Raw genomic sequence first — 144,179 nt, 5'->3', positions numbered from 1 at the left:
AGCCATTGATCCACCTTTCATGAATTCCCACTAGTTTGGTTTGGTCATCTCTGCAGGTTTCCCCATCATGATCTCGATGCACTTGCTCATAGAATTTTAACTAAAGACATATTAGGTGCAAGCCTAAACTATTCAGGAAAGGACAGCTATTGGAGTAATATCTATAAAATTGCCAATTACCTATAGTCTGGACATCTAGAAGGTATTTCTTGCTTGATAATTGTTCTTGTTTCATTTTTTCATTATTACCTTTTCTTTCTTCTGGACAATACTTGATAATAGTTCTTATTGTGTATAGTTTTTATTATTTTAGGATTAGAACTTTTCTTAACTGGACAAAAAGGGGGAAATGTTGCCAAAATTGTGATGCTGGTCTGTTAGCCAATAGTAAGAAGAGGCTTGGCCCAATGGGTGTGGTCTTTTCTGGAGAGACATGACCTGATTAGAAGCCTGGAAAGGAGGTGCTCGCTGTCTTGAGCTGAGTGGAGCTGGCAGAGAGCCACAGAGAAGTGTGGATAGCGGTTTGGTCCCATCTCCCTTGGGAATAGAGAGACAGCAGAGTCACAGCTTCATTGTGTATTGTAAGTGTTGTGTGCTAATTTTGTCTGTCAATAAACTCTGAATTGACCCCAGATTTCCTTCTCTCTTTAATTGCTGCTCTATTCATAACAGCTAGAACTTGGGAACAGCCCAGATGTTTATCAAAACATGAATGGATAATGAAAGTGTGGTTTATTTACCCAATGGAATATTATGCAGCTGTTTTATAAAAAAAAAGACAAAAATCATGAAATTTGCAGGTAAATGTATGGGGATAGAAAAAAATCATCTTGAGTGAGGTAACCAGACCCCAAAAGACAAATGTTGCATATATTCTCTTATATGTGGATGTTTGATTTGAGTCTTTGGTTGGCATACTATAATCCATATAATCACAGAGGCTAGGTATACAATAAGGGACTAGGAGAGAGTGAAGAAACTGTTAAGAATATATAGTTATGGAGAGACACGGGAGATGATTGGAGTGTGAGGATTAAATGGAGATGGGAAGGGAAGAGGGGGAAATGGAAGGAATATAGGGAGGGATAGCTGGCACTAAGGGTCATTTGAGGGGTCATATGAATACCTATTACAGTAGAGGCTTAAAATGTACACACACACACACACACACACACACACACACACACACACACACACACACATCTTTATATGGAGTCACCAAATAACAGGGGAGACTAAGCCTCAGTTAGACATCTTTCATCACCAACTGAAACCTCCAGCTCTAGGAATGAGTTTCATCTAATTGGGTTGTTGGTCAAAGGGATCCCATGAAAAGCCTCAAACAGGCAATATCCCTGTATATTGCCAAGGCTATTGGTTGCTCTCCACAAACTGATAGGAATGCTCTCTTACCAAAGACAACACCTACATAACCCACTGAATATGGAGAAGTTAAGCTGGTGCCTAACTAGAGATGTCACCCCTACTGATTAATGTTCAGGCTACTGGAAGACACTCTGCATGCTACCAGCGGAGAAAGACAAACACCAATACAGCTATAAACCCTGTGATCTACAACAGTGACCTGCCTGCATGGTACCCTGTGAAATAGTGACCCAAAAGTTGTGAAAACAACTGCTGTCTGATCAGATTTAAGGGCTACTCCATGAGATGGAACCTATGTCTAACACTCCTTGGATAGCCAAGAACCTGAGACAAGGCTGTAGATCTAGGGGGAAATGAAATACTTTTGTTCTGCTAAAGGAACATAGCAATAATATGACTCCTGTGTTGGCTGTTCTTGGTTGCCAACTTGACTACATCTGGAATTAACTAAAACCCAAAAATACAGGGCATGCCTGTCAGACATTTTTTTTAATTTAAAGTAGGAAGATCTACTTTTTTATGAGTCCCTAGTTCTCCCTTTTTTTACATTAGTAAAATGCTTGTTTGTTCGTTTAATATTTCAAATTTTTCTTTTATTTTTATTTTTTATTGTTTAAAATTAATTAATTAATTAATTTTTTATTATCAGCTTGATACAATATATATTCTTATCTTAATAATGAGATGTTTCATTGAGGCTTGCTCAGTAATTGAGTAAAACCGAAATTTATTATAAGCCACAGTTGTCCTAGGGACCTATATGCTATGGTTCTGTGGGTTGTAGTCTGATTGTTCTTTATTTTATATCTAGAATCTACTTATGAGTGAGTATACAGAACCTCCATGGTTCTGTGGGTTGTAGTCTGATTGTTCTTTATTTTATATCTAGAATCTACTTATGAGTGAGTACATACCATGACTGTCTTTCTGGGTTTGGGTTACCTCACTGGAGATGATTTTTTTCTAGTTCCATCCATTTGCCTGCAAATTTCATGCTTTCATTGTTTTTCTCTGCTGAGAAGTACTCCATTGTGTATATGTACCACATTTAATTTATCCATTCTTCAGTTGACGGGCATCTAGGTTGTTTCCAGGTTCTGGCTATTACAAATAGTGCTGCTATGAACATAGTTGAGCATGTATCTTTATGGTATGAATCAGCATTTCTTGGGTATATGCCCAAGAGTGGGATGGCTGGGTCTTGAGGTAGTTGGATTCCTAATTTTCCGAGAAACCGCCATACTGATTTCCACAGTGGTTGTACAAGCTTGCATTCCCACCAAGAGTGGAGGAGTGTTCCCTTTGCTCCACATCCTCTCCAACATTGACTGTCATTGGTGTTTTAGAGTGTAGCCATTCTGACAGGTGTAAGGTGGTATCCCAGAGTCGTTTTGATTTGCATTTCTCTGATGATTAAGGATGTTGAGCATTTCTTTAAATGTCTTTCAGCCATTTGTGATTCTTGTTTTGTGAATTCCCTGTTTAGCTCTTTAGCCCATTTTTTAATTGAATTATTTAGTATTTTGATGTCTAGTTTCTTGAGTTCTTTATATACTATGGAGATCAATCCTCTCAGATGTGGGTTGGTGAAGATCTTTTCCCATTCTCTTGCCTGTCTTTTTGTCTTATTGACCATGTCTTTCACCCTGCAAAAGCTTCTCAATTTCGAGAGGTCCCATTTATTAATTGTTGTGCTCAGGGACTGTGCTGTTGGTGTTTTATTTAGGAAATGGTCTCTGGTGCCAATGCGTTCAAGAGTGCTTCCTACTTTCTTTTCTATTAAGTTTAGTGTGACTGGATTTATGTTGAGGTCCTTGATGCACTTGGACTTGAATTTTGTGCATGGTGACAGATATGGGTCTATTTGTAATCTTTTCCATATTGACATCCAGTTATTCCAGCACCATTTGTTGAAGATAATTTCTTTTTTCCATTGTATAGTTTTGGCTCCTTTGTCAAAAACCAGGTGTTCATATATGCATGGATTAATGTCAGGATCTTCAATTCAATACCATTGGTCTGTATGTCAGTTTTAATACCAGTACCAAGCTGTTTTTATTACTATAGCTCTATAGTAGAGTTTGAGGTCAGGGATGGTGATGCCTCCTAAGGTTGCTTTATCGTATAGGATTCTTTTAGCTATCCTGGGTCTTTTGTTTTTCTATATGAAGTTGAGTATTTTTCTTTCCAAGTCTGTGAAGAATTGTGTTGGGATTTAGATGGGGATTGTGTTGAATCTGTAGGTTGCTTTTGGTAAGATTGCCATTTTTACTATGTTAATCCTACCTATCCATGAGCATGGGAGATCCTTCCATTTTCTGATATCTTCTTCAATTTCTTTCTTTAGAGATTTAAAGTTCTTATCAAAAAGGTCCTACACTTGTTTAGTTAGTGTTATCCCAAGATATTTTATATTATTTGTGGCTATTGTAAAGGGTGATGTTTCTCTGACTTCCTTCTCAGCCCTTTGATCATTTGTGTATAGGAGGGCTACTGATTTTTTTTTGAGTTGATCTTGTATCCTGCCACTTTACTGAAGAAGTTTATCAGCTGTAGGAGTTCCCTGGTAGAATTTTTGGGGTCACTTATGTATACTATCATATCATCTGCAAATAGTGAAAGTTTGACTTCTTCCTTTCCAATTTGTATCCCTTTGATCTCCTTTGGTTGTCTTATTGCTCTAGCTTAGAACTTCTAGTACTATAATGAATAAATATGGGGAGAGTGGACAGCCTTGTCTTGTTCCTGAATTTAGTGGTATCGCTTTGAGTTTCTCTCTGTTTAATTTGATGTTTGCTGTTGGCTTGCTATAAATTGCCTTTATTATGTTTAGAAATGTTCCTTGTATTCCTGATCTTTCTAAGACCTTTATCATGAAGGGGTGTTGGATTTTGTCAAAGGCTTTTTCAGCATCTAATGAGATGTTCATGAGGGTTTTTTCTTTCAATTTGTTTCTATGGTGTATTACATTGACTAATTTTCGTATGTTGAACCATCCTTGCATCCCTGGGATGAATCCTTCTTGGTTGTGATGGATAATTGTTTTGATGTATTCTTGGATTCGGTTTGCCAATATTTTGTTGAGTATTTTTGCATCAATGTTCATGAGGGAGATTGGTCTGTAGTTATCTTTCTCTGTTGCATCTTTGTGTGGTTTGGGCATCAGGGTAATTGTAGCCTCATAAAAAGAGTTTGGTAGTGTTCCTTCTGTTTCTATTGTGTGGAACATTTTGAAGAGTATTGGTATTAGTTCTTCTTTGAAAGTCTGGTAGAATTCTGCACTGAAACCATCTGGTCCTGGGCTTTTTTTGTTTGGGAGACTTTTGATGACTGTTTCTATTTCTTTAGGGGTTATTGGTCTATTTAAATGGTTTATCTGGTCTTGATTTAATTTTGGTATGTAGTATTTGTCCAGAAAATTGTCCATTTCTTCCTGGTTTTCCATTTTTGTGTAGTACAGGTTTTTGAAGTATGATCTGATGAATCCCTGGATTTCCTCATTGTCTGTTGTTATGTCTCCCTTTTCATTTCTGATTTTGTTAATTTGGGTGATCTCTCTTTGCCTTTTGGTTAATTTGGCTAGGGGTTTGTCTATCTTGTTGATATTTTCAAAGAACCAACTCTTTGTTTCATTGATTTTTTTTGTATTGTTCTCTTGTTTTCTATTTCGTTGATTTCAGCCCTCAATTTGATTATTTCCTGGTGTCTATTTCTCCTGGGTGAGTTGGTTTCCTTTTGTTCTAGAGCTTTCAGTTGTGCTGTTAATTCATTGCTATGGGATTGCTCCTTCTTCTTTATGTGTGCATTTAGAGCTATGAATTTTCCTCTTAGTACTGCTTTCATAGTGTCCCATAAGTTTGGGTATGTTGTACTTTCATTTTCATTGAATTCTAGGAAATCTTTAATTTCTTTCTTTATTTCTTCCTTGACCCATTGATGTTTCAGGTGGGCATTATTCAGTTTCCATGAGTTTGTAGGTTTTCTATAATTTTTGTTTTTGTTGAGGTCTAACTTTAAGGCATGGTGGTCTGATAAGATACAGGAGGTTATTCCAATTTTTTGTATCTGTTGAGATTTGTTTTGTGGCCAAGCATGTGGTCAGTTTTTGAGAAGGTTCCCCAGAGTGCTGAGAAGAAGGTAAATTCTTTTGTGTTAGGATGGAATGTTCTGTAGATATCTATTAAGTCCATTTGAGTCATAACATCCATTAGGTCCTTTACTTCTTTGTTAAGTTTCAGTCTGGTAGATCTGTCTTTTGGTGAGAGTGGTGTGTTGAAATCTCCCACTACTAATGTGTGGGGTTTGATGTGCGTTTTAAACTTTAGTAGTGTTTCTTTTATGAAGTAGTGGGTGCTTTTATATTTGGGGCATAAATGTTTAAATTTGAGACTTCATCTTGGTGGATTTTTCCTGTGATAAATATGTAATGTCCTTCCTGATCTCTTTTGATTGATTTTAGTTTGAAGTCTATTTTATTAGATATTAGGATAGCTACACCAGCTTGTTTCTTAGGTCCATTTGCTTGGAAAGCCTTCGCCTAGCCCTTTACTTGGAGGTAGTGTCTGTCTTTGATGTTAAAGTTGTGTTTCTTATATGCAGCAGATGGATGGGGGCTGTTTTCTTATCCATTCTGTTAGCCTGTGTCTTTTTATAGGTGAGTTGAGACCATTGAAATTGATGAATATTAATGACCAGTGATTGTTAATTCCTATTATTTTTTTTGAGGTTGTGTTTTGTTTTCCTTCTTTGGTGTATGTTGGTGTGGGATTATCTATTTTCTGAGTTTTCATGGATGTGTTTAGCTTGTTTGGGTTGGATTTTCCCTTCTAGTGCTTTCTGTAGGGCTGGGTTTGTGGACAGGTATTGATTAAATCTGGTTTTATCCTGGAATATTTTGTTTACTCTGCCTATGGTGATTGAGAGTTTTGCTGGGTATAATAGTCTGGGTTGGCATCCATGGTCTCTTAGTGTCTGCATAAGATTTGTCTAGGACCTTCTAGCTTTCATAGTCTCTATTGAGAAGTCTGGTGTTATTCTGATGGGTTTGCTTTTATATGTTACTTAGTCTTTTTCCTTTGCAGCTCTTAATATTTGTTCTTTGTTCTGTGTGTTTAGTGTTTTGATTATTACGTGGCGATGGGGACTTTTTTTTTGATCCAGCCTATTTGGTGTTCTGTAAGCTTGTATCTTCATAGATATTTCTTTCTTTAGGTTAGGAAAGTTTTCTTCTATGATTTTGTTGAATATATTTTCTGTGCCTTTGTGTTGGTATTCTACTCTTTCTTCTATCCCTATTATTCTCAGGTTTGGTCTTTTCATGGTGTCCCAAATTTCTTGGATGTTTTGTGTTATGACTTTTTTGTCTTTAGTGTTTTCTTTGACTGACACATCTGTTTTCTCTATGTGTCTTCAGTGTCAGAGATTCTCTATTCCATCTCTTGCATTTGGTTGAATATGCTTGTTTCTGTAGTTCCTGTTCATTTAGTCAGGATTTCTATTTCCAGCATTCCCTCAGTTTTTGTTTTCTTTATTGTCTCAATTTTATTTTTCAGATCTTGGATTGTTTCCTTCATCTGTTTAACTACTTTTTCTTGGCTTTCTTTGATTTCTTCCAATTTTTTGTTTGTTTTTTCTTCCATTTCTTTAAGGGAATTTTTTATTTCCTCTTTAAGGGAGTTTTTCATTTCCTCTTTAATGGAGTTTTTCATTTCCCCCTTAACGGAATTTTTTATTTCTTCTTTAAGGGCCTCTATCATCTTCTTTTTTTATTTCTTTTTTTTTATTTTAAGGGGAGAGTGCAAACACAGTCCCCCACTACCACAAATTATGCAGTCAACTTTCCCGCATTTGGAGAAATCACAGGGGTCAGCACATCCGGAGTACAATGGATAAGCCTCGTCCTGGGAAAACCACCTACGTGATCATGGTATCTTCCCTGCCAGATAAGTATTCTATCATCTTCTTAAAGTCATTTTTAGGATTGATTTCTTCTGTATCTTCTGTCTTGGTGTGTTCAGGTCTTGCAGGTGTAGAATCACTAGGTTCTGATGTTGCCATATAGGTCTTTATGTTGTTGCCTGTATTTTTGCGCTGGTGTCTACTCGTCTCTTCCTCTGCTCTGTGCGGGAGGTGTCTGTGTCTGAAAGTGCCTCTCTTGTTCTAATTTTTAGTCTTGGTTTAGTAGGGGTTCTTGGTTAAATTGGTGCTGTTGGACTGTTTCTTTGGGAGCAGCTGATCTCAGTCGGTGAATTATATACTTATGATTCTGGTGATCTGGTTCGGTGGCTGGTTGGTGCCTTCTCCTGTGTTCTCAGGTCATGTTTTGCTCATTCGTCAACTCCTCAGCTGATCTTGTTTCCTCAGACTTCAAACTGTAGGGATCTGAATCCTCTCCCAGATGAATTTCAGCTGAGCATGGTAGTCTCACCAACAACTCCAAGTTGTTGGGTTTCGCAGGATCAGCAGCTGGGCCCTGGTTGGTCTTAGACAGAGTGTTCAGAATTGTTCTGGTTCTGTCCCATGGAGATAGCTTCTTCCCTGGGTGTTGGGATTAAAGGTGTCCCTGTTCCAAGCTCTTGACTAAGAGCTTGTTTTCACTAACTCTTCAGCAGGTAATAGCTCAGTTTCTGGTCTTTATTGCAACTGTTTTGGCCACCACCCACTGGGCCTGCCTGCCTCTGCCGGCCATCGCTGCCAGACCTACCTACCTCTGCCAGGCTGCCTGCCTCTGCCAACCACCACTGTGGGATCTGCCTGCCTCTGCCAGGCCTACCTGCCTCTGCCAGCTGCCACCACCACGCCTGTCTGGCTCTGCCAGGCTGCCGCCAGGCCTACCAGCCTCTGCTGGGCCGCCACCAGGCCAACCTGCCTCTGCCTGGAAGATCTACTTCTAATTCAGATCTTTAAGGTAGGAAGACATGCCTTTAATGCAAACCTTTTGAGCTGGAAAAACACACCTCTAATCTAGACCACACCATCTGCTGGCAACCTATATAAGGACAAGGAAGAAGGAAGCTTTTGCTCTTGGCCTGCTTGCTCTTGCTTTGAGAGCAAGTCCATCCCTTCACTGCATTAGAGCCTACTTCCTTGGGATTCCAGAATCTACTGAAGACTGGATTCTTGGACTTTCCATTCACAATCAGCCACTGTTGGATTAGCCTGTAAGTCATTCTAATAAATTCATTAGGAGAGAGAGAGAGAGAGAGAGAGAGAGAGAGAGAGAGAGAGAGAGAGATTCATCTCTAAGTTCTGTTACTCTAGAGAACCCTGATTTATACAACTCCTAACTACATTCTCTTATACTCTTAGTTTGGTGTCCCACTCAGCCAGCATCAGCGAAGCTTCCTCTGGCAGCAAATAGGACTAACGCAGAGACCCACAAGTGGACAATGTATAGAGAGTAAGATACTGTGGGATGCTCAATTAAGGGCTCAAGGAACTATGCAGAAGAGGAGGTGGGAAATTTGTAGGAGCCAGAGGTGATGAATGATACCAAGGAAAAGTGTTTGTACATACAACAAAACTAAGGCACATATGAATACCAGCAGAACAAGGACCTCTAAAGAAAACTGAACAAAGCTCATTGAACTCAGAGACTGTAGCACACAGCCTGCACAGACCCAAGCCAGATGGGGTCACAATCCAGATGTGGTGGGGAGGGGGAGGCATAAGCTTCCATCTCTAACCTAGAAGCTATCTCCAATTTATAACCATTCACATAGGAAAAACTAGTTTATCTGATGGTGTCTCACTGGGTATACAAACCACATTTGAGGGCAGACCTCATGTCCAGCAGTAGATGAATAACACAAAATGAACTCAATGGTATTTTTGAAGTTTTTTTAAACCTCTGTGTGTGTGTGTGTGTGTGTGTGTGTGTGTGTGTGTGTGTAACCCTTTCAGGGTTTTTTCTATTTGTTTTGTTTTATTCTGAGTTTTTTTTCTGTTTGTTCTTTAAATAGAGAGAGAAAGAAGGCATGGAGTTGTAAGGGAAGGAAGATGAGAGAATCTGGAAAGAGATGAGGAACTAGAAACTATGATCAGAACATACTGCATGAAAATTTTATTTTCTTTTTTCCCTTTTATTAATCATAAATTCTTTTCTCATACACTATAATCTGAATACAGTTTTCCTCTACTCCCCCTAGTTCCTCCCCACCTCCTCTCCCATTCAAATCTACTCCCTTTCTGTCTCTCATTGGAAAAGAACAGTCCTCTAAGAGATAAAAATCAAACATGACAAAATAAAATATAATAAGATAAAACAAAAACTATCATATAGAAGTTGGACAAGACAAACTAACAGAAAAATAAAAGAGCCCCAAGAGCAAGCACAAGAATCAAAGACCAACTGGTTCACATATTCAGGAGTCCCATAAAAGCACTGAACTGAAGCCACAGTATATACACAGGGACCTGATACAACCCGTGTAGGCCCTGTGCATGCTACTTCTGTCTCTCTGAGTTCAAATGAGCTTTGCTCAGTTGTCTTAGAGGTCCTTGTTCTCCTGGTGTCCTCTCTGTTTCCCCCCCTTTCTGCCTTCTCTTCCTTCTGGATCCCTGAGCTCGAGGGGATGGAAACATCTTGTTTAGAGCCATGTGTCCTAAATATCTCTCTCCTCTCTCTCTCTCTCTCTCTCTCTCTCTCTCTCTCTCTCTCTCTCTCTCTCACACACACACACACACACACACACACACACACACACACACACACAGCATTATGACTGGCTGTGGGTCTCTGTATTTGTTCCCATCTGCTACAGGAGGAAGCTTCTCTGATGATGGCCAAATAAGGCACTCATCTATGAATGTAGTAGAATGTCATTAGGAGTCATTTTATTGTCCCTTTCCACTGCACTAGGCTTCCATACCACCGCCGCTCCAATGCCCTTCACTTTCATCTGTCTCTCCCCTCATTCCTCTGTGGTCCCACCTGATCCTCCCATTCTCAGGATGCCCACCCTGGCTCCATTCCATCCATAAAATTCTATTATACTTCCCCCTCCCAAGGAGATCCATGTGCCCCACCCCCGAAGTCCCTTCCTCTGTGTCTAACCTCTCTGAGTCTGTGGGTTGTAGCTTTGTTGTCATTTATTTAATGGCTAATATCCAGATGTCTTCTTAGTCAATGATCTATTGTTGTGAAGAGACACCATGACCACAGAAACTCTTACAAATGAAAGCATTTAATTGGGGCTGGCTTACAGTTTCAGAGGTTTAGTTCATTACCATTATGGTGGGAAGCATGGTGCACGCAGGCAGGCATGGTGCTGGAGAAGGAACTGAGAGTCCTACATCTTGATGCACAGGCAGCAGGAAGAGAGAGCCACTGGGCCTGGCTTGAGCCTTTAAAACCACAAAGCCCACCCCAATGAATGACACTTCCTCCAACAAGGCCACACCTACTCCAGCAAGGTCACACTACCTAATCCCTGACAAGTAGCACCACTCCCTAATGACCATGGATTCAATTCTGTGGGCCTATGGGGGCCAATCTTATACAAACCATCACACCAGATATGAGCAAATACATTCTATATTTATCTGGGTCAGGGTTATCAAACTCAGGATGATTTTTTTCTAGTTCCATCCATTTGCCTGTAAATTTCATGATGTCATTTTTTAAACAGCTGAGTAATATTGCATTGTGTAAATGTACCACATTGTCTTTATCCATTCTTCTGTCAAGGGACACCTAGGTTGTTCCCAATTTCTAGCTATTATGAACAGAGCAGCAATGAACATGGTTGAGCAAGTGTCCTTGTGGTAAGATGGAGAGTCCTTTGGGTATATGCCCAAGAGTGGTATAACTGGATCTTAAGGTAGATCGATTCCTCTCTTTCTGAGGAACTGCTATGCTGATTTCCATAGTGGCTGTTACAAGTTTACACTCCCATCATGTGTGGATTGCTCCACATTGACAGAATGAGGTATCACTCATATTTTTTATCTAAGACATTTTGACAGATGTAAGATGGAATCTCAAAGTAGTCTCAATTTGGATTTCTCAGCCATTTGAGTTCTCTCTGTTGAGAATTCTCTATTTCGATCTGTTTTAATTGGATTATTTGAGGTTTTTGTTTGTTTGTTTGTTGTTGCTGTTGTTTTGGGTTTTGGTTTGTTTTGGTTTTTCGGTTTTTGAGACAGAGTTTCTCTGTGTAACAGTCCTGGCTGTCCTGAAACTTGCTCTGTAGACCAGGCTGGCCTTGAACTCACAGAGATCTGCCTGCCTCTACCTCCAGAGTGCTTGTATTAAAGGCTGTGGCACCACTACCTGACTATTTAGGTTTTTTTTAATATTGAGTTTCTTGAGTTGTTTATGTATTTTGAATATTAGTCCTTTATCAAGTGTAGAGTTCATAAAAATCTTTACCCATTCTGTAGCCTGCTGCTTTGTCCAAATGATGGTGTTCTCTGCCATGCAGAAGCTTTTCAGTTTCATGTGGTTCCATTCATTAATTGTTCATCTTAGTGCCTGGGCTATTGGTGTTCTGTTCAAAAAGTTGTCTCCTGTACCAATGAGTTAAAGGCTATTTTCTACTTCCTCTTCTATCAGGTCGAGTGTGTCTGGTTATATGTTGAGGTCTTTGATCCATTTGAAGTTGACTTTTATGTAGGGTGATAATTACGGATCTATTTGCATTCTTCTACAGGCAGACTTCCAGTTAGACCAGCACCATTTGTTGAGAGGCTTTCTTTTTTTTTCATTGTATAATTTTGGTTTCTTTATCATAAATCAGGTGTCCATAGATGTGTAGTAATTCTATGTCTATGTCTTCAGTTTGATTCCATTGATCAGCATGTCTGTTTTTATGCCAGTACCATGTCGCTTTTTATTACTATAGTTTTGTAGTACAACTTGAGATCAGGAATGGTGAGACCGCCTGCAGTTCTTTTATTGTTCTGGATTGTTTTAGCTATCCTGTTTTTTTGTGTGTGTTTCCATCTGAAGATGAGAATTCTCCTTTCAAGATATGTGAAGAATTATGAAATTTTGATGGGGATTGCATTGAATCTGTAGGTTGCTTTTGGTAAGATGGCCATTTTTACTATATGAATCCTGCTGATCCAGGACCATGGGAGATCTATCTTCTAATATCTTCTTCTATTTCTTTCTTCAAAGACTTGAAGTTTTAATCATACAAGTTTCTCACTTGCTTTGTTAGAGTCAACCAATATATTTTATATTATTTATGTTGTTGATTTCCTGCTTTAATCTGTGATGGTCCTGATGGGATGCAGGAAGTTTTTTTAAATTTTCTTGTATCTATTGAGACTCGCTTTGTGTCTGAGTATGTGGTCAATTTTGGAAAAAGTTTCGTGAAGTACAGAGAAGATTTTATATTCTTTTGTGTTTGGGTGAAATATTCTGTAGAGATGTTAGGTACATTTGGTTTATAATGTTGTTAGCTCTAGCATATCTCTGCTTAGGTTTTGTCTGGATAACTACCCTATTGGTGAGATTAGGGTACTAAAGTCTCCCACTATCAATGCGTGAGGATCAATATATGATTTAGCTGTAATGGTGTTTCTTTCACACACATGAGTGAAAGGTTTCTGTACCCTGATATTGTCTCTTCGCCCACACAGTAAGCCAAATCAAGCTGAATTAAAAATAAAAGACCAGGTTTATTGGGCAAAACATTCCTGGGTGACCTTTCTGGACCCCAGAGATGAGATAGGGAGACCCTGTTCCAGCCCGACATCACTGCATACTCCACCCACAGCCTCTCAGACCTGAGTCATTCTTCTCTCTCCCTCTTTGACCCTCTTAGGTCCAGGTCTTTCATTAACTGTCTCTAGAAAACCCCCAAATTACCGTGGCCTCCAGCCCTGCCCTAAACCCTGCAACCCTCCTTCCTGCCCCTTCCTCCTCTGGTACATCCTCTCATTGCTGCCCAGAAGCTATGGAGGCCTTACGCTCACCCCAGCCTGGTCTCCTAGTCCAAGCCCTCACAAGCCCCCAACTTACCCTCTTCGTTGACAGAAGTTCTCTTATAGACAGACCAGGAAACCACCAGGTGGTGTTTGCAGTGATCACTTCCACTAAAACAGTTGAAGCGACCCGCCTGCCAATGGGGACCTCTTCACAAAAGGCTGAATTAATCACCTTGACTAAAGCGCTCCAAATAGCTAAGAGTCAATGAGCTAACATCTATACTGACTCTAAATATTCCTTTTTAGTAGCCCATACCCATTCTGTCCTTTGGAAAGAAAGGGGCTTCCTCACTACCAAGGGCACATCCATAGTTAACGGGTCCCTTATAGGCATGCTCTTGGAGGCTCTCCAGCTCTCTGCAGAAGTATCTATAGTCCACTGTCACAGACATAAGTCTTTCAAGGACCCAGTGGCCTTAGGCAATGCCAGGGCTGACTCAGTAGCCCGGGGATTGGCCTCCAGCGCCTCTAGATCAACAGAACACATTTTGTTTTTGACACCCTCCTATCAGCCCTGTTATCAACCAGAGGAGAGGGACAAACTCCTGAAAAAGGGGGCCACACAGACAAAGGATGGATGGTTTTACTGAAACAAACACCTCATCCGCCCTCAGGACCAGGCACTGTCCATCATTTCAGACATCCTCCAGACCTTGCACACAGACCCCAAAGCCTTCCCCCTGCAGCTGCTGCTGCTAATGGGTTTGGGAGATGACCACATAAATGTGTTTCTGACTAACTTTTAAATGCTTCAGTTTATCTGTTCCTTATCTGTTCAGTTTGTCTTGATTTAAATAAAAAATGATCACGTGGTCAGGTGCCATCTTAAATAAGGTCAAAACAGACAGGTCATATGACCTTCCCACCAACTTTACTAAGGTAGCAAAAAGTCACTTCCTGTCCATGACTCAAGCATGGGTGGGCTCCCAGCGGCAGTGCTCAGACTATCTGTATGGGGGAGGTCAGGAAATCCCCTCATGCCACGAATTGTTTTACTGGGCCGAGCAAAGTCCTCCGGTATCGGCCTGGCCCTGGCATTCCCCAGCGGCCGCTCTCAGGCTCAGGTGGGCAGGGCCGGGAGACCTATCCTTCCCACATGCTGTCAATATAGCCAACTTGCCATCTCATTTTTAAAAAAATTAAATCAGGCCTTACTTTTCTTAAAGTTACTAGGTCTCTTGACATGGATTAATGATTTAAATGCTTCTGACTGCTTTCCCTTTCTATGATATTGTTATATTAAAATTTTAAATTTCAGATTTCAATATTAATAAATTCTGATACTGTTTGGGTCACAAATTCATATAAACTTCACAGGATCAAAAGAAATCATTGGATCCATTTCACAGAGGTCAAATGAGCTCCAGATAAATGAGTTTTCCTCACCTGTCTATTCCTAAGGATGATATTTCTCTCCTTCCTGGTCTCCCTTTTCCAAGTACTAAGACCATGGGCCAAAAGGCTCCAAATAAATTCATAAATTTAACTCTTTGTCTATATTCTATATCTGTTTCAGTGGGCTTCCATTTGGCTGACTGATACATCCAGGCATAAGCTACTGACTTCAACCTGTGACACATGGACTTGCTGAAGGCTGATGTGAACCAGTTCAGCCAAACATAATTTTTTCCTGTCTCAACAGCTAGGTCAGATGACTATATGCTTCTGATAAATACGCCGTTGCCTGGATTCCCTCCTTACCTTTGACTAGCCAGAGTCCTGAACATCTGTGTCCCATTTCAGCTTGAAGCAGTTATGGAGGAGAATGCATCGTCCTGTGTTCCCTGTTCCCAGGACAGGCTAGAGAACTAAGTTAAAGGTTGGAACCCCCGGCATAGGGAACCGAATTGCTATGTAATATCCTTTGATAAACCAGGAAACTGGACTCAATATTGCAATAAGGTAAGACACTCGACCATCTTTATGCAGAACCAGGGAGGTGTTATATGACCTTAAGAAATAATTACTTCTATATAAATCATTCAGGATTATAAACTGGCTGTAGCCAAAGAACAAAACTACAGCTAACAGACCTTAAAAAGGTAACAGAGCCAGATATTATCACTGCCCGCAGCTTTAAAAATGTCTCTCCTTACTCAAGGTCTATCCAGGCTTAAGAATGTAAGCCTCCCTGTCCTTGCTAACTTCATCAAGCTGTAACTAACTGGGAAACCTGTATATTCAGATTTAATTTATACATCTCACAGATTTTGTTCTCCCAGTCCTCAAACACCTTTAGAGATCTGAGAATATGGCATTTAATATAAAAGCTTTTGATGATAGAAAGACATGTCAGCTCCTGGCAGCATCCTGTATCTTCTCCAAGAAGATATATAGCCACAACAGAAATTCCACCTGGAAGCTTATGGCAAGGCTGGGCATGCAGCAAAAAGCTGAGATCCTGTCCAGACTGTGAATAAGAATAACAATAGATATCGATTGTCGCCTCTACCAAGACAAACTTCTACTTCACAGAAAACATCTGTCAGATCTTCTGGGCCTATCAGCTGAACAAGTACTGCCTTTGGGGCTTCTTCCCCCAACAACTATGGAGAGACTTGGGATTGCTGCCTAGGTAGCTGGAAAGCTGTCTCACTTCTTCTAAAATTTATCCAAATTTATCCTTCTCAGATCTCATGATATTCGATGACTAGGGTATCAGTTTAACAGCCCCAATCCCAAGACTACAAGCACCTTGATAGCTCATCAATAAGTTTTCTGTTAAAAAATACAGATAGGAGCCAGGCGGCGGCGGCACACACCTTTAATCCCAGCACTCGGGAGGCAGAGGCAGGCGGATCTCTGTGAGTTCGAGGCCAGCCTGGGCTACCAAGTGAGTCCCAGGAAAGGCGCAAAGCTACACAGAGAAACCCTGTCTCGAAAAAAAAAAAATACAGACAGGTATTATGCCTCATTCACAAACTTCATGGTATAAGATAGACTGGCTTCAGATATAACTCCAGAGGTTCAAAGTTTTAATACTGAGAAATGCAATTTTGATAAACTGATAGAGTACTGACTACAAAGAAATCTTAAGAGTCCTTAAATTTCTATGGATTTTTAACCCTTTGGCTATGATATAAATCTATTCTAGCTGTCTTACAGATACCTTCAGGCTCCTGGAGAAAGTTCTGCTCCTGCATCAAGAATCTGGTCTGATGAAAACTAACCATCTCCAGAGCCCATTCTGACCCCACCCATTTTTCAAGCATATTTTGCAGATTCATCTTCCCGCCTGACCTCCAGAGAAACAGCAGACGCCATGGCTTCTGTACTCCTGATTTGGTGTGCCATTCCCCCAAGCTCCTGGAGCATCACTGCTGCAACCTGCCTTCTCAGCTCCCTCAAGGAACAGACGCCTGAGATCTCCAACTCCCAGCTTCCCCCTCCCCACTCTGCCCCTTGTCAGCAGGAAGCAGCCTCGAGGACTCAGCACCCTGTTCCCCCACTTGCTATCCATAACTCAACTTTTTATAACAATCAAAATGGAGTATTCTGATCTGTCCCTTGGAAACCCACCCCTTGGAGACCCGCCTAGTGTCCTGACATAAATTCCCCTTTAAAAAAGAGAGCTGCCCCTCCCCCTCTCCATTTTCATTTGACCCCTCTCCTCCTCCCCCCCCCTCTCTCTCTCTCTTCCTGCCTCCCTCTTTCCCTATCTTTCTCTTTATCTCTCTGTTATAATAAACTTATCTCCATGTGGATGCAGTGCCTGGGGTATGGGTGACTGTCTGTTCACACACTGCCACCTGCTGCTGCATCTGCCCACCATGTTTCCCGGTATGAGTGGGATATGCTGGCCCAGCCGCCAGGGTCCCCCACACACAATATCAGAACAATAGTAGGAAGCTGGGATGAGTTGGGGGAAGGAAGGTTTGGGAAGATCTTTTCGATCTTTTGGAGATGTGGTCAAATTGGAAAGGGAGACCACAGCAGGTGTTCTGATACAGAGCTGGGGATGAGGCTGGGGGATTGGATTTCAGGGGCAGAAGGGGAAGCATGGATCTGCCTTCAGCCTATTTGTTGTCCTGGCAGGAGCGGCCCTTGGGTTATCGGGGTGCCTGCTGGGGTTGGGGTCTAGGACAAAGCAATGAATTAGGGGAGGGTGGTTAGAAGGGGAAGATCTGTGGGATCCACAGGAGATGGGGGGCAGGGAAGGCTGCCACGTGTGCTCTGCTGCAGATCAGGGGATAAGATGGGGAACTGGATCTGGGGAAACAGAGGGAGAAGAGAAGATCTGTAGTCATCCTGCCTGCTTTAAATTAAAAAAAAAAAAAAAACATTTTATCGTCATCGCTGCTTTGTTAATTAGCATGTTATGTCAAGCTTAAGTTCGGAGATGCTACTGGAACCAAAACCACTGGATTATTTGTTTTTTGTTTGTTTGTTTGTTTGTTTGTTGTTTGTTGCTGTTGTTGTTTTGTCTGAAACAGGGTTTCTCTGTGTAGCTTTGGAGCCTGTCCTGGAACTCGCTTTGTAGACCACGCTGGTCTCGAACTCACAGAGATCCGCTTGTTTCTGCCTCCCGAGTGCTGGGATTAAAGGTGTGAGCCGCCGCCGCCGCCAGGCTAGACCACTTGTCTTAAAGCTATAAGTATGTTAGTACATTATGGACTAAAAAGAACTGTGGCTGGCTTAACAGTTTTAATTTATGTGAGTACTCATCCATCTTATAAGAAAATTTGGCATTGTGTAAATGATATACCAATGACTTGAACAATGAAAGCTTTAAGCCATTGAAAAAAAAGTTGAAGAATGTAATAGAAGACAGAAAGACCTCCCATTTTCATTGATTTTGTAAGATTAATATTGTGAAAATGTTCATCCTACCAAAAGTAATCTGCAGATTCAACATAATCTTTAAAATTCCAATCAACTCCTCAGAGAAATTGAAAAACAATCTATTTTCTTTAATAATTATCATCTTATTAGTATATGTTTAGTTTTTCCTTTATAATTATAAAGTTTACAAGAAAAAAACATAAAATAATGTTGTTGACATTAGAAAAGTTACAACACGCCAGGTGGAGTGGCACATGCTTTTAATCCCAGCACTTGGGAGGCAGAGGCAGGTGGATCTCTGTGAGTTCAAGGCCAGCCTGGTCTACAGAGTGAGTTCCAGGACTGCTAGGGCTACACAGAGAAACCCTGTCTTGAAAAAAGGAGAAGGAGAAAGAAAAGGAGGACAACAACAACAAGGAGAAGAAGGAGGAAGAGGAGGAGGAGGAGAAGGAGAAGAAGAAGAAGAAGAAGAAGAAGAAGAAGAAGAAGAAGAAGAAGAAGAAGAAGAAGAAGAAGAAGAAGAAGAAGAAGAAGAAGGAGTCACAGTATAAGTCAATCCCATTCCTTTCTGAGTCTTTTATGGGTTGCACAGGGTGATCCATAGAAACTAATGACTGTTTTCTCATCAGAGAAAAAAAAACTTTAACATATTAACAAATGCAAGCAAAATATGGTGCATGTCTTTCAAATGTATTTTACCTCAAAGTTAGAAAATTATTTTAGTATGAAGATTTATTTCTCATACTGGAATAAACTCAGCTTTATTGTCTAGTAAATCTGCTCCTGGTTTATCCTGGCATTTGCCTGGAAAGTCCAGCGTCCCAGTCCTCTGCCTCCCATCTTCATTTCATTTACTCACTTTAACTTCCCAGTTATGTTGTGTTTGTTCAAAACTAGTCTATTTTTGTAGACCAAACAAAATTTATGTGCATGTATTCTAAATGTGCATAAGTGTGTACATGATATCCTGAAAAAATTAATTATTTTTATTATGTTTATTTGCGAAAGTGGTTGTTTTACTCAAATTCAAAGTATAAACCCTTTTCTTTTAACACTTAAATAACATCACTTTTAAGTCACCCACTCCAAAACAAAATTCAATATGTCAAATCTTTTGTCTCAGTTCATGGTTTGACAATAATTTCAAGCTCTATTTTGATGATCGGTTTCAACAGGAAAACAATCTTAATTTCACATGAAACACAAAAGATCTAGGATAGACAAAACAATTCTGCTGTTGCTGTTGTTATCTTTATTGTTGTTGTTGTTGTTTTGAGACAGGGTTTCTGTGTAGCCCTGGCTGTAGACCAGGCTGGCCTTGAACCCAGAGATCTACCTGCTGTGGGATGTTCTGTATGGCAAACGTGCTGCTCTGATTGGTCAATAAATAAAACACTGATTGGCCAGTGGCCAGGCAGGAAGTATAGGCAGGACTAGCAAAGAGGAGAAAAGAAAGAACAGGAAGGCAGAAGGAGACACTGCCAGCCGCCACCAGGACAAGCAGCATGTGAAGATGCTGGTAAGCCTCGAGCCACATGGCAAGGTATAGATTTATAGAAATGGATTAATTTAAACTATAAGAACAGTTAGCAAGAAGCCTGCCATGGCCATACAGTTTGTAAGCAATATAAGTCTCTGTGTTTACTTGGTTGGGTCTGAGTGGCTGTGGGACTGGCGGGTGACAGAGATTTGTCCTGACTGTGGTCCAGGAAGGAAAACCCTAGCTACAAATGGCGCCCAATGGGTTGGCAAGAGTTTCCACCTAAAACCTGAGAAAAAATATTCTAAAACGGAACTGAAAACAGTTCCTAGTTGTCTTTCTCAAGTTAGCGGCAGCCTAAGTGTTTGAGCTACTATGGCAGGTTCCTGGCGTGTGCGCTCGACCTGCAGTATGGAGGGAATGAGGCCTCTGCAAGTGGCACATTAAGCTGCGTGGTGGATTTAGCCTTTGCTAGTACAAAACAAAAAAAGAGGTTTCTGGGTTACACGCTGCTTGGATAAAAGCATAAACCCACGATAGCTCCCAGAGCTGGCGGTAAACGTACCACCGCCATGTTGGGAAGCTGAGGTGGGCAGAGCCAGCAGCCATAGCGCCTTTTCAGTCTTACAAATGCTGCAGTTTAAAGCAATTGATTCACAAAAGACAGATTCAGATGTAATAGTTACAATATATGTAAAATATACATAGGCTTGAAAGAAACAAAAAAGGTGATATATACAGTTATATAAACAAATACATAGTTTTAAAAAATAAAGTCTCTAAAGAGATAGTAAAATTAATATAAAAAATAAGCCACGTAAAGATGAATATTACACAGAGAATCTGGATTGTGTTGTCTTTGGGATTTTTAACTGCAGAAAAACATTTGATTGTAAAAGATGTTGAGTTAAACCAATATGTATATTTTAAAGGTACCTTGACTTCAAAATTTGGATATAAGGTTATGTTGCTTTGGAAAGGAGGCTCTGCTTTTGTTTCCATAGAAAGCAAGACGCTATGGATTTGTTCCAGATTAAGATACATCAGGTTTGGCCAGCCAAGACCCCCTAAAATGTCTCCGATGACACCATGGCCCAGATGATTCAACATCCAGAATGGTTTGAAGGCAACTGGCTCAGACAATACAACCTCATGGACTATTCCATAATCCTAAAATTTTCTTTGTGTCCCCATAAGATACAGTGCCCCCCTCCAGCAGGAAGTAGTAAGAGAAGCTACGCCCAAATTCTCAAATTATATGTAATTTTACTATGTTAAGGTTAAAACCTTCCTTTTTGAAAAAAAAGAAAAGAAAAGAAAAGGGGAAGCGCTGTGAGATGTTCTGTATGGCAAACGTGCTGCTCTTATTAGTCAATAAATAAAACACTGACTGTCCAGTGGCCAGGCAGGAAGTATAGGCAGGACTAACAGAGAGGAGAATTGAGAGAAGAGGAAGGCGGAGGGAGACACTGCCAGCTGCCACCATGACAAGCAGCATGTGAAGATGCTGGTAAGCCTCGAGCCACATGGCAAGGTATAGATTTATAGAAATGGATTAATTTAAACTATAAGAACAGTTAGCAAGAAGCCTGCCATGGCCATACAGTTTGTAAGCAATATAAGTCTCTGTGTTTACTTGGTTGGGTCTGAGTGGCTGCGGGACTGACAGGTGACAGAGATTTGTCCTGACTGTGGGCCAGGCAGGAAAACTCTAGCTACATCTACCTGTCTCTGCCTCCTGAGAGCTGGGATTAAAGGTGTGCAGCACCACTGCCCAGCTACAAAACAGTTCTGGAAAATCACAGTACTGATGGCGTACATATCCCAGATTCCAAGCTATATTGCAGAACTATATAAATGAAAAGCCCATGGTACCAACAGAATATGACTGAAGGACCACATATAAACCCAGACTCCTATAGCTGCTTTTTTTTTTCACAAGAAGCTAATAACTCACATTGGAGAAAAGACAGCATCTTCAAAAAAGGGTGCTTGTCAAACTGAATGGCCACATGAAGAAGAATAAAACTTAATCCTCATCTCTCATCCAGCACAAAAGTCAACTCCAAACAAATCAAGGATCCACACAAGACTGATACCCTAGATGTGACAGACTGGAAAGCATGGAATATGCTCATTCACATTCATTGTTGCTCTGTTTGCAACAGCTAGATTTCCATTAACTAATGAATCGATAATGAAAATGTCCTTTATACAGTTACTCAGTTATTAAGAAAAATGAAAGTGTGAAATTCATAGGAAAATGGATGGCACTAGAAACATTCAGTCTGAGTGAGGTAGCCAAGACCCAGAAAGACAGAAATTCCATGCCTTTTCTCATTTGTGAATGTTAGCTCTGACTCTTTAGATATGTGGTATTGGAGTTGGAACATCCACAGAGGTCAGGAATTCATTCAGGGGCTTTTGAGGAGGAGAATGCACTGGTGTAAAGGGCTGTGAAGGAATTGTGGAACAGGAAGGGATACGCTGGTGCGTGGGAGGAGAGGGCGGGGTGGAAGAGGGAAACTGAAAGGGTTAAGTAACACTGAAGACGCCAAAAAATTCCCATGGAAACTACTACACAAGTACCTTAAATAGCTCTATCCATGAACATAAAAAGATAAAGTTCAGTTATCCAATAACATGACTACAGTGTGTTCACTAAGCAACAGAGGCTAACAAATAAAAATCCCAGTCCTGGGAACGAGATGGTTCTTTTGTATTCTCAATACAATTCAATGAATTCTCAAAGACCCCCCAGACATTACAGATTATTACCAATGTTCTTGGTTACTGTCCAGAACTTTATAGTTAAGACCATATTGCTGAAGGTACAGCATACTGAGTCAGAGATGTGAAAAAATCAGATCAGAACTGTAATGGAAGCTTCCTCTCACTGGGTAGCTTTCACTGTGCTGGAATGTGGTATGCATGCTGCCAGAGGAGAAACATAATCACCAGTCACACCCAGATGTGAGTCTTATGAGCTATAGGACTGGCCTGGCAAGACTTGTTCACTAGTACAATAGTGGCGTAGACATTGTGGAAGGAACTAACCCCATTTTGGTCATATTCAAGGTCCGCTACACAAGATGAAACCCAGGCCTGGCACCATTATTGGGCCAAGAAACTATGCCTAGACAGATAACAGACTCTAGAAGATAATATACTACTATTACTCTGCTAAATGGACATAAATATTAAACCAACTCCTCACGACTTATCATTTCATCTGTAGATTAAAGCACATCTCTATGCTCATCATAGGAACTTTTGTTTGCAGGTGATGATAATTGACACAGAGACCCATAGCTGGCCAGGAACAGGAGACTACAGAATGTTCAACCCTGAATGGAACAGACATACTGTACTCCTACTCTAAAGGTCCAGGGATTATTGTAGAAGAGGAGGCAGAAAGGCTATAAGATCCAAAGGTGGTAGATGACTACAAGGAAAACTTGGAGGGCAGCAGAAGTCCAAGACCCTGGTCAGACTCAGCCAAAGAGCACACAGATCTGACTCCAGGCTGGGCCTGGGGCAAGAGAGCTCACACATGTGATTCCTATCTGGGCTTGGAGGAAAGACATGGCTGGATGACAGCGTGAAGATCCTAAGCTAGAATCCTAACTGGGACTAAACGTGTGGCTGGGCTACGGGGAAAGACAGAACTGAGTCAGACTCCTGGCGAGAGCTTGCAATGTGACTCCACCTGAGTCTGGGCCTGGAGGCTTGGAGTGAACAAGAGTGGCATGGAGTTAGAGTCCTGGAACAGACACAGCAAGACAGTGCGTAGATGATTGAACTAGGGAGGTTTGTGTCATTGAGAAGATTATATCACCACCTGTAACCACCTATTTTCCCAGCACTCAGCACACATTTAGTGTTTCCTGTATACAAGGATACATAATTAGTTTTTGTCTGATGGAGCAGAGTAATAATATTAACTTGGAGGTCCGAATGGTGCATTACAGGCATAGATACTCTCTTCTGTGGCTTTACAAACACAGCAAATCAAACTGATCAAATTTTCTAACACTGTTGCATCTGGCAGTGGCTCAGAGGACTCTATGCCCTGAGCCCTATTGCCTGGGCCCAATTTTGAGTAACTTAGTGTTTGGTGACTTGTATCTATTTTCTACAATCAACCAAGCTGTTAATTAAACCCAGTGCAGCATCTCCATGGCAATGACTTTGGCATCAGGAGACCCATTGAAGACCTTGTACTACCAAAAATGAAGTAACTACTTTATGGTCACTATTAGCTGTGACTGTGATAGTTAGTTAATTAATATAAAAGGGCATGAGAAGGTTGATTACATTTGGTTTTGGTCTGGGTCACAGACTCTACACTAAAATTACATATCTGAGTATATACCAGACTTTAACTCATTTCAGTACTTCTAGCAGTTTAATGTGACTCCCATCCTTGCCCCTGTGTCTCCAGCCTTTCTTGAGAACAGAAAGAAGAAAAAAGGAGCTTGCCCATGGAGAGCAGACATCTACCTTCAACTGACACTGTTAACACTGGGGAACAAGAGTAAACATCTACCTCCAACAGCACATAGGTTTTCATATCTCAGGTAAGAAACAGGGAAGGCTGATGGGTCCATCCTACAGCAGTGCCAATAACAAAAAGGAAAGCCCCACTTAAGGACGCAGGTTCCAAGCACCATTAGGCAGGGATAGCTAACATTAGAGTGAATTTCTACAAAGCTATACATGTAAATTTCATACCTGTTCTAAATTAACTTAATTGTTGCTCTGCCCAAATGTACATAGATCTCTTCATTCAATTCTGATTAAATTTAGCAAGTCATTCAACAGCATTCTAACTGTAGAAGTTAGATAATGGACTTTCTGCAAAACTAAGAGCTACTAGGTAAGATTTAGAAAAACAATTACATTACTTAACAGAGTTGATAATACAGTAAATGTACAAATAATTGTAGCTGAAGGGCGTAAGGGAACCCTGCATCCTGGGAACACAAAACTACAGACAAGAACATGAGCAGAAACACACAGAGAACAGGGAGATAAATTATAGAGCACAAGAGAAACTGTTACGTAAAAAGAGCTGTCTGCAAGAGCCCGCACCATGCTGAGCAGCAAGCACAGAGCAGCCTGTGCTGTTGTGAATGTGGCCACTTCTGCTTCCTGCCTTGCTCTCTTCCATCCCCCATCTATCAGCAGAGTCTACTAGGCAAGACCCTGAAGATCATTCAAGGATGTAACACTTACAGCTCTGAGTTCCTAGAGACCCTCTGGAGAAGTGATGAGGATTAGCCAGTGGTGTGAAGAATGGTCACCAAGCTTATCCTAACAGTTTTATTTCTTACACCAATAGAAATGCAAAAAGCAATGTGCAAGTCACTCTCAAAGTCATCAGCTAGCCTCCCGCCACCCTTTCTCACCTTTTATCAGTTCTTTGAGAATTTCATACAAAGTATATTGATTTATTCAACTCTTTATCCCACTTCCCCCAAATCTATCTCCTCTTCCCAATACCTACTCAACTATGCCTTTTTTAAAAAAAAAAAAAAAAAAAAAAAAAAAAAAACCATCAAGTTCAATTTGTGCTGCCCAAACACTCTTGGATGTGTTACTGTCTCTGGAGGGTAGTCAACCCACCATGGGCCACACTCTTAAAGAAAATTGACCCTTCCTTTCCCAGAAAGTATTAATTGCCCATACCTCCTTGGCTAGGGGTGGGACTTCATGCCCACCTCACCTCTCCATACTGAAATTTTGTCTGGATGAGAAGTCAGAATCCTTTCACTATCCTTCTGGATGGAGGTATTTATAGAAAAAGACATTTGCTAAAAGTTGTTTGGACCCTAGCCCCAGCCAGCTCCAGCATGCATTAACTTTCAAAGTAGAATGGATGAGATGATGTCTCAACAGATTGCACAGGTACTCTTTTCTCTGAATATAATCAAAGAGAGTAGAGGGCTATGCTGCCCTCTCATCCTTGTCCCCTCCCCCACAGAGCCACTCACAAAATACAAGGAGGTCTGACCCTGTTCTGCTAGCTTTGGGAGTGAACCTGAATGGAGTCCCCAGCACCTAGGATTCTCAAAGTTCTCATCTATACAGTGGCAATATCGAAAGCACATGGCTATTGTGAGGACCAAATCATAAACACTAATTCTGCTACATGGCTACAAGATAGATCCAAATATTGGTTAGAAAAATGATTCTGGGAGGTGGTGGCACACACCTTTAATCCCAGTACTCATGAGGCAGAGGGAGGTGGATCTCTGTGAGTTCGAGGCCAGCCTGCTCCATAGAGCAAGTTCCAGGTCAGCCTGGGCTACACAGAAAAACCTTGTCTCAAAAACAGAGAGAGAGAGAGAGAGAGAGAGAGAGAGAGAGAGAGAGAGAGAGAGAGAGAGAGAGAGAAAGAAAGAAAGAAAGAAAGAAAGAAAGAAAGAAAGAAAGAAAGAAAGAAAGAAAGGAAAGAGAACATGATAATGAAATTGAGTCCTATAATTTTTCTTTCTAGAAACATCACAAAGAATATTGATCAATTGATAGCCTTGGGTGATGTTTGCCAGAGATGGGATTGAACTCATATTTTGAATATTTTGAGGTTTTGTTGTTGTTATTTACTTGCTGGCTAGTGTGTCTTTCTTTTTCTTTCTCTGTTAATACCTGGTCTCACTACATAGCTCTGGGTGGTTTTGAACTTGAAGTAGCCATTCTGTCTGTCTCCCTGGTGTTGAGATCATAGGAGTGTGCCACATCGTCTACCTTTATTTATTTTGTGAGCTGAAAGCTAAAATTGTATTTATTATGTACAACAATGATAGCCTGAAGTATACACACATTGTGGAGTACCTAATTCAGATAATTACACCCACCACTTCACATAGCTTCATTTTTATGATGGAAAAAATACTGTTAGCATTTCTCAAAATACAGTATGGATGCTTGCTGGGACTTTAGGACCTCAACGTGAAGTTTACTGAAAGGAAGTAGAAAAAAAAAATGGAGAGAAAATTGTTTCTCGTCTCACAGGCCTGTATCAATCTATTTCTCTTATGTTTATGATCTATAAAAAAGGATTGTCACGAATGGTGAGAGCACTTGCCTTTTCACAGTGCAGAGCAGGACTACCTGGGAGGCAAATTTACCTTCAGCTAGTGTGAGCCTTATGGGAGCCATGGTCTCACTATGGTGCTCCTGTGCTGGCCTCCTATAGTGCTCACTATGGCTATGAACTGGCAGTGATCCTCCTGCCTCTGCCTCCCCACTGCACTGTGTGCTTGGATGATAGATGTGTGCCACAAAACTCACAATGCTTATTTACTTTATAGGTCCTTCTTTAAAATTCTCTGTTTATAGAACTATCTTCGTGTGTGTGTGTGTGTGTGTGTGTGTGTGTGTGTGTGTGTGTGTGTGTGTTCGATCCCATGAGTTTGAGAAGCAGGAATTGCTCACTTCACCAGAACAGTAAAAAAAAATTAGAGTTATAGAATTTGCATCCAACAAGCCAGAATCAAAAATAAAGCCGACATCTGCCTGAATCAAAGCATGTCTCATTCCTATATTATCTAACGTCACATGAGGGCATGCAGAAATTCACTAGCAAGCCAAGAATTTCTAAAATGGACTTAGCATTGAGAATGGATTTACCAAACTGTTAGTCAGTAAATGCCTTAGTTGAGGCTTTGGGCAAGTAACCAGAGAATAAGTTGGAGAAAGAAGAGGATGTCTGTCCCTTCCTAGGTCTGAAGAGAGCTAAGAACAATTATAAAAAAACAAAACACATCAGAGACAAGACAGTGCTCCTCTGGAAGCAAGGAGAAGCCACTGTGTTCACCAGAATTATTTGTCTGCTGGGATTAGAATTACAAATACTAAATAGTGTTCAGTTTCAGGAATGATGTGTCCAAAGTGTTTTAGTCATATAACAGATAAAAGAATCAAAGGTAAGTTGAAAACATTGCTTGCCAAGAATGTACACAGTGCTTCTCAACATGTATCTATGTTTCAGTCATCACAACTTTAACAATAATCTCTTCCACTGAATATGTCTTACCCTTTAACCCTGAGCAAATAGATGTCTTGCCTGGGACCTGTTTATGTATTTATTACTACTGTACATCTAGTACCTGAAAAATTATTATAATCACACAGCTTAGTATTTCCTGATACTATTTGATGGCTTCTGTTGAGATCTCTCCTAAGGTAGGCTACATTGCTAAACTTATTAGTATTAATATTAGTTAAAGTAATAATTATAATTGTTTTTAAATGTGATGCATACAATGATACATTTGTTATACCTTTCTCACCTCCTTGGATTCCTATGTTCTAGAAAGCAGCAAATGCACTCAAGCTTAGAATAAGTCTAGACAACACAACTCCAAATGCAGATTCTCTTCAGTTTTTTTCCTCATTTTTTAAAATGACTTATTTATTTTTATTTTATGAGAATTGGTGTTTTGCCTGCATTTATGTCTATATGAGGGTATCAAATCACTTTGAGCTGGATTGCAGACAGTTGTGATCTGCCATCTGAGTGCTGAGAATTGAACCTGAGTCCTCTGGAAGAGCAGCCAGTGCTCTTAACCACTGAGCCATCTCTCCAGCCCCTCCTTTTCCTAATGTTTACTGTTTTGGGGGTTTTTGTTTGGTTCATTTTTGGTTGTTGGTTGTTGGTTCATTTTTTGTTTGGGGGCTTTTTGGTGTTTGCTTGTTTGTTTGTTTGTGACAAGGTTTCTCTGTATAGCGCTGGCTGTCCTAGAACTTTCTCTGTACACTATGCTGGCCCATCTTCCCTAATTTTTAAACTAAGTTTATCTTTAAGGTTTACATGGGTGACATCTAGACTATGTGACTCAGAAATCCTTAAAAATGTAATGATAGTAAGCAATCCTCATGCCCAGGAAGAAATAGCCCTGAGGATGCCATGACTCTGGGTTCTCATAAAAGCCCATCCAGAACTGAGGCCAATGGCAACAGCCTAGCCTTGCAGAATAGTTAATAATGATTTATGAGAAGCTGGTGTTTTATGTGGTCCTAGATATGCAGGAAAATTGAGTTCAACGTTTGTCAAATTCACATCTTTCTCTCAAAGGTACAAATGTATTGAAGAAAGCTATGATAACAATGCAATACAGCATTTCAAAATTAAGGGAATGTCATATTAATTTTTTCATTCAACGTCTTACATGAGTTCTGAGAAAGAAACATTTCCTTTTATCAGAAATTGCCAAAAGTTTTTCCCAAATGTGTGATTTGAATAAAGCCTAGCTACAAAGCATCTAAAAATAAAAATATGAATAAGCCTACTTAAATAATAGAGGCAAGAAAGCACAGCTCTCCTCTTTCCTGTCCTCTGGGGTACATGTCTTCAGAACAGCGTGGCCAGCAGAGTTTTTACCTTCTCAGATGAAACACTTGGGAAATGTGTAACGAGTTGGAACTATGCAGTAACCATGAATAAAATTTTTGTGAGAGGAGTAATATAACATTTTATATTATATTTATATTATCTTATATACAAGAAGACTAGTCTGCCCTCAGAGGGACACTGTGGTGAAGACATACAGGAAAGACAGTCACAGAGTGGACTGGAGGGAGGTGGTGATGGCCAGAATCCTCTAGAAAGACTGTGGTTCTCTCTGAGGGAAAAAGGATTCAGACAAGTGCTGAAGTGTGCCTAGAATATTCTGTCTTGGAATGGATGAATAGAGAGAAGAGGAAAAAGACGTGCCAGAATTTGACTTTGGAGCAGAATAAAAATATGAAAGAAAGGATGACCAGATAAAAGTATGAGATGGAAGAATTTATGGCTCCTACTATAAAATAATAAGGCAAACACAATAGAGAATATGTAGGTACATGTTAGGGGAAAATTACAATCAGGAGTAGGAGTATAGATGTACAGAGAATGAAAAACCAGTGAGCATTACATGAACCATAGACAAGCACGGGGATTCCAGGAGCTCATTTTGTAGCTGTAAAGAGTTCCCAGAGAGTGTGTGGACACAAGTCAGCCAGATGGACGAGGGCTACCATGCCCAAGGATCCAAACACCGGCCTTATTAACGGAATGAAGACAGAAGCACAATTCAGTCATAAACTTAAGAACGCTGGGCTGTGTCACCAGAACTCCTGTGAAGACGATTCTGAGAGACAACAGCTTGATTGAGAGTTTTCCTTTTGTGGAACAGGAAGGCGAAGGAATGGCAGGTTAGAAGTAAAGCCTGGAGCACGTGCAGTGCCCCTGCCCGTCTCCCGTGCTTCTGCTAACGTGTAAGGATGCCTTTCCTCCCCACCCGGCCCGAGACTGCACTCTGATGACAGGTCCTCCATGGAGTGTGTAAACGAGACCGTGGTGAAGGAGTTTGTCTTCCTCGGCTTCTCGGCGCTGGCTGAGCTGCAGCTGCTGCTCTTCGTTATCTTCCTGCTCCTCTATTTGTTCACTCTGAGCACCAATGCCGTGATTCTCTCCACCATTGTGCTGGACAGAGCCCTCCACACCCCCATGTACTTCTTCCTTTCTGTCCTCTCCTGTTCAGAGACCTGCTACACCTTTGTGATCGTACCCAAGATGCTGGTTGACTTGCTGGCTCGGAAGAAGAGCATCTCGTTCCTCGGCTGTGCGGTCCAAATGTTCGCCTTCCTCTTCCTTGGCTGTTCCCACTCCTTCCTGCTGGCGGCCATGGGTTATGATCGCTACGTGGCCATTTGCCACCCTCTGCGCTACACGGTGCTCATGGGACACAGAGTGTGTGCAGGGCTAGTGGCTGCTGCCTGTGTCTGCGGCTTCACCGTGGCACAGATGATCACATCCTTGGTGTTTCACCTGCCCTTCCACTCTTCCAACCAGCTCCGTCACTTTTTCTGTGACATCTCCCCTGTCCTCAAGGCGGCTTGCCTCCATGCCCATTTCACTCAGATCGCCATCTTCCTGCTCTGTGCCTTGGTCCTGGTTATCCCTCTGTTGTTGATCCTCACGTCCTACATTCACATCATCTCTGCCATCCTCCAGTTCCCTTCCACGTTAGGCAGGTACAAAGCGTTTTCCACCTGTGCGTCTCACCTCGTTGTTGTCATAGTCCACTACGGATGTGCCTCCTTTATCTACCTCAGGCCCAAGTCCGGCTACTCCTCAAGCCAGGACGCTCTGATATCAGTATCCTACACTATCCTAACTCCATTGTTCAACCCAGTCATCTATAGCTTAAGAAACAAAGAGTTCAAGTCAGCTCTCCACAGAGTTATAGGAAGAGTAGTTACCCTAAGACAGTGCTAATTTGTATCCTGCCCTCTTTTTCAAATAACTAAGAGCAATGGACTCAGGGACATTCTCAAGATGGAAATAACTAAGCAATTGAGCACTGTGCTCAGAAATAGAGAATGTTTTTCCCTCACTTCCAATACAGAATTCAGAACCACATATTCTTGCCTTGGTGACATGAATTATTGTCCACTAAAGAATACTACATGGAGGAGTTGGGGATTTAGCTCAGTGGTAGAGCGCTTGCCTAGCAAGTGCAAGGCCCTGGGTTCGGTCCTCAGCTCTAGAAAAAAAAAAATTACTACATGGGCCTATTTCTGTTCTAGGGAGTCAGTGTTGCGGCTAGTCTCAACTGTCAATTCAAATAGGATCTAGAATCAGCTAAGACACATACTTCTGGGCAGGTGTGTGAAAGCATTTCCAGAAGGGATTAGCTAAGGGGAGAGCCTCCTTCAGAGTGAACAGAACCTTTCAACATGTAGCCCAGATGTAAAAAGGCCTGAGGAAAAGGGTGTTGTTTGCCTGCCTACTTTCCCATATTGCATCTGTGTCTGTTATTTTTGTTGTTGCTGTGGCTGCTTTAGAATCCCACACAGAGGACACAGATGGAAGACAAGGACAGAGGACACAGACAGAGGACAAGTGGATTTCCAGAGACCTTCCAGTCCTTTAGTGCAAACTTTTTGGCTGCTGAGAAATCAGCTTCATGGAATGAGCATCTGTAAATGTCCTCAGCCTCTCAGCCACATGCACATAGCCATTGGACTACACAGTCAGTCCCCACTGTGCAGAGCACTCTAGCTGCTCTGTCCCCCAGGGAACCTTCTCTGATGCACCTGGGAAGTGGGTTTTTTTTTTCCTAGGTTGTGTCCTTTCTGAATAATTTCTGAATTGTGTTATTTCGATACAATTAAGTTACAACTTTAATGAGATAATTGGACAACTACCAGTTAAAGTTTGGTGCATATGATATAGGCAATTGATGCTCTCATGAGAAAGTCACGAAACAACTATTTTGGGGTTTCTTTAAGTTTTTGTTCAGAATCACTCCATGCTGATGATATCAGGGTATCTAATGAATAAGGCTACCTTTTCTAATTTTTACCCACTGGGAAAAGTCAAAGTTTAAAACATATTTTACTCAACATTCACCAAGTGAAAAACCCTGTGTAGGGTCACCAGTGTCTGCTCTTCGTGTGACTCGGGGCCCACTTGTGTTGGGGACCAGAACTAGAGAAGGAGGTTTTGCTTATCTCTCTATGAAGCCCTGGGAAACAAGTGGAACACAGCAGTATAGATGTCTGTCCATGTCCCTTTCCAGAGTCTGCTTGTGAAGGAAGGTTTCTGAATTCATTTTTTCTTCCTCTTTTCCTTTTCTTCCACAAATGAGTTCTTCAGTGATGAATATTAGTGGTGTACACCTTCCAGGTAGTGAAAGAAGAAGAAGAAAAGGACTCTCACATCAGAAGCCTGCTCATTTTACAGCATTCTGTTAGGGTGTTAGTCAAGTTCATTTCTTCCGTATCTTTAAAGCTTGAGACATTGTAAGGATAGAGCTTGAAGAAAATGAATATTGAAGCAAACTTAACTTATGTAGCCATTAAATTACTTTTTTTCTTTTGCATGATAATTACCTCAGTCTTCTGGCCTATCAAGTTGGCTTATGCAAAGGAATTGGACTTATAACCCCTACTATGAATCCCTTTAATATGTCAATCGTTTGTGCTTGTATTGTATGAAATTTCTATAAAATGTTGCTTCATTTGTACCTTAAAGCAGCCTTGAGAAGCATGCATTATGGTCCAATCTTGTAGGTAATAAACTGATACTAAGAGAACTAAAAAGATTTCCCTACTGATGAGTAGAAGAACTTGTGTTGAGTGTACATTTAATGCTAAAATTCTGCCCTCAAGCCGGGCGGTGGTGGCGCACGCCTTTAATGCCAGCACTCGGGAGGCAGAGCCAGGCGGATCTCTGTGAGTTCGAGGCCAGCCTGGGCTACCAAGTGAGTTCCAGGAAAAGGCGCAAAGCTACACAGAGAAAGCCTGTCTCGAAAAACAAAAAAAAAAAAAAAAACAAAATTCTGCCCTCATGACCGTTTGTAATACTGATTGCTTTCATCAGGAGAGAATAGAACACATACATATGCAACCTTAACTCTAGAAGATTAAGTTCCCTGACATCTATAGAAAGCACCTCAGCCTTAGGTAAATAACCTTCAGGTCTTGTTCTTTTTCAAGAATAGTGTGCTCTACTTACTTGGAGTCAGATTATAGACGACTAACAAACAGAAAGGTCATTGTGTATCAAAAAGTCATGAATGTAAGGGTCAGCAAGATAGCTTGGGGGTAAAGGTATGAGCTGTCAAGCTTGGACACCTGACTTTGGTCCCTAGAACAAGCATGGTGGAAGGAGAAAATTAACTCTTGCAAGTTATCATTTGACCTCCATATTCATGCATTGCATGCATTGGCCCTGTGCACACCAACAGGAATACACACACACACACACACACACACACACACACACACACACACACACCTGATAAATAATGTAAAATCCTTAAATAGAAACAAACATCACCCTTCACTCTCAAGGAACAAATGGGCCACGGATGTTAGATTGCATTTTCTGACATTTAATTCTTCCTCTTATTTTTCCATAGGACTAAAGAGTTAAATCCACCTTGGGCCCATGATCTCTTAAGTTTAAATTGAACTTCTTGGTCATTCCAGTCATGTACACACACACACACACACACACACACACACACACACACACACACACACCTTGATAACTTTATCTCTAAATTCTAGATATCACTTGAAGGAAAGTGGTACCATTCTGAGATTTGCAGTTTTCTTTTAAAGAGACCAAAATTCTGTAGGCCATCTACCTAGGTCACAAGTTCCAGCTGAGATTACTAACACCTCAAGCCCTTGAGCATCAGGCATAAGCTCAACCAATAGTGATAACATGGGATTATGGTGATGTGAGGAGAAAGAGCTAGAAAGGGAGGAAACCCTGCCACCAAGAGCTGATAAGCTTTCACTGCTGAAGAAGTCAAGACAAGAGACTCCATGGAAGACGGCCTAAGGGTCCACCAACACAGTACCTGTTTCCTAAAAGATGTTCTATGAAAGGCAACAAGTATACTGATGTCACATGATAGTGCATCCCCACAGATACCTCCACCAAGGATATCAAGGACAATAATTAGGCTGGACTTACTTAAGGCAAAGATGATACATGAGCTTATATATGAACTACTTTGATTTTAACCTTGTTACAATTATGTCCCTTGGGCAGTCTTTGAGAGGGAGTATGCAGCTTTCTTAGAAACCTTTAAGGATTTAACTTGAAAGCCACAAAGATCTCACACATACCAATTGTAAAAAAAATATCTAGGGTGGTGGTAGCCCATTCAAGCTCTTAGGAGGCAGGAGCCTTGGAATCTCTGTGAGTTCAAGGCCAGTCTGGTCTACAGAGCAACTTCCAGAACAGTCAGGGCTACACAGAGAAACCCTGTCTTTAAAAAAAATGTATTCTATCCTACCCTACCCTACCCTACCCTACCCTACCCTACCCTACCCTACTCTATCTTATTCTATTCTATATTTTTCAGGTGGACTGGGGATGGGTGGAGATGGAAACAGGAGGGATCAGGTAGGGGAGGGAGGGACAGAGGAAGAGAATATGGGGAGAGACGAGTGGAATTAGGGAGAATGGGGGGGGCTATCACAGTGGAAACTCCCTCCAACCTATGAGGGTGAACCTAGTGAGGACTCCTAGTAATGGAGGGTTTAGAGTCTGAACTGGCCATCTTCTGTAACCAGGCAAGGCTTCCAGTGGTAGGACTGGAACACCAACCTAACCACAAAACCTTCAGTCTACCATTTGTCCTGCCTGCAAGATGTGCTGGGGAAATGATGGCTCAGAGCTTATGGGAGTGGCCAACCAATGAATGGTCTAACTTGAGGCTCATGCTACCTACCAAATGAAGCCCATGCCTGACATTGCCTGGATAGCCAGGAACCAGAAGTTGGATGGCCCAGAGACCTAGGATAGAACCAAACACAACTAACCAAAACAATGTAAGTTTTATATGTGTGTATATGTATGTATGTGTGTGTGTGTGTGTGTGTGTGTGTGTGTGTGTGTATATATATATATATATATACATATATATATATATATATCAATTAAATGATTTCTAATGGAACTCTGCTACACTCATAGATCAGTGCCTAGCCCAATCACCATCAGAGAGGCTTCCTCCAGCAACTGATGAGAGCAGATGCAGACAGCTACAGTCAAACCTCAGACAGAGCCCAGGGAACCCCATGGAAGAGGGAGAAAAAAGATTGTAGGAGCAGAGGGGTCAAGTGCACCAGGAGAAAATGGCCCACAGAATCAACTAAGCAGGGCTCACAGGGGCTCACAGAGATGGAAGCGACCATCACAGAGGCTTTCATGGGTCTGAGAATAGAGTCTCTGCATATACATTGTGGCTTTTTGGCTTGGGGTTTTTAAGGGATTCCTAACAGTGGGAGTGGGGGCTGTCTCTGACTCTTTTGCCTGCTCTTGGGGCCCTTTTCCTCCTGATGGGTGGCCTCCTCTAGCCTTGATATGAAGATTTGTGCCTGATATTATTGCATCTTTTAATATGCTGTGTTTACCCGATATCCCTGGAAGACCTGATCTTTTCTAAAGGGAGATTGAGGAGCACTGAATCTGGAGGAGAGGGGAGGTAGGAGGGGCACTGGGAGGGATGGAGGGAGGGGAGGCTGTGGTCAGGATGTATTGTATGATGAGAGAAGAACAAAGAATAAAGAAGTTTAAAAAAGAAAAAAGAAAAACCAAAAAAGAAAGAAAGAAAAAAATTCAGCCTATTTTGCCCAGGAGTAGTGGTGCACACCTTTAATTTCAGCATTCAGAAGCAGAGGCCGGTGGATCTTTGTGAGTTTGAGGCCAGCCTGGTATATAGAACAAGTTCCAGGACAGCCAAAGCTAGATAGAGAAACCTTGTTTGCGGAGGGATCTAATTATGACTCTTCTAAGTACACATAATTTGTTATCGTTCATAAGGTGGGATCTGTTTGCTTCCTTACCTGGTCACTACTTGTCTCAGTTTTGATTCTGTGAATAGTTAAAATGTCCCTTAATGGTTAATAAAATACACTGACTTTCCCTCAGTTGGAATAGGCTAATGAAGTTCTATTTCTCAAAGTGGTCAGCCCTGAAATCATATACGGACAACAAAAATGGACTCAGCAGGTTGTATTTAAATATATAAATTTGTGAATATATGTATATGCAACAACAGTAATTAAACAAGAAGCCATCAGTTTGAGAGGGATTGCATTTTGATTGGCTCCATCTGCTGCACAGAAACATGGGATATGTTGAAGGGAGGAGACATGAAAGACTGAAGGGAGGAGAGGAACGGGGTGGGGGAATATAATTACATTTTAATAACAATATGAATTTCTTTTACTTTTTCATTTTTGATATAATTACAATATAATTACAACATTTCTCTCTTCCCTTTCCTCCCTCAAATCCTCCCATATACAACTCCACACTCTCCTTCAAATTCATGGTCCTTTTCATTAATCATCATTACAGGCGTACATGTATATGCACATGCATATATATTCCTAAATATAACCTGCCTGGTTCATATACAGTTACTGGTATGTCTGTTTTCAGGACCGATCATTTGGCAATGGACAGCCAATTGGTGTGGTCTAGGTAAGATCCCATTCCCAGGTTTCCTCAGTTGCCCACAGTTCTTGGTGTAGGACTGGGGCCTTGTAGGCTTTCTCTACCCACTGTGGCATGTCCTTTAGTATAATTGTTGTTCAGCTCATGTTTGGGCAGTCGTGGGTGTAGCTTCTGACATTACAGGAGACACAACTGAATAGCAAACTCCCCCAATTCTCTGGTTCTTACAACCTTTCTACACTCACCCCGCCCCCCCCTCAGCAATGTTCACTGAGCCTTGGATATGGGAGTACTTTGTAGATTTATCCACTGGGACTGGGCTCCACAGCTCTGTGTTTTGTGTCTTTACCTCTATTTTTTGTGCACCAATTTTAAATGTCTATTGTATACCATGTTTCTACATCTAAAGTTGCCTGGTCTAAAAACCAGAGGCTGACTGTCTGCACAAACGGGAGAAAGTCAGTCAGCTGACCACTGCTAACTTGAATTCCTTTTTTCTTAAGTGTATATTTACTAATATCAGTAAAGAACAGTCTATCCTTAGACTCTCTCTGACTCATCCCGAGGAAAAAACTAACACAAGGAGGAAAAAATGTTAGGGGAAAAATTAGATTACTCACCTGTCTTTACCTGACACTTCTCCAGTCAGGGGGAATCTGAGGCATCCTGAGTGAGATCCTATCCACACCAAATCATTAGAGAATTGCCTCTTCCCTGGACAGTCCTGAGATTACCTTTCCAAGCCCCTGTTCCTGGCACCAGGTCCTGGGGGAAAAGCTCTAAGCAGGTTAGAGAAATTCAAGAGGAGGTGTGGAGTTGGTGAAACAGTATACACACACAGGAGGGGTTTTTTTTGTTGTTGTTGTTGTTGTTGTTGTTGTTGTTGTTGTTTTGTTTTGTTTTGTTTTGTTTTGTTTTGTTTTGTTTTGTTTTTCGAGACAGGGTTTCTCTGTGTAGCTTTGTGCCTTTCCTGGGACTCACTTGGTAGTCCAGGCTGGCCTCGAACTCACAGAGATCCACCTGCCTCTGCCTCCCGAGTGCTGGGATTAAAGGCGTGCGCCACCACCGCCCGGCCACACAGGAGGTTTTATCTGAGGGGGTCAAAGATTAATTCTTCATTTTCATTAACAAAAACTTCTTAACCTAACTTTACTAACAATCTACATGTCTAAATTCTTTCTAAGGGTGGTGGTTGAATCATTAATCTGCTCTAGCAGCAGTGCTTGGAAAAAGCCAGTCCCCATTATTATACATACCAATGGCACCGCCAGTGAGGGGCTAGGGCCCCCTTAGAGCTGTCATACAACCCACAGATTAGGAAGGACATGGTTACTGGGAGACCAATAGGTTATGCTCGATAACAGCGTGAGATCCTTAGGAACTGTCGTCCTTGGGGCTCTGCCTCTCCAAGGCTCACCCAAAGTGATTATGCTAACAGATGAGCCATTTTCCATGAGTTCCAAAGCTGCTTGCTGTTTCTCTCACGTGACTCCCAACATCTCCCCCTTTTAAATTTGTTAAATGAAGTGTATGAATTTCTCTCTGGGCAGAGTGGATGGCAGCTCCAAGATGTCTGAAAATGACTGTCCTAACCCAGCACTCACTAGTCACAGTGGGGGTGGGGGGTCTGCAGCACCCTATGTGAGACTCCTATTCACACCACCATTAGAGCTTTCCCTCTTCCTGGACAACCCTCGGGAGAATTGCTGCTCTCCGTACCCCCGCCACCTCCCCCTCCCCAGGAGAACTGCCTCTTCCCTGGACAGCTCTCAGTAAATTATCTCTTCAGGGTCCGTTTGGGCATCATGTGATGCCAAGAGAGCCAGCTCTCATCAGGTCAGAGGAAACTGGAGAAGAGATGTAGGGTAGGCAAACTACTGGCTGGCACAGCTGCATACACACACACACACACACACACACACACACACACACACACACGGGAGACTTTTCTGAGAACCAAAGTTTAATTCTTCATTTTATTCTTCTCTTCCTGTTCCTATCTCTGTTCTGTTCTTTTACCCTGGTGTTTCCTTCTGCATCTTCCCTGTTTTCCTTCTACATCTTTCCTGTTTTCCTTCCACATCTTCCCTGGTGTTTTCCTTCTACATCTTCCCTGGTGTTCTCCTTTTCTTCTCTTATTTTTCTCTCATCCCTGTTATACCTTCTAAGAGAAAGATTTCTATGCAAGAAAAGATTACCACACAACCACAAGTAACATATTTTCCAAAAACAAATTAAAACCTTTACACCGGAACAAATCACATTATGATCACAAGTTACATGGTTTTCTTAGAATCCCGCAAGTAGTTAAGCATTTTTGTATGACTTTTCCCACCATAGCATCTTCACCCCAAAGCGATGATTGTTTTATAATGGATTAACGAAGCATTAAGCAAGCCCAGTCTATTTTAGCAGGTTCCTTTGTGTGGCGGGCAGCTGTTTGTGGTTTCAGTGTAGTGGACTTCTGTTTTACTCCACAAAAACTTTAAACAAACCATCATCTAACCATCTATTTTTTTTCCACACACAAGAGGGTCATTTAATTTCCTTTCACAACTTTGTTTTTGCAAGGTGCGTATCAGGGCCTGTGATTAATTCTGTAAACCACATGACCAAGGAACTCAGGCCTCACCTTGGGTGTAGGGACATAATTGTTTTCTTTGATCATCAGCCTGTCTTTCCACAGGCAAAATTCATGGGTCTACAGTGCATGAAATGTCCTTGTTCTTGTTTTCCATCCTCTGCAAGTCTCACATCTAACAAAGGAGAAGGTAACTTCTAGCCTATTTTTGCCTTTTCTGTATCTCTTATTGGAACAATTGGCAGAATAACATAAACCATTTCCCTAATCATCTTTACTGTTCTAACCACCTGTATCTGTTAGGCTAACCCAGAAAGTTCAGTTACATCATAGATCTAACTAATCATCACTGCTCTTATAAAAGCCATCTTCATCATGATCTGCAGGTAAATTGCCCAGTGAGGAGTGAGGTTTTCCCAAGAAACAATCACACTATTGTAGATACAGTGGGATGCTTTCACCACACCAAAAACAGCAGGACACAGCAGCAGCAAGGAGCCTTCTGGAGACAATTCCCCTGGGCTTTTCCTCTCCAGGGTGGACCCAGAGTAGCTTTGCTATCTGGTGGGCTGTATTCTGTGAGCTCCATGGCTGACTGCTGCTCCTCTGACATGGCCCCCAGCAGTTAGGTTCTTCTACAATGATTTCTGTCTGTTGCAAAGAGAAATATCCTTGATGAGAGGTGAGGACCACTTTTATCTGTGGGTATAAGGGAAAATATTCATATTGTTGTTGGAGATTTTTGTTTGTTTTGTAGGTTGTTTGTTTGTTTGGCTGTTTGAGACATGGTTTCTCTGTATATACCTAGGGGTCCTGGAACTCACTCTGTAAACCAGGATAGCCTTGAATTCACAGAGATCCCCCTGCCTCTGCCTCCTGAGTGCTGAGATTAAAGGTGTGCACCACCACTGCAAGTCTATACATTGTTGTTAAGGAAGTATGCTGGTTTAGTAACATAGTGGTTGGAAATTCTCCTCCAAAAACCATGACGTCACTAGAACTGAGTAGTTCCTTAGGATCCAAGTACCAGATGTGGTTTCCCTCTTGTTGAGCAGGTCTTAAGTCTAATTGGAGAGCTGTTGCTTATCCAAAGGTGTGTATCACTACTGCACCCTGAGACGTAAGATCTTTGGCTCTTGGAGGGAGCACCAGCTGCAAGATGAGAAAAGTTGATTAAAACTTTATATGTATATTTATACAAAGGAGTCTGTGTATTATAGCTTTTTTGGTAAGTAGTTCATAGTGAGTGTAAGCCCCTCAAGCCACATGAGTCGCCAGGCCCCCTCCCCCAAGGGCCTCTCACTACCAGGTTCTACCCACAGAATTCTCTAACTGCCCTAACTGCTGACCCCACCCTACAGAGTAAAAAGCTCAGTCTCTGGACATGAAATCCCACCAATCTCCACCCGGGAAAGTTCCACCCCCTTCCCAAGAAATTCTATATAAATCTGCATTCTTCTCAGTTCCCTACTGTTTCTCACCGGAGCAAAGGCGGCCGCCCTTCTGTTTTTACCTCCCAATAAATCTCTTACGTGAGGTTTGTTGTGCGGTGTGACTTTGTGGTATTCCTTGGCTCCCGGCTGCCAGGATACTTTCCATCTGAGCTGTGACACCTACAGTGTGATTCTCTGTAGTTCTTTCAAGAATCCTTATTGTTAGTTTCCCTCCTTCTGTATTTAACTCCCCTGTCCTCCCAAAAAAAGCCCCTTCCACCTCCTTGATCAGATTACTTACCCCTGCTACTCCCCCTCTCTTGCTCCCCAACTCCCCTATCCTGCAATGGTTTTGTTTCACTTGCCTGGTTTCTGCAGTTGCCCTGGGCTATGTACTCACATCTGAAGATTTGGAGCTGGAAGCCTCAGATGAGAAAGAACCAGCAATGTTTGCCTTCGCAGGTGGTGTTTACCTCACTCAGCACTTCCATTATCCATTCACCTGTTGTAGGTCATTTATGTCACTTCCATTTCCTGACTCTTGAGAATAGAACAATGGTCACAGCTTGAGCAGGGAGCAATGGTCACAGCTTGAGCAGGGATCTGCGGAGCAGGATGTCAAGTCTTTTAGTCACACACCAAGGACTGGTAGAGCTGGGTCATATTTTTAGCTCCTTTAGAATTTTCCACACTGATTTCTGAGTGTCTGCACCAGTTTTTAATCCTACCACCAGTGAACGAATGTTTCCCTGTCCCTGCACCACCTCCAGCATTTGTTGTAGGTTGTTCCGTTGATCTTTGCCCTTCTGATGGGGGTAAGATGACATCTCAAAGTTGTTTTAATTTGCATTTCCCAAATTACTAAAGATGATGACCAGTTTCTGAGATACTTCTTAGGCAATCTTCTTCTTCTTCTTCTTCTTCTTCTTCTTCTTCTTCTTCTTCTTCTTCTTCTTCTTCTTCTTCTTCTTCTTCTTCTTCTTTTTCTTCTTCTTCTTCTCCTCCTCCTCCTCCTCCTCCTCCTCCTTCTTCTTTTGAGAAGTTTCTATTCAGGACTTAGGCTCATTTTTTAAATGGGTTATTGTTTTGCTATTTTGTTTTTTGTTTGTTTGTTTGTTGGGCTTTTAAATTGTTTTTATTTTAAATTTATGTATTTATATCCCAACCTCAGTTTCCCCTCCCTCCTCCTCTCCTAGACCTTCTCCTCCTTCCCACTCCTCTTCACTCCTCCTCTGTTTCTGTTCAGAAAAGGGCCTATCAAGTTGCAGTAAGACTAAGCATCTCCCCTAATAGTAAGGCTGGGCAAAGGCACAAAAGTATGAGGAATAGGGTCCCAAAAGCCATCAAATGAGTTAGAGACAATCCCTGCTCCCACTGTTAGGAGTCCCACAAAAAGTTCAAGCTACACAGCTGTCCCATATACACAGAGGGCCTAGGTTCATGCAGGCTCCTTGGTTGTTAGTTCAGGATCTGTGAGCTCCTATGAGCCCAGGTTAGTTGATTCTGTGGGTTTTCTTGTGGTGTCCTTGACCCCTCTGGCTCCTACAGTCCTTCCTCCCCATCTTCTACAGGATTCCCCAAGCTCGGCCTGATGTTTGGCTGAGGTCTGCATCTGTTTCCATCAGTTGCTGGATGATGCTTCTCTGATGACTACTGGGGTAGGCTCTTTGTTTTCTGAGTTCTTTATACATTCAGGATATTAATCCTCTATGAATGACCTGATGACAAGGATTCTCAGCCATTCTGTGGACTTCCTCTTCATCTGATTGATCAATTCTTTATCTGTCCCAAAGCCTTTTAGTTTTCTGAAATCCCATTTGTCAATTGTTGGCCTTAACTCTAGCATAAATAAGTCCTTTCCTATACCTATATCAGGTAGGGTACTCCCTATCTTTTCTTCTAGCCATTTCAGTGTTTCATGTTTAGGGCTTAATCCATTTGGAATTAGTTCTCTGCAGGGTGATAGATACAGGTCTAATTTCATTCTTCTGCATGTGGATATCCAATTTCCAAGCACCATTGTTGAAGATGATTTATTTTCTGCAGTTTATGTTTTTGGCATCTTTGTCGAATATTAAATGGCTGAAGTAACATGGACTCATGTTTGGGTCTTCAATTTTGTTCTATGGTCTACATGTCTGCTTTTGCATCAATACCGTATTGTTTCCTTACCATAGCTCTGTAATATACTTTAAGATCTGGAATGGTATTTTCTCTAACACTGATCTTTGGCTCAGGGTTGTTTTTGGCTATCCAGGTTAAAACTGTGTTTTTGGAAAAGGACAGATTTAAGTCTCTAGTTTATCTATGTGTTTTCCAAGTTTCCCTCAGATATACTAAAGATCAAGATGCTAAAGTTTTGTCCTGACTTTGTTGAGCCCAAAATAAAAATAAATGCTTTTAGCAAAGAAATTTCCAAGTATCTGCTATAAAATGACTTAACTATCTAATCTGTTGGATAAATTCACTTAATAATTGAATAAATAATGCCTCTAAGACTGTTAAGATGTTGTAATGGTATCTTAGATTTAGTTTTCTGGATTTTTATCACAAAGAAAATTTATCTTCTAAAATTGTTTTCTAGGTGCTGGAAAGATGACTCTGTGAATAAGAGCACTTACTACTCATACAGCAGATCAGAGCTTGGTCTCCAACACCCATACTGGTGGGTAACAGCACCTGTAACTCCAGCACTGTGGGCATCTGCAGTCATGCACACACACACACACACACACACACACACACACACACACACACACACACACGTAAATAATAAACAGAAAATTGCCATGGAGGAGGATGGCCAATCTTCCCAAGGGATGATGAGCCTTCAGCTCTAATGATGGCTGCTCTTAGAATGATGCGCAAAATTCCCTAATAATATCTGAACTCAAATAATGTAAACCTGCAATAATTATTATGTTCTTTTACAATCTATGAGAAATGGCAAAGACAACTGTCACAGTAGTCTTTCAGACATAGATGACCCTTGACATGTGGGCAGCAATGTGGGGAGAACCTGTACCAGTCTTAAAGTAAAATATCCTGGTTATCCCTGATTATTGACATGTGTGCTCAATCTTCCAAGACTTAAGTCCTCAAATTAAATCTTTATCAGATTTTAATTTATGCCTTCATGGCTTACTGTGAACATCATGGTTCTAAGGGATCTGCTGGTGGGAAAAGGCCCTGACATTTTGGGCACAAATTTTATGATGGGGCATAACAATTTTTTGCATGGTGTGTTGCCTATGTGATTTGATGTCCTGACTAATTATCTTTTCTTCCAGAATCCTCTCAGACAATGATTCTGTGAGCTCTCTACCCCATATTATTTTCCCATGGCTCCCTTGGAAAAGTTGAAACTTAAAAAAGACATGAATCTTCAAATGTGAAAACATATCTTGAAATAACTGCAGAAACCAGGAAAGTAAAAGGGACCATTGCCCAAGTGGGGGTAGGAGAGCAATGAAGAAGCTGAGACCTTTTAGAAAATATATTTTTTGAGTTTATAACAAAATCACATCATTTCCCCCTTCCTTCTCCTTCCCCCAAACCACCCATGCACCCACCTCCCACTCTCTAATTCAAGGCCTCTTCTTCAATCAGTCACATCCTCCCTCCCTCCCTCCCTCCCTCCCTCCCTCCCTCCCTCCCTCCCTCCCTCCCTCTCTCTCTCTCTCTCTCTCTCTCTCTCTCTCTCTCTCTCTCTCTCTCTCTCTCCTCAAAATAAAAATACAATCTGCTCAGGATGTGAAATGTTACTTGTCCGTATGTTTTCAGGGCTGACCACTTGATACTGGATATTGAATTAGTGTGCTCTTCCAGGGAAGACTAGTGCTTCCTGTTTCAGATATATCCAACTTTGTTTTGTATTTGGCTTGTTCAGAAAGTCCATTTATTTCTTTGCTGAAGTCGCAGAATTTGGTTTTCTTGCCTGGGGGGTCTCTGGAAAGAACTCCTTGGGCTGGTGTGGTATGGACCTCTGTGCTTACCACCAGTGACATCTTGTTTTGATAGTCATCATTTTCTATTATGGATATATTGCTTTTGTATATAATACAGGAAGAGAAAGGACTAAACTGAGGTAGAACTATGGAGTTCCTGTCACTTTGGTGACAAGTTAATGATGCAAGTATAAATATGTGCCCTATCGTGCAGACCTATATATTAGGACGGATGTCTAGAACACCTTCTAACATTGAGCACACTAATAGCGGTGCTGTCATAAGGGGGATCTTGCTAATGTCCAGAGCATACATGCCTTATCCTTGTGATAGCAAGTGAAAGCAGCAGATGCATTAGCTGCTCCCAGGTTCTATTAACCCAATGTTTATGTCCCCAAAGCAATATTTATTTAAAAACCATTTGATAAGAACAAGCAGGGCTGACAACAGTAACACACAATATACTATATTGTGGAAATAGAGTCATCTACTCTAAATATTACTTCACATAGTTCTTTCTTTCTATGGACCACCAGTCTCTGCTCCATCAACCTGCTTTGTGTTTGTGTCTTTCCATCCTAAGTCTCTACTTCTACTGTACACACTGCCGTGGAGTGAGTCTTCGTCTGTCTCACAAGACGGCAGAAGTCTCAGGTAGTTACTCAAGAGGCTGTGTCATGATATTTTCTGGTATATTGTTGGCTGTTACAACCAGAATTCAGTTAGGAAAGCCACATGATGGCAGCTCCTTACAAGAAACCATCAGTACCAGAAGATGGTTGTCTGGACATGGAGGCTCTGAAGAACAGAGAAGAAATGCACACTCACAACAGATGGGGCCAGCGGCAATGCTCACACTTGCAATGAGGAAATGAGAAACGATAGTTCAAAGGAGACACTCTGGAGATCTAGCACTGGATCTCAGGAGGGGAAAGAGCTTGGCAGTTGATCAAGCTGATTAAAAGACAAATGGGGCATGCCCAGTGGGGGCAGGAGCGGGCTGTAATTACCCAGGAGGATAGTGTGGATGTGGCTTATCCCTCTGAGGAGATACAGTAAGGCTGTGTTGACACAAAAACACAACTCTCTCTTCAGAAGAATTAAATAGTTTATCCTGGAGCAATTGTAAGTTATCATAGCCCAGGAACACAGATTTACAGATTTAGATACCCCAAATACACAATGCCCACAAAATTTAAGCATCAAGACAATAAAAAAAATCTGGAAAAATAAGTTATGGAAATCCTCAAAAGAAGAAAGTGGCTCATAAGCTCTTTCAAAAGTGCTCAATGTCTTTAGCCATCAGGGACATTCAGGTTAAAAGTCTACTAATATTCCATCTGTGCCCCGGCCTGCAGGGCTACAACGGGTACTCAACCACCCTAAGGAGGGAATATAGGGACAGGAGATACAAGGAAATACACCAAGTCTAGATTCTGATCAAGGTACAAGTTTATTTTTCTCCAGGAGGGTTTATATAGTTCCTGCAGGGTGGGGGGAGCAAGAAGCTGTCATCTGCATAAGGTGGGGCAAGCTAACAGGATGTTTGTATAGGATGTTTATAGGGTGAAAGGGTCAAGGGCTCTGACTCAATGTCCTGTTGCTAGGCAACCTGACTGTAAGATAATCTAGTTCCCTGCCTTATGGGGGTCTGCATTTTTCCACTAACTAGAGAGTCTATCCTTGTCCCTGACACATCAGAGCCAATCAGACCGCTCGTCACTGGGAATGCAAACGGGAACCTGTTGGGGTGGGTGCGAGGATAGAGCAGTGCTTGCACACAGCTGGGGAGAGATGCACACCACTACAGACACTGTGGAAATCAATCTCCAGACACTAGAGAACAGCCACATGGACCACACACCACTCCTGGGCGTGGACACAAAATGCTGTAGAGCCTACTACAAAGGAAAACTATTCTTAAGAAATTGTCAGGTTCCGTCCCATGGAGGCTCCACAGCCACCAGACCACAATTCATGGGCTTCCACTAGTGTGGCCAGTCACCTCTGCATGTCCTCCCATCATGATCTTGAGGTCCCTCGCCTGCAGAATCCCTCCTCTCTCTCATCAGTTGGATTCCCGGAGCTCAGCCTGGTGCCTGGCCATCGATCTCTGCATCTGTCTCCATCAGTCACTGGACAAAGGCTCTATGATGACAGCTAGGTCATTCACTAGACCGGTCACCAGAGTAGACCAGTCCAGGCACCCTCTGGACCACTGCCAGCAGACCAAAGTGAATTCATGCTTGTGGATTCCTGAGAGCCTCCCAGCACCCTGCCTCTTCCTATTCCCACGATGTCCTCATCTGTCGTGGCATCTTCCTCCCTGCCCTCCCACTCTGTCTAGGCCCTCTGGATATAGAAGACAGTTGTTTGGCTCGAACTGTTTGGGGGGCACCCAGGCAGGGGGATCAGGATCTGTCCCTGGTCTATGGGCAGGCTTCTGGGAATCTGGTGCCTGTGGTGTGGTGCCTTGCACAGCCTTGCTGCAGTGGGAAGGAGCTTGGACCTGCCTAGGCTCTGTGTGCTGGGCTCTGCTGCCCCCCACCATGGGAGACCCGATTAGGGGGATGTGGGGATGTGGGGTGGCTTGGGAAAGAGGGCTGGGGGGGGGTGGGAAGAGGGAGGAGGGGGATCTGTGGATGGTATGTAGAGTGAGTAGAAAATTTCTTAATAAAAACAAATGAAAAAAAAAGAAAATTTTAAGGAATGGTAAACCATTTCTGTTTAATGGAAATAAGTTGTTTTTTCTTAATGTTTTTTATGTTTTTTCATAATGTTTTATCTCATAATATTCATCTCATAGTATCTGATTCCAACAAGGAATGAAACATGGATGTACAGGATAAAAAAAAAAAAGAAAAGAGCCGGGCGTTGGTGGCACACGCCTTTAATGCCAGCACTCGGGAGGCAGAGCCAGGCGGATCTCTGTGAGTTCGAGGCCAGCCTGGGCTACCAAGTGAGCTCCAGGAAAGGCACAAAGCTACACAGAGAAACCCTGTCTCGAAAAAACAAAAAACAAAAAACAAAAAACAAAAAAAAAAAAAAAAGAAAAGAAAAGAAAAGAAATTGTCAGGTCCCATCTGTGCTGCATCCAACCTTTCCACCCAGCCAGACCTCCCACATCCTTCTTAAGACTCTAGCCTGGTGAGTCTCCCTGACCCTCCCCATCCACCCCTTCTTGCAAACCCACCGCGTCTACCCCTGTAGATGTAACCGTCTTGTTAAATAAGAAACACAGAGCCAAATACAGAGTTAAAAGTCAAGAGATCAGAGCAATAGCTAAGAGCTGGATTAAAAATCTTACCCGGGCAGTGGTGGCACACACCTTTAATCCCAGCACTCGGGAGGCAGAAGCAGGCGAATCTGTGAGTTCGAGGCCAGCCTGGTCTACAGAGCGAGATCCAGGAAAGGCGCAAAGCTACACAGAGAAACCCTGTCTCAAAAAAAAAAAAAAAAAAACTTACCCTTCACTGCCGCTGCTGTCCTATCTCTCCGCAAGAGACCTACTTCCTGTGTGTTTGTCCTTTTTATTGACTTTCTATTCTGCCTTCTCATTGATTGTAAACCCAACCACATGACCTCCTCTTCACTGCCCATCTATACAGACCTCCAGGTCTTCTGTGGTTGGTATTGAGATTAAAGACGTGTGTCTCCATGCTGGTGGTATCCTTGAACACACAGAGATCTGCCTGTCATGTGATTGGGATTAAGGGCATGTGCTACCACTGCCAGACTTCTGCTATGACTTGCTATTAGCTCTGACCCCAAGGCAACTTTATTTGTTAACATACAAATAAAATCACATTTCAGTACAAATAAAATATCACCATCTACCCTAGACCTAGTCTGGACACTGCTACCTGCAGCCAACCACTAGCTACCTGCCACCACCCAAAGTCTCTTCTGAACCACCCAAACTCTCCTCCCAGCCAGCTCTCCATGTCATTCAGCAGGGTCTGGCCTCATGAGACTGATCAGTCACATCTTCTCCCCAGTCCACCAGATCTAGCCTGGGACCCTTATCCAATGTTCTAGCCTCGTCTGGCCACCCCTGTCTGTACTGCCACCTACCTTTTCAGGACCCTCGCTCCCTGTCCCCGAACCAGCAGGACCCTCCCACGACACATCCACTCTCCACCCAGTGTGTTCATTCCCATACTCCAGTCTTGGACAAGGAGGCACATCCTGTACATCAGGCCTGTGCCCTCTGTCAAAGCTGACTTCATTTCATCCCATCCACTTCCAACCATTAAGCCAAACCCACCCTCACATACTCTTCTCTGTCTCAACCTGCTCTGTCCATATCAGACTGAAAACTAAAAAAATAATCCATAATGCCCAGATCTCATCGCAATAATACCAACAAGGTGAAAGGTTAACCTGGCAGCTTCTCTCCAAACCCACCAGTCCTTTAGAAAAGTTTGACAGTGAGAATTTCCTAGTTGAACTCCAAGACACAGAATATAAAAGAACAGTCATACATGTCATTAACAGGGTCAAGGAGTTAAAGATGACAAAACAAAGCTGGATGAAATTAATGAGAGAAAGATTGAGGAGAATAAACATCTGAGTGATGGCCAAGAGAACACAAACAGGAGGCTAATGGAAATGGCAAGGACCATCTAAAACTTGAGAATGAAATTCAATAAGGAGATAGAAATGCTGGAAAGGCCTCAAGCTAAGATGAAGATATAATTTAAAGACCCAATAGTTCAACTCTAAAACTCAAAGGAAAGTTGAATAAATCAAGCAGAAGATAGAATATCATGACTCAAATATAAGGTGGAGCATCTAAACCAAATAAGCCAAGGATATGGAAAAAATCAATACAGGAAAGGAATATATAGGAGCTGTGAGACATCATGAAAAATCCCAAACCTCCAAATTATAGACATAAACGAGGGAGAAGAATCTAAAGTCAATGGCATAGACCAGATCTGCAACAAGATTGTAGGAAAAAACTTCTCCAAACTAAGGAAAGACACACCATACAGATTCAAGAAGCATACAGAACACCAAATAGACAAGACTAGAAATAAAATTCCGGATGGTATATCACAACTAAGAACTAACAAACTAAGTATACAGAACAAAAAAAAGGGTATGGAAATCTCCAAGACAAAAACAAATGATGTAAAAAGGAAACCAGCAGAAAAACAGCCGACTTCTCAATGGAAACTACAAAAGCTGTTGTCTTCAATGGAGAACAATGAGAGGCTATCAAAAAAAAGTTTTCCTGAAGACCCGGAGCACACTGAACACACAGATCTGCTTTTCTCATCCTCACAAGATGCACTATCTTCAGGTTCAAAGCATTCCTCACCGCTGGGCCAATATCAGGACTTTGGACACACGATTACTTCACAGAATGCAAAGAGGGAAACTATTTTTAGAATGGTAAAAATAATATATTGTCTTAAAGGGAGAACAATGAAAAGTTTTCCAAAAAAAAAAAAAAAATGTTTTCCTGAAGACCCAGAGCATACTGAACACACAGGTCTGCTTTCCTTATCATAGTATCAGGCCTTTACTTACAAGCTGTTAGAATCTAATTATTTCTGCATGGTTTCAAAGCAAAAGATTTATGAACCAAATGATGAAGGTCTGAGAATACATAATGAAATTCATCTTATGAAGCTAGTAGAATAAATTCATGAGGCAAGGTGAGTATATTTCATATAAGCAGACCTTGTTTGGGAATATGCCCTGAAGGCAGAGCAGTGGGGAGTCCTGGGGTACATTGAGGCCTTCACTGTTTTTAGGTGCACGTTTTAATCTCTTTGTGTATAGGATATGCATGTGTTTATTGTGTGAGTGGCACACGTCCATGCCATGTGTGCATGTGGAAATGAGGACAGCTTTGGGTATCGGTCCTCGCCTTTCATTTGAGATGGGGGTCTCTTAACTGTCACTCTGCACACATCAGGCTCGCCGGCCTGCAGTCTTCCCAGGATTCTCTTACCCCACCTCTCGGCTCACTGCAGGAGCACCGGGTTTACAGATGTGCACCACCATGCCAGCCTTCCCTGGCTTCTGTGACTCTAACTCAGGTCCTCACACTTGTGCAGGAGTGCTTTACACACCAAGCCCCCTCCAGAGCCCCTAATTGCATAGACAGTTGGTCATTTCATGATCTAGATCTGACCTTTACCTTTTCTTGACATACAGGCAAGCAGTCCTTATAGCACTGTTGGTGAAGGCGGGAGTGATTTCAGATAAGCATCCGTGGGAATGGCAGAGCACGGAAGCTGTGGCCATGGGCCTGCAGGTAAGTAGTGCTGTCAATGAATCGAGGGCTTTTACTTTTTTTATGCTGAATGCCATTTATTGAAGGAGGGATGTAGATGTAACCAACCGTCTTATTAAAATAAGAAACACAGAACCAAGGTAAAAGAGAAAGCCGAGAGGTCAGAGCTCAGAGCTAAAATCTTACCTCCTGCAGTGCTCCTAGCTTCCCCAAAAGAGAGCTACTTCCTGTGTGTCTGTCTTTAAATAGTCTTTCTGTTCTGCCTTCTCATTGGTTGTAAACCCAAACACATGACTGGCTCACCACTGCCTGTAAGTATGGCCCTCCTGGTCTTAAAGGCATGTGTCTCCAATGCTGGCTGTATCCCTGAACACACAGAGATCTACCTAGCTCTTCTACTAAGTGCTGGGATTAAAGGTGTACACCGCCGCTGCCACCACCACGCTCTTGCTATGGCTCTAATAGCTCTGACCCCCTGGCAACTTTATTTATTAACATACAATGAAAATCACATTTCAGTACAAAGAAAATACCACCATATTTCCCCTTTTCTATTTTAATAAAAAGAAAAAAAGGCAAAAGGTTATCACTAACAAAAGAAAAACTATATACAAAAGTACAATAACTATATACAATATATACAAGTAACAAATACATAAACGATGCCTAGTCCATTTGTATTTGACAAATCAGAGAAAATAATTCCATTATCTATCCTATTTTGGTAAGTCCAAAATGTATCTAATTCACTTTCTATCCTAATTAATCTTCAACTATAACTAACTAATCTTCAACTCCCTCAGAGACCCAAGAAGGAAATAATATTAGCTAACAAAAATAAAAACAGGAAGTGCATGCAAGCAACTTCCAAAAAATTTGTGAGTTGACAGAAACAGCCAGCTGCCTGGACAGACATCTGAGGTTTATCTGCAGTGTTGGGACATCATCTTTAGCCTATAAGCTTAGTGTATCTGACAGACTCATTTGTGAAGTAGGATGTACACAAAGTCAACAGTTCAACCTCACATTGGGTGAGAGCAGTCCATGTACCAGAAACACCTGAATTCCACTAGTGTCATGTCGTGATTCAGGATTTTAAATTCTGAAAATTGTTGACAGTTTTTGAATTCAGATGTCCATTCTTCTTGGCTGTGTATATATGGCTTCATCTCAGCATCCCCTTCTTCTCCACATCCCTCTATTAAATGCCAGTCTACTATTGAGAGGTATGAGCTTTCAGCTGCTGTTCCATTGCACAACAGAAGCCATCGGCCCACTGCCTGTTCAGCTGCCTTCGAAGAAAAGAGCACTGTACCTTTTCCGGATTGCAAAGGCCACTTCAGGGATGGGGCCATATTGTCCTGGCATCAGAAGATGCCTTTTGATAAAGCCATAACCACACTTGTTTTGTCAACAATCAGTAGTCCTTTGTTTCCTGTCCTGTCTGTCCATTTTGTCCTATTGATTCGAGGATACTTTGTTGTCCATTGGCTAACTTTTGCCACAATGAAAGTTAACTCCATATGCAGTTTCTTCAATGCCCATATTTCCTCTGAAGTAGATTGGTACTGCCAGGAGCCGATATGTCTCAAAAAAGAAAAATTTCTAAGTTGTTAAAACATTTTAAATGCCATATTCTGTAGATTTCTGAAGGGTTTGAAGATGACCTGTCTAAAACATCTCTGCTCAATTTTTAAAACATATCTAATATGACTAAAAGTTCTATTGTAATGTCTAACTACTAACTTTCATTTCTTTATATCCTAATAGTTAGTAATAATGTAAAGTATTTAAAACTAGTAATTGTCTTTTTCTTTTCTTTTCTTTCTTTTTTTTAAACAAGAACCTTAAATCTAATCTCCTTTGCTTAGCCTTTTTCCAAACCCTTGACAACAACTTGTAACTGACCCCCCTAAACAATGAAAATTATCCCAGACCCAAAACCCATTAAAAGAACCAAAAAACCACCTGCCCCACACCACCTCTTTGGGAATGTGGGGGTTGTATTCTTAAAATTGCTTCCTGCTGGGTATGGGCGAAGTTATCTTTATCCTGAAAGAAAAATTTTAGGTTAATTGTCAAATTCTAGGAAAGGTAACTATATCCTTCATTATCCAGTCTGTGTTTAATGCCAAAGTTCAGGGTTTATTTCAAGTCCTTATTTAAGTAGTCTTTGAGACTGGATCATCTCAGCTAGTCATCTCAAAATTGTTCTGAGCACCTTGTAGTTCAAAGCTGATCTGTAGATGACGTTTGTCAGCTTAGTGATATTATTATTGTCCAAGTGGAATTGTTGTTGTTGTGGGGCCCCATCTTCTTTCTGGAGACTTCACTTGATGTTAGGCCTGGCCGTGATTTCCTGCAGAAAACTGATAAGAGACACGAACACAAAGACATATATATGCAGCTAATTGAAGCCTTTTTTCTAGAATTAGTTAGTACTCTATATGACCATTTATTTTTATTGTTAATTTTGGTCTCTGTTCACTAATAGAAGTTTGCCAAAAAATTTTCTTTATGTTTTCTCCTGAATTTGCTATTCTCTCTGTTTCATCATCCTGACCAGCATGATTTATTCCAATAGGCATTTGGTTATTTAATCGCTCTGAGCAGGGGTTTCCTCTACGGCTGCAGGAAAGGTTTGAACTGGATTTGCTATGGGGGCCTGCATGAGGCCCCTCCGGGAGTTTCCCGAAGACTGAGGCAAAGGATTACCCTGTCTGTCCTTTGTTGATCTACATTCGTTGGTCCAGTGTTTTCCCTTACCACACCTTCTGCATACTCCAGAAGAAAGGGGCATTCTGTTGCCATTGTTCCTTGAAGAAACATTGTTTATAGGAATGACCTGTTTACAGTCCCTTTTCAAATGTCCTTGCTTTCCACATCCAAAACATCTAACACTCCTCAAACCTTTTAAAATTGCTTCTCCTACCCACATATCATTATGCTCATGAGCCTCAACATTAATTGTGTCTCTAATCCAATCTTCCAAAGGTGCAGATCTTGCCTTTAATGGCCTGATTATTCTTTTGCATGCTGCATTCGCATTCTCAAAGGCCAAAGATTCAATTATTATCTTACTAGCTTCTGAATCTGAGACCATTCTCTTTACTGCTGAAGCCAGTCTTTGTAAAAAATCTGTAAAAGATTCTTTTGGGCCTTGCATAACCTTTGTAAATGACTCAGGTTTTTTTTCCTGGTTCCTCAACTCTGTCCCATGCATCAAGGCTGCCATTTGACATAAAATTAGGGTTTGGACATCATATAAACATTGTGTTTGTACTGAAGCATATTGGCCTTCTCCAATAAGATGATCCTGGCAAACTTGTATTCCTTTATCCCTCCATTGTTTTTCTATGTTATTAGCTTCATCCTTAAACCAAGTTAAAAATTGCAGCATCTGGCTGGGTTCAAGAACAGCTTGTGCCAGCTCCCGCCAGTCCTGTGGTACAAACCTATTATAAATACAGGCTTATAGCACAATGGGAGAACCCTGGAGGGCAGAAGTTTGCTACCGATGTTTTACAATCTTGCATCTAAGCTGTTAACACCCATTATTCAGGATACACAGACAAGGAACTTCCTTTAAGCATTCAGGAGGGTGGAACTTGGCAAGGAATTAACATAGGGAGGATATCAAGGTCAAGGTCCGCAAGCAAGGCAACAGTTACCCAAAACAGGGTCCAGGGCCCTACAGGTCCCCCTTTTACTAATAAATGAGCTTCTGACTTAGGTTGCATGGGAAGTCAGCAGGTCACCTTACCCGTCATGAAGACACCTGCCCAGGCCACACAGGTGCTCTGTCTTAGGTTGGTGAGCGCCCCCCCAGGCATTACCCATCTCTGAATACTCATTATCATACAGGCTCAATCCTGTGTGAGCTGCAGAGTTAACTGCTGCCAATGATCTCAAAGTGGTGCTGGGCTTGCAATCTGTGTTTTCAACACAGAAAAGACCAACAGAAGTCCTAACCCACCCATAGCCAGTAAGCTAAAGGCAACTGAGCCATTCCCTTCCTTAACGAGCCTTACTGCGAATTGGAGTCCTTGGAAGATGACATCCCAAAATCAAATGGAACTTGAGTTTATGAATTTATAATTTTCAAAGCCAATCGAAATGAATACAACTATTGAATTAAATTTATCATGCCCAATAGAATGAAAGATTAACTAACTGGTAGCTACTTTTGCTGCCAGGGTCTCCACTGTGCTAGCTGTAGTAAGCAATTATGAAATGTTAATCCCAGAAATAGTAGCAGTGGTGGCCACCACTGCTATAACAGTAACAACGGCAGCAATGATGTCAAATTCTCTTCTGGAGGGTATGGGCATCCACTGGCAAGGATACAACTCCAGGAACATGAATCACCAAGGCCTGTTTTTCTTGATCCCAGCATAACTCAAACTGGCAGCTCTGCAAAAGAACAACTAAGAACCATAAATAAAAATAAGGCAGCTCACAAAGAGCAGAACTAATGGTCTCATAATGGCTACATTCAGGCTCATAAATTTTAAGGTATCTTCAAAGGGGGCTAAATGAATTTCAGGAGGCCAATAAATGTTACACAGAGCCACTCCTGAAAAGTAGCTACTATACCAGCTTGAAGAGGATTTTGAAAATTAAAAGGCTTAGCTGGCATGCTACAGTTAACAAATGGAGGTCAGTGACCTTCAGGGTCATCCTTAATCTCCAAGGTGTCTGGGTGACACGTTCTCAAACATACTTGAAAGCAGTCACCATACATTACCTTCTGGAGAATCCAACTGCATGGCTACAGTTCCTAGGCTTACATTAATGCTTGCCAAGGCTGGCCATATTGGGCTCTCAATCCCCATTGGCATCAGAAGGGGAGAGTTTTTCATGAAGGCCAAATAGGTCCATGCCATATTGGGCTTCAGCAGCAGCCACAAGGTGCACACGGCACTCAGGAATCCAAAGAGGAACCTCATTGTCCTGAAAAGACATAAACAGAACGCCGGGTCCACACCAACACTGGATTGGGTCCCCTCCAAGTGCCAGTAGAAAGATCCTTCCATTGCTCCGGAGGTTGATTTGCAACAGGAACCCTCCAGTGCTTATCTACAGCGGATACACCAGCAGAATCCAACCATAAAAATTTTAAAATATATAAAACAAGGGAAAGAATAGAATGTGGAGAGGAATGATGAGTCCTTAGTTCCCCCTTTTTACTTTAGCAAAATATGTTTATTTAAATTTTTTTAATAGTTCACATTTTTCTTTTATATTTTTATTTTTTTAATTAATTAATTTATTTTTCTGTTATTAGCTTGATACAGTATAAATTCTATCTTAATAGTGAAATGTTTCATTGAGGCTTGCTCAGTAATTGAGTAAAACCAAGACTTAGCATAAGCCACAGTCGTCCTAGGTCCCCCATGCTATATATACAGCCTCCATGGTTCTGTGTGTTGCAGTCTGTTTGTTCTTTGCTTTCTATCTAGAATCCACTTATGAGTGAGTACACACCATGTTTGTCTTTCTGGGTTTGGGTTACCTCACTCAGGATGATATTTTCTAGTTCCATCCATTTGCCTGCAAATTTCATGCTTTCATTGTTTTCTCTGCTGAGTAGTATTCTATTGTGTATATGTACCACATTTTCGTCATCCATTCTTCCATTGACCGGCATCTAGGTTGTTTCCAGGTTCTTGCTATTACAAATAGTGCTGCTATGAACATAGATGAGCATGTATCTTTGTGGTATAAATCAGCATTCCTTGGGTATATGCCTAAGAGTGGTATGGCTGGGTCTTGAGGTAGTTCGATTCCCAATTTTCTGAGAAACCACCATACTGATTTTCACAGTGGTTGTACAAGTTTGCATTCCCACCAACAGTAGAGGAGTGTTCCCTTTGCTCCACATCCTCTCCAACATTGACTCATTAGTATTTTTGATCATGGCCATTCTGGCAGGTATAAGGTGGTATCTCAGAGTTGTTTTGATTTGCATTTCTCTGATGATTAAAGATATTGAGCATTTCTTTAAATGTCTTTCAGCCATTTGTGATTCTTGTTTTGTGAATTCCCTGTTTAGCTCTTTAGCCCATTTTTAATTGGATTGTTCAGTATTTTGATGTCTAGTTTCTTGAGTTCTTTATATACTGTGGAGATCAATCCTGTCAGATGTGGGGTTGGTGAAGATCTTTTCCCATTCTCTTGGCTGTCTTTTTGTCTTATTGACCATGTCTTTCGCCCTGCAAAAGCTTCTCAATTTCAAGAGGTCCCATTTATTAATTATTGTGCTCAGGGTCTGTGCTGTTGGTTTTATATTTAGGAAATCATCTCTGGTGCCAATGAATTTTAGAGTGCTTCCTACTTTCTTTTCTATTAAGTTTGGTGTAACTGGATTTATGTTCAGGTCTTTGATCCACGTGGACTTGAGTTTGTGCATGGTGACAGATATGTATCTATTTGTAATCTTTTACATATTGACATTCAGTTATGCCAGCACCATTTGTTGAAGATAATTTCTTTTTTCCATTGTATAGTTTTGGCTTCTTTGTCAAAAATCAGGTGTTCATATATGCATGGATTAATGCCAGGGTCTTCAATTCAATTCCATTGGTCCGTATGTTGGTTTTTATACCAGTACCAAGCTGTTTTTATTACTATAGCTCTATAGTAGAGCTTGAGGTCAGGGATGGTGATGCCTCCAGAGGTTGCTTTATCATACAGGATTCTTTTAGCTATCCTGGGTCTTTTGTTTTTCCATATGAAGTTGAGTATTTTTCTTTCCAAGTCTGTGAAGAATCGTGTTGGGATTTTGATGGGGATTGTGTTGAATCTGTAGATTGCTTTTGGTAAGATTGCCATTTTTACTATTAATCCTACCTATCCATGAGCATGGGAGATCCTTCCATTTTCTGATATCTTCTTCAATTTCTTTCTTTAGAGATTTAAAGTTCTTATCAAAAAGGTCCTACACTTGTTTAGTTAGTGTTGTCCCAAGGTATTTTATATTATTTGTGGCTATTATAAAGGGTGATGTTTCTCTGACTTCTTTCTCAGCCCTTTTATCATTTGTGTATAGGAGGGCTACTGATTTTTTTTGAGTTGATCTTGTATCCTGCCACTTTACTGAAGAAGTTTATCAGCTGTAGGAGTTCCCTGATAGAATTTTTGGGGTCATTTATGTATACTATCATATCATCTGCAAATAGTGAAAGTTTGACTTCTTCTTTTCCAATTTGTATCCCTTTGATCTCCTTTGGTTGTCTTATTGCTCTAGCTAAAACATCTAGTACTATATTGAATAAATATGGGGAGAGTGGACAGCCTTGTCTTGTTCCTGACTTTAGTGGTATCGCTTTGAATTTCTCTTCATTTAATTTGATGTTGGGTGTTGGCTTGCTGTAAATTGCCTTTATTATGTTTAGGAATGTTCCTTGTATTCCTGATCTCTCTAAGACCTTTATCATGAAGGGGTGTTGGATTTTGTCAAAGGCTTTTTCAGCATCTAATGAGATGATCATGTGGGTTTTTTTTCTTTGAGTTTGTTTATATGGTGTATTACATAGACAGATTTCTGTATGTTGAACCATCCTTGCATCCCTGGGATGAAACCCACTTGGTCATGATGGATAATTTTTTTGATATATTCTTGGATTTGGTTTGCCAATAATTTGTTGAGTATTTTTGCATCAATGTTCATGAGGGAGATTGGTCTATAATTCTCTTTCTTTGTTGCATTTTGTGTGGTTTGAGTATCAAGGTAATTGTAGCCTCATAAAAAAAAGTTTGGTAGTGTTCCTTCTGTTTCTATTTTGTGGAACAAATTAAAGAGTATGGGTATTAGTTTTCTTTGAAAGTCTGGTAGAATTCTGCAATGAATCCATCTGGTCCTGGGTTTTTGTTTTGTTTTGTTTTTGGTTGGGAGACTTTTGATGACTGTTTCTATTTTTTTAGGGGTTATTGGTCTATTTAAATTGTTTATCTGGTCTTGATTTAATTTTGGTATGTGGGATCTATCCAGAAAATTGTCCATTTCTTCCAGATTTTCCAATTTTGTGCAGTACAGGTTTTTTAAGTATGATCTGATGATTCTCCTGATTTCTTCATTGTCTGTTGTTATGTCTCCCTTTTCATTTCTGATTTTGTTAATTTGAGTGCTCTCTCTCTCTCTCTCTCTCTCTAAGCCTTTTGGCTAATTTGGATAGGGGTTTGTCTCACTTGTTGATTTTTTCAAAGAACCAACTCTTTGTTTCATTGATTTTTTTGTATTGATCTCTTGGTTTCTATTTCATTGATTTCAGCCCTCAATTTGATTATTTCTTGGTGTCTATTTCTCCTGGGTGAGTTTGTTTCTTTTTGTTCTAGAGCTTTCAGTTGTGCTGTTAATTCATTGGTATGAGATTTCCCATCTTCTTTATGTGTGCATCTAGAGCCATGAATTTTCCTCTTAGCACTGCTTTCATAGTATCCCATAAGTTTGGGTATGTTGTATATTCATTTTCACTGAATTCTAGGAAATCTTTAATTTCTTTCTTTATTTCTTCCTTGACCCATTGGTGTTTCAAGTGGGCATTATTCAGTTTCCATGAGATTGTAGGCTTTCTATAATTTTTGTTGTTTTTGAAGTCTAACTTTAAGGCATGGTGGTCTGACAAGATACAGGAGGTTATTCCAATGTTTTTGTATCTGTTGGGATTTGTTTTGTGTCCAAGCACGTGGTCAATTTTTGAGAAGGTTCCATGGGGTGCTGAGAAGAAGGTATATCCTTTTTTGTTAGGATGGAATGTTCTGTAGCTATCTATTAAGTCCATTTGAGTCATAACATCTGTTAGGTCTCTTATTTCTTTGTTAAGTTTCAGTCTGGTAGATCTTTTTGTTGAGAGTGGTGTGTTGAAATCTCCCACTACTAATGTGTAGGGTTTGTTGTGTGTTTTAAGCTTTAGTAGTGTTTCTTTTATGAATGTGGGTGCCTTTGTATTAGGGGAATAAATGTTCAGAATTCAGATTTCATCTTGGTGGATTTTTCCTGTGATAAATATGTAATGTCCATCCTGATCTCTTTTGATTGATTTTAGTTTGCAGTCTATTTTATTAGATATTAGAATAGCTACACCAGCTTGTTTCTTAGGTCCATTTGCTTGGAAAGTCTTTGTACAGCCCTTTACTCTGAGGTATTGTCTATCTTTGAAGTTAAAGTGTGTTTCTTGTATGCAGCAGAAGGATGGATCCTGTTTTCTTATCCATTCTGTTAGTCTTGTGTCTTCTTATAGGTGAGTTAAAACAATTGATATTGATGGATATTAATGACCAGTGATTGTTAATTCTTATTATTTTTTGTGGTCGTGTTGTGTTGTCCTTCTTTGGTGTTTGTTGGTGTGGGATTATCTATTGCCTGAGTTTTTATGGGTGTGTTTAGCGTCTTTAGGTTGGATTTTTCCTTCTAGTGCTTTCTGTAGGGCTGGGTTTGTGGACAGGTATTTATTAAATCTGGTTTTATCATGGGATATTTTGTTTACTCTATCTGTGGTGGTTGAAAGTTTTGCTGGGTATAATAGTTTGGGTTGGCATCCATGTTCTCTTAGTGTCTGCGTAACATTTGTCCAGGACCTTCTAGCTTTCATAGTCTTTATTGAGAAGTCTGGTGTTATTCTGATGGGTTTGCCTTTATATGTTACTTGGTCTTTTTACTTTGCTGCTCTTAATATTTTTTCTTTGTTCTGTATGTTTAGTGTTTTGATTATTATGTGGTGAGGGGACTTTTTTTTTTTAATACAGCCTATTTGGTGTTCTGTAACCTTTTTGTATCTTCATAGGTATTTCTTTCTTTAGGTTAGGAAAGTTTTCTTCTATGATTTTGTTGAATATATTTTCTGTGCCTTTGAGATGGTATTCTTCTCCTTCTTCTATCCCTATTATTTTTAGGTTTGGTCTTTTCATGATGTCCCAAATTTCTTGGATGTTTTGTGTTACGACTTTTTTGTCTTTAGTGTTTTCTTTGACTGACACATCTGTTTTCTCTATTGTGTCTTCAGTGTCAAGAGATTCTCTGTTCCATCTCTTGCATTCAGTTGGTTATGCTTGTTTCTGTAGTTCCTGTTTGTTTAGTCAAGATTTCTATTTCCAGCATTTCCTCAGTTTGTGATTTCTTTATTGTCTCAAATTCATTTTTCAGATCTTGGATTATTTCCTTCATCTGTTTAATTACTTTTTCTTGGCTTTCTTTGTTTTCTTCCAATTTTTTTTTCATTTCTTTAAGGGAATTCTTTATTTCCTCTTTAAGGGAGTTTTTCATTTACTCTTTAATGGAGTTTTTCATTTCCTCTTTAAGGGAATTTTTTATTTCCTCTTTAAGGGATTTTTTTATTTCTTCTTTAAGGGCCTCTATCATCTTCTTAAAGTCATTTTTAGGATAGATTTCTTCTGTTTCTTCTGCCTTGGTATGTTCGGGTCTTGCAGGTGTAGAATCACTAGGTTCTGATGTTGTCATATAGGTCTTTATGTTGTTGCCTGTATTTTTGCACTGGTGTCTACTCATCTCTTCCTCTGCTTGGTGCAGGTGGTATCTGTGTCTGAAAGTGCCTGTCTTGTTCTAATTGTTAGTCTTGGTTCACTAGGAGTTCTTGGTTAAATTGGTACTGTTGGGTTCTGTTTCTTCAGGAGCAGCTTAGTCAAATCAGTGTTAGTGGGTTCTCTCTGTTCCTAGTTGTTCCCAGTTGGTGTAGGGTATGCTTTATGGTTTCAGTGGTTGTTAGGTTCATAGGGGTTAGTTTTTTTGTTTGTTTTTTGTTTGGGTTTTTTTTGTTTGTTTGTTTGTTTTTTTGGTGGTGGAGCAGGGAAAGGCAGCTGTCTGGTCGCTGGGACTCTGATGGTTAGGGCCTAGGGGCTAGAGACCTGATCTGCCAGTCTGGAGATGGGAGCTTACCTGGTCTCAGTAGGTGAAGTGTATACTTACCATTCTGGTGATTCTGGTTCGGTGGCTGGGCAGCTTCTTCTTTTGTGTTCTCAGGTCACTTTTTGCTCATTCATCAACTCCTCAGCTGATCTTGTTTCCTCAGACTTCAAACTGTAGGGATCTGAATCCTCTCCCGGATGGATTTCAGCTGAGCAGGGTAGTCTCAACAACCACCAAGTTGTTGGGTTTCGTAGGATTGGCAGCTGGGCCCTGGGTTGGCTTCAGACAGAGTGTTCAGATTCGTTCTGGTCTCGTCCCAAGGAGAGGGCTCCTTCCCCGGGTGTCGGGATTAAAGGCATCCCTATTTCAAGCTCTTGATTAAGAGCTTGTTTTCACTATCTTCTCAGCAGGTAATAGCTCAGTTTCTCGAGGTTTTACTTTTTAAGCTGTTTGACCTATTGTTGCCCTAAACTTGCCATCATGCAAACCATGGCAAGACTGTTAGCTTACTCTGAGGTGAGGAGTGGGAACCCTAGAGAAAAGGCACATAGGTACTGATTGGTAATGGTTTTATTTTTGGTACACATATATATGCACGTTTCCTTTCAGTCCTTGGGTGATGGATTAAATACTTGACCAAGGGAGGGCAAGATATAAATCATGACTTGTCATGTTTTGAAGTACATAAAAAATGTTGAAAAAAACGAATATAATGTGGATTATATTTTAAAAAGTTATTGATACCCTAAGTAACTTTGAAAATGTTAGCAGTTTGAAAACCTAGATTGAAAGCCAAAGATGTTTGATATTTTCATGGCTGTTGTAGGATTTTATAATCTGCATCAAAATGTTCCTTGCGGCCATTGCCCATCATTATTCATTCTCCTATAAACCCTACGTGCAAGAGGCAGAGGAAGTCTCATGCTTTGACTCTTTCCTGGCTATGTGGGATGTGTCAGATATCAGAGATGATATTTCTGAACAAATAAGATATGTAGGTAAGTAACTTTTGTTAGTGTGAGTTTGTATATAGAGGCAGGGGGCGGGGGTGTCTGTATGTACAGGTAGGGTCAGAGGTGAACCCCAGGTGTGGTCCCTCAGGAGCTGTTCAGCTTGGGTTTTGGAACAGGGCCTCTCACTGTCCTGGGGCTCACAGATTGATCTGGGATCGCTGTCCAGAGGCCCCAGGATCCAGCTCTGTCGCTAGCACAGGACTGCAAGCTGCCCAGCTTGGGACCTGTGCTGAGGATTGAACTCAGGTCCTCATTCTTGTGTGGCAAGCACTTTGCAGACTGGGGTATCACCCCAACATAAATACATAAGACTTGCTCTAGTAATTTAAGAAATAAGAACATACTTAAAGCAGTACCATGATACAGGCTCTTCAAATTTGGGGAGGACAAAGAGGGGAACTATTTTTAGAATGGTAAAAATAACTTTTGGCTAATAAATTTATATTGTCATAAAGGGAGAACAATGCGAGGGTATCAGAAAAAAATATGTTTCCAAGACCCAGAGCACACTGAGCACACAGGTCTGCCCTCCTCATCATCACAAGATGCAGTTTCTGCAGGTTGAAAGCCATCCTCACCCCAGGGCTTTAGACACACAATTACTTCACAGAATGCAGCTGCTGCATCCAAGCTATGTATAAACATTGTGATTGAGGTCCCAGAAGGGCAGAAGGAGCCCCCTAAATAGTCAATGGATTCTTAAAGCTGCCACAATCCTCTTTGTGTGTAGGCTCAAGATCTGTACAGTTCAAAATGTTAGAAAAATTCAAAGGTAGGCAAAAACCAGATATAACTACTATATATAATACACACACATATAATGCCAATACACACACGTTAATATATGTATATATTTGTATGTTTTGTATATCACAAATAACATTTACATTTTCTACACTTTGGCTTTTTTAAACTATTTTTAAAATATATTTTTTAAATATATTTTTTAATATATTCAAACAGTAGGTAACAACTTCAGCTGAACACTTGCATTTCTCAGGAGGATGGACATTTGAAAAAAAAAACCAGTGCTTCTTACCACTGCATGAATATAATGCTCTGTCTGGACTGAAAATGTAAACATAAGATTAAGATTAATTTAATTTAATCATAATCATGTGCCATTTAATTTTACATAATTATACTTCAATTACATGTCTTTCAATAAATGCAATACCATTTTCTGAAACTCTTATGTAAATTACTCTTTTACTCTTTCTTTCTTTCTCTCTTTCTTTCTTTCTTTCTTTCTTTCTTTCTTTTTTCTTTCTTTCTTTCTTTCTTTTTTTAGACACGGTTTCTTTGTATATCCCTGGCTGTCCTGGAACTCCCTCTGTAGACCAGGCTGCCCTTGACTCACAGAGAGCAGCCTGCCTGCGCCATCTGAGTGCTGGGACTAAAAGCATGCACCACCACCAACCTGGCTGTGTCTTGCTCTTTAAACATAAATTCTTAATGCTTTAACAAAAATTGCTTGATTAGAAGTTGACATTTTTTTAAATTTTTGAGCTAGACTTAACAGTGTACACCTTTAAACCCAGCACTCGGGAAGCAGAGGCAGGTGGGATTTGGGGAGTTCCCAGCCAATCTGATCTAGGCCAAAAACAAAAACAAAACACTGGTCAAAGAAACAGAAGATGAAGCTAAATGGAAGGATACCCTGTGACTAAGAATAAATCTTATCAGAATGTCCACACTACCAACAGGAACATAATAGATCAATGTAACTGCCGTCAGAATCCTAGTGGCATGATTCAGGCAAAGAACAGTCCTAAAATTCATATAGAAATATTTTCAAAAGGCCAGACCACTTCTGAGGAAAATTGGACACACATTTCCTGATTTGAAATACAAGCTGGGTGCCATGGTTCATGGTCAGTCATCCTAGCATAGGCGGCTGAAAAGGGTCACTTGAACCCAGTGTTTGAGCTTAGCCTGAGCAACAGAGTGAGAAACACACACACCCACCTCAAGAAAGAACTGTTACAGAGCCTCAGTGGTCAACAGGGTGGTGGGCTGGAGAGTTTGCTCAGTGGTCAAGAACACCGGCTGCTCTCCCAGAGGACCCAGGATTGACTTCCAGCACCAACATGGTAACTCGAAACCATCTGTAACTGTAGTTCGGGAAATGTAGTGCCCTGTTCTGACCAGCTCAGGCACCAGGCATGCACACTGGTGCACAGGCTTGTATACAGGCCAAACACCCAAACACATAAATAAAAATGTTTAAAGGAAAAAAAGTGTGACGCTAACAAAAACCAGACAAGTAGAACAAAATGGAAAGTCAGAAAAATTGCTGACAAGAGCACCAAGTGGGCACACTAAGAAAAAAATAGCGTCCACCCAGGGATTGTCCCAAGAAGTCTGGATTCCAATACCAAAGAATGAAACCGGACCTTTATTTTACACCAGACACCAAAATCAACTCACTGTGCAAGGCACACAAATGTGAGGCCTGTAACTAAACTAAGAGAAGCCCTGAACCATCGGCTTTGCCAGCGACTTTCAGAACACCACACCAGAAGGTACCATGCAAGCTTCCAAAGTCCTACACCGCTATGGAAGAACCGCGTCAACAACCCATATGCCATGACAACCCTAAAGCGCAACAGCAGCATGCGCACCTTGGCGGTAACCAACAGCTCTAACGACTGAAGATCTGCTCGACAAGAGGAAACCTGCCTGGGACTGGAAGCCTGGCTAACTCCTTAGTGCTAGTGATTACTGGAGGAGAATCTACAACCACTAATTTACTAAACCAGCATAATCCCTAACAACAATCCATAAATGTCTGTCCTTATACTCACAGATAAGTGTAGATTTTACCCCTCAAGGAAACATCTGCAACCGACCATTACAGAAAACCATTGCCAAATGCAGAGTTGTGGAGCCCAGTCCCAGTGGACACATCAACAAAACACTCCCACACCTAAGGCTCAGGGAACATTGCAGAAGAGGGAACAGGAAGATTGTAAGACCCAGAGGATCAGGGACTTTGCTGTGAGATTGTGTCTTCTAGTAATGTCAGAAGCTACACCCCCTAAAGTCTCACAAACATGACTGCCCAAATGTGAGCTGAACAAGGACAACACCAAGGGAAAAGCCCACAGGCCTCAACCCTACACAAAGAACTATAGGCAACTGAGGAAAGCTGGACGTCAGAGAGATGGTCTTTTCCATGAAAAAGCATAATTAGTTGTCTAGAGCCAAATGCTCAGCTCCTAAAAACATAAATACAGGTAGCATTATACAGACTGGGCAGGCTATATCTAGGAATATATATGGTATACTTATAACCATGCAATAACAATGAGAAAAGAGGCCATGAATTTGAAGGAGAGCAGGGAGGGATATATGGGAGGCTTTGCGGGAGAAAGGGAAATGGGGAAATGTTGTAATTCTCAAAAAAATTAAAATATCACACCATAAGTTTGTCCCACAAAAGCATAACATGAGTGAGAAGGACTTGATCTGCCACATTATACAACAGATGGCACCTGTGCACCCACAGATGCACACAGCCCTAGGTCACAAAGCCCTGGGGAGATGGCAGTTGTGCTGACAGGGACCTTTTCTCATCTTTGTTTTTGTATTACCTGGTACTTTGTATCTCCCCTCTCGTCCTCAGCACTCCTCTCCCCACTTCTCTGCTGCGCTGGTGTATTACCTGATACTTTGTATCCCCCCTCTCGTCCTCAGCACTCCTCTCTCCACTTCTCTGCCGCGCTGATGGATTACCTGATACTTTGTATCCCCCCTCTCGTCCTCAGCACTCCTCTCTCCACTTCTCTGCCGGGATAACACTAAACACTAGTCTCACTCTTTTCCTCCTTCCCCTCCTACCTGGTGCCCAAGGTACGATCAGTGCTCCTTTACTTCCTGAAATAGTGTTTAAGGGATGGTTCATTTTAATTTGGCTGTGACAGTATTTTCACAGCTGACCTACCCTTGACAGTGTTGATTGTTGCAGACGCTGTTGTCAGAGGAGTAGAGGGACCAGGCCAGGGACAGCAATCTAGCAGAAGAAAACAACACCTCACCCACATCCTTATCCCTCTAACACTGCAACACTTTCACTGAAAGAATAAAGGTGATGTAATGTTGGAGCCCACTTAGGCTTTACCCAGCAGGTCTGCATAAAGAGGATGACTGGACCACGGGCCTGAGTGCAGGTGTCTGAGATGGTCTGCACTCGGCTGTGCTGTGTGGTGGTAATCTAATTGTACTGAAATGTGATTTTGATTGTGTGTTAATAAATAAAGTTGCCCGGGGGTCAGAGCTATTAGAGCCATAGCAAGAGCGTGGTGGCGGTGGTGGCACACGCCTTTAATCCCATAGATCTCTGTGTGTTCAGCCAGCATTGGAGACATATGCCTTTAAGACCTAGGGGGCTGTACATTCAGACAGTGACGAGGCAGGTCTTCCTAAAGCTGTCCCCAAGCCAGCAGACATAAAAACAAACAAAAAAAAAAATCAAGACACCAAGTAAAATCTGTTTGTTGTCCCCCAGACCTCCCCAACATAGGACTAAAACTTAAGCATCTGGAGAGCAAGGCTCCTGACCCCACAGGCAGAAGTTTCATCTGTGGCATTTAAGGTGTACCAGGGGAGAGAGGACAAAGCCCGAGAACAGAATTGCCAAGTGCTGGCACACACTGGCTCCTGAAAGCCGCTGGGTCCCTGTTTTAAGTGAGGGGGGGGGGGGGGGAAGGCCACGTGGGCTAGTGCGTGTCCTGCCAGGCCATCAACTGAGCCTTGTTCAGAGTGCCACCTAGAAAGACAACCGGTCAGCTGACTGGACCCAGGCACCAAAGAGGCAGGGGGACAGACAAAGACCTCCAGCAGACCTAGGCTTGGCCATAGGCTCGTTCGCAGGGAACCCAGAACACAGCATGGTAGCAATCTGTTTCCTTCCTTCGGGATACCAGTTAGAGCCACTAACCCAGTCCTGGGAGTTATAGGGCCTCCTCTCCTCATTTCCCTATTGTCGGGGTAGGGAGGACAGCCTTACCCCGCCTACCAGATTTAATTGCACTTTCAGGGTTACTTAATGGGAGAAGATTTTCCAGCTAAGACAGGAGCTCTCATTTCACTGCTCCCTCCATGTGCCTCACTCCAGACTGTCAGAAGCGCTTCTCCTCCTCATGCACAGGGACACAGACAGGGCCCTGCTCTCTGCCTTGTCCCTAATTCCAAAAAATGAGTTCTCACTTCACAAGCCTTTCTCTTCTCAGTTCCCTCTTCTAATTAATGGCTCAGCTAATGGTACAGGACCACCACAGAACTGGAGTCCAGAGATCATCAAGTAAGAAACTGTAACAGCTAAAAGGTATTTATACCCGCAGACACAAAAGTGTCTGGACCCTGCAAAAACAGACTTTAATATAACCATTTATTACTGTTAAATGCTCTAACAATTGATCACCTGTGTCTCCTGGATGCTAAACTAGTAAAGGAAACAGGTGCCTTAAAATAATGTCTCTGATAAAGCTTAACATGTTCCAATCTCTCTGTCTCTCATTAACACTAACCAATATAAGCAGAGTACAATGGTCACTAATTTTCTCGTGGCTGCTTCTTAACATGTTCAAAATTTTTCCCAAGCTCCAGAAACCATCTTAAATCCATCTGGACAGGTCAGATCTACTTCAGGCTTTCTCTGTCTCACCAGCGTCCTGTCAGACACAAAAGTAGCTGGGGTGCCAAGCCAAGAGGGAAGGACGGCTCCAGAGCAGCAGGACAGCCCACCACCCCAGGACGCCTGTCTGTCTCAAAAGGCTCCCTTCCCTATCCTCCCTAAGAGCCAACCAACACCCACCAAGTCAGCTGGAAGCAGTTTTTTCTGAAAGAAACAATGCCTCTATTCCTATTCACTCGCTTTTTATAATAAGCAAAGAGTCTAAAATGTTAAGATCCTGTACATGTGCAGCTCGGAGTCTTGCGTCTTATGTCATCAGGGGACACTGGTGACTATGTACCCGCCTTAAGAAGCCAGATGCAGACCCCATGCGCTTTCTCTGTAACTTGCTCTCTGCTCTGCTCCCGCCATCTCTTCCTCCCCCAGGCCTGACTCCCCTCTCTCTAACCCCCCTTTCCCTGCTAATAAAGCTCTCTGTAACTCTGGTAGTCATGGTTGTCGTGGCTCGTGACTTTTTCGCTGGTAACCAATGCCACCACCAGCGCTGTTTACCTATTACCTGGGCTGGGTGGGACCAGAGAAACTTATTGTTATAATGAACGCCTTTAATTCCAGCTCGGGAGGCAGAGGAAGGTGAATCTCTGAGTTTGAGGCCAGCCTGGTCTACAGAGTGAATTCCAGGACAGGCTCCAAAGCTACAGAGAAACCCTGTCTCAGGATGGAAAAAAAAAAGAACAAAAAGCAGGGGGAGAGGGGAAATCCCATGATATTACAAAGTTTTGCAACAAGACCTTCAAATCAAAATTTAGAAAAATTTTGCTTTAGCACTTCTTTTAATGATCTTTAGTGTTTTGACTGCACATACATCTGCATGAGGGTGTCAGATCCCCTGGAAGTGAAGTCACAAACAGGTGTGAGCTGCCACATACGTGGAAACCCTGATCCTCTGAAAGAGCAGTCAGTGCTCTAACTGCTGAGCCACCCCTCCAGACCCTGCTGTAGGATTTTTAAGTTTTTGTTTTTTTTTTTTTTGCTATAAGTGTTTAGTTTTCTTTTTGCCCAAGTACAGAAGGAAAAAACACCTCCTGAGGACACTTCCTCCTAAGCCCTTCACTCTTTCAGAAGAAAGCTCTGGTTCACAACCACCCCAGTCTTCAGTAGAAGCCTACTTTTAGATGTTGCCCAGTTATTATAAGCCAAGATCTCAAAACCTTAAAAATCTGCTTAACTGGAATGACAATGAGGCAGACACCTTTTAAATCCCTACAAAGTCCAACAAAATGGCTTCCTGGTATAAAGAAACAGAAGACATACCCTTTTCCGTTTTTTTTTTTTTTTTTTTTTTTTTTTTTTTTTTGACATACCCTTTTCTAGAGAACAAGAACAAGGCTACACTTTAAGGCTGTCACCATGTGCTTTATTAACCATGGTTACTTAAGCCACCCTTAACCATTCTTGACCATGACAAGGATTTTACACACTCGTTTTACGATTAGAGTCTCGCTCACTGCTTCACTGTGATGCTGACATTGCTTTTGTGATGCTCAACACTGAGCACAAGCTCCTCCCCCACTTGCACCCGGATGGGGTTATTCAGGACCACGGCAGCTTGTTTCCAGTGGGAGGCTTCGCCTGAGGTGTCCAACCTGACTTCATCATCAAGGCACAAATGAAACCAAAATGGGACAGCAGTCACTCGTCCAGATCTACAAATGCGGACCTATGGAAATTGAATTTTGAACATTTCATCAAGGCAAGTAATTCTTCTTTCTCTTTTTAATCAATGTGAATGCAAAAACTAAAAATATACTGAACCACCCATTCAAACTTAATAACTAAATCTTAGACACTAATATTTATTCAATCTATTTTTGCATGTTGTCTAGAAGAGAAGATTGAAATCTTCAAAGGAAATGACAGACCATGTAAATATGGTGTCCCTCACTTAAGGTAAACTGTTCTGAAAGTGACAAGTGTGGTCGTTTGTGGTTGTCCTTACCTTTACTTCTCTACTGGAAGTGTTCAAATATGGAGTCATCAGATCTAATCTTAAGAGTTCCACTGGCTGGCTTAAAGGGATACATGGTAATGAAGATAAATCCAGAAATACACGGATAGGCACCTGAGGAGAGAGTACACACTGACTTTTATCATCTGTAGTCGGGTCTGCTCTATTTGCAATTAGCTCCTTGTGACAGAATGCTTTTCATTGCCTCGTTTATTTTACGCATCAACCTAAGGCACGAATCCTCACAACCAGTTTTTAAGGATGAACAAACAAGCCAAGGTTTAGGCAGGTTCAACACTTTGCTACGGTGATGAAAGCACACTCAACTTTTAAGTGGCCAAACAATTCCAGAAACATTTGTACCTAGAATATGTGAGCTAATAAGCAAATAATCTAACAGTAAGTATTAATGTGTTTGATCAGAGGCGCCAAATCTAGCCAGACATGGTGTGTGGCACACGCCCTTAATCCCAGCACTTGGGAGACAAGCACAGTGAGTCCAGACAAGCCAAGGCTACACACTGAGATGTTGCCTCAAACAAACAAACATCAAGGGATGGGCACAAACTCATCTGAACAGATTCATCTTGAAAAATGAGGCCTTTCCTACAAGAGAAAGGTTCTCAAAACCTCAGCTGCAAGTTCAAGTTACTCAGGGTACACTCCATGCCAACCTGTGGTCAGGTCCAGGATTCTGAAGCTCTCAGAGTCCCCACACACAGCAATCTCAGTTACAATGCATCTTTGTCCCTCATACTTTCAAGCCCCTTCCTCATTTGAAATGAAGAGACAGTGCTGCTCAGAAGCTACTCTCCTGTCTGTGAAAGGTGGCGACTGCCACAGATTTTCAACCTCTCCGGAGCCCTCAATCATCCAACCTTTCATAAAAGCTCAGGGCCCACACCACTTCCGGTCCGCTTTCTGCCTTTACTCCTGTTTGTGCCAGCGACTGAGAACCCGACACTCCCACTTCTCACTGCCTGGGGCTGAAATCCTCTCCGCTCTACTCACACTGTCCACCCCACTTGTGTTTCTCAGCCTAACCTCCTGGCACCTCCTCTCATCATCAATAATCTTTCAAGCTCTCTAAATTCAGGTCTCAACCCTTTTTGCGCAGACCCCTAATGTTCCATCTAGTCTTGTGGTTTTAAATACCATCTATATGATACTGACTGCTAATTTACAAACTAGGCCTAGAGTTTCATTGATTCCTTATCCACCCCTCCTATACACAAATACAGCTGATCACTGTGATGTTTCCCACATCCATAAATAGTAACTATCATTCCTGTTCCTCTCTCACTCCACACCCAATCTCCAAAACTCCAACTTTACATGCAGAAGCACACCTGGCTCCAGCTGCAGTCTACGCCACCACCTCTCATGGCGTCACTACTGTGACTGTGTCTGCAGCTGGCTTCAAAGTGTTCTATTCCGAACAGTCACTCACCAAAACCATCTTTACAAAGCAGGTTGTTTCATCATACCACTGTTCAATCCTCTCTGATGCCACCTAAGGATCCTTATTTGCCCCATGGGATATGACCCACACCACATCAGGGATTTTCTTAGTGGACAGTTATCTAGGGTTTGGAGTCATTTAATGAAACTTCTGGAATCAGAAATAGCATCCTAGATCCTGAGGGCAAGCAAGGTATCTGACTGTATGGTGTGAATGTGGAGTTGGAGGTCTTGTGCTCTCTTTCTGCCATGGAACAGCTGGTCGAATGAATCTGTGGTCCCCATATAGGCCGTGTTCCTGAAGGAAAACAAGGATGGGTCTCAGGCTGGCACTTATAGGACTCAGCAGCTCCAAAAACGTCTGGTGAAAGGTCTGCCCTTTAATCTTGCACTCAAAGGCAGAGACTATGGGCATATTGCTTTTCTAAGGAGCTCACAACACTGACTATTGTGCCCATTGTAAGTTCCCACCATGTTTTGTTCTTGTTGACCTGAGTCAATCTACCATCCTCCTTCACAGTCAGAGGCAACAGAAGTTGAAAGGTTTCCCATCCATAGCAGGCAAACCGTGGTGCACACTGCCTTCTCTGTGAAGACATTTAACTTTCCTGACACACACAGTTTACATTGTCTTCTCATTGGCTGTCGTAGAACAGTATTTTGCATGGATGTGGATTCTTTCTTGGGATTTCCCTGCCTGGCTGTCTATGTGAGTGGCTAGAGTTAACTTGATGTCACCAGGCCCATCATCTCTGGGTTAGCTGTCAACCTGCTGAATCGTTGGTCATGGCTCCACCTGGACGATATGGGGACCTCTCAAGGTTGATCATGCTGGCCATACTCTTAATCTCTTGTCCATAGAGAGGTCCTGCTCCCATCATACATCTCTGACTTATATTGAGATACCTGTTTTGCATAGAGTTGGCAGCAATGTACATGTTGACAGCAGATTCTTGAGTTTTCTAGTTCAAGCCTCCTAAGAAGGAAACACTCCCGACCCAATCTAATGTGGCCTATTAGACATGTTAGGACTGTAAGGCCTGTCACTGATGGAAGCATGACTCATTCTCCCTGGAGGGAGTGTACCATCAGGTAGGGTTTGAGGCCACCTATATACTTGACTTGCAGCACCCGCGGGGGTCCCTGCTTCCTTCTAGCATGCCTGCACTGGCCTGCCTGGATTTGCCTCCACAGATGCCCATGGAGTTCTGTATGTGTACACTCTTGCACATGTGCACACACATCACACAAGATAAAGGCGGAGATTTGAGGTAGATACTGGGCGTCTTCTTCACTTGATTTTCCACCTTATTTTTAAGACTGCTATTGAAGGTGGAAATTTTCTGCCATGATAGACTGTGTTCTCTCAAATTGTGAGCCAAAGCAAAACCATACTCTAGGTGCTTTTGTCAGGTACTTTAAAGTTGTAGAACTAGTAACTAAGACATGCATGTAATCTGGGAATGGTGACATGTGTCTATAATTCTAGCCCTTGGAAGACAAAAACATGTTATCCTTGGCACTGAGGCCCTCTGGGCTACATTAGACCCTATCTAAAATAAACCAAAAATAATAAAACAGTGCATGTAGTAAATGCTAAATAAACATTTGTTGAATAGGGTTTTTTTTTAAACAATTTTTGTTTTTTATTTTGAAGACAGGGTCTCCTGTAACCCAAATTGACCTTAAACTTTTATTTATTATGTATATAGTGTTCTGCCTGCATATACACCTGCACACCAGAAGAGGGCACCAGATCTCATTACAGATGGTTGTGAGCTACCATGTGGTTGCTGGGACTTGAACTCAGGACTTCTGGAAGAGCAATCAGTGCTCTTAACCTCTGAGCCATCTCTCCAGTCCTGTTGAATAGTTTTTAATGTACTATATTCTTTGATTTTGTTTCATTGATTCACAGTTATCTAGTAGTCAACCAATGTAAGAGAAGACAATCATTGTGAGGAGAAATGGGTAAACAGACTAAAATATAAAACTGCCAAGACAGGTCAGTGGTGGTGCATACCTTTAATCCTAGCACTCAGGAGGCAGAGGCAGAGGCAGAAGGATCTCTGTGAGTTTGAGGCCAGCCTGGTCTACGAAGTGAGCTCCAGGACATTCAGGGCTACACAGAGAAACCCTGTCTCAAAAATCAATCAATCAATCAATCAATCAATCAATCAATCAATCAATCAATCTTCCAAGAAGGGTTATGGAGTCTCTTTAGATAAGTGGTCATCAACTAAAGTGAGGTCATGGCATTAGAGCCAACTGTAGGGAGTTACGTAGAAATAGAGTAGGTGGGATTTAACCAAGGCAGGATCACCTAGGAACAACAGGGGATGGAGTATACCATTTAAATTACATGAAAAATATACAGAGCACAAAATCTAAGCTGTTAAGGAAAGAGCAGCCATAGCTGGAGACACAGTGAAAAGGCAGCAACCAGTAGACTGTAGACTCTGACAGAATTAAAGACTAACTGCCAGAGTTGGGAGCAAGTGGGAATAAAACAGGAAGATGGGAGTGGCGAGAGGACAGCAGCTAGGAGCACTGACTGCTCTAGCAGATAGATGCCTGTGTTCAGTACCCAGAACCCACACAGTGGCTCACCTGTAACTAGTTCCAGTAGATCTGACCCTTCTTCTAGACTCCATGAGCAAGGCACACACACCACACACGTGCATACAAACACTTATATATTAAATAAGTAAATAATTCTTTTTTAAAATTGTGGGGGAAGGGCCTATGGAGCCAGGTGCTAGTAAAGCTGGCCCCCAGGAAAGTGTAGAGGGTGGAACCCAAGTAGTTTACAAAGAAATATGATTGGAGCTTCAGGTCAGGAAAGATGGTGTTCACAGACAACACTGTGAATACTGTAGACTAGGCATGTGGCAGGGTAATCTTCAAGCTGATTGGCCCAATGGGGCATTTGCCCCCCTCCCGGATCTTGTTTTCTTTATGCTTTAAAAAGAGCTTGTTGTTTTTAAATAAGTGAGTCCTTGCCTGACTTGGCTCTCTGGTGGATCTGATTGTCTCCCGGGAAAAGGGGAGGCTAGTTATAGGTGAGCAGGGCACTTACCTCTCCTCGGTTCCAGGTCTCCCTTCTGGGGGACCTAAGTTCCCGGTGGGGCAGGACCCCACATAAAATTATAACAGAAAGATAAATGGTGGCATTTTGGGACCATGTGCAGAAGCAGCTTAAATATCACTATCTTGTGATAAGTGAGTCAGAGGAAAATCTATAAACTTTAGTCAGTATTCATGGCAAAAGTCTTTGGTTATTCTAACCCTCAGGTTGATTTTCGTCAGTGACATGTTCCCTTACTCTAGGAAACTGACTGCCTTTCTAATCCAGCTACCCCACTGACTAAGTACAAACTCAAGAGACAAAGATGATGGGAGACAGCAAGAGCTTGGCTGAACAGTTCTCTAGACACTTACCTGAAACTGGTTAATAAAAGGCGCTATGTTTAACCCGAGCGTATGCTCTGTTCCTTGAACAGCACTCTCTTCTACCAGTGTCTGAGACTCCACGAGCATCCCGAACATTAGCACATACTGGGGGAAGATCTTGCCTCCAGACTGCAACAAACACCTGAAGAAGGGCAAATCATTGTAAAGCCTTTTTATTCCCTACATTTTATAGATAATAAGTAAGAATCATGAATTAGTGAAGGGTAGATAATATATAGTCTAGTGGACTTTGTCATTATTGACTAGTAGTTCAAAATTTAAACCACTAGAAATAATTGCTCAAGAAGTCAAATTTGGACCGACTAAGGTAAGTCCTTAGTTACAGACCGCAATCATTAATGGGGAACCATCCCTATGTGGAAATCAAAATGATACAAAATCCAGCACTTTTAACCAGGCAGTGGTGGCGCACACCTTTATTCCTAGCCCTCAGGAGACAGAGGAAAGTGGATCTCTGAGTTCAAGGCCAGCCTGGTCTACAGAGTGAGTTCCAGGACAGCCAGGGCTACACAGAGAAACCGTCTTGAAAGACCAATAAACAAACAAATAAATAAATAATGAAGTCCAATCAATGCTTTTTGAGCACTCATATAATATGTGGGAAATTCTATATATGACTTCATGAATAGGCTACCATCAGAACACAAGTGCATTAAAAACACTTCAGACTGCTTTATGACTGTGTATAAGATGTATATGAAACATGAATAAACTTCATGTGTGGGCTTAAGCTTGCTCCACAAGCTATCATTATGTGTGAAGAGCTGCCACACTGAAGGTCTCACATACCACACTACACATGGCTTAGTCCAGGAGGGCACAGAGTACATGATAAGTTCTCTGAACTATTCCGCAACTTCTCTGAAGTGATTCACTATAAAGGATTAAGCTCTCCAAAATGCAAATACATACGTAAACTGAAATACTGTAGGAAGGAAAGCAAGACAAAAGTCAACAAAACCCTTTCTCATGCAGCTGCACCTAATGCTGCCACACTCCATTCACCTTCCTTCCCCCTGAACCCCACAAAAATGGTCTTAACAAACAACACGGCTTATGGCTATTTAAAAGCATCTTGTTAAGCAGGCTGGACCTGGATAGAGAATGATGAGCAAAAACAAGTGACTGGTGGGAAACTGGCATTTCCTGCATGTGGGGTACCAGGTGCTCCTGTACCAAGGATTTGGAAGCTATGAAGGCAGAATCGTCCTACATAAGTTAGGGGCACTTAAACTACGGTGCAGTCTTGTCTCTTATACCTGAACCATAAAGAGGAAGCAGAAACAGAAGACAATGTAGGGTCTTAAGACCAGTGAGACTATTCCTCATCTGTCACATTTTCAAGTATCAAACCTTGTCTTTACTGAGTATTCTGGGATGTCTTCCACTTGAACTTCCAGAGCAGGGACTACACAGAGGTGGGCACTGATCACCTCAAGTATCTTTCACAGTAAATTTTACACCCAAGTTAAAGATGTAAGGATCTACTTAAAAAATACAGACTAGCCATCTGGCCAGTTTGTACATATCTAAAAAACATAATGTGCATAAATGTTTCAATGTTTGCTATGTAAGTTACCTAAATAGATCATTAAGATTTAGGGGCTGACGAGACAATTCAGTGGATAAGGAACCTGTAGTCCAAATGTGAGGGCCAGAGCTCAGATCCATAGCACCCAGGTAAAATGGCAGCCTGCCCGTAACCCTAGCACTCACTGAGTGGGTAGAGATGGGATCCTTGGCGCAAGTTCAAAACCTAGACTAGGCAAGTAAGCAAGTTGTGTGTTCAGTAAGACCCTACCTCAGCAGAGCAAAGAGCAAATGAGGAAGACACACAACACTTATAGACAGACACAGAAGAGCAGGAAAGAGTGAAGCAGTCAGGGCAGCATCCATTCTTAGGTTGAAGCATGTACACAGGGCTTACTCCAGGCTCATACGACCATGTGCTTACAGTGAGTAGAGGGACAGCCTGGTTCAAGGTCATGACTTACCCTTACCCGTCTGATTGCCCTTACATCTAGGTGTCTGTGACTTGCTGACCACTTGTTTGGGTTGGAGGGAAAGTCAGCAGTCCATCTCAATTAGTGACATTACTATCTCTTACAAAGTGACACAGCCCTCAACAAAACCCTTCCTATCAGCTTGTGATCTGCTAAGGAGAGGCTTATTTACTTGTTAATTTTCTGCCCATTTGCTTTAACTTTCCAAAACTTGATGCTCAAGGAAAGTTCTAAGAATGATAGCAGTGCACACTACCTTGTTATTTAACTGTTCTTAAATGACTCATTTAGCAGGCACTGACATCATATAAAGTTTCTTTCTGTAGTGCTGGGGATAACAGAGCAAGCTTGCACCACTGAACCATACCTCCAGCCCATAAACTTGACTTTTACCTTAACAAGTACTTTCCCTTTATTTATTAAAACTCCTCACACCAAACTGGAAGGAGAGCTTCTCCAAAACACAGCCAATTAATTAATTCTCCAACATCAGCTGAGTATCTTAGGACTATCTAAGTATCTCCAGTCTATTCTAACACTATCTACCCCTATCATACAAGTTCAGTTCCGCGTGACTGGCCCATGTCATACGCCAATCCTAACACCACACCCACTGATCTACATGTGGTATCCACAACTCCCTCTTTGAGGGAAGCATCTGATAATTTGCTAATGTGACTCATAGAACTAAAAACAAACAAACAAACAGACACATTACCTCTATGTACTGGCTCACTACAAAGGATAAGACTCAGGAATGGGAGCTGGAGAGATGGTCCAGCTGTTAGGAGCACTTGCTGCTCTTGCAGGGGACCCGAATTCAATTCCCAGCACCCATGTGGTGGTTCACAACCATCTGTTAACTCCAGTTCCAGGGGATCCAACGTCATCTTCTGATCTCTCCAGACACCAGGCACACATGTGGTACACATGTGGTACACATCCAGGCACCAGGCACACATGTAGGCAAAATACACTTAAAATAAACACATCTAAAAACATTTGAAAGACAAACAAACCCATTTGGAAATGGCCAACAGGAGACACACGTGGAGCAATGGTGATTTATACTAACTCTGTATTTGATCTTCTCTTGGCTTTGGTGTTGCTGCTCTCTTGGTTTTTGGTACAAAGCTCCTAAACACAGGAGTCTTCTCACCGTCAAGGGAACAGAAGAGTATCTTCTGTATACCAAGGCCACGCCAGGGGTTAGGGACTGCTGGAGTCTCGGGTTTGTTCTCAGGAAGAAGAAGGCGTGGCTACGGGGTCGGTCTTGACTGTCTCTCTTCCCTGCCTGGCCTCAAAGCCAGACTGAATCATCACTAATACCCAGTGGTGTCATATACACATGGAGCCCACAAGACCCACAGGACAGCGTTGGCAGACTGTGCAGCTCAGCATGTCCAGGAAGACCATGCACACTTTGTGCAGCTCAGCATGTCCGGGAAGACCATGCACACTTTGTGCAGCTCAGCATGTCCGGGAAGACCATGCACACTCTGTGCAGCTCAGCATGTCCAGGAAGACCATGCACACTCTGTGCAGCTCAGCATGTCCAGGAAGACCATGCACACTCTGCACCTTCCATGTGCCGCACCCTCTGCAGCTCTCCCGGTTCCTCGTCTGCACCCCTAGAATAAGTAGGTTAATCTAAGCCAATCATTTTCCTACGTCCTGGAGCTGCTACTGCAAATCCATCCAAATCTGAAGAGGGCTTTATAAACTGAGGGGACCTTCAATTTGTACCTGGTGGTTTAGAAGTACAGATGACAACCTACGAGGTACATCTGACTTCTGAAGTTGTGGCTGTCCTGTAGGTTCTGCCTACCTCCAGAGAGCAGGACCAGAACTGAACAGAACTAAACAAGGCCCAGTTGTTGTCTGCTGGGGAACCTGGGGAACGAACTGCTTGGTAGAGTGCAGGGTAAGTCCCTGCAGAGCTGCCATCAGGAGCACCGGAGCAAAAGGTGGGGGAGAGGAGAAAGAGCTCCTCATGGGAGAGGGGCACACAGCTCCCCGAGGTCTTAGTCGCTGGTCATTAACTCCATTTCAGAAGAGGAAAATCTAACCTGGCAACTAGCCTCTCCCCAGACCTGTCAGAAGCCCTCAGCAGAACAAACTCCTATGTCAGGAACAGACGGACAGTAAGACAATCAATCATCTTACCCCATCACCCACAAAACGAAAAAAAGTGACTTCTGAACCCCAAATCCCCCATTCAATGTTAGGGTTTTTGTTTTACCTGGATATTGCAGCTTTTTCCATTATTTCCTGCTGAATGAGCCCAGATGGCTCAATGACATCTAATATAATTATGCTCCACAATTTGTCTGACTTGGGCCTTTGCAACACAGCAGCTTCATCCTCTATATGTCTCAGCCAAAACTCAAGTGTTTCCTTAGGGAAGTGATTGGCTTCAGATATGAGGTCCAAAGTGACACAATGCTGGTCTTTCTCCACAGAACTGTAGGGCTTAACCTCACCAAGTGTTCCAGCAATTACAGGCAAAAGAGAGAAGCCTTCAGACACATCCAACACATAGAAAGGGTCAGAGGTGCTCGGCGCAGCTGCGCTCTGTCCACTTGCAGAGTTCATCTCAGTATCCTGACAGGGAGGATCCACGGGCTGGCACAGCTTCTCTGGGGTCAGTGAAGACAACACCTTCCTCATCGCCATCTTAAAGCCTTCATGATAGGGAAGGTTATTGAGCAAAGCAATCTCTGTAGGTTCTAACACACAGGTCTGCCCCAGAGCGTCAGCTCTACTGGTCTGAAGGTTAGCTAGAGCACTGCAGAGCTCAGCCTCATTCCCTCGAGAGAGGGAGTCTCTACTCTCGGTACAATTGTTTATAACTTCCATTTCGTGTTCCAAATGCAAGATATTGATGCTCTGGATTCTCAGGTAACAATCCTGACAAGATGCTTCCATTGTCACACGGTCCCCAGGCTTTATCCAGTAGTCTGCATTAGTAAGAAAGAAAAATATACATAACTGATTGTCTTAGTCAGGGTTTCTATTGCTGTAATAAACACTATGACCAAAAGCAAGTTTGGAAAGAAAGGGTTTATTTGGCTTACACTTCCACATTATAGTCCATCATTAAAGGAAGTGAGGGCAGGTACCTGGAGACAGGAGCTGATGCAGAGGTCATGGAGGGGTGCTGCTTACCCGCTTACTCTCCATGGCTTGCTCAACTTCCTTTCTATGAAACTTAGGACCACCAGCCCGGGGTAGCCCCCCTCCACAATGGACTGGGCCCTACCCCATCGATTACTAGTTATAAAAATACCCTACAGGCTCACCTATAGCTCCATCTTATGGAGGCATTTTCTTATCTGAGGGTCCTTACTCTCAGATGACTTTAGCTTATGTGACGTCAACATAAAACACAACTGTCCCCTTGTGCTGTGGGATGTTCTGTATGGCAAATGTGTTGCTCTGATTGGTCAATAAATAAAACACTGATTGGCCAGTGGCTAGGCAGGAAGTATAGGCGGGACTAACAGAGGAGAAAAAGAACAGGAAGGCAGAAGGAGTCACTGCCAGCTGCCACCAGGACAAGCAGCATGTAAAGATGCCGGTAAACCACGAGCCACATGGCAAGGTATAGATTTATAGAAATGGATTAATTTAAGCTATAAGAACAGTTAGCAAGAAGCCTGCTACGGCCATACAGTTTGTAAGCAATATAAGTCTCTGTGTTTACTTGGTTGGGTCTGAGCGGCTGTGGGACTGGCGGGTGAGAGATTTGTCCTGACTGTGTGGGTCAGGCAGGAAAACTCTAGCTACAAATGGCGCCCAAGAGTTTCTACCTAAAACCTGAGAAAAAAGATTCTAAAATGGAGATAAAAACAGTTCCTAGTTGTTTCTCTCAAGTTAGTGGCAGCCTGCATGTTTGAGCTACTATGGTAGGTTCCTGGCGTGTGGCACTCGACCTGCAGTATGATGGGAATGAGGCCTCTGCAGGTGGCACATTATGCTGCGTCGTGGATTTAGCCTTTGCTAGTACAAAACAAAAAAAGAGGTTTCTGGGCTACACGCTGCTTTGATAGAAGCATAGACCCACTATTTCTGAGAGTTGGTTCCCAGAGCTGGCGGAAAACGTACCACTGCCATGTTGGGAAGCTGAAGTGGGCACAGCGCCGTTTCAGGCTTAGAAGGCTGCAGTTTAAAGCAATAGGATCAAGATAATATAAAAAAAAAAATCAGCCACGTCAAGATGGCTACCACACAGAGAATCTGGATTATGTTCTCTTTGATATACGTAACTGAAGGAAAACATTTGATTGCAAAAGCTGTTGAGTTATGCCAAAATGTATATTTTAAAGGTATCTTGACTTCAAAATTTGGATGTAAGGATATGTTGCTTTGGAAAGGAGGCTCTGCTTTTGTTTCCACAGAAAGCCAGAGGCTATGAATCTGTTCTAGATTAGGATACATCAGATTTGACCAGCCAAGACCTCCTGAAAGGTCTCTGATGACACCAAGGCCCAGACGATCCAATATCCAGAACTGTTTCAAGGCAACTGGCTCAGATGATACACCCTCGCGGACTACTCCATAATCCTAAAATTTTCTTTGTGTCCCCATAAGATACAGTGCCCCCCTCCAGCAGGAAGTAGTAAGAGAAGCTACGCCCAAATTCCCAAATTATATATAATTTTACTTTGTTAAGGTTAAAACCTTCCTTTTGGAAAAAAAAAGGGGGGGGGAGTGCTGTGGGATGTTCTATATGGCAAATGTGTTGCTCTGATTGGTCAATAAATAAAACACTGATTGGCCAGTGGCTAGGCAGGAAGTATAGGCGGGACTAACAGAGGAGAAAAAGAACAGGAAGGCAGAAGGAGTCACTGCCAGCTGCCGCCATGACAAGCAGCATGTGAAGATGCTGGTAAGCCATGAGCCACGTGGCAAGGTATAGATTTATGGAAATGGATTAATTTAAGCTATAAAAACAGTTAGCAAGAAGCCTGCTACAGCCATACAGTTTGTAAGCAATATAAGTCTCTGTGTTTACTTGGTTGGGTCTGAGCGGCTGTGGGACTGGTGGGTGACAAAGATTTGTCCTGACTGTGGGCAAGGCAGGAAAACTCTAGCTACACCCTTGTCAACTTAAGCTCTGACCAGGTCCACTCCATGGCTGCTGCTGTTCTTGGCAGTCATCCCATGATCTGGCATCTCCAAAGTACTAGGGTCTCTTGCTGCAACTGAACCGCACCTCAAACTTGCCCTGTGGCTAAAGTTGACCTGGAACTCCTGATTATCCTCCCTCTACCTCCTAAGTGTTGGGATGACAGACATGTACTACAAAGTCCAGCTTCTTAGTTTTTCTTTGTTTTACTGTGGTCAGTAGATGTCCTCCCAAACTGAGGAAGATGTGGAGATAGAAAGAGGCTTTGTCTATAAGCAAAGATAGATGAAATTCGGGCATCAATATCAAGCCTCATTAAATAGACTTTTTTTTTTTTTTTTTTTTTGGTTTTTCGAGACAGGGTTTCTGTGTGTAGCTTTGTGCCTTTCCTAGGACTCACTTGGTAGCCCAGGCTGGCCTCGAACTCACAGAGATCCACCTGGCTCTGCCTCCTGAGTGCTGGGATTAAAGGCGTGCACCACCACCACCCAGCTAAATAGACATTCTTAAAGAGACATTCTTTTCTCTAAAGGTAATTTCCAAAAGAACGAAAGCATTCAGTACAATGGTATCTACCAGTCCTTAAGCTTTTGGAAATTTGCATGTTTAGGAATGTTACAGCTCAAAGGAAGGCTAAGTCCTGCAGTAAGGACTGCACTGTGTTCCTTCCTGAGTTCCCACGTGGTCCACTGCTAAGCCACCCAGTATAACTGTCATTCGTCTCTTCAGCCCTAGAGCCAGATGAAAATACAGTCTGTACCCAGGTGTGGTAGCACATGCCCATAGCACCAGATAGTGGGGAGCTGAGATAGAAAGATTGCTTGAGCCCATAAATCTTGCTTCATAATCCTAACTACCTGAGTTCTATGCCTGAAATTCAAGTGAATAGAAAGAAACAGCTGTGCTCTGACACACACATGCAATGGCCAGTGCACTCCCCAAAACACCTCAAACATCACAGACAACAAACAATTGGAACTGAAAAACCAAAGTTATTTTTATGGTTAAGCATTTAAATGGCCTTTCCCTGAGGATCCTTGAAGGGATATTTAAATTACCATAAGAAAATGAAAATAAATGAATACAGATTTTAAAATGTAACTTGCTGAGAGCCAAGCTCTTTTACTTCCATATCTTACCATTCCTCCACCACTCTAGGGTAGACAGCATTGTCCTAGTTTCAGATATGACCCAATAAAAGATCTTTGCCAGCAAAGTCGTTCAACAGGAGAACCAAGACCTGGATTCAAATCTTCAGACTATAGACTCCACAGTTTCCTGGCCTGGTGAATCAGATCCCTGATAGAGACTACACAGACATGTACTTCCTTCCTGCTTTAAATGGGTAGAGTTTTCCATATATCTAACTGCGAAAAACATGGAAACCCATCAATCTGCTATAAATTGTTTTCTTTTCCTAAATAGAAAAATACCTTGAATATAGACTTTCCCCGGGGAAGTTTGCAGATCTCCAAATTCTCTTAAAAGTGCAAGATTTTATATTTGTAGGACTGTGTAGATTATAATTTCTATATGTGTTTACTGGAGGGCATATGCACATGCCCTGGCATGATCAGAGGACAACCTGGGGGAGTCAGCTCTCTCTCCCACTATGTGGGTTCCAGAAATCAAATTCAGGTCACTAGGACTGGCAGCAAGCACCTTTATCCACTGAGCCTCTCTCCAGCTCACAACATACACTCTTATGACTTGGGCTCTACAAATGTTATCAGGAGTTAAGTACTCCCTCACTTAATACTTTCCTAAGCTCTTTTGCCGGGAGGAGGAGGGGAGGGGGAAGGGGGAGAAGAAAGAGGAAGAAGAGGAGGAAGAGGAAGGAGGAGAAGGAAGTAAAGAAGGAGGAGAAGGAGGAGGAGAAGCAGCAGCACTCACTTGAGAAACACTTATAATAAAATTAAAACATTAATTATCATGGTTTCTAAGCAAGGTCGACAGGCAAATTCTTGAAGTGATTCGTTTCTGGTTTTTTTTGTTTGATTTTTAGAGTAAAGTTTCTTTCATCTACTGATAACTAATACTTAAAACTATGAAATGACTAATGAGAATTACAGCTAAGGAGCATGCAACAGAGTAATTTTTAAATTTTAATTTATTTCTTTAGAGACAGGGCCTCACTATGTAAACCTGGCTGGCCCTGAACTGCCTCCAGAGCACGGTGATTAAAGGTGTGTGACACTGTACACAGTATTTTTTTTTTAACAGAATATCTTTTATTTACTCTTGGACAATTTTATACACATAAACAACACTTCTTGATCATGTGCACTCTCAATCCCACCTCCAAGAACTCTCAGCCCCTCTCCCACTTTCCAGGGTAATGATTGACTCTCTCTTATTATTTTTTGAGACTAGGTCTCAGTGTGTAGTCAAGGTTGGCCTAGATGTTGCTACATAGACCAGACAGGCCGTGAATTGCCACCTGAAGCCTTCCAGTCCTGTGACTAATGGCATGTACCACCACAGCAGGCTTTAGTCTCTCTTCTGAACTACATATTAGTTACTTATAAGAAATTTATAATTCTGAAATATTTAAGTAATATTCTTTTGCTGAAAACATCATCTCCAAAGGATTCTTTTTTCCTTTTGGGTCAGTGACTCAATTACTTAGATTAAAGCAACAAATTTTGTTTGATTGGTTTTTGGTGGGGAGTTTGGTTTAAAAAATTTTTAAGATTTATTTATTCATTTTTTAAAATGTATATGGATGTTTTGTCTGCATGTATGTCTGCACATCAGAAGAGGCTTTCTGATCCCATGGGACTATGGGTATGGACGGTTCTGAGCTGCCATGTGGGTGCCAGGAATTGAACTCGGGTCCTCTGGAAGAACAGCCAGTGCTCTTAACACTGAGCCATCTCTCCAGCCCCCCAAATTTTTTTTTAATGAGATAATACTTACCTGCAAGGGCCTGTACTGGATAAACAGCCTGTTCCCAACAGGTCTCCTCGGCAGGACTTGTGGACAGACTGTGTTCGTCATCCAGCTGGAGAACAAACCAAACCATAACAGCATCCAGCAGGCCTTCTTTAACAGCAGGAATGCTGAGAGGATGCGGCTCTTTAGCTGCAAGACCCTTTAATTCCTGAATAGAAATGTAAAATGGGTAAGAAAACAGAGTTTAGGAAACTAGAAAGGAGCTAAAAAAGGTAAATAATAAAAAAGAATGAGAAGGTTTTATAAATGGAGTATGTATTTCCCTCAATGTCATACACGAAACCGATTCTCAAAGTTCACAGTCTTTGTTGTTCGAATCTTAAATGTTGTTATAACAACAAACCCTGAGCCAGATATTGGGGTGAAAGCTGAAAGATCAGAGAAGCAGAGCAAGCCACAGCCAACCTCACCTCACCAACTCCACGAATCCTCTGTTTGCCTCTGCATCCTCAATCTAAAGAACTCCAGCCGAAAAGCCTTTAGTTCCTGTCTCCTCATACCTTATATACCTTTCTCTACCCACCCATTAAACACTATGTATACTTCCCAGTACTGGGGTTAAAGGTGTGTGCCACCACTGCCTGGTTCTGTTTCTCTCCTAGACTGAGTCAATCTCATGTAGTCCAGGGTGGCCTTGAACTCACAGAGATTCAGATGGATCTCTGCCTCCTGACTGTGTGGTGATGTATTGCGTCCCAATATATTGTATACCCTAATAAAGTTTGTCTGAGGATCAGAGGAAAAAGCCAGCCACTATAGTAAACATAGAGGTCAGTCAATGGTAGCACACACCTTTAATCCTATCACTCAGGAGGCTGAGATCCGGTCTGGATCTCTGTGAGTTCAAGGTCACACTGGGAACAGAGCCAGGCATGGTGGTACATATCTTTAATCCCAGCACTTACCATAAAGGTTTGGAGGTCTGTATAGACAGACAGGAAGTGACAGAGCTGGGCAGGAAGAGGAAGTGATGTAGCTGGGCGGAGAGAGGAAATGAGATGGCAGAACAGAAAGGCATGGGTATACAGGAAGTAGGTTTTTGGAGACTGAGGTGTCAGTGAGGTGAGGTTGTCTGTAGCTTTTCCTATTCCTCTGATCTCTCAGGTTTTTACCCCAATATCTGGCATTGGGTTTTTTATTAATAAGGCAGTTTAGCAGTTCGTCCTATATGAGTGGTAGGATTAAAGGTGTGTGCCGCCACTGCCTGGTCCATATTTAATCTGGTGCTTGTTCTGTTCATTGATCCTCAGTCAATTTTATTAGGGTTCACAATATATCACCACCAGTCTCGCCCTGCCCAGTTAGGGAGTCACAGAATATCATACATCTGCTAAACATACAGCAGACACATACACACACTCCTGATGAAAACACACCAGTGACGTGGTACCGGAAGACAAAAACATGCAGCAAAGAACGGGGTCATTTTATTCGGGAAAAGTACTCAGGTGCACACGCACACATACGGAGAGAAGAGCAAGCCCAGAACACACTTCAAACAAGCGATGCAGGAAGAGACACCATTTCAGAAGGTGACACTGGGGCCTTTACATTTCTGTTCTGTCCTCCTTCAAAGTGTTAAACACACAGACACTGTTTTTAAAGCCAAAACCTCTACAGGGTGTGTGTGGTGTAAGGAAAAATTCAAATAAAAACTATTAAAATAAATACAAGAACAGCTGTGGGGAACTAACAGCCACACTCGCACTACTCCTGGGACCACTGTGTCTGGTCAGAAACGACCTTAGAACCCAGGACTCTCGACGTCGCAGAACCAAACTTAAAACAGCTGCACACCACCCTCGAGAAAGGGGACCTAAAGGGGAAGCTTCGACTCCGTTTTCAAGTTCATGCTGAAGCACCCTTCGGTCTCCTGCCACCCCACCTCACAAGGGCGCAACTAGAACACCTGTCACGAACACCATTCTTTCTTCAAGACATTAGAAGGGATGTACTTTACAGTTCTCTAAGGGCACTTTCCGCACATCTTCCCATCACCCCAACACACGCACACACAAACCAGGGCGGTCCACCTGGCGGCTCCTCAGGCCTGCTCTGGCTTTAAAAGGCAACCCAGCAGGAAGTGCAGCTCGGCAGTACAGAGCCTTGTCTAGCATGCGCCAGGTTCTAGGTCCAATCCCTAGCATCCCCAAAACAAAAGACCTAAATGTCTCTGTCTCAGGAGTCCTTCAGCCCTTGGTGAAATGGGATATGCCATTACCCTAACACAATGGTTCTCAACCTTACTAATGCAGCGACCCTTTAATACAGTTCCTTACGTTGTGGTGACTCCCAACCATAAAATTATTTTCATTGCTACATCTTAACTGTAATTTTGCTACTGTTATGAATCGTAATGTAAATATCTGTGTTTCCCGATGGTCTTAGGTGACCTCTGTGAAAGGGTCGTTCAACCCCTCTCCAAGGGGTCGTGACCCACAGGTTGAGAAACACTGTTCTAACAACTTTAATTTGAAATTTAGATTATTAGGTTTAGATTATTGCTCCTTTTAAGGAAAACGATTAATTTGAGAAAACAGCATGATAAAGAGAAAAATAATGATCTAGGCTGGAACTTTTGCCTCTGCACTTACATACATAATAACATGGCAGAATGTATCCCTGCAAGCAGCTTCATCTAAAGAGCACACACACCTTACTTCTGCTGTCACAGTGAACGTTCGTGTAGAGCACACGGCACGGCACGGCACAGACTCTCCACAGACTCTAGAGAGCTTTTCCCATGCATTCAAAAGGAATTTTTCAAACGGGAATTTTAATTTGCTGCTAATCATTTCTTCATAAGTAGAACTTAATGTACATTCAAACAGTAAGACACAGCTGGGCAGTACTGGTGATGGCGCACACCCTTGACCCAGCACCCACTCAGGAGGCAGAGGTAGAGGCAGGTGGATCTCTGAGTTCGAGGCCAGCCTGGTCTACAGCATGAGTTCCAGGACAGGTCTGCACAGAGAAAGCATGTCTTGAAAAAAACAAAATAAAACAAAACAAAACAAAAAGGAACACTTCAAAAGGGAAAAAAAAAAAAAAAGATAAGACTTCATACATTACATGAAACAATTTAGGAAATACTTAAAATTCTTAAAAGTAAGAATTAAGGGCCGGGCATGGTGGCACATCACAGAGGCAGGCGGATTTCTGTGATTTCTTGGCCAGCCTAATCTACAAAGTGAGTTCCAGGTCAGCCAGGGCTACTAAACAGAGAAACCATGTCTGGGATTGGGTGAGGGGGTGGGGAAGAGAGTAAGAATTAACTCTTAATTTGTTTTACCTGAAGACTGTTGAAATCCACTTTCATAATTTCAAAGCACTCTGTCAGAGGCAAATACCCTCCAGGGACCCGACTCATCTTCTCCGTTGTGTACGGTTCAGCTGCTTCTCCACTATCCACAGCAGAGTAGGCTGGGCTCTGAAACTTCACATCTGCTGGTAAATGGACACCAGCAATGTCCTTAGTGCCCACCCTGGTAAGAGTGTAAGAAAAGGAGGTAAAAGATGGGTTCTTTAATTATCAACATCATTATCTCACAGTTGAGAAAGTATAAATATAAAAGTGAAGTAAGACCCCAAAGCCACAGATTTCTTCAATTGTAAACATACACGATCACATGAAGAAAATATGATAGTCTATGTTAAAATGAACAACTTTGTAGGACTGAGAGATGGTTGCTGTTCTTGCAGAGGTCCTGACTCCCAGTCTGACTCGCAGCACACACCACCTGTAACCCCAGCCCCAGGGGATATAACACACTCTTATGTCCTACAGACACCACATACACACGGCAGAGAGTCACACAAACACACGTGCATAAATAAAAACTGGAAAACTTTAAAAAGGAAAATATTTAGAACACATATTCAACAAACGATTCATATTCAAATGTACACTTGAATTCCAGCAGGTTAACAGAAGACAAACAAAAATGAACAAACACCGAAACTTCACCAAAGAGGACAACCAAATAACATAAGAACATCAGTGATCACCAAAGCAATGAAATCAAAACCACATTACATGCCACCCCCCACACACACAACAGGAGCAGTCAACAGCCAGGGTGCCTGAGGACACTGTCTCACACAACTGTGTTTACTGGTATTCTTTAATGAGTTAAATTGACACACCGAGGCATTTATAGACATAGAGTTGATAGTCAACCAGTACATCCCCCTTCAACCATCTTGGTAGTCGGGGTCTGTCTGTCTGGTATCCTTGTGCCTATCAACCTCTAACCATTTTTACTATTGCCCTGTAATGAACAAAGATTAATGAACAACTCACAGCAAAGATGAGCAGTAGTAGCTATGGACTGCTAATCAGTTCAGAGTGATTTTTATTTCTTTCCTTTATTCATCAACACTACCTAAAATATTTTTATGTTACCTTTAAACAAGAAGGAGACATCTTTGAATGATTTAAAATTCCATTCTGCCCAATCACTGCATTAATGAAGTTACTAAGAAAACCAATACTAAAATTTATCTTCACACTGGAAATCCTTACTAGAATCCTTCAATTGAAATCAATCTGAACTTAGTATTTTTCTATACAAACTTCGCACACAGTTAAACGACATTGAGCTGTATGAAAACAATTTCCATTTGGAAAAAGCTGGGCCGGGTGGTGGTGGTGCACGCCTTTAATCCCAGCACTTGGGAGGCAGAGGCAGGTGGATCTCTGTGAGTTGGACGCCAGCCTGGCCTCCAAAGGGAGTTCCAGGAAAAGGCGCAAAGCTACACAGAAAAACCCTGTCTCGAAAAAACCAAAAAAGAAAGAAAGAAAGAGAGAGACAGAGAGAAAGGGGAGAGAGAGAGAGAGAGAGAGAGAGAGAGAGAGAGAGAGAGAGAGAGAGGAAAGAAAGAAAGAAAGAAAGAAAGAAAGAAAGAAAGAAAGAAAGAAAGAAAGAAAGAAAGAAAGAAAGAAAGAGAGAGGAGGGAGGGAGGGAGGGAGGGAGGGAGGGAGGGAGGGAGGGAGGGAGGGAGGGAGGGAGGGAGGGAGGGAGGAAGGAAGGAAGGAAATGAAGGAAAGAAGGAAGGAAGGAAGGAAGGAAGGGCTGGGTTTAATCCTGGAGTTCTTAAAGTTAGTAAGACTAAACATTATAAACATGCACTAAGCCTTGAAGTAGTGTTTTTGGGTTTGTTTCTTTTTGGGGGGGGGGGGGGTGAAGGGGGCTTTCTGAGTCAGGGTTTCTCTGTGTAGCCCCAGCTGTCCTGGAACTTGCTCTGTAAGTTCCTGGGCTCGAAATCAAAGATCCACCTGCCTCTACCAGCTCCCGCACTCCCCCAGTGCTGAAACTAAAGGTGTGCACCACCACTGCCTGGCTTAGAGTGTTCTTCTAGCCACTCACCTGTGATGTCTTCGGATCTCTGCACACTCTACTGCCATCCCAAATATAACAGCACTTGCTGGGATAACTTTCCCATACTCTCCACAATTTCCCTTTTCTCCTTTGGTCTGAAAATATAACAAAAGTCACATCATTCCATGTACAAATAAGAGTGAGTGTGTGTGTGTGTGTGCGCGTGCGCGCGCGCGCGCGCGCACGCACAGGCTAAGGAATTTTTCCTTTAAAAAGTATTTTCACTGTTTTGTGTGTGTATATATAAAGATATATGTTACTTAATGTTTAGAATACAAGTACAAAGAGGTACAGAGGTGTAAAACTATATCAGTTCAGGATACAATTTAATGAAAAAAAAAAAAAGCCCGGTGGTTGTGGCACATGTCTTTAATCCAAGCACTAGGGAGGCAGAGGCAGGCAGATCTACGCAATCAAGGCCAGCCTGGTATATAGATAGAGCTCCAGGACAGCCAGGCTCCATAGAAAAATTCTGTCTTGAAAACAAAACAAAAACAAAAATGGAGGGACTGGAGAGATGACTCAGAGGTTAAGAGCACTGGCTGCTTTTGCAGAGGACCGAGGTTCAATTCCCAGTATCACAAGCAGTTCACAACCATCTCTAGCTCCAGCCCCACAGGATGCAATGCCTTCTGACCTCCACAAGCACTGCACACATGTGACAGATGCACACACATCCCACAGGCACGCACACACTCAACAGGCACGCACACACTCAACAGGTGCACACACACTCAACAGGTACACACACACTCAACAGGTGCACACACATCCCACAGGCATACACACACTCAACAGGTGCACACACATCCCACAGGCACACACACACACACACACACACTCAACAGGCATACACAAATCCCACAGGCACACACACATCCCACAGGCACGCACACATTCAACAGGCACACACACACTCAACAGGTGCACACACATCCCACAGGCACACACACACACTCAACAGGTGCACACACATCCTACAGGCACACACACACTCAACAGGTACACACGCATCCCACAGGCACACACACATCCCACAGGCACACACACACACCCGACAGGCACACACATATCCCACAGGCACACACACACTCGACAGGCACACACTGGCAAAACATTCAAACAGAAAAGTAAATACATATTTAAAAAACAGAAAGAAAAGCAGACTTGACATAGAGCTCAGCAGTAGAGGACACCAGCCATGTGTGAGGCACCAACTCCTCACACCAGAAACCAAAAGAAGAAAATGTCAAAGTCATTATCTATTGAAAATGAACTGCTGTTCCATGTGCAATACACATCGTCTTCCATAACCAGCGGGTTTTATTAAGGTACCTTAGTACAGCCAACGATACAGTAAATGAACTGTACGACACACAGCACGGGGCTACAGCAGAGGAGTTCAGTGTTCTGTCTAGTCGCCTGAACTCACCGAGTACCTTAGGATATTACCGAGCTAGCATTACTATCCTCTTTTCTAGAGATCTGCCAAAATTCCGAGCATTAACACCGTAAGATTCAGAGTACTTCCCTCTCCAACAACTCAAGGATTTTAGTCAGTCCCTCCACAAATAGCATCATTCATACACTCCCTTGTCATCGAACTCTTAGCCGTAAACCTCACTGGTACACACAGTGCGCACTGTTACACCGCTGAACCTCACTGGTACATACAGTGTGCACTGTGTTACACCACAGTACCTCACTGGTACACACAGTGTGCACTGTGTTACACCGCAGTACCTCACTGGTACACACAGTGTGCACTGTGTTACACCGCTGTACCTCACTGGTACACACAGTGCGCACTGTGTTACACCGCTGTACCTCACTGGTATACACAGTGCGCACTGTGTTACACCGCTGTACCTTACTGGTACATACAGTGCGCACTGTGTTACACCGCTGTACCTCACTGGTACACACAGTGTGAACTGTGTTACACCGCTATACCTCACTGGTACATACAGTGTGTACTGTGTTACACCGCTGTACCTCACTGGTACACACAGTGCGCACTGTGTTACACCGCTGTACCTCACTGGTATACACAGTGTGCACTGTGTTACACCGCTGTACCTCACTGGTACATACAGTGTGTACTGTGTTACACCGCTGTACCTCACTGGTACACACAGTGCGCACTGTGTTACACCGCTATACCTCACTGGTATACACAGTGTGCACTGTGTTACACCTCTGTACCTCACTGATACACACAGTGCGCACTGTGTTACACCACTGTACTTCACTGGTACACACAGTGCGCACTGTTACACCACTGTAGCTCACTGGTACATACAGTGTGCACTGTTACACCCCTGTACCTCACTGGTATACACAGTGCATACTGTGTTACATGCTGTTGAATGCTTTCTCTTGTTTCTTTTCAGGTACACAGACATACTCTGATATATTTCTGGTCTTGTGAACATTCTCGGGCCTCTTGAAATAATAAATTCTTAATCAGGTTTGAGTGTTTTCACGCAGCTTACCTTTGGTTGCAGAAGTAAATGCTCCCATGCATGAATTAAACTCTCCACAATTCCTTCTCCAAACACACCTGCATCGACAGTTTCTGTTACAACTAGGGACACTCTATAGAATGATGTTTTAAAGATACATGTAAGTAAAATGAAATGCTATTTATATAAAGCTGTCAAGACAAGAGAAAAAGGCAAATATGTTACAGAAAATCTCTATGTAAACTTTCCTGATACATTTTATTTTAGTATCTTCCCCTGAATCCTGAGGTGTCCCTTGGGCTCCTCTCTTCATCAGCTCCCTTTCCTTAATCTAGGCATAAAAGGGTTGCCTTCTCAGACTCTCATTCCCTGCCTAAGACCTTAAGAGTAACTGGTACCCACATCTTTACTAGTCCCTTCCTTAACATCAAACACTGAATTCTAACACCCCAGACAAATGTTTTTCTCCCAGCCAGAACTTGGGATGTGGAGACAAGAGGATCAGGCAGAAGTTAAAGGTAATCTTTGACTACATCGTGGATTTGAAGCTAGCCTGGACTACATGGAACCCTGCACTAAAAGAGCAAAAGCAAATCAAGGAGGGAATACATCCAGATTCTCTACCATCAATGACCCTTCTCAAAATGAATTTTTGTTTTGTTTTTGTTTTTTGGAGACAGGGTTTCTCTGTGTATTCCTGGCTGTCCTGGAACTCACACTGTAGACCAGGCTGGCCTCAAACTCAGAGATCCTCCTGCCTCTGCCTCCCAAGTACTGGGATTAAAGGCATGTACCATGCCACCAGGAATGAATTTTCTTTTTCAGCTGTCTTTTTTTTTTTTTTTAACATGTTTGTTTTGTGTGTGAATACATGTACACACTCTTTCTGTGGGTACAGGTGTACCATAAGGCATGTGTGGATGTCTGAGATGGTTCTCTCCTTCTACCTTGTGGGTTTGAGGGACTGAACTCAGGTCATGAGGCTTGGCAACAAATGTCTTTACCCAGTGAGCCACCTTGCCAGTCCAGTTATGATTTGATATGCAAATAACATTTAATGCTGACAAGAACCTTCCCTCCCAAAATTCCATCTTGACCGTCTACATTACACGTATCTGACTACGCCTCTCCTACCCCTTCTCCAGTCTCCACAAACCTACCCCAGAGGTCCGCTCCTTTCCTCATTCATTCTTTCTCAGAAAGAAGGTTTCCCCTTCTCTGAACTTCTCTAGCTTTCACTGCCGGCACCGTTCACTTCTGTATCTAAAGATGTACAAAAATGTCATAATAGCCCTTATGCTCCTCTCCAAATGTGGAGGCATCTGAGAGGTAGGGATGACTTGGGTATCCTCCACGGTACCTAGACCCAACTATCTACAGACAGAACATTCACTATTTATAACCGCATACACTTAGAATATGAAAAGTACCTCAATCATCTAGTCCTACAACTTAGTCCAGAAATTTGCTTATGGCCAAAGTGAACAAGTAGGAATCTGAACTGAAATATCTATTTCACCTGCTTCAAAAGCACTCCGTGAGGAAAATACACATTACAGTAACCTTAGCTTCATGCCAGTCCAAATCTTATGTGGAAGCCCTAATCGTATACTTGCAGACAGAGCCCTTAGGAGGCAATTAAGGTTAATGAAGTCACCAACATGAGGTCCTAATCCAGCAGGACAGGTGTCCTACTGAAAGAACCAACACTAGCATTAAGTCACACAAAGGAAAGGTCCCATGAGGACACAAAGAACAGGTAGCCAACTGCACCCAGGAGGAACCCTACCTGAAAAATTATGTGCCTGGTGTTTAAATTCTGTGATCTTAGGCTCCTAAGACAACTCAGGACAACGTTTCTGTTTTGTATAAAGTGAGTATGCACCTGCATTAACATGATAAACTTCTTCTCTAACAAACACCACTGACAAGTGTAAGTACCACGCACACATTATTAAAACTAGAAGAAGACTTAAAAATCAGAGTTCAAATAACAATAGAGTACCAAAAACTTCTTTACATGTAGACTACATTTAAGTAAGTCACAAGACAGACAGCACAGGCAGTTACAACACAAGTGTTACATTATGAAAGGGAAAGTTCAGCTGGGGGGCGGTGGATCTCTGTGACTGTGAGTTCAAGGCCAGCCTGGTCTACAGAGTGAGTTCTAGGACAGCCAGGACTGTTTCACAGAGAAACCCTGTCTTGAAAAAATTTTTTAAAAAGGAAAGCTCTTTAAAAATGATGGGCCAGAGGACGTTCAAATCCCTTCTGGTTCTAATCTTCCATTGCTCTCCTGCCCACAGTGAGATGCAGATGAAAACATAAGGCTTCTCAGACTGCACATACAGTATCTGAAGGCCACAGGAAGACACTCTGTCAACTGGCACTTCTAAACTTTCATTTTAATCAAGGATAGTGATGAAAATGTGATGTCTGCTCAGTGTGAACTGTTTACACTTTAAACAGTTACTTAACACTGCTGACCTACAGGAAGTCTATTCACTTTTATGGACAAAAAAGCATGAGTTTATGTGAGGTGTTAAAGAAGGGTTTTTGTTAACTTTCTCAGTATCAATTTTTCTTGAGTTTTTTAGATACTTTATAAAAAGTACGTTATTATAAAATCCTATATCTTATTAAACTGGCTGATAACCGTACCACAAAATGAGGATGTTAATACTTTTTTTAACATAAGAAGCTGGAAAAGCATCTTAATGTTTCTGGTGAATTATAAACACACCTTTCAGGAATGTGTTTTGGAATCTCTATATCAAGTGACTTCATATGGAGGAGCTGAATCCCAGTGTCCATCTTGTTTGCAGCCACGATGTCACAGGCGAGCTTGTACATGGTCCTGGACACTTCGCAGGCGTACACGGAGTGCGCACCAGCGTTCTTAGCAAACATGCTGCAAGAGAAAAGAACCCACTGTGAACACTTCCAATGTTAACAAAACTATGACTCTTCAAACACGAGATCATCCTTCCATTCCTCAATATAACGATCATTTCTTCTGCATTTAAAGATCAGGGCCAGCAAGACGACTCAACGGGTAAAGCATCTGCCACTCAAGTCTGACAACTCAAGTTCAATCCCTGAACCCACAGTGGAAGGAGAAAACTGACTCCTGAGAGTTAACTTCTGGCTTGCACATATACACGTGTATACACACACACACACACACACACACACACACACACACACACACACACACACAGAGAGAGATTAATAATAATCTAATTAGGCCAGGCAGTGATGGAGCACATCTTTTCTTTAAAAGATTTATTTATTTATCATGTATATAGTGTTCTGCCTGTGCATTTGCCTCTAGGCCAGAAAAGGGCACCAGATCTCATTACAGATGGTTCTGAGCCACCATGTGGTTGTTGGGAATTGAACACAGGACCTTTGGAAGAGCAGCCAGTGCTCTTAACCTCTGAGCCATCTCCATCTCCCTGTGGAGCATATCTTTAATCCCAGCACCCAGGAGGCAGAGGCAGGTGAATCTCTGTAAATTCAAGGCCAGCTACATAGCAAGTTCTAGGACAGCCAAAGATACATAGTGAGACACTATCTCAAAAAGGTCTAAGAAAAAAAAAAATCAAGATAAAAAATAATAATAAATGAAGCTGGGTATGGTGGTGCACATCTTTAATTTCAGCACTCAGGAGGCAGAGGCAGGCAGATATGTGTAAGTTCAAGGCCAGCCTGGTCTACAGAGGGAGTTCAAGGACAGCCAGGAATACAAAGAGAAACCCTGTCTCAAAAGAAGAAAAATAGTAATAAGCATCATCATAATAATAAATAAAAAGAAAGAATGAAGTAACATACTTGTTTAAAAACAAACCATTCAATAAAAAATGACATCCACACATTTTGTTTTGTTTTGTTTTGCTTTTTGCTTTTTGAGACGGGGGTCTCACTACATAGCACTGGCTGTCCTGCAACTCACTGTAGGACAAGCTGGCCTCAAAGTCACAGAACTCCTCCTGCCTCTACCTCCCAAGTTCTGGGATTAAAGGTGTGTACCACCACACCTGGCTCAACATCCACACAATTAAGACACAACTGGCAAGAAGTTTGCTCAATAGACTTTCTAGATTCCAAGAAAATGTTAATATAAAAAATAATCTAAAATTTGTTTTTCCGAATTTCAATAAACCTAAGTTTTTCTTAGTTTTCTTGAACTTTTGATAAGTAAAATCATAGTAAAAAGTCAATACTAGTAGTTGTATTAAGCTGGGTGGTGGTGGCATGTGCCTTTAATCCCAGCACTCAGGAGACAGAGACAGGGAGATCTCTGTGAGTTGGAGGCCAGCCTGGTCTACAGAGTGAGTTCCAGGACAGCCAGGACTGTTACACAGAGAAACCCTGTCTCAAAAAATAAAAAAGAATAGTTACATGAATAACTCTAACAATTATGAAAAAACAATTGCCATTTTTATATACCAACGTTGCAATTTTGCTCTCTAACAAAACTGTTCAGTCATGTAAATATGATAAAGAAAGAATGATTACAACAAACCTCAGTATTCCAGTTCCTGTGCCAATATCCAAAACACTTTTGGAGCCCAAGCACACGGCCTTCTGGATGGCTGCATTATAAACCCTATTCCTCTTGGCGTCATTGAGCATGAGGAAGTGCCAGCGCTCCACCAACCAGTTGGCAGCACGGTAAAAGTTCTCCTTTGCATCACTGAAGTCGGGGTTGAGCTTCACCGCTTTATGAAAATACCCAGCTGCCTCATCGCGAAAGCCCATTCTAGGGGACGATATGAAAGAATACATTCACCTCTGCGTGGTCAATTACAGTGCCTCTGTTCACTCACGACCCCAGATCCCAGAGCAGTCAACCTCCAGGCAAAACTTTCTCCTTCTGTGAGTAAGGCACTCTCCTGACTTCTTTTCTGAATCTCTACCTAGGCATCTCAGAGGGCCTGTGTGTGAGAATGGGGCAGCAAAGGCATTAACTTGTACTGAATTGAATATGAGCAGATAAAAAATAAAAGACAAAGGGGAAATACGATTAAGTCTTCTGAATGCTGCTTCTCAAACTGGTGAAAATCTCCCAGTCACTGTTTAAAATCGCTAATCATAGGCTGACTGCACTGCCCTTCTAGAACTAGACACTTCTCACATCCCATCGGACTTCAGCAGCATCCAAACTGGTCTATACTTTGTTCACTCCACAAGCTCTCACTTGAGCAGAGACACGGATTTCTACTACTATCAAATTCTCTACACAGCTGTCACGGATCAGGAGTTTACAGAGCACACATTCAACAGAGCAGAACAAGAGGAATCCTCACTCCTTTCTTCCCAAGCACCGTTAGTCACCATCCATTCTAGAGAAGCTTCATCATGACTATCATTCTAGGCATGGCTAAGACAAATGGCACAAGTAACAAAAGGGAGATGCTGGTTAGATTGTAGGCACTCACGTTTTAAAATTGAAATACTTAAGGTCAGTGTACGTTACTTCTTTGTTACCCCGAAGGGAGAGGTATCTTGTTTATATTCTGAGACTGCACAGAACAACACATCACAGAAGAAAACACATGGTATTGATTTGAACAAGCCTCACCATGCTGAACCAAGATGTGTAACAAGGAAGATTGCTGCTGACTTCATTTATTTTATCAGAACCGCAGAGACTGTACACTCTCCCTTCTCCAAAGCCCTGGCCCTGCACAGCCCTTGGGAGTAGGAGACAAAACTACTAGGTTGATTATTGTGCTGGTTTGATTCTAACTGGCCCTGTAAGTTCACAGGGAGTAGCACTATTAGGAGGTATGGCTTTGTTGGAGGAAGAGTGTCACTCTGGCAGTGGACTTAAGGTCTCATACATGCTTAAGCCATGCCTAGTGTCTCAGTTCACTTCTTCTTGCCTGCTGATCAAGATGTAGTACTCTCAGTGCCAGCACCGCCATGTCTGCCTGTACACTGCCATGTCCCACCAGGATGACACTGGACTGAACCTGTTGTAAGCCAGCCCCAACTAAATGTTTTCTTTATAAGAGCTGACTTTGTCATGGTGTCTCTTCACAGCAATACAAAATCTAACTAAAATAATTATCAACGGCTAATAGACTCTAGATATAGTTAAGAGAAATTCTGTGGGCACTAAGGCACTTTTCAGCTCATTACTAAAACATCAATGATCTGAGAGAAGACAATGGTGCAGAAATGCATGAGAACATCTAGAAGGAATATAAAATGAGGTTCATTTATTAAATTCTTAAATCTGAAATTACAACTTGCCAATTTGGCAGAACCATGCTCTTTCCCCCATTACTTTACAACTTCCAAATTCACAAGCAATGCTAACTTTTCATTGTAGTCCTGTAATTTCTCAGGAATGTGTATGGTGTGCTGGTGTGCACAGAGTTCACATGGCAGGCCTGATGGGTGCCCTTTGAGAAACTACTTCCAAGGCTGACCTCTGACTGTCATGTGGGTACTGAGACTGATGAGGGTTTTCATTGTTTTAACTGATAATGAGGGAGCCAATGTGCCTTCATGTTTATATAAGCAATGTAACTTATGCTGCATATGGCTTTTATTCTGGGAGTCTAGAGTCTGGGTATGCACCACAGGGAGGTGGAGGCTAAGTATGCAACCTCCAATAAAAACCCCGTGTACCAGACTGCAAGCCCAGCGCCACTTTGAGATCTTTGGCAGCAGTTAACTCTGCAGCTCACACATGATTGAGCCTGTATGATAATGAGTATTCAGAGACGGGTAATACCGGGAGGCGCTCACCAACCTAAGACAGAGTGCCCATGTCGCCTGGGCAGGCATCTCCATGATGGGTAAAGTGACCTGCTGACGTCCCACACAACCTAAGTCAGAAGCTCATTTTTTAGTAAAAGAGGGACCTGTAGGGCCCTGGCCCCCATTTTGGGTAAATGTTGCCTTCCTTGCTGACCTTGACCTTGATATCCTCCCTATGCTAATTCCCTCCTGGGTTCCACCTTCCTGAATGCTTAAGGGAAGTTCCTTGTCTATGTATCCTGCATAATGGGCTTTAACAGCTTAGATGCAAGGTTGTAAAACATCAGTAGCGAACTTCTGCCCTCCGGGTTCTCCCATTGTGCTGTAATCCTGTATTTAAGACTTCCTCCCTCCTTCAATATACAGCATTCGGCTTGTTATCTCCCATAAAAAAAAAAAAATAAAACAAAAAATAAAAATAAAAATAAAAATAAAAAAAACAACCCTGGGTACTAGAGCTCCCCAGCCTGCAAGCACGTGACTCACTGCAGAGGTAGGAATGTGCACTGTGACTTCAGAAAGGACCTGAAGAAGACTGCTCTTGGATTCTTTCTGGCTTGCCCCGTATTCCCTTTCCTTCTGCTAGTGTTGCTTTCCAATCAAACTAACTAAAGACAACCAGTTCCTGACTTACGACAAAACGCACCCACTTTGCCTCCAATGTGGAAGCATATCTGACCTGTAACAGCCACCGGTCAGTACAAGGTGCAGGAGACACCGCAGAAGGGAAGTGTTCTGGTCCCCTGTGCTCAGGCTCCCTGGGTGCATGGGAGGCAAGAGCATCCCAGGGCATGGCGCCAGCAGCAGTGGTGGCAGTTTACCTAGGACTCCGCCCAGCGGAGTTTCATTAACAGTACGCTCCAAATATATACTTCCCCACTAGGCCTTCTCTGTTGCACCAAAAGGAAAAATTCTAGCAAGTTCTAAAGAACAGATGCACCAGTTTTCTGCCAAGGCATCCTGTGAACCACAGCTGTGCCTTTTCAAACAAGGACTGGATCTGAGTCCAGTAAAGAAACCTCTCCCTTTGACAGACAGTTCCTCAGTCCCAGGGGTATGACTCTTAAATAACATACTGTAAAACTGCCATAGCCCTGCAGGTAAGGGTTCCTGCCACTAAGCCTGAAAACCTTAGCTCAGTCCCTAAGGTCGACATGGCAGAAGGAGAGAACCAACTCCCAAAAGTTGTCCTCTGACATCCACATGCAAATCATGGCACATTACCCACACACATGTACAAATGCACACATACCCACATGTGCACACACAAAATAAACCTAATTTTAAATTACCAGATTACATGCCATCTTTACTATTCCTATATTCTTTTGAGTTCTCCTTATTACCAACTAATCACTCATTCCTCCAATCCTGTTATAGTTAATTATAAACTTTCCCTATTTAAATCACTCTATCTACAGGCATACTGGTGAATACATATAGTACCTGGCTGAGACATCACGTAAGCCCACAAATTCCAGCCCAGACTGAGCTGGTGGTAAGACTCCATTGTAGCTAGAGTTTTCCTGCCTTGCCCACAGTCAGGACAAATCTCTGTCACCCGCCAGTGCCACAGCCGCTCAGACCCAACCAAGTAAACACAGAGACTTATATTGCTTACAAACTGTATGGCCATGACAGGCTTCTTGCTAACTGTTTTTATAGCTTAAATTAATCCATTTCCATAAATCTATACCTTGCCACGTGGCTCATGGCTTACCAGCATCTTCACATGCTGCTTGTCATGGCGGTGGCTGGCAGTGTCTCTCTCTGTCTTCCTGTTCCCTCAATTCTCCTCTCTGTTAGTCCCGCCTATACTTCCTGCCTGGCCACTGGACAGTCAGTGTTTTATTTATTGACCAACCAGAGCAATTTAACATACAGACCATCCCACAGCACTCCATCTCAAACCAAACAAAGTAAGTTAATGCATAACATATACTTGCTTTGGACTGATAAAGAATAATCTTCAACAAGTAATAGTTAAGTCACTACAAACCTGAAGAGATGCTCTCCCATACTATTGCAAATCACTTCATCATCAGGAAATAGTTCCAAGGCCTGCTCATAGCAACCAAGTAAATCTTGTATTCGACTGAGTGCATCAAGCTCTTCAGCCCACTTGAAAAGTGTATACTGAAAAGTTTCCTTTACAAACAAGGAAAAAAGTACAAATTAGTAAACAAGAATGAAGAACACACAACTCTAGCTGAAGAGTCCAGCAAATGGAACTATAGCGGAAATGAATGATGACCTGAAATTGATAATTTTTAGAAAGACTGTTTGCCAAATGTGGTGGTTTGAATAAGAACGGCCCCCATAGTCTCATATATTTGAATGCTTAGTCCCCAACGAGTGGCACTTGTTTGAGGATTAGGAGGTGTGGCCTTGTTGGAGAAGCATGTCACTGTGGGTGGGCTTTGAGGTCTCAAAAGCCAAGTCAAGACCAGTGTCTGTCTGTCTGTCTGTCTGTCTCTCCCACACCCCTTCCTTCCCTCCCTTCTTGCAGATCAGGATGTAGCTCTAAGTTACTGCTCCAGTGCCATGCATGCTGCCATGCTCCCCACCATGATGACCTCTGAACTGTAGGCAAGACCCCAATTAAATGCTTTCTCTTATAAGAGTTGCCCTGGTCATGGTGACTCTTCATAGCAATAGAACCGTGACTAAGACACCAAATAAGCACATGCAGAAAATAATAATAATGACATGTAGAACTAGGCAGTATGATCTTTCTGTAAACATCTGTTCTTAGCGGCCTCTCTCCTATCTGCCTTTTGTAGGAGCTACGCACCAGGAGTGTCCTTGGCCTCTTATTCAGCCCTAGTGTACAGTGCACTGTCGCATATGTGTTAATGATGCAACATGTATATGTCTACTTAAGACCTTGTTTTCTGGCCCTCAGACTCTGGCTGTCTCTACCAGTCAGGCACTGGGTCTCCAGTCATCTCATCAATCAATGAACAAAGAACTAGAACTAAAACTCAATGAGGAACGTGAATTTTGCTGCTATCCTCACAGAATCCTGTAGGCAGAAATTTAACAATCTTTAAAAAGTTCAAAATGTTCTCAACTGCCCCACCACATTCCCTTCACAGGCTATAAAGATATCATTCAGTCTCAAACCACAAAGTCACTATTTACTGCTACCCTGTTGTGTAAGTTTCCTCTGAGACTAAAACATTAAATACTGCAGAAAAGCTCCTTAAAACAGAAGATAAACAACTCAAGATAGCTTCAGGAAGTCCCTGAAACAGACTAGGTTCACTATGCCCTAATATAAAAATATTACATAATATTGTTATGATTATAAACAATAATAGTGCTGAGCGTCACTCAGACAAGCTGAGCTGCAAGGAGACTCTTGAGATCACACCAACTGCCTGGAACAAGCAGAAACCAGCCAGGCTGCCTGGCAGAGGTTTAGAGCAGAGTCACTGGGAAAGGATGCTCTCCTGTCTGGTGGGCTCCCAGCAGGCTGTGCAGTGTTCAGTGTCCAGCTTTGCGACTGTCATCCACGGTGGGGTGGGCTTGGATGACACAGCTGTCTGTAAGTTATTTCTGTCCCTGTAAGTAACCCCAATAAACTCAATGGTTCACTAAGCTGGACTTCGATGGTATCCATATTTTGGTCTGTCATGAGATCTGGGGTGAGTAGACATACGTTGTGTCCCCCAAGTTTTATCATAAAACATCCTAACTCCACTATCTTTAAATCTGCCACTTCCTGACCCTTTGGTCAGTTGGTGGAGTGCCAACCGAGCTCAGTCTCCTCTTCCTGCATCTGTTTTCCATGATATTGCACTATGCAAAGAAGGCAGGCCCAGACCTTCCACTTCTCAAGACGATAAACTTTACACATAAGAGTTAATATACAAAACTGAACTACAACAGTTTACTAGGAAGACAAGGATAATGAAGGAGATTCTATTATATATATGACAGATATTCTAGATACCTAGAAATATGAATGGACCAAGAGTTCTCTAGGTTAACAGATTGCTCAGTGGTTGAATACTCTTTCCTAGGATGCTTAAGGCCCTAGATTTGGTCCCTGGTAACAACAAAAATAAGTAAATAAAACACCTACGGAGCTGCAGAGATGGTTCAGTAGTTAAGAGTAATTGCTGTGCCGGGTGGTGGTGGCGCACACCTTTAATCCCAGCACTCACTGGGGAGGCAGAGGCAGGCAGATCTCTCAGTTCAAGGCCAGCCCGGTATACAAAGCAAGTTTGAGGACAGCCAAAGCTACATAGAGAAACCTTGTTTCACAAAGGGAAAGAAAAAAAAAAAAAAAGAAGAGTACTTGCTACTCTTGCAGAAGACCCAGGATCAGCTCCCCAGCACCCAGATAGCAGCTCCAACTGGCTATAACTCCAATTCCAAGGAATCCAATGTGCTCTTCTGGTCTCCTCAGATACACCTACATGAAGAGACTCTGGCCAGCCTGAGCATAGCAGGCATGGCTCTGGCAGGCCTTGCCCTTCTCCCCATTCCCTCTGCCTTGCTAAGAACCGTTAGAGTACATTCCTGAAACTAGTCACCAAGGTCTGTTCCCTTATTTGGCCACTTCCTCCCCCTGAGGCTGATTACCAAGATCCAACTGTCAAAGTATTGAAGTCCAGCAATTAAAAGCCCCCTTTGGCTCACCTAATGAACATGCCCAATTAAAACTAAACACCTCATCCTAACATGGGGTTTCCCCCTTTACCTTTATAAACCACCATTTGCCTCTGGACACATCTGTCTCCTCTCTATCCAGGGGCGGTCCTATGTTCCCCTTGGGATAAATGCCCCTCCCCTCTCCCTGCTTCCCTTCCCCTTCTCCCTGTCCTCTCTCTCCTGGCTTTATCTCTTATTCCCCACCCTTTGTCCCTCTGGGGCAAATAAGTCTCCTTTGTGTTGAGAACTTGGTCTTGGGGTACCCTGAGACGATATTGGTCCCTTTTACTGCACACAGGTGGCACGTATACATATATACAGGCAAACATTCATATATATTAAGTTTAAAATTTTTAAAACATAAGTGGTTTAATGTTATTTGTTTTCTTACTCTTTGTCCATTTGGGGACCTGCCACCCAGCTCCCAAATAAATACACATGGAGGTTTATTCTTAATTATGAATGCCCAGCTTTAGCTTGGCTTGTTTCTTTCCAGCTTTTCTTAACTTTAAATTAACTTGTCTGCCTTTTGCCTCTCGGCTTTCACCTTTCTCTATTTTTGTAATCTTACTTTCACTCTTACACCATTGATGGCTGTGTAGCTGGGTGGTGGGCCGCTGATGTCCTCCTCCTCCTCTCGCTCCTAGATCTCTCTCCTCCCAGATTTCTCCTTCTATATGTCCTCTCTTCCTGCCAGCCCCACTTATCCTTTCTCCTGCCTCACTATTGGCCGTTCAGCTCTTTATTAGAACATCAGGTGTTTTAGACAGGCACAGTAACACAGCTTCACAGAGTTAAACAAATGCAACATAAACAGAAGTAACACACCTTAACATAACATTCCCCAACAGTTTAATGTGACTGAAGTGAGCGTATAGGTAGAAACAAACTTCTGCGAATGTGGCATTTGCAGAGAAATACGAACTTTGTTTCATATAAAACAAGCCAGTTACTAAATCCTATTGAGTGTTGGCCATCACCAGTTTGTTTTTAATAGAAAATGAGGATGGGTCGCACACAACCCTACCTCAAACTCATTTACATAGTTGAAGCTAACCTGGAACTTCTGATTCTCCTGCCTCTACCTCCCAAGTGCTGGGATTACAGATGTGTGCTGCTACACTAGGTGTAGACCTCACACATGCTGAGCACAGATCCACCAACTGAGCTAGGTCTCCAGCCATACAGTCAAATTTTACACTTATTTTTTTCTGTGCTGGGAGTGCAACCCAGAGCATCACACTCAGGGCCATTTTGTGGCAAGTTGTTGTACAGGTCTATCCTCCAAGCCAAACAACTGCCATCTTGAAAGGGAGTTTAGCTGTGTCCACTTGCAAAGATCATACCAGATGGACTTGTTGACTGTTTACATCTCTCCTAGAAAGGCAGGCTGGGTCCTGAGACCCTCACTGAGTATCCTGCGGCTCGTACCACCTGTTGCATGCGACACTGCTCTAAGTGCATGGCTTCAAGTAGAGTCTAGAGCTACAGTTCTCAACTTTCCTAGTGCTGCACCCCTTTAACACAGGTCCTCATGTGGTGACCCCAACCATACAATTATTGTTGTTGCTACTTCATAACTACTTTTGCTATTGCTATGAATCATAATGTAAATTATCTGACATACAGATATCTGACCTGTGACCCCTGTGAAAAGGTCATTTGAATCCCAAAGGGCCCACAACCCACAGGTTGAGAACCTCTGGTACAGAGTGTATAAGCCAGGGAAGACAGTGGAAGGTGGCAGGGAGTCCAGCTATGAGCTATGAGAAGGCTATCATCCCTGTTGGATAAAGGCTTTCCAGTGTAGCCTTTTGTGAGGGGAGCACCCACATTCAATAAGTAACCCCTCATCTATGCTCTGTAAGTAAGCCCAATGAACTCACAGGTTCCTCCAGAGACCTCAGTTTGTTGTTGGGATCTTAGGGAAAAGGGCAGATATGGCTTATGTCTTCCCTGGATAAGAATTTTACCAACACAAGCACTCCTCCAGTGATCTACACTCACAGCCAAATTTTATGTGTACTTTCAACACCCACTATTTATCTTGTCCATTCACGGAAGCAGCAGCTAGAACTGCACAAAGAAAAATTGTGTGGATTCTACTGCTGTCTATACACAGGAGCAAACTACCCAGAACGCTATCATATTCTGCGGTAAACCACCAGGTCCTAAATTTTTGTGAATTACAAAAGCCTAATGCTACTGACATCCAGAGGCCAGACCATGCTGCCAAACATGAAGGAAGACACAGGACTGGCTTGTGCAAAATGTCAACAGTGTCAGGTTGAGAAACTCTGGCCCAAACAAAGCAAGATCATCCACAGCTTAAACTGAATGTGCAATTACATTGTTTTTTGACATTGAGATTCTAATACATGAAAACGTACAGTAGTTCAACAGGGTAACTTGCACATAAGGTGGATCCTCACACAAAAGTCCCTTAGGACTGCACAATTTATCCAACTCCAGGACGTACAGTATTCCTTCTACACAGGATAACGCAAAGCCTCCAAGGCAGGGCTAATTAGATACTGGAAGAGAGAAAGGACTACCCAATCTTATTAGCATTTAAAGGGCCTTTGGAACCTTAAGTGAGGCAGAAATTCTGAAACAGATGTGAGAAGACTTTTGACTTGTTACAAAAACCTGGCTGTATTGAGATGGGCTGCAGGAGAGCCCTGCAGGGAATCGACTCCCATAGTAGTCAGATGCTTGAAGTCTCTCAGTCTCTGTCTCTGTCTCACACACACACACACACACACACACACCCCACCCCGTCGTCACTGTTAAGATCGCAGGGTTTGACAGGCACTCGGGGAAGGAAGGCCTCACCTTCACGTCGTCTTTGAGCTCAGGCGCCAGGCTGAGCACCAGGAGGTAATGGGCATAGGCAGTGCCGAAGTCCTGGGCGCCCAGACAGTGCTCAGCGCTCTGCAAGGACCGCGCCACCAGCCGGTCCCGGCCGGCCGCCCCTGAGCCACCAGCGGCGCCGCGGCGGGGTCTGGGCCTCGAGTTCGGCATGGCTGAGTCTCCGCTCGGAAGCCCTCGAGGAAGACGCCCTCCTCCGGGAAAAGAGACTCTAGACGTCTCACTTCCCTGGGATCCACAGCGGCCACACAAGGCTCAGGAGGAAACCGCGCTAGGCTCTACGCAGAAGGAAGCTCCGCCTTCTCAGGCTCGGGCGGAGCTGCGCACGCAACGCGAGGCGGCGCGCAGTGATGACGCCACGCCGGCACGCTCTCTCGGGGAGACCCCACCCCCAGTGCCTGCGAGACCGAAACTGTGAGAGTCTCCGCCTTGAGGTCAGGTTGATTGGGCGGGTTGAAACCCAAGGATTCGTCCTCTCTCCCACCTCATAGAGTGTGGTGCTGCTGCTGCTGCTGCTGCTGCTGCTGCTGCTGCTGCTGCTGCTGCTGCTGCTGCTCCTGCTGCTGCTGCTGCTCCTGCTGCTGCTCCTGCTGCTGCAGCTCCTGCTGCTGCTCCTGCTGCTGCTGCTGCTCCTGCTGCTGCTCCTGCTGCTGCTGGTGCTGCTGCCGCTGCTGCTGCCGCTACTCCTGCTGCTCCTTCTGCTGCTGCTGCTCCTGCTGCTGCTGCTCCTTCTGCTACTGCTGCGCCAGACTCTGCTTACGTCTGGCGTGTGCCATGCTCAGAGCTCAGGACGCCCGTCTCAACATTGCAAAACGAAATAAAAGAAACTTAAAGTTGGTCATGGTGTACCCTCTTAGCGTTAAGTATTCTCACAAAACCCTGTGAGACGAAACTTTGAATTACACTGGATAAAGAAGAAAAAGGCAATCTCTGAGAACTGCTTCAAGGTCGCACAAGTTGGTGGGATGGGTATAGCCGAATCCGAGTTTCCTGATGACCTGTTACATTAATATAGAAGACTTAGGTCACATGTGGCCTCTAAGATATTAATCCGAAAGCTTTAAACTATATATAGGAATTGATAGCATACGCTGTTTTTGTCCCCATTGTCAAGAGACTGTGTGTCAAGTGGCTGACAGGAAATGGAAGATAGAGCATTTTGGACATCAAACTAAAATTCTCCGGGTCTCCTAAAGTGAACCTTTGTGTGACTTTTTGCTTTCTCTTGTGACATTCTCTGCCCCACTCTTATAAGCACCTACCTATGTGCACCCTAAGTATATAGGACTTAACTATAGAATATTTCTCTAAGAAGATGGAAACACAAAGGAAGGCCTCTACACCTAATAGAACTGTGTAGAACATAAAGATCGATAGACTTGGGGGAATGATCTTGTTCCAGTCCATGCTTTTCCCCTTCTTATTCATCTAGTAACCTTCCTTAAGACATTCAGAAAGACCCAACAAAGCTCTCTTCCTGGCTTAAGTCATAAGGTTGCTCTAACTATACAGTGAAATAATCTATAAAAGCATTTTACTTAGACATACATAGTTAATGTAAGTCATTGTTACCATTATCTAGAAACATTTAGAAATCATCTAAACTTTTAAAAAAGCTATTATACCTGTAATAACTGTAAACATCTAACCAAATATGTATATGTCATTTGCATGGTATAAAAGTCAGAGGTGAAAGGCTGTGGCTGAGTAGAGGGAGAGATCTCATTCCTTCTTTCCAGAGAGTTGCACTGGAGATATGCTGGTTAGTGTTAATTTTCAACCTAACAGAATCTAGAATCACCTAGCAAACTGGCCTCTGGTCATATCTGTGGGTGATTATCTTGACTGCTTTAATTGAGGTAGGGAGACTTACCCACTGTGGGTAACAATTGACTGGCTGAGAATCTGGGTGGAGAAAGGAATCTGAGCCACACCGTGCATTCAACACTTCCTGCTTCCTGAATGTGACAATGATATGACCAGCTACTGCATGCTGCTGGTGCCCTGGCTTCCTTGCAATCTCTTTGTCTCTTAAATTCCTTTGTCAGAGCCTTTTATCATCTGAGAGCCAAAGTTACATTTTAATTACTGGAAGAATGATAAACGGCGATGGTGGTGGCACTGGATACCAGTGGAAGTCACAAGCCACGAGCCACGGCCACGACTATTTAGTAGCAGAGTTTTTTAGGAGGAAGCCTGGGAAAGGAGCACATGCAGAGAGAGGGAAAGATGGTGGGAGAAGAGACAGAACAGAGAGAGAGTGGGGTCTAAGTCGCGTCTCTTTAAGGCACAAGTGGGCCCACAGAGCTACACCATGCATGCACTGACTGCATGACCACGTCGCGAGCACGTAGTCACCAACACACACTGATGATGTAAGACGCAAGACCCTGCTTAACTCCTGAACTGTGCGTGTGCAGTCATGCAGCTGGAGTGAGGGCAGAATTTTAACAATTACCATGCCTAAGAGATCCATGAAACAAAAATGCCTCTGATCTGCAAGCCCCTTGCCCAAGGACAGATAGTTCCTGAAAGGATGGAGGCTATTGTTTATGGGCGATAACAAGCCACATGTTTTCACTCCCCTAAACAAGTTTATCTGATCCATCTGCATTGGATGTGCTTGATCACATGTGGGCAGGAGGTTCACAGGCTGGAGGTATGTCAGGATGCATGCTTGTCCCTGAGTGGACTTGATGGGAAGTGCAATGAATTATGGATTTTCCTTCTTAAACCATTACAAACTGTGATTCTGGGTCATTTCCCGGGACAGGGGGTATGAACCTGGCCACTTGACCAGTATTTAATTAAAGCTTGCTTCAAATTTGGCTTTAAACTGTGGTAGGAGGCTTATTCTCAATCCATAGGATTAACAATCACAGCAACGGGAAAAGAAACTGGTGTTTGTTTGACACTTAGTCCCTGGCTGGTAGCACTCTCCAGGAAGATGGGTCACTGAAGTCCACCCTTAGGCTTTAATAGGCTAGCCCAACTCTCCCTTCTTGACAATTCAGTGAGATCAGATGCCTCTGGTTCTTGCCACCAGGCCTTCCTGGCTATGGAGGGTTGTGTTCCCTAAAATTGTGAGCAGAAATAAAACCTTCTTCCCATAAGATACTTGTCAGGTATCTCCATAGCAACAAGAAAAGTAACTAATACAGGAAAGATCATTCAGATCACCACATGAGTTTCTGCTTCACCTGAGTTATTTCATTTTGTAAGTTATCTTCTACTATGGGCATGTTTTCCCCTTCCACAAGGCAAGTTCTCTTTTGGACTTTTTTTTTTTTTTTAAATCTGCTCCATGCCTTTGCCTGACCCAAGTACCTGAAACAATTAGACTACATTGTTCTAGAATATTAGTTGAAGATGTGTTACATATGTTTATGTTGTGGAATATTTGTTTAATAATGCAAACATGTGTTGCATTCTTTTATGTTGCATTTGTCTAATTCTGTGAAACTGTGTTACTTTGCCTGTCTAAAACACCTGATTGGTCTATTAAAGCGTTGAATGGCCAATAGCTAGAAAGGATAGGTGGGGCTGACAGGCAGAGAGAATAAATAGGAGGAGAAATCTGGGAAGTGAAAAGATCAAGGAGTGGGAAAAGAAGAGCCAGCCACACAGCCACACAGCCAGACATGGAATCAGAAGGAAAGAAAAGATATATAGAAACAGAGAAAGGTAAAGCCCAGAGGCAAAGGGTAGATGGGTTAATTCAAGAAAAACTGCCTAGAAATAAGCCAAGCTAAGGCCTGGCATTCATAAGAAAGATATTTGGGAGCTAGGTGGTGGGCCCCCCAAAGAGAAAAAAAAAGAGTAAAAACAACCAACAACAGTACATGAATGAAACTGAGAAGGGACATGATTCCTTGAAAGGAACAGGAGGAAAAGGACAAACCATAGAGAACTAAAATTTCTGCGGGAAATGAATGGTCCAGTGCCTGTTCTCTACTGTAGAATTCCTAATATGCCCAGCAAAGTGTGCCAGTTACATCTTCACCAAGTCAGTGTTGGTAAGAGTTTGAGGATGGGGCTGGAGCTATGGTTCAGTGGTTTAGGGAATGTACTGCTCTTCCAGCAGACAAGTTCAGTTTCCAGCATCCACATCTGGCGGTTTACAAACTTCTGTAACTCTGGTTCTGAGGGAACTGCCTCCAAGAACATAATTCATAATACATATAATTAAAGATAATAAAAAAAACTTCTGGGCTAGAGATGGCTCAGTAGTTAAGAGCACTGGCTGCTCTTCCTGAGGACCTGAGTTTGATTCCTAGCAACCACATGATGGCTGACAACTATCTATAACAGGATCTGATGGCCTCGGCTGTCATGCAGGCATACATGCTAATAGAGTACTCTGATACATAAAATACACAAATAAATAAATCTAAAAAAAAATGAAAAAACCCTTTAAAAGAGAGAGATGGAGAAGACACTAGGCAAGAAGTGTAGAAAGAACAAGGAAATAATTAAAGAAGCTGGGTGTGGTTATTTTTCTCATCACCTCTAAGATTAACCTATGGACAGTGACTACTATAGCATGAATCTTAACAGGTCTTATTAATAAAATCAAACCTGGTGCCAGTTATTGTGGTGAATGCTGGAAGATCGGAGAAGCAGAATAAGCCACAGCTACCTCACCTCGCCAGTTCCTCAGCTGATCCTGTTTCCTCAGACTGGAAGCCTCTGAGTCCTCATCCAGAATGAATCTCAGCTGAACTGCTGCTCCAAAGCCTGAAAACTTAACCAGCTAAAAAGCTTCTATTTTCTGTTCCTCACACCTTATATACCTTTCTGCTTTCTACCATCAGTCCCTGGGATTAAAGGCTCGCTTTCTGGGATTAAAGGCGTGAGTCACCATGCTTGGCTGTATCCTTGAACACATGGATTTCTGCCTCTGAAATGCTAGGATTAAAGGCGTGAGCTACCACTGCCTGTCCTCTATGTTTAATATTGGGGCTGTTCTGTCTCTGACCCCAGATAAGTTTATTAGGGTGCACAATATTTCAGGGAACACAATACCATCACAGACTACTGTAAAAAGGAGAATGATGCATGAGATAGCTGTCTGAAGCCTGGGATTTATACAGGGACACTTGGCTCAATCTGGGAGGAGGGGACTAAACCTGCCCGGACTGAGTCTATCAGGTCAATCTCAGTCCTCGGGGATGGCCTTGATCTGGAGGTGGTGGGAAAGGAGGGTGGGCTGGGGGGAAGGGGATGGGGGCAGGAAGTGGCAGAACGAGGGAATCTGTGGCTGTTATGTAGAACTGAATAGTATTGTAAAATAAAAGAAAAAATAAACAGGAAAAAAAATGATAGTCTTCCTGCCTCTTCTAAAATACCTCAGATAACAATGAGCTACCAGATCTCACAAAGGTAAGATGTAAGTAAACTAGGTTTGGCACAGATCATTTGGGCTTCTTTATGTGGTAGAGTTTGCAGACACTTTGGAGGTCTTTTGTAAAAATACAACTGACAAAGTGTAAGGCCTGGTTGTCATAAGGAGCCACAATAGAGCTGAGGGTGACAGTGCACTCAGGAGGCTTGGCTCTCTGAGACAGAACCCACTAACACCAATTGGACTAAGCTGCTCCCAGAGAAACAGAGCCCAAGAGCACTGATTTGACCAAGAACTCCCAGTGGACCAAGACTATCAATTGGAAGAAGAGAGGCACTCTCAGACACAGACACCACCTGTGCTGACTGAAGGAGAGATGAGTAGATGCCAGTGCAAAAATACAGGCAACAACATCAAGACCTATATGACACCATCAGAACCTAGTGATTCTACACCTGTACGACCTGAACATACCAACACAGAAGCAGAAGAAATCAATCTTAAAAATGACTTTAAGAAGATGATAGAGGCCCTTAAAGAGGAAATAAAAAACTTCCTTTAAGAGGAAATAAAAAACTCCCTTAAAGAGGAAATGAAAAATTCCCTTAAAGAAATGGAAGGAAAAACAAACAAAAAATTGGAAGAAATCAAAGAAAGACAAGAAAAAGCAATTAAACAGATGGAGGAAACAGTTCAAGATCTGAAAATTGAAATCGAAACAATAAAGAAGATACAAACTGAGGGAATGCTGGAAATAGAAAATCTGATAAAACCAACAGGAACTATAGATGCAAGCATAACCAACCGAATGCAAGAAATCGAACAGAGAATCTCTGACACTGACGACACAATAGAGAAAATAGATTCGGCAGTCAAAGAAAACACTAAAACCAAAAAGTCATTAATACAAAATATCCAGAAAATTTGGGACACCATGAAAAGATCAAACTTAGGAATAATAGGGATAAAAGAAGGGGAAGAATACCAACTCAAAGACACAGAAAATATATTCAACAAAATCATAGAAGAAAACTTTCCTAACCTAAAGAACGAAATACCTATGAAGATACAAGGAGCTTACAGAACACCAAAATAAGCTGGATCCAAAAACAAAGTCCCCTCGCCACATAATAGTCAAAACACTACACATACAGAACAAAGAAAAATATTAAGAGCAACAAAGGAAAAAGACCAAGTAACATATAAAGGTAAACCCATCAGAATAACACCAGACTTCTCAAAGAGACTATGAAAGCTAGAAGATCATGGACAAATCTTATGCAGACACTAAGAGACCACAGATGCCAACCCAGACTATTATACCCAGCAAAACTCTCAATCACCATAGGCGGAGTAAACAAAATATTCCATGATAAAACCAGATTTAATCAATACCTGTCCACAAATCCAGCCCTACAGAAAGCACTAGAAGGAAAAACCCAACCTAAGGAAATTAAACACACCCATGAAAACTCCAGCAATACATGATCCCACACCAACACATACCAAAGAAGAAAAACTCAACACGACCACACAAAAAAAATAATAACAGGAATTAACAATCATTGGTCATTAATATCCATCAATATCAATTTTTGGCCTCAACTCACCTATAAAGAGACACAGGCTGGCAAAATGGATACAAAAATAGGATCCATCCATCTGCTGCATACAAGAAACACACCTAAACTTCAAAGACAGACACTACCTCAGAGTAAAAGGCTGGGCAAAGACTTTCCAATCAAATGGACTTAAGAAGCAAGCTGGTGTAGCTATCCTAATATATAATAAAACAGACTTCAAACTAAAATCAATTGAAAGAGATCAGGAAGGACATTACATATTTATCACAGGAAAAATCCACCAAGATAAAATCTCAATTCTGAACATTTATGCCCCAAATACAAAGGCACCCATATTTGTAAAAGAAACATTACTAAAGCTTAAATTGCACATCAAACCCTACACCCTAGTAGTAAGAGATTTCAACACACCACTCTCACCAATGGACAGATCTACCAGACTGAAACTTAACAGATGTTATGACTTAATGGACTTAATAGCTATATACAGAACACTCCACCCTAACACAAAGAAATATACCTTCTTCTCAGCACCCCATGGAACCTTCTGTAAAATCAACCACATGCTTGGTCACAAAGCAAATCTCAACAGATACAAAAAATTGGAATAACATCCTGTATCTTATTAGACCACCATGCCTTAAAGTTAATTTTCAACAACAACAAAAATTATTGAAAGCCTACAATCTCATGGAAATTGAATAATGCTCCACTAAAACACCAATGGGTCAAGGAACAAATAAAGAAAGAAATGAAAGATTTCCTAGAATTCAATGAAAATGAAAGTACAACATAATCAAACTTATGGGACAATATGAAGCAGTGCTAAGAGGAAAATTCATAGCACTAAATGTACACATAAAGAAGTTGGAGAAATCTCACACTAGTAACTTAACAGCACACCTGAAAGCTCTAGAACAAAAAGAAACAAACTCACACAGGAGGAATAGACACCAGGAAATAATAAAATTGAGGGCTGAAATCAATAAAATAGAAACAAAGAAGACAATACAAAGAATCAATGAAACAGAATTGGTCTTTGAAAAAATCAACAAGATAGACAAACCCCTATCCAAATTAACCAAAAGGCAGAGAGAGAGAGAGCACTCAAATTAACAAAATCAGAAAAGAAAAGGGAGACACAACAAAAGAAAATGAGAAAATCCAGAGAATCATGAGGTCATACTTCAAAACCCTGTACTCCACAAAATTGGAAAATCTGAAAGAAATGGACAATTTTCTGGATAGATCCCACATACCAAAATTAAATCAAGAACAGATAAATATTTAAAAAGACCAATAACCCCTAAGGAAATAGAAACAGTCATTAAAAGTTGTAGCAGGAATCTTAAAAGTTCTTATTAATAATCAAACCCGAGGCCAGTTATTGGGGTCCATGCTGGTAGATCAGAGAGACAGAACAAACCACAGCTATCTCACCTCACCAGTTCCTCAGCTGGTCCTGTTTCCTCAGACTGGAAGCCTCTGAGTCCTCATCCAGAATGAATCTCAGCTGAACTGTGTTGCTCCATAGCCTGAAAGCTTAACCAGGCCAAATGCTTAACCAGCCAAAAGCGCCCAACGTTCGTGTTACGAATTCATGAAAAAGCTGTTTGCCTGTGGCCCTGTGAGCCCTAGCTCAGGCCCAAGCTACACTCGGCCGGTGGTGGTGCCGCACGCCGGTTGGATTTGCTGAAGGAGACAGAGGCAGTAGGATCCCGAGTTTGAGCCGGCCTAGGAGGCTTGGGAGAAGCTTTGGCCTGGACTGAGCCACAAACAGTGGTGGGACCATGGAAGCAGTGGCTACTGCTCCACGTTGCCAGCTCCTTCTCATGGTGTTGGTGACTACGGTGATGCTGCTACCTGGGACGAAGGGTTTACCGCTGTTGTTTCAGAGAAGAATTGCCAGGACCATCGTGTTACAAGAAAGCATTGGCAAAGGTCAGTTTGGAAAAGTTTGGGAAGAAAAATGGTGGGGAGAAATTGCTGTGAAGATTTCCTGTACTAGGGAAGAATGTTCATGGTTCCAAGAGAGAGACATTTATCAGACTGTGATTGCTCCAAACCACAGAGGAGGCAAAAAAAAAAAAAAAAAAAAAGTCTGCATGGAACCATGACCACACCTAACAGCAACTTTGAAATCTTCAAAAGGACTATGGTAAAACCATTAAGCTGATTAACACCACGGAAAGATCTGCTTTGGACTACAAACTGTTTAGGACAATTTTGAGATGGCTAGCTGAGATGATACAGCCTGACAGACTACCCGAACAAGGACTTGAAACAAGCCCTGAACTTTCCTTTTATGCAGAAAATGGACAAATGATACAGGACTTGATGATTAACCCAAAAATTTTCTTTTCAAGATTCCCTAAAGATATCTTTACCCCTAGAAAGCAAAAAGAAAAAGAGAATATAGATATGAGATAGATCATCGAATCTACTCTGAGAAAAAAGATAAAGAAATAATAGGATAAATAGGTAGATCACTGAATCTACACTGAAGAAAAAGGAGAAGATATAAAAATGACAAAAGGTAGACTAATGAATCTATTATGAAAAGAAAAAAGAGAAAATATGGATATGATAAGATAAAAAGGGAGATTATGGAATCTACTTTTAAAAAGGAACTACTTGTTTTAAATAAGATAAATAATGAAAATTTTTTGGTCTGAGTTTATCAGATGTTACTGGACTGGATATTGTTAATATATATAACGGAGTTTTTATCTGAATCTGTCAAATGTTAATGGAATAGATATCATTAATGTAATTTTTGGCTGTATATATTGTATATGCTTATTGGATAGTTTTTCTTGTATTAGTTATAAGCTTTTTTAATTTTAGACAAAAAGAGAGGAGATGTGGTGGTATTGTGTTCACCAAAATATTGTGTACCTTAATAAATTTATCTGGGGTCAGAGAACAGACAGCCACTAGACACAAAGGCTAGAAAATGGTGGCACTCACACCTTTTTTTTTTTTTTTTTTTTTTTTTTTTTTTTTTTTTTTTTTTTGGTTTTTTCGAGACAGGGTTTCTCTGTGTAGCTTTGCGCCTTTCCTGGAGCTCACTTGGTAGCCCAGGCTGGCCTCGAACTCACAGAGATCCACCTGGCTCTGCCTCCCGAGTGCTGGGATTAAAGGCGTGCGCCACCAACGCCCGGCGGCACTCACACCTTTAATCCTAGCATTCCAGAGATAGAAATCCCCCTGGATCTCTGTGAGTTCAAGGCCACATTGGAAATAGCCAAGCATGGTGACACACGCCTTTAATCCCAGAAAGCCAGCCTTTAATCCCAGGGTGTGGTGGTAGAAAGTAGAAAGATATATAAGGCGTGAGGACCAGAAACTAGGGGCTTTTGGCTGGTTAAGATTTGGCTGGTTAAGCTTTCAGGCTATGGAGCAACACAGTTCAGCTGAGATTCATTCTGGATGAGGACTCAGAGGCTTCCAGTCTGAGGAAACAGGACCAGCTGAGGAACTGGTGAGGTGAGATAGCTGTGGCTTATTCTGTCTCTCTGATCTACCAGCATGGACCCCAATAACTCGCCTCAGGTTTGATTTTATTAATAAGAACTTTTAAGATTCCTGCTACAAAAAGTCTCCCAACCAAAAAAAAAAAAAAAAAGCCCAGAACCAGATGGTTTCAGCGCAGAATTCTACCAGATTTTCTTTTTTTTTTCCAGAGCTGAGGACCGAACCAAGGGCCTTGCACTTGCTAGGCAAGCACTCTACCACTGAGCTAAATCCCCAACCCCCAGATTTTCAAAGAAGAGCTACTTCCAATACTCTTCAAATTGTTCCACACAATAGAAAGAGAAGGAACACTACCAAATTCTTTTTATGAGGCTACAGTTACCCTGATACTCAAACCACACAAAGAAGCAACAAAGAAAGAAAATTATAGACCAGTCTCCCTCCTTAACATGGATGCAAAAATACTCAACAAAATATTGACAAACTGAATTGGAGGGCTCCTATTGCAAATCACCCTCTGGAGCGATGGAAGGATCTTTCTACTGGCACTTGGAGGGGACCCAATCTGGTGTTGGTGTGGCCCGGGGTTCTGTTTATGTCTTTCCTCAGGACAATGAGGTTCCTCTTTGGATTCCTGTGCACTGAGTGTGCCCTGTGGCTGCTGCTGAAGCCCAACATGGCAAAGACCTATTGGGGCTTCATGAAAAACTCTCCCCTTCTGATGTCAATGGGGATTGGGAGCCCAATATGGCCAGCTTTGGCGAGCATTAATGTAAGCCTAGGAACTGTAGCCATGTGGTTGGATTCTTCAGAAGGTAATGTATGGTAACTGCCTTTTCAAGTATGTTTGAGAATGTGTCACCCAGATACCTTGGAGATTAAGGATAACTCTGAAGGTCACTGACCTCCATTTGTTAACTGTAGCATGCCAGCTAAGCCTTTTCTTTTTCAAAATCCTCTTCAAACTGGTGTAGTACCTACTTTTCAGGAGTGGCTCTGGGCAACATTTATTGGCCTCCTGAAATTCATTTAACCCCCTTTGAAGATACCTTAAAATTTATAAGCCTAAATGTAGCCATTATAAGACCATTAGTTAAGCAACTTGAGGAAAAGAGGGTTTATTATGTCTTAGAGTTTGAGGGTACAGTCCTTCCTGACAAGGAAGACAGTGCAACAGGAGTGTGAGGTAACTCATTCCATTGAGTTCACTGTCAGGAATAAGTGAGAAATGAAGGCTTGTGCTTAGTTCCTTTTCTAAAGAAATTCTTTTTTTTATTTTATTTATTTTATTTTACAATACTATTCAGTTCTACATAACAGCCACAGATTTCCTTGTTCTCTCCCTTCCTGTTCCAAGCTCTTGATTAAGAGCTTGTTTTCACTAACTCTTCTTACTTGTGTTTTTAAGAACACGTTCTGATGTTCGCTTCAGCTGCACATATGCTACAACTGGGATGATACAGAGAAGATTAGCATGGCCCCTGCACAAGGATAACACACAAACTCATGAAGCTTTCCATATTAAAATAAAAAGAATGCTTCCTGGTCCTGCTGGGGTTGTCTAATTGCTGCTGTTTTATGACGGAGTGTTGGCGAGTGTGCCCAGTGTTACGGTTTAGTGACAGTAGCTGGTTTATGGTGGTTCAGGCTGCCTAGTCACTTACTGTCCCCAGGTGTGACGCTTCACTTCACTCAGGACCTCTGGAAGAGGTGCTCTTAACCTCTGAGTCATCTCTCTAGCCCTCTGGAATGAGTTTTAAAGGCCCTGGGACATGGTTATTCCTTTCATAATAACCCTCCCTCCACAAACAGGAAATCAAACTGATATACCACTGGTAAGCTGCAGGTGCATTTATGTATATACACATGTGTGTCTGAAGTGTGTGCACATGTGTATGTGTGCAGGGCTCCTCAGCAGTAGCATCTGGCCATCACCTGTCTATACATGTGCTTAGTTCTTAGCCACTACAAGGCAGATCTCAAGCTATTCCTTCTCCTGTGAAAGTTGGATCCTCATTGGGCCAGTCATTGATCGTACTTCATAGCCAATGAGATGTTACCATTCTTTCTCTGTACCACATGAGTTGCTGTATTCTTCCATTTAGGGAGAAGAAAGAAAAGTCTACTCATTCCGTTCCCTTTAACTGTGTCCCTCCTCTTATCCTGTATGCTATAAAAGCGTTGTCTTTAGACACTTCTCTTCTTGGCTGTGAGCCTAGCCTTTAATGGCTGAGCCATCTCTCCAGCCCCAGACACTTCCCAGTGAATGCACAGGGCACAGAGCCTGAATGATGATGCATCACATATACAGCTGAGTGCTGACAGAGGGGTAGAAGTTGAAGACTGTTTCTGAGTCACATCATTTTGAATGTCACTAGGTGTGTTGGACTGAACATTGAATCTCCAAAGATTTCTGCACATGTGACTATGTTATCTTTCAGGACAAAAAGGACGTTGCAGGTTGATTAGGAACCTCAAGATATGAAGCAGGGACATGGTTCCCAGGATAAAGGCACTTGCCACCAAGCTTCAGTCTGATCCTTGGATCCACATAGCAGAAGGAGAGAACCAGTTCCCTCAAGTTGTCCTCTGGCTTCCACCAATGCACTGTGGCACATGGAAATAATACACACAAATAAAACAAACAAACAAACAAACAAACAAATAAATAAAATGCCAGATATGGTGGCATACACTTTTAATCCCAGCACTCAAGAGGCAGAGGCAGGTAGATCTCCATGAGTTCAAGGGCAGCCTGGTCTATGTGGTGAGTTTCAGTATATCCAGGACCCACATAATGAGACCCTGTCTCAAAAATAAAAACAAAAAAGTGTTAAGATGGAAGGAGAATAAGTATCTCCTGTTGCTGGCTTCAAAGTTGGAGAGGAGAGATCAATAGCAAGTGTTATGCCTGCGTCATGAGCCCCCCAGAGACCACCAGGAACCTGAGTTCATAAACAAAAGCAAAGAGCCTTTATTGCGAGCTTGAGCTTGGGCTCTCTGTCTGTTCCAACACAGCGGTTGGATCAAGGAGATCCCTGAGCTCAGTTATGGCAGGGATTTTAAGGAGTAGAGGATCGGGGGGGGGGGGTAATTCCAGACTCAGATGGGGGTTGAACTCCTGATTGGGCAGGAGTGGGGCTCAGAAGTCTTGTCAATCAGGGATTGGTACTGGCATTGCTACAAGGAAATTAGCAACAATGTTAATAATAAAGGAAATGATATACAAGTGATGTGAGCTCTCCTTAATGTTCTGGAGCATCTAGTACTTGTTTGTCTCAATTCTGATTGGTCTCCTGCAGGGTACAGTTTGTGGCTTTTCCTGGTTATTGTAATGGTGAGGCCGAGTCCCAGTATTGTTTGCTAGTCTGCAGCCTGTCATGGCTGCACTAATGTTAAGCTAGGCCTCTTTACAAGGAGTGTGTTCATCCTCTGAAAGCTTTGAACTGTCTCCAGCTGCTGTCCAGAAAGGAAGGGACAGGGTTCTAACAATGACCCCAGTGAAGAAGAAGAGGAATTCTACCCTAGAGCATCCAGAAAATAACACAGTGCTGATAACCTCTTGTTTTCAGCCCTCTGAGACCCATTGCCCCAGATTTCTGACTTCTTCAACAAGGAAATAAAATGAACAAACACTTAAGCCACTAAGTCTATGGTTTTTATTATGACGGCAAAAAAATTACAAGCAAGCAAGACACTGTGTCCCTCAAGTCTTTCTTCCTGGGGACAACTCTGAGAATGTGGGAGCATTGAAAGCTCCGCCTGATTCTTATCCTGACCTAGAGATGGTTCCAGGAAACAACCAAGTTGGAATGGAAAACACAAGCCAGTGTTCCCCTCTTTTCCTCTTTTTCCAGGAGAGGAACATGGAAAGTACACAGCAGAATGTATACTGTACAAGATATTCTTTCTTCATGACTGCAGCAAAATCCTGATGCGGAAAGACTTACCATGAAGAAAGCTTTTGGCTCACAGTTTCTGAGGGTTCCATGGCTGCTGGACTCCATGAACTCGGGAAGAACATCAAGAAGCAGAGGGAGGAGACACAGACTGGGAAGAAGTGTAACCCTCAAGGCATGCCCCCAAGCACCCTACTTCCGCCAGCCAGGTTCCACTTCCGAAAGTTCCACAGCTTCCCACTGCAGCACTGCCAGTCGGGGAGCGCCTATTCACTCACATTTCCTACAGAAACAAGACAAGTAGACTCAGAGAGAAAGCCTGTCTCAAAAACAGAGGAGGAGGAGAGGAGGGGAAGGGGGAGGAGGGGGGAGGGGAAGGAAGAGAGAGGGGAGGGGGAGGGGGAGTCAAATTCAACCCTTATCTACAGAGGGAAGATGTTACATAAACAGGTACTGCTTGCACCAGCTGAGCCTGGTGGACTCCATTCACAGCATGGAACGCACAGAGCACTCACTTCCACACATGTGAACACACTTGTGTCACGTAAATGAGACCATTCAGGATGTATGCTTATGTGTTTACTTACACAAGGGCACTCAACAGCCCAACATATGTGAGAAAAGTAAAGGCAAAACCTCTACCTCCAAAGAGCATTCTCCTCATAGTTGAAGACAAAACTCATTCTTCACATTAGCACAAAAACCTCCCTCTAATCCTTTGTGAGAGCCAAAGTTACATTCCGGTTTTTGTTTTGTTTTGTTTTTTTGGTTGGTTGGTTTTTGAGACAGTGTTTCTTTGTGTAGTTTTTTTGGTGCCTGTCCTGGATCTCACTCTGTAGACCAGGCTGCCCTTGAACTCACAGAGATCTGCCTGGCACTGCCTCCTGAGTGCTGGGATTAAAGGCCTGTGCCACCGCTGTCCATTTTAAGTTTTAATTACTCTGCCTAAGAGACTCATGAAACAAAAATCGCCTCCCATCTGCAAGCCTCTTGCCCAAGGACAGATGGTTTCTGAAATGCTGGAGGCTATTGTTTATGGAGGTAACAAACCACGTTTTCATCCCCTAAACAAGTTTGGTTGACCCATCTGCACCGGATGTGCTTGATCATGTGGGCGAGAGGCATGCAGACAGGAAGTGCATCAGGATGTATGCTTGCCCTGGTTGGATGTAGGCAAGAGGTACACAGGCAGGAAGTAGTATGTCAAGCTATATGATTGCCCCTGATTGGACCTCATGGGAAATACTGTGGCCTTATGGGTTTGTCTTTTTAAGCCTCTGCAAAATATGACTCATGGCCATTTTCTGAAAATTCAGGAATGGACCTGGCCAGAGTCCATTGTCCTAGTCAGTGTCTAATTAAAGCTTGCTTCAAATTTGGCTCAAAATTGTGGTAGTGGTCTTATTCTCATCTGACAGAATTAACATCTCCCCTTGTAAAGGTGAAAAATTTCTTTGGGGATCATCATGTAATGCACAAATAACATTTCATTTTTATTTAAAATCATAAAAATTTTCAGTATATCTTTTTCATTTCTCATGGTTTTTTTTTTTTTTTATAATATACGGAATCATCATCCTTGCCACAAAAACTTTTCCTCTCAACTTTTCTAGGTAACAAAATTTCTGTTAAGTTACTAGGATTTTTCCCAAATCAGATGTGATGGCTCAAATCTGCAATTCCAGCCCTCGGGAGGCTGAGGCAGGAGAATTACAAAGCTTGGGGCCAGCGTGAGATGCAGAATGAGACCCTATCTCAAGACACACACACACAGGGGGTCAGGGGTTTCATTTTCACTTCTTTTAGCCTGCACCTTGATGCTCGACAAGTGTCACTTAAATCGGTCTGAAAACAAAACGCTGGTGGAAATAAGTAAGGACTGGGCTGTAGGAAGTGCTCCGTCGGTAAAGCAGTTGTCCAGCACACATGAAGCACCAGGTGCAAACCCAGCACTGCATGAACTGCCCTTGGCGCTGCAGCCCCGTAACCCCAGGACTTGGGAGATAGAGAAGGATCAGAAGTTCAAGGATCTTGGATATGTAGCAAGTTTGAGGTCAGCCTGGGATACAAGAGAGCCAGAAAGAGGGAGAGAGGAGGGAAGGGGAAGGGGAGGGGGAGGACAGGAGCAGAAAGGAAGGGAAGGAAGGAAGAAGGCTGGAAAGCTCATCTAGAGAGTACTAATTTTTACACGAGGTGATTTGTTACTACAATAGGTTGTTTACACCTTCACAGTACTCCATCCTCAGCTAATCACCTTCATTACAGAAATCTACTGGGCAGGAGAAGGCACTTTGTCAGTTTTCTTGTGAGGAAACTAGAGAAGCCGATAGTCATGGATCCAGTATCTCTAGTAGCACACCTTGAGGATAAGGGCAAGGGAAATTCAAGTATTCATTTAAATATTTATCTCAGTGGTTTAACCAAGGAACAAACAAAACCCAGGGTAGAAGTTCGTGTGCTGGGGAAGTGAACCAGAGTAAAAACTGGAAAAGTAAAGCTTGTAAAGCATAGGAAGCCATCAAAAACTGTTCAGATAAGTACTGTGAATGTGGGGATAGTGTCTGGAATGAAGAAATCAAGACCAAGTTGAAGCTTAAATCCAGGTCAGAAACACAGGCAACTGACCTAGGATTACAGCTCCCAGTGTGTGCGCCAACAGAATACAGGCTGCTGGAGCTCACAGAAGTGTCTGAGATATTTTAATTTATATCTTAAATATTTTTGAAAACAGATACAGCTGTCACAGAATACACAAATGTCTACAATTAAACTGTGTGGGCATGCATACCTAAGAAATAGAATAGTTAGATATCTTTGCTATCACTGCTGGGTGTAATTCCACACCTTGAATTCCAGCACTTGGAAGGCAGAGGCAGCCAGATCTCTGTTCAAGGCAAGCCTGAACAAACTTCAGGACAGCCAATACAGACTCTCTCTCTCTCTCTCTCTCTCTCTCTCTCTCTCTCTCTCTCTCTCTCTCTCTCTCTGTGTGTGTGTGTGTGTGTGTGTGTGTGTGTGTGTGTGTGTGTGTGTGTGTAATATTTCTTTCCTGAGGATATGGGGGATCAGAACTTCTACATTACAAACATGCTAGGCAAGGGCAAAGATGCAGCTACTCAGGTGAGAATTAGAAGATTTCATGGAAACCAGAGTAGAACAAAAGCAAGGGGCCAGGGCCTCCAGCCTCTCCATACCGAGTGACACAGCTGAGGCCTTTATTCTCAGCCCTGGCTTTACAGGCCCTTGTTCTCTCTCTGGATTCATCGCAGAGCCCTGTAAAACCAGCAGATCTTGCTCTAAAATCAGTGACTATCAACTGTGGGGCATGGTGGCACACACTTTTAATCCTAGCCCTGAGGAAGCAGAAACAGGTGGGTGTCTGTGAGTTCTGGGCCAGTCTGGACTACACAGAGAGACTGTCAAGAATGAAAGGGAGAAATTTAAAAAAGGAAGGAAGGGAGAGAAGAAGGAAGAAAGAAAGGAAGGGAGGGAGGGAGGGAGGGAGGGAGGGAGGGAGGGAGGGAGAAGGAAGGAAGGAGGAAGGAAGGAAGGAAGGAAGGAAGGAAGGAAGGAAGGAAGGAAGGAAGGAAGGAAGGAAGGAAGGACATCTTCAATATAAAGCAGAGCCTTTATGAGTGAGCAAATTCAAATGAAAAACTCACTATCTCTGATTTCTCTGTTGCTGTCTAGAAGTTTCACCAAAAATGAATTCCAGCTCAAAAACAAATGCAGTCACATCTGCATCTGACACCTTTGTCTCTTCATTGCCTTGGTTTTCAATAATGGCTCTTAATGGTTCAAGAATTTTAGCTTTTTGAGAAACTCACAGTCTAAGGAAAACAGACAAACATTTAATGGCTGTAACAAAACATGAAGTATGGTGCTAGAGCATTTGAGACAGATTTCAGAAATTATGTTAAAAAGGTTTCCATGAGAAAGAATGGGGAAGATGACTGTAGGCAGCAATGGGTGTGTGGCTGAACATACAGAAACAGCCCTGTTAGACTGTCATTTCCAGAAGTAAACAGTAAAGACATTTGGTTATAGAACTTTAACAATACACAAGGTATTCACTAATGATTAGGAATTCCCCCTAACCAGCTATTTTAGTTTCAACCAAACAAAATTTGTAGTGCCCCTTTAAGGAAAGTTGCAAAATAGAGATCATGGAGGAATAGGGGAGAGATTGTGGAAGTCAGTCTCCAGGCTCTGGGTCACAGTGTGACAAGGATACGCTATTCCATCTGTATCTCTGGGAGACTCGGGACCACAGCATTTTGCCCACATGGCCAAAAGGCAGAATTTCCCTGGTTGCAGATGATGACAAACCAAATATTTAAACATCAAGCAGACTCCAAGGTCAGAGCAAACAGCTAATGTTTGGGCAAATCAATCACTTGAAACTTCTCATCTGTGAAACAGAAAACTGCCTGTCTCTCGGTCCTTTTGTGCAGATCAGCTTATAGTGTTGCTACATGACCACACATGTTCAGCAGCCAAGCAAGAGGCTTAGTCACCCCTTATGTCCTACATAATCCCTGCGCTGCATGGCGGTGTAATTTACACAGTGTGATCACGCAGTCCATGTGCATGCATGGCACAGCTCCTAAGCCCATATGTGCACGTGCGGGGGCATCCATAAAAAGCAGGTCACAGACTCCTCCCCCCTTCTCCTTCTTCCTCTCTCTCCATACACAACCTCCCATAGGCCTAAAGCACATCCCCCTCTGTTCCTTCTCCTAATAAACTCCTACGGTGGGTTTTGTCATACCTCCTGGCTTTTCTCTCGTAGTAAACAGTGCTGCTTAATGAATAACACAGCACCACATAAAACTAACCCTTGTAGGTAAAGAACGTAGGACGGTGTTTGATTTCAGAAAATGATAGAGGCCATATATATTCACGTGTCTAATTGAGACACAGATGTTTGCTTGCTCCCTTGATTTAGAGAGACCTTATGATCCCATTTGCCATTTGTTTGCTCTGCAAACCTATACAGCTAAAAGCTTTGAGTGCACAGAATATGGTGTCAGAATGCCAACCTTTTCAATTCTAAATGAGTAGGACTTTTTAACACAAGTTCCAAATGTGAACATTTCATATTGGCAATTACTTCCAAATAAGCAATGTTTTAGAATGATTCTTCTACTCGGTTCAGAATTATGCAGTGAAACCCCTCCTGAGGGCTCTAAACTTTAACAAATGACTGAAATCTAAGCAAAGGTTTCCTATTCTGTGTTTTTCCAGCCAGTTTCTAATTCCATCCTTAAAGACAACCAGGGAGCCTTTTCAGAAAAAAAGCCTGTCTCAAGTTCTGCTCTGTCCCTCACTAAGGCTTTCCTTTAGATGGAACAAAGTCTCAAAAATGCAGCACGTGTTTCTGAACCGTCCCCAGTCCCTACAACTTCCGGAATCCTCCTCATGATCCACTAAGACCAGCCAAGTTAGGGAAGCCAACAAACCTCCACTACCCTCCTCTGCATCCCTCCCACCACGCCCTTCAGTAACCTTGGTTGCAGTCACGCCCTCCTCCGTAGCTGCCCAATCATAAAGGTCTGACGTCTGACTTCACAGAAAACAGCTAAAGAAGAGAAAGTGTCAAAATCTTGATTTGGTTCATTTTCTGGGCTGTTCAGTGATTTTTCACTGATGAAAATGGCCTGTGCGAGCAACAGGAAAAACTGGAGGCGATGGATCCAACCCCTGGTCATACTCATTTATATAATTAGCATCCTGATCTTGGTTACCTTGTGTATTTTGAAATATCACAATGTGAAGGTAAGAGGGTCCAGCACCTTTACCCTTTCTTAGTCTGTTTGGCAGGATCCCTTTGTCAGCCTTTAATGCTTGGGGGGTCAGAAAAACATTTCATCTCTGAACATTAAACAGACCCGTCTGATTTCACTTTGCCGCTACAAGTGCAGGTGGAACCTGGTGGAGAAAAACAGTTAACGTTGCTGCTTAGAATGCTTCGCCGGTACCCATCAGTTCCCAGAAAACTATTCTTGCCGGGCGTTGGTGGCGAATGCCTTTAATCCCAGCACTCGGGAGGCAGAGCCAGGCAGATCTCTGTGAGTTCGAGGCCAGCCTGGGCTACCAAGTGAGCTCCAGGAAAGGCGCAAAGCTACACAGAGAAAAAAAAAAAACTATTCTTGAAATCACATCTGCTGTGCAGATACTGGGCTTGACCAGATCAGATAAACTACCTTGAAAGCTACGTTCTGGATTTTATAAGCTTTTAGCCTGCTTCCTGGAACGAAAGGATTCCCGTTAGTTGGACTTTGCTAATTGTTTTTATGTTGGAAGTTCCATCTTTTGTTTCTTTCTTTAATGAGATAAAGTCTCATGTAGACCAGGCTGTTTTGGAACTTGCTTTGTAGCCTAGGATGGTTCTCCAACCTCCACATTCTCAGGGCTTCTGTTTATTCAACACTGAGGATGGAACCCAGGGCTTTGAGCACTTGAGGCAAGCAAGCATTCTACCAACTGAGCTACATTCGCCCCTTGAAGTTACTCCTCAGCCCCTTGAAGTTACTCCTCAGTCAAAACAAAAGTTTTACAAAAGTTCCTCATGTATGTGTTTCTTTTTTTTTTTTTTTTTAATGTATTTGGTGTTGGTGTATTCATGGGATGGCCCACTTGTGGAGGTCAGAGCACGGGCCAGTTAGGGGAGTTGTTCTTTCCTTCCATCATGAGTACTGAGTGAGGACTGAGCTCAAGAGATCAGTGCAGTGTTGGAGGCAAGCCCCTTACCTGAGTCATCTCTCCAGCTGCCTTTTGTTACTTGTTGATGTCACAACATGACGTCATGTGACATTACTAAAGTATTACAAGCTGGATACCTAACATATCCGTAATATATGTATAAAATGAACTTAGAATTATTAATAATAATAACCGGAAAGTACTTTATTATTTTAGAAGAGTTATGACATACCATGTACATGACCCCCCCTTTTGAGTGTGGAAAATATTTTAGTTAAACAATATGTCCAAACATGTCTGGAGGGTCATTTTGTTCACTAAACTTTTGTTGTTTTTTCTTATTATAGTCCACATAGTTATTTAAGACTCTTATAATATAACATTAAGTATTTCTCATTTGTTAAGTTTTTTGCCATTTAAAATATATCCACCCAAATTTAGGTATAGCAATCGTAATATAAATATAATTTCCTCACTTAGTATATTCCTTGGAGTACTTAATTCACTTAGTATTCTCTTAGTTGTGAGCTTCAAGCATAGTTTGAAAGTGCCATGAACCTTTAAGACCAATTCTAATCTGCAGTGTAAACTGCTAACACCCCAAGTTGAGTCCCTCAAGTTCTGACAGGGATGTTTAATGGAGGATGTGCGGGTGAGCCTGTCAAAAAATGCACTTGGATATGCAAGTCTGGACCTCAGAACAGTTTCAATTGCAGGTACACGTCTTGTTTAATCTACTCTCTGCCATAATAAAGGGCCGTGGAGACGGCTCAGCAGGTGGAGCAATAACCAGGAAACCCGACCACTTGAGTTCCCTCTCTGTGACCCACCTGACTGGCATCTATGGCAAGATGGGAGGTGGACACGGAATTGCCTGGAAGCTCGCCAGCCAGCTGCCTCCACTCTGCAGCACAGCATCAGAAACAAGAGACGCCCTGGTTCCTAAGCTGGAAGGAGAGCTGACTCCCCAGAGCTGACCTCTGACCTCCACACCTGCACACCTGCACTCACACACACAGAAGCACATGTGTATACCATGAACTGAGTGCCTTCAACAGGAATTTGTGTTTTCAGTCTTGAAAACTATTTTGGAGTCAGATATCATGGGGACCAGAGGGTTGCTGTCTAGGGAAGGTACTCTCAGGTTGCAGATGGCCATGCCCTTGCTGAATCCTCAGGTGGTTGAACGATCTCATTTTGAGATCGCCAGCCCTATGAGACTATGACCTCATTTCACCTAAGTCACTTCCCATCAGCCTTATCTCCAAATATGGCCGTTTGCAATAGGGGTTAAGTTCCGACCTCTAAAGGGGAGCACACCTAGGTACTAATGGTCAGACTTTAGACAGTGTCCGAAGTTAAAGAATGCTTGAGATCAAGGACACAGAGAAGGAGCAGCAAGGGACCTGGCACCAGCATTTCCCAGGAATTCACAAGGAACCAATGAAGTGAATGCCCGGGAGGAGGGTCTCGAGGGGACATTCTGAATAGTGTGCACTGTTGCCAACCTGCCTGTCACTCTTCACAAGGAGAAAGGTCAGTGGGAGCTTAGTGATCACTGGAGCTGGGAGGACCAAACGCAGAACAGAATTGTTGAAGTATGAATGTGTGGTGAAAACTTAGAATCCGGAGAATATATGAGTTTTGAAGATTTTGACTCCGAAGGAGCCGAGAAATGATAGCACAATAGGTGGAGGGGACTGAGAAGATCAAAGAAAGGTTTTGTTTTTGTGTTCAAGGTTAGAGGCTTAACTGGGGCATTTCCTCAAAATTTTAGCTCATAAACAGCAAACAAGAATCGGATACAGAAAGCAAATAACACACTAGGAATGGGCAGAGATACTATGCAAATGTTCTTTTTGTTTGTCTTTGAGGAGAAGGATGAGGAGGAGGGTTCTTTTGTCAGGCTGTCCTGGAGCTCACAGAGACCCTTCTGCCTCTCAAGTTACTGGGACTAAAGGTGTGTGCTACCACACTCTGTAACTCCAGCCCCAAGGAATCTAGCACCCTCTTCTGACCTCAGCAGGTACCCACACTCACACAAGCACATATTCACACACAGACACACACATACATAGAATTTTTTAAAAAGTAAATCTTTTTTTAATTGCTACTAATTATTTGGGAAATACCAAGCAGTATCAGTAATCTAATGAAAATTTAAGACAAAAATATTGATCTTTATAGTTTTAATATCAGAATCTAAACCAATGTGTTCTTTTGTTTTTCAAGGTTGGAATACATGCTAAAGCATGGCTTATTGCTGGTATCTTTATGCTGTTGACGGTACATGTGTCCTTCTGGGGGATTCTGCAACACATGATGCATTACACACAACCCGAACTTCAAAAACCTATTATGAGGTCAAATCTTAATGTATTTGCTATTACTACTATTGACTGACTTAAATCATAAAGATGATATTAAGTGTTTTTTATGTTTTACTTTCTGTAGGATTCTTTGGATGGTCCCAATATACAGTTTAGATAGTGTAAGTATATTTTATTGTATTTTGTTAAGAATTCTTGGGCTGGAGAGATGGCTCAGTGGTAAGGAGTACTTTTCTCTTCTAGAGGACCCAGGTTCAATTTCCAGCACCCACATGGCAGCTCACAACTATAACTCCAGTCCCAGGGAATCCAATTTCTGATCTCTGTAGGCACCAGGCATGAACATAGCACATATGCATACAAGTAGACAAAATACTTATGCACATAAAATAATAAAGTAAATAAATCTTTTTAAAAAATGTTTTAGGACACCTTTTTTTTCTGGTTTTTTGAAACAGGGTTTTTCCATGTAGCCCTGGCTGTCCTGGAACTCATACTGTAGACCAGGCTGGCTTCATACTCAGAGACCCACCTACCTCTGTCTCCCCAGTGAGTGCTGGGATTAAAGGCGTGTGCCACCACCACCTTGCTTCTTTTCTGACACAACTATGCTTACTAAAGAATGCTTAATAGCCAGGCAGTGGTGGTGGTGCACGCCTTTAATACCAGCACTCGGGAGGCAGAGCCAGGTGGATCTCTGTGAGTTCGAGGCCAGCCTGGTCTACAGAGTGAGATCCAGGAAAGGCACCAAAACTACACCCTGTCTCCGGAAAGAAAAAAAAAAAAGCTTAATAAAGTAATAAACACATAATATTGACTTTTAAAAAGAGATTAATAGTGAAATTTATCATAGTTTTTTGTGGGTTTTTTTGTTTTTGTTTTTGTTTTTTGGGTTTTTTTTTTTTGAGACAGGGTTTCTCTGTGTAGCCCTAGCTGTCCTGGAACTAACCCTGGAGACCAAGCTGGACTCAAACTCAGAGATCCACCTGCTTCTGCCACCTGAGTGCTGGGATCAAAGGTGTGTGCGCCATCACAACCCAGCTTTTTCTTTCTTTCTGTTTTTACTTATTATTTGTCTTTATATTTTTGAGATAGGGTCTCACTACGTAGATCTGACTGTCCTGGAACTCACTATGTAGAGCAGGTTGGGCCCGAACTCACAGAGAGCCCCCTGCCTCTGTCTCCCGAGTGTTGGGATTAAAGACGTGCGCCACTGCAACTTGCCAAGTTCACATGTTGTTAGTGTTGGTGAGGAAGATAATATAATGAAAAATGCAGATGTTTCAGACATTTTTTAAATATATATTATATATATTTATTTATTATATATTCAGTGTAATGTCTGCATGTATCCCTGCAGGCCAGAAGAGGGACCAGATCTCATTACAGATGGTTGTGAGCCACCATGTGGTTGCTGGGAATTGAACTCAGGACCTCTGGAAGAGCAGTCAGTGTTCTTAACCCCTGAGCCATCTCTCCGGCCCTGTTTCAGACATTTTAATGTGTAGCTGTTTTCTTTGCTCAGTTGCTTAAATTTAAGATTAGTGGCTCTTAATCTTTTAAATAATGAAATATTGTAATTACCCTCCTCAATAAGTAGCCACAAGAGAATACTTTCCCACCCCAGGCATCAAAATGTGCTGATGCTCTGTTCCCTTATATAGAATGGTTAGCATCAGCATATGGACTAGTGTGTCTCCCCTGTCCTTACGGTCAGCTCTAGATGGCTTATGACACCTGATAGAATATCAGTGTCATACGCAGGTAAGGGGACCTCTGTGAGTTCGAGGCCAGCCTTGTCTGTATAATGAGTTCCAGAATGCAGACCTGGGGTCAGGGGCTGTTACAAATATTTCTGCTCCAGGGTTGGCTGAACCCATAGATGCAGATTCTCATAAGGATGCTGATAGTTCGCTATCATGCTTTTTAGTTATTGTCTTTTATTTGTACACCACCCCACCCCAAAAAAAGAAAATAAAAGGAAAAAACACTTTCCACAGTAGACACAACTAAAGAAAATGGCTTTAGCCAGGTGTGGTGTTGCATCCCTTTAATCCCATCACTCAGGTGGAACACTTAAGTTGGAGGCCAGCCTGCTGGACATAGTAAGTTCCAGGACATCCAGGTTACATAGACCCTATCTGGAAAGAAAAAAGGAAAAAATGCCTTCAGTAGCATTTTCTGAATCAGTAGCATTTCTCTTTAACATCTGTGCTTTTCCATAGTGGTTGGCCTTAAAATTCCCCCAAGTTGGAATCTATGCCGATACCTGCAGAGACTGCTATGAAGCTTACACCATTTATAACTTTATGATCTTCCTGACCAATTATTTAACAATTCGGATCCCAAATGTAATGTTATACCTGGAAGCAAAAGATCAGGAACAGCATCTCATTCCACTCTTCTGCTGTCCGCCGTGGGCGATGGGAGAGTAAGTGTGTTTGGTTTTAACGGGCCTCTGTGTGGGTCTGAAATAACAGTCAGCTCTCTGCAAGGGGCGGGGACAGTAGGCAGAGCTCTTACCCTATGTAGCACATAATACAGTTTGAAACATAATAAAATACATTATTACAATGTACATGTTGAAAGATAATAAAATACATTATTACAATGAACATGTTGAGAGGGGTTTTTTTTTTTTTTTTTTTTTTTTTTTACATTGCTTACCACAATAGAAAAGTTCATCAATGTATTAGGAAATATTTAATCAGCATCTTTTTTTCAGTTGGGAACTGGAGCCTAAATGATTGTGCACGTGATCATACAGCTAATTGTCTTGTACTCGTCTCCCTGTTGAGACAAAGTCACTGACAAAAGCAACTTAGGAACACAGTTGAGGGTGCAGTCCCTCATGGTGGGAAAGGCATGTGGCAGGTGCATGATGTCATACTCCATCTGCTGTCAGGAAGCAGAGAGAAAAGCCAGAACTCAGCTCACTGCCTCGTGTTCAGTCCCGGGCCCCAGTCTGTGGATCGCCGCCCACCCTCAGGGTAGTTTGCCTGTCCCAGGAAATCTTTCTGTAAACACATTCACCAGGAAGCTGCATCCTAAATGTCAATGCTTTATACACGTGCGTGTGCACAAGCTCACAGTTCATTTGTGCCTCCGTTTTTCTCCTGTGTTAGTTAGAGCCATCACTATCAGTTCTATCAGCAAAGCTCCTGAGATAATCGGTTTTATTTGACTCACAGACTCAGTTCATTTGGTCCTGTTGATTTGCAGTGTATCAGGGCAAGAGTGGGAAACAGGAAAAGACCAAGGTCCCAGCACCTTCTTCTGTTCCTTCTGTTCTGTGTTGCACTATAGTGGAGCTGAAGGGAGGCTTTAGGAGATAAAGTGATTAAATAATTTCAAAGTGGTCTTCAGATTTCCGTGTTGCCACCACATTCTTACCCTACTATCATTTAGGAGAATGAAATTGGCAGAAATCAATATAATTAGTGTCAGCTGTCAACGTGATTTTAATTTGGAGGCTTTGCGATGTTCTGATGCCACTGAATAGTTGAGATGTTATGTTCTCTTTCTTCTGCAGAATGCTGCTCTTTAGGTGCAAACTGGGAGTGCTGCAGTACACTGTGATCAGACCAATTATCAGTTTTATAACATTGTAAGTATGGCCTTCCTTTAGCTTTTTTTAAATCTTTATGATACATAACTGGGAATATAGCTCAGTTGATAAGAGTGTTTGCCTTGTATGCACAAAGCCCTGGGTTTAATTCTCAACATGACAGAAAACAAGTGTAGTGATTCATGGCAAATAATCCTAGCACTTGAAGGTAGAGGCAGGAGAATTGAGAGTTTAAGGCCAGACTGGGCCCTGTCTTAAAAAAACAGTTGATGTTCTTAAATGGAAAAAAACAAGTAGAAGAACAATGTTGATTAATAGTGTAAATACATATATAAAAGCCGGATTCTATTATGATGAACAATGCAAAGGATTGCCATGATTTTCACATTCTTTGAGAGCAGAATGTACAACACATCAGAAAAACCAAAATTAGGCTTACTAAAGTAAACAGACTTACTGAAGTAAACAGACTTTACTAAAGTAAACAGACTCTAAATTTTAAGTGTTGCTACCACTACACCTTAAGAACGTGTTCAGGGCTGGAGAGCACTCAGTGGAGCACTCAGTGTTAAGAGCACTTGGTACTCTTGCAGAGGTTTAGTGAAATCTAGTTCCAGAGTATCCAGTGCCCTCTTCTGGTCACCAAGGGCATTGCATGCACATTGTGCACAGGTATACATGCAGGTAAGACATTTGTATGCATAAAATAAGTCTCTAAAGGGTACATATTAAGATACTGGTTTACTTGGTCAGTCATAAAGTTTATTCTTGCCATTTTTAAGGATATGTGAAATGGTTGGTGTCTACGATGAAGGGAAATTTGGTTTCTCCAATGCAAGGACTTACTTGGTTATAATAAATAATTTGTCAGAACTGGTAAGTAAATCATCATTCTTCCCAATTGTACTAAATTTGTTTCTGTTGCTAAATATTATCAGACACTATTTCTTGAGGAAAAAATTACCTTTTAATTTGTACATGGAACTTGAAACAGCTTTAATATATACCTTTATACAATATAGAAGTACAGTAATATGTTCATGAATGGTTTGGTGACTTACATGCAGAGCTGTTTGCTCTTGTGACCACACAGCCTTGTGAGGATAAGCATGGTGTGCCTTCTAAATAAACAAAACAATGCAATAGACCTATTCATTAAGAGGGAAAAGTCTAATTGGCATGAGAGGAGAGAGTTTAAATAAAAATGGAAGAGTTCACCAGGTGGTGGAGGCTCACACCTTAATTGGGAGGCAGGAGCAGGCAGATCTCTGAGTTTGAGGCCATCGGGTCTACAGATTGATTTCCAGGACAGCCATGGCTACACAGAGAAACCCTGTCTCAAAAGACCAAATAAATAAACAAACAAAACAGCAAGAATTTAAATCTCTGATCTATATTTACAATTAAAGGAAAATTAAAAATGACTTTTCTTTCCCCCCCAAAAAATGAGTGCTGTTCTAGGAACTGAAAGGCTCTCTTAAGCTGATGTGTATTTCATCTAAAGCTTTGGATAGTGCTTTTTACAGTATAGTAACAAACACTTCTAATACATAAATTATTAGAAGTTTATGATGGAGCCAAGCATGGCATTGCATGCCTTTAATCCCAGAATTTGGGGAGCAGAGGCAGGCAGATCTCTGAGTTTGAGGCCAGCCTGATCTACAAAGTGAGTTCCAGGACAGCCAGGGCTACACAGAGAAACCCTTTCTCAAAACACCAAAAAAAAAAGAAGGAAGGAAGGAAGGAAGTTTATAATGGAAATAAATGGGGTCTGTCTCCAGAGCTTTCTCTCATGTTCATCTCCATGACCAGCAGTCTTTTTCTGGGAATGTAGTCTAAAGAAATGGTAGAAGTGTTTTAGCCTTCTGGGATGTAATGCCCATTATAAGAAAGGACTGGAAACACTCTAAACCCGGTGGGCACAGTTTGGTCCTCCCATTGGCATTTAGACAGATACTAAAAGTAAACCTTATGAAACATACACAAAAGTTAGCTACTTTCAGTTGAAAAAGATATTGGGGGACAAAATTTCATTTTAGTTCATGACAGATGTTAGAAAATTGGGTTATGACTGTGGAATATGCCTGGAATGTTTGCCTATTACACAGCCCTGGGTCAGATCCCAGCATGAGGGTCACAGTTCCTATGTACAGAGAAACGGCTCAGTGCTAAGAGTCTGTTTGTTTTTAGTGGTACTAGAGCTAGAACCCAGGGCCCGGGAGTGTGTGACGAGCACCCTGGGTGGCCCTGCTCCAGTGCAAGGTCTGAACTCGGTTCTTCCTTTACTGCTCTCACATCCTGAAGTATTTTAAATTAGCATAAAGTATCTCCTGGTTTTAATGGGGAAAGTAAGCTTCCAGAAATACTTCTTGCTGTTGAAATGCTGGTTGGTTATTGTAACTGACTCTAAACTTGGGCATTTATTTTAAGAAGTAAGGCCAGCTGGACTTACAGTCTGTTCTCAAGGAAATGGTTTGTGTGATGCAGATTTCATGATCACAGTTTTGCTGAAACTGTACTTATTTAACATGTTGCCTTATAAACTCTCTCTCTCTCTCTCTCTCTCTCTCTCTCTCTCTCTCTGTGTGTGTGTGTGTGTGTGTGTGTGTGTGTGTGTGTGTGAATGTTACACAAGAGACTAGCTAATAATAAGAATCTGTTTTTATAAAAGTGGCGGTAATTTGTGTTGCCTTTTTCTTTGACTGAAGGAAACCTTCCGTTCATGTCATTTGTTTATCGCTTTGAGTTCCAGTACGTGAACACTTAGAAACATATTCAGGAAAAATGTTACGTACCTCTCTTGAGAAATCTCACATATATGCATCTTCAGCAACATATTAAAAGCACTAAAACGTCAGTAGACTCTGGTTTCAGCTTTAAGGAAAGGTTCTGTCACTGTCTTCCTGCTGCAGAATGTTGAATGCTGCTTTTGTTTCTAGTTCGCCATGTACTGCCTCCTGCTGTTTTACACAGTGCTAAAGGAAGAGCTCAGCCCTATAAAACCTGTTGGCAAATTTCTTTGTGTCAAACTTGTAGCTTTCGTATTGTTCTGGTAAGTATTGCTTGCTCTTAAATATCCTCATTTTATAAATGCCAATAAAACTGTTGGTTAAGGGAGTTTTTTTAAATAATGTGAATACAATGCCAGGCTCAGTGGTGCCTGTCTGTAATCCCAGCTCTTGGGAGACTGAGGCAGGACTACCACTCAAGGCCAGCCTGAACTAGGAAGATGCCTTTGGGGCTGGAGAGAGGCTCATCAGCTAAGAGAGTGTGCTGCATATCCAGAGGACCACAGTTTGGTCCCCAGCACCCATGCCTGGCGGCCCACAACCTCATGGAACTCTAGCTCCAAGGGGTCTGAAGTCCTCCTCTGGCCTCTGTGAGCACATGCACAGACTTGCAGTCAGACACACATAAGAACATCTTTTTAAAAAGCCATCCCTTCAGGTCTTGTAAGATTTACAGAAACAGGGATGGAGAGATGGCTCAGTGGACAAGAGCACTTGCTACTCTTGCTGAGGACCTGGGTTTAGTTCCCAACACCAACAAGGTTAGTGGCTCCCAACCTTCTGTAACTTCAGATCCATGTTATGCCCTCTTCTAGTATCTGCAGATACTGCACATGCATCATATACACACATGCAGGCAAAATGCATGCACATTAAAATAAATATTAAATAGTTTTAAAAAGATAAAAAACAAATAATCTTAGTCATGTGTGGTGGTACATACCTGTAACCCAGCATTCAGGGTGAGGCAAGAGAATCTCACATTGTGAGTTTGAGGACAGCCTGCTCTATAAAGCAAGTTGTGGACCAGCCTCTGCCACATTGTGTTATCTTGTATCTGAACAATCAAAGAAGTAGTCAGATGGCCACTGTGACATTTAAAAGATGAAGATAATTTGAGATAGCCTAAATATCTTGATGTTGGTGTGGTGGTGTATACCTTTAATCCCAGCACTCCCCGGGCAGGCAGAAGCAGGTGACTCTCTCTGAGTTCAAGGCTAGCAGGGTCTACATAGCAAGTTTGAGGCCAGTCAGCTACATAGTGAGACCCTGTCTCAAAATGAACAAATTACCTAAAATCTGTCATAACTAAAGCAGCTATCAATTTGGGAGAAAACATGTAAGGACAGGGAAATGTTTATCAGTGAGTGTCCTTTAAAACACAGGGTAGGGCTGGAGATCCATCACAGTGTCTGCCTGGTGTATCCACTGCCCTACTGTCTGTCCTCACTGTCACAAAGCAAACAGCAAACTAGCCATGGTGTTAGGACAGGATAGATACTAAGAGTTATAGAAACAATCCGATCCAGTTTAGCAATTCAGCAGGGCAGAGGAGAAGGAATTCATGAAATTGCACTGCCAGAAGTAATCATTAGCAGTTGAAGGCACACATCATATGCTACAGAGACTTCTGGGACTCGATGGCATTATAATGCAGATACTCTGTGGGCTGGCAGGCTAGCTCCCTGGGGAAAGGCACTTGCTATGCAAGCCTAATGAACTGAGTTTAATCCCCAGGACCTCTGTATAGGTGGAAGTAGAGAACCAACTCCACAAACCTGTCCTCTGGCACCCTGCCACACTAATCATAAGAAGTAAGGCTTAAAAAGGGAGAGAAATCAAAACTGAAATTAATAGGGCCAGTGAAATGGACCAGCAGGAAAAGATGCTTGCCATCACCAACCTGACGATTGGAGTTCCATCAAAGAGCCCACGAGGGAGATGGAAAGAAGTGACTCCTGCAGGCTGGCCTCTGACCTCCACACACACAACATGTTACATGTGTGCACACACACAGCCAGAAATAAATATTTTTTGTCCTAGTAATTATCCAGGCATGGTGGCACATACCTTTAATCTCAGCACTTGGGAGGCAGAGGCTGCCAGATCAAGGCCAGGTCAATCAGCATAGCAAGTCCTAGAAAAACTAGGGTTCCATTGGTAGACCCTGTATCTAAATGAATGAATGAATAATACAATCAAATCCTAGTAATTACACATGTAAATACACTTGAGTACCAGCCCTTTACTTACAAGCTGTTAGAACTTAGAATCTAATTGTTTGTGCATAGTTTCAAAGCAAAAATGATATATGAGCCAAATGATGAAGGTCTGAGAATACATAATGAAATTCATCTTATGAAGCTAGTAGAATAAATTCATGAGGCAAGGTGAGTATATTTCATATAAGCAGACCTTGTTTGGGAATATGCCCTGAAGGCAGAGCAGTGGTGGGTCCTGGGGTACATTGAGGCCTTCACTGTTTTTAGGTGCACGTTTTAATCTCTTTGTGTATAGGATATGCATGTGTTTATTGTGTGAGTGGCACACGTCCATGCCATGTGTGCATGTGGAAATGAGGACAGCTTTGGGTATCGGTCCTCGCCTTTCATTTGAGATGGGGTCTCTTAACTGTCACTCTGCACACATCAGGCTCGCCGGCCTGCAGTCTTCCCAGGATTCTCTTACCCCACCTCTCGACTCACTGCAGGAGCGCCGGGTTTACAGATGTGCACCACCATGCCAGCCTTCCCTGGCTTCTGTGACTCTAACTCAGGTCCTCACACTTGTGCAGCAAGTGTTTTACACACTGAGCCCCCTCCAGAGCCCCTAATTGCATAGACAGTTGGTCATTTCATGATCTAGATCTGACCTTTACCTTTTCTTGACATACAGGCAAGCAGTCCTTATAGCACTGTTGGTGAAGGTTGGTGTTATTTCTGAAAAGCATACGTGGGAATGGCAGAGCGCGGAAGCTGTGGCCATGGGCCTGCAGGTAAGTAGTGCTGTCAATGAATCAAGGGCTTTTACTGTTTAAGCTGTTTGACACAGTGTTGTCCTAAACCTGCATCGTGCAAACCATGGGCAAGACTGTTAGCTTACTCCATGGAGAGGAGCGGGAACCCTAGAGAAATGGCCCATAGGTACTGATTGGTAAATGTTTTATTCCTGGTCCACATATATCTGCACGTTTCCTTTCAGTCCTTGAGGAACAGATTAAGAAATATTTGACTGAGGGAGGGCAAAAGAAATGTAAACCTTGGCTTGTCATGTTTGAAGTGGAAAAAATGTTGAAAAATGAATATAATCTGGATTATATTTTAAAAGTTGACACCCTATGTAACTTTGAAAATGTTAGCATTTTGAAAAACTAGATTTAAAGCCAAAGATGATGGATATTTTTCTGGCTATTGTAGGATTTCATAATCTGCCTTGAAATGTTCCTTGTGGCCATTGCACATTACCATTTCTTCTCCTACAAACCCTACATTCGAGAGGCCGAGGAAGGCTCGTGCTTCGACTCTTTCATGGCTATGTGGGATGTGTCAGATATCAGAGATGATATTTCTGACCAAATAAGACACATGGGTAAGTAACTAACTTCTGTTGGTGTGAGTGTATATATAGGGGGTTGTCTGCGTGTGCAGGTACGGTCAGAGGTGAACCTCAGGTGTGGTCCCTCAGGAGCTGTTCAGCTTGGGGTTTGGAACAGGGCCTCTCACTGTCCTGGGGCTCACAGATTGATCTGGGATCGCTGTCCAAAGGCCCCAGGATCCAGCTCTGTCGCTAGCACAGGACTGCAAGCTGCCCAGCTTGGGACCTGTGCTGAGGACTGAACTCAGGTCCTCATTCTTGTGTGGCAAGCACTTTGCAGACTGCCGTATCACCCCAACCCAAATACATAAGATTTACTCTAGTAATTTAAGAAATAAGAACATACTTAAAGCAGTACCATGATACAGGCTCTTCAAATCTGGGGAGAATAAAGAGAGGAACTATTTTTAGAATGGTAAAAATAACTTTTGGCTAATAAATTTATATTATCTTAAAGGAAGTACAATGCGAGGGTATCAGAAAAAAAAATGTTTTCCTGAAGACCCGAAGCAGACTGAACACACAGGTCTGCTTTCCTCATCATCAAAAGATGCAGTTTCTGCAGGTTCAAAGCCATCCTCACACCTGGGCCAATATCAGGCCTTTGAACACATGATTACTTCACAGAAAGCAGCCGCTGCATCCAAGTCATGTGAAGACATTGTCATTGATGTCCCAGAAGAGCAGGAACCTCCTGATACAGGCCAACATCAAGACTTAGAAGACACAGATACTTCACAGGATACATTTTCTGAGGCCAAGCTATGTGAAGATGTAATGGTTAATATCCCAGAAGAGCAGAAGGAGCCCCCTGGCTAATAAATTTATATTATCTTAAAGGGAGAACAATGTGAGGGTATCAGAAAAAAAAGTTTTCCTGAAGACTCGGAACATTCTGAACACACAAGTCTGCTTTCCTCGTCGTCACAAGATGCAGTTTCTGCAGGTTCAAAGCCATCTTCACTTGCCCCAGGACCAATATCAGGGCTTTGGACACACGATTACATCACAGAATGCAGCTGCTGCATCCAAGTTATGTGAAGACATTGTCACTGATGTCCCAGAAGAGCAGGAACCTCCTGATACAAGCCAACATCAAGACTTGGAAGACACAGTTGCTTCACAGGATACACTTTCTGAGGCCAAGCGATGTGAAGATGTCATTATTGATATCCCAGAAAAGCAGAAGGAGCCCCCAACCCATCAATGGACTCTTAAAGCTACCACAATCTTCTTTGTGTGTAGGCTCAAGATCTGAACAGTTCAAAATGTTGGAAAAATTCAAAGACAGGCAAAAAACAGATATAACTACAATATATAATAAACACACATAAAATGCCAATACACACATGTTAATATATATATTTGTGTGTTTTGTATATCACAAATAACATTTAAATTTCCTAGGCTTTGGTTTTCTTAAACTGTTAGAGTATCATATATTCAAACAGTAAATAACAACTTCAGCTGAACTCTCTTGCATTTCTCAAGAGGATGGACATTTGAAAAAAAAAAAAAATCAGAGCTTCTTACCACTGCATGAATGTAATGATCTGGACTGAAAATGTAAATACAAAATTAAGATTAATTTAATCATAATCATCATGTGCCATTTAAGTTTACATAATTATAGTTCAATTACATGTTTTTCGATAAATGCAATACCATTTTCTGAAACTCTTACGTATCTTACTCTTTTACTCTTTTTTTTTTTTTTTTTGAGATAGGGTTTCTTTGTAAATCCCTGGCTGTCCTGGAACTCCCTCAGTAGACCAGGCTGGCCTTGACTCACAGAGAGCAGCCTGCTTGTGCCATCAGACTAAAAGCATGCACCACCACCAACCTGGCTGTGTCTTACTCTTTAAACATAAATTCTTAACGCTTTAACAAAAATTGCTTGATTAAAAGTCCACATTTTTTTAAATTTTTGAGCTAGACTTAACGGTGTACACATTTAAACCCAGCACTCAGGAAGCAGAGGCAGGTGGGATTTGGGCAGTTCCTGGCCAGTCTGGTCTAGGCCAAAACCAAAAAAACAAAACATTGGTCAAAGAAACAGAAGATGAAGCTAAATGGAAGGACACCCTGTGACTCAGAATAAATCTTATCAGAATGTCCACACTACGAACAGGAACATATAGATCAATGTAACTGCCGTCAGAATCCTAGTGGCATGATTCAGGCAAAGAACAGTCCTAAAATTCATATAGAAATATTTTTTTAAAAGGCCAGACCACTTCTGAGGAAAATTGGACACATGGCATTTCCTGATTTGAAATACAAGCTGGGTGCCATGGTTCGTGGCCTGTCATCCTAGCATAGGATGTTTGAGATTATCCTGAGCAACATAATACACACACATACCCCATGTCTTTTTTTTTAAGAAACTTTTTTATTCATTTTACATACCAACCACAAATCGCCCTCTCTCCCCTCCTCCCACTCTGCCCCCTAGCTTTTCCCTCCCACTCCCATTCCCTCCTCCAAAAGGGTAAGGGCTCTCAAGGGGAGTCAGCAAAGCCTGGTACATTCAGTTAAGACAGGACCAAGCCCCTCCCCACTGCAGCAAGGCTGAGCAAGGCGTCCCACCATAGGTAATGGACTCCAGAAAGCCAGCTCATGCACCAGGGATAGATCCTGATCCCACTGCCAGGGGCCCCTCAAACAGATCAAGCTACACAACTGTCTCACTTATGCAGAGGGCCTAGTCCAGTCCCATGCAGGTTCCACAGCTGGCCAGACATTTCTTACAGTGCTATTATTGTATAAAAGTATCTGATCGTCTAGACAGATCTCATGTAGTGAAAGCAAAGAATTAAATTTTAAAAATCTTTGCTAGTTTTAGGTATACAGTAGCACCTTGGGTTAATTTCATTTTTATTTCCTTAATAGATTGAAAGGTGGTATACCATGTGATTTAGCTTTCAATTCTATTGTTTTGTTCTAATATGCCAAATTATGAATTAGTTCTTGCTGATAGTTTCTTATTTTCAGTCTCAAATAGTTTCTCTAAACATAAGCCTTTGGTTTTCTCTCATACCATAGTAGTTACTTTCTTTTAGTCCAAGGGTAAAATATATACCTGTCTTTTGAAAATTAGCAAACATGTCTTCTCATGGAAATTCCAATCTTGACTTAATAACCTGTGAAATCTTAAGCAAATTATTTAATGTCTCCAAACCTTGATTTTCAAATCTATAAGTTAAGAAACAAAATAATGTATACCTCTTAGGGATGGAGTGACAATTAAATTAAAAATACATATGGGTTTTTTTTTTCATTTTTATTTTTTCCTATTATCAGCTTGATACAGTATAAATTCTTATCCTAATAGTGAAATGTTTCACTGAGGCTTGCCCAGTGATTGAGTGAAACCAAAACTTATTATAAGCCACAGTCATTCTAGGGTCCCC

The 144,179-nt window shown here is 42.2% G+C and overlaps 3 protein-coding genes and 2 non-coding genes across 11 annotated transcripts; 3 read left to right on the top strand and 2 right to left on the bottom strand.

Moving 5' to 3' along the window:
• Positions 1 to 7,172: 7,172 nt before the first annotated feature.
• LOC121829916 (U1 spliceosomal RNA) lies at positions 7,173 to 7,336 on the bottom strand. The gene has a single exon (XR_006072968.1). It is a non-coding gene; the product is annotated as a U1 spliceosomal RNA (small nuclear RNA).
• Positions 7,337 to 29,906: 22,570 nt separating this feature from the next.
• Positions 29,907 to 30,880, top strand: LOC102915035 (olfactory receptor 10K2-like). The gene has a single exon (XM_006997579.4). It carries the CDS (start codon positions 29,907 to 29,909, stop codon positions 30,849 to 30,851), a length of 945 nt encoding a protein of 314 aa, XP_006997641.1. The 3' UTR covers positions 30,852 to 30,880.
• A 38,804-nt stretch (positions 30,881 to 69,684) lies between these two features.
• Positions 69,685 to 108,226, bottom strand: LOC102915348 (protein arginine N-methyltransferase 9). Of its 6 annotated transcripts, none has more exons than XM_076571904.1 (12): positions 107,442 to 108,226; positions 101,944 to 102,092; positions 97,696 to 97,932; positions 95,911 to 96,078; positions 93,198 to 93,300; positions 90,691 to 90,797; positions 88,614 to 88,806; positions 85,286 to 85,469; positions 79,478 to 80,195; positions 75,200 to 75,353; positions 70,289 to 70,411; positions 69,685 to 70,009 (listed from the first exon to the last, which is right to left on the bottom strand). In XM_076571904.1, the coding sequence occupies exons 1-12, from the start codon at positions 107,628 to 107,630 to the stop codon at positions 69,794 to 69,796; spliced, it is 2,541 nt and encodes an 846-aa protein (XP_076428019.1). In that variant the 5' UTR covers positions 107,631 to 108,226; the 3' UTR covers positions 69,685 to 69,793. The 6 variants fall into 6 exon arrangements, 4 of the variants coding, with proteins under 4 accessions (XP_076428019.1, XP_076428021.1, XP_076428020.1 ...); XM_076571906.1 differs by having other exon boundaries at positions 93,198 to 93,265; positions 107,442 to 107,783; XR_013051213.1 differs by lacking the exon at positions 75,200 to 75,353 and having other exon boundaries at positions 107,442 to 107,783.
• An 11,076-nt stretch (positions 108,227 to 119,302) lies between these two features.
• Positions 119,303 to 119,407, top strand: LOC143273656 (U6 spliceosomal RNA). The gene has a single exon (XR_013051838.1). It is a non-coding gene; the product is annotated as a U6 spliceosomal RNA (small nuclear RNA).
• Positions 119,408 to 127,409: 8,002 nt separating this feature from the next.
• Positions 127,410 to 143,646, top strand: LOC143273282 (transmembrane protein 184C-like). 2 transcript variants are annotated; one of them, XM_076571907.1, is made up of 10 exons: positions 127,410 to 127,558; positions 130,718 to 130,848; positions 130,940 to 130,976; positions 133,041 to 133,246; positions 134,348 to 134,422; positions 135,166 to 135,259; positions 137,323 to 137,435; positions 140,068 to 140,167; positions 140,589 to 140,760; positions 141,224 to 143,646. In XM_076571907.1, the coding sequence occupies exons 1-10, from the start codon at positions 127,430 to 127,432 to the stop codon at positions 141,583 to 141,585; spliced, it is 1,419 nt and encodes a 472-aa protein (XP_076428022.1). In that variant the 5' UTR covers positions 127,410 to 127,429; the 3' UTR covers positions 141,586 to 143,646. The 2 variants fall into 2 exon arrangements, with proteins under 2 accessions (XP_076428022.1, XP_076428023.1); XM_076571908.1 differs by lacking the exon at positions 127,410 to 127,558 and adding an exon at positions 129,010 to 130,511.
• The last annotated feature ends 533 nt before the right edge of the window (positions 143,647 to 144,179 follow it).

The sequence above is a fragment of the Peromyscus maniculatus genome, chromosome 5, assembly GCF_049852395.1.
Source record: "Peromyscus maniculatus bairdii isolate BWxNUB_F1_BW_parent chromosome 5, HU_Pman_BW_mat_3.1, whole genome shotgun sequence".
NCBI classification, from domain to species: Eukaryota; Metazoa; Chordata; class Mammalia; order Rodentia; family Cricetidae; genus Peromyscus; species Peromyscus maniculatus.
The sequence above is the reverse complement of the archived record's forward strand: the minus strand, read 5'-3'. Positions and strand labels throughout refer to the sequence as shown.

Bases quoted from the DNA above. Each gene is read 5' to 3' on its own strand.
- LOC143273282 (XM_076571907.1), top strand. From the start codon at position 127,430: ATGAAAATGGCCTGTGCGAGCAACAGGAAAAACTGGAGGCGATGGATC. The intron at 130,849-130,939 runs GTCAAATCTTAA...TACTTTCTGTAG, and splicing joins CTTCAAAAACCTATTATGAG to GATTCTTTGGATGGTCCCAA. The intron at 135,260-137,322 runs GTAAGTAAATCA...TTTTGTTTCTAG, and splicing joins TAAATAATTTGTCAGAACTG to TTCGCCATGTACTGCCTCCT.
- LOC102915035 (XM_006997579.4), top strand. From the start codon at position 29,907: ATGGAGTGTGTAAACGAGACCGTGGTGAAGGAGTTTGTCTTCCTCGGC.
- LOC102915348 (XM_076571904.1), bottom strand. From the start codon at position 107,630: ATGCCGAACTCGAGGCCCAGACCCCGCCGCGGCGCCGCTGGTGGCTCA. The intron at 102,093-107,441 runs GTGAGGCCTTCC...TTGTTTGTAAAG, and splicing joins AGCTCAAAGACGACGTGAAG to GAAACTTTTCAGTATACACT. The intron at 80,196-85,285 runs GTAAGTATTATC...TTACTAATGCAG, and splicing joins TCCAGTACAGGCCCTTGCAG to ACTACTGGATAAAGCCTGGG.